Here is a 119,827-nt window from a genome sequence, read left to right as displayed (position 1 = left end):
GTACGCAAAAATTGTCAAAGCAAAAATTTGACCATAAGAATTCTAGAAGTAAAATGTTACCAAAAAAATTTTGCGTCACAAAGTGGCAGATGTTGAGGAAAGTACTGTTAAGAAAATTGTTAAAATAGGGAAAAATACGTCCTGAAAAATAGCCGAATCATCTGCCACTTTGTGACGCAAAATTTTTTTGGTAACATTTTACTTCTAGAATTTTTATGGTCAAATTTTTGCTTTGACAATTTTTGCGTACAAGCGCAGAATGCGTAACCTACAGCGATATCAGTTGTTTTGGAAGTGTACCCAAGGACTTGCGCCACTTTTACTCTTTGAGTGCTTTTGACTGATCTTATAATAGCCGGGAGGCTTTTCTGAATCAATAAATCAATCAACCAAGAACAATAAATTCAAACTTTCTATTGCACAAAAAAGTGTGATTTCTATTCACATCACAAATTGTATATTGCGTCCTTTCAGACAATATGGATTGTGTGCATGTGTTAGCTGGGGCTAGTGTGATAGACACATATATAAATCGTGCTGTGTGTACATCGGAAGGATGAGAATTCTCAATTCAATTATTTCAGCATTCTTTTAGAAAGTTTCAATATTGAACTATGTCAACAATTAATATAATTTTCCAATAATTTCTGCTGATGAATGTCTACAGTGTGTTCCGTCAATTAAACGTTTTAAGTAAATTCGGTCCCACCCCAACGATCTTAGCTTTTTCCATCTAATGACAATAAGTGTTATAAACGTTTATTGTCCTTCAAAATGTAATTGAAAATTTTTGCTAGTCTCGAGATTTACGAGCAATGCAGTAAATTTTTACGTTAAATGGGTATGCTGATATGTATATTGTAACAGTGTTATATTCAGCATTCACGTAGAGACACAAAAAATAATTTCTACGGAAAAAAGGGTTGTTAAAAGCATGCACATGTATACACGTATAACTAGCTCCATCCTTTCCCATAAAATGTATATATAACAAGTGAAAACGTAATGTTAACAATTCTCCACATTTAGCTTTTCTCCCTTTTCTCGCATAAAATATAGTTCAAAAATGCTTGACTCAAAAATCGATGTGACATTTAATAGAAAAGCCCATCCAGTTGGATTTTGCAAAACTCAATTTGAAAGTTTCAACTTGTTTGATAATGGCACGGATTTATGTTTTATACTTTGCTAAGGAGGCAAGCATGAGAGGAAAAGCGAGTAAATGGTGCAAACTTAATAAATGACTTGGTTTAATGGAATTTAATTTATTTATTGTTGCGAACGGCGTTCAAGCAAAATTTTCCAACTTACATGATGTTTGAAAATTTACGAGAGAATAGGTCTTCTTTTTCACTTCTTTCTGCTGCTGCTGATGCTGCTGCCGTCGCTGTTGCTGGCTGGTGTGTTATTGTTTTAATATAAATGATTTAAGATTTAAAGGTTTTACATCAACAGAAGCTGAGAATTTATGAGTTTAGTCAGATATTTTTGTTGTGGTTGAAATTTTTCTGCTGCATTAGCTTTGCCGGTTTTGTATACATAAAAATGTTAGCATGGTATGATGTATCTTCGTTCATTTTGTTACAATAAAATGCTCTCTCTTTCTCTCACTCTCTAAATAATAAATGGGATGCCATTTAAGATAATTTATGTCGTTAAATTACTTCAATTCTAATTTAACTAAATTATGGCTTTCAATATTATTTATGAATGTAAAACGGTGGTTGTGAAGAGTAATCAGTAAATGAATGAACTTTGAGATAAAGCATTTATATCTACACAAAGGAGATAGACTTCAATAACAACCATGATTTCATACTGTTGTCTATTTTTGATGGCTCGCAGTGAGGAAACACTTTTGCTTTACACAGAAACACGGGAATTATACACGCTAAGTGATAGATACAATTTATGTCTGAAGTTTAAGTAATTAAGTTTTATGATATTTAGAGATTGTCAACCGAGCTATAGAAGACATCATCATATGGAATGGAAGACATTGCGATACGCATTATCGTCTGTTTTCGACAACGACGACAAAATTGGTGGATGATGTTTTTCTAGTGTTTTTTTTATGTAATAATGAAGTTCAAGTATTGCACCAATTAACAGAAGCAACTTTAAATATTAACAAACGAAGTTACTCAGAAGACAAACCCAAAATGAGATGCGATGCGCTGTACAAACATGTTGGTAAGAAAGTCCACCACTTAATTGTAATCTGATTTTTGATTAACTCTTACTTTAATCTCTTTAAAAGACAATGGTCCCATTCAACATACAACCCTAAACAACACTTCTAGTATAATTTTGAATGAAATTAATCTAACCCCTAATTTTCTTACTTTTGTTCATATACAGTGAACGACATCTCAAATGTCTCACTGTCATTTTTTTCAGAGAATGTCATTGTGAATTTGCAATGACACAATAACATTCTCAGAAAAATTTGACAGTGAGACATTTGAGATGTCGTTCACTGTAATAACATTATTACCTAAGAATAATTTAAAAGTCTTACGGACTCTAAAACATCGAAAATATCAGATCACACTTTATGCATTAGTGGACTCTATCTATTATATAAAAAAAACACCGTCTGGCTCTCCGTTTACGTGACAGTTTGTTCGACCATGTCACGCTGAAAGGGCAAATGTTGGATGAATCAGTGGATGAACAAATGAACCAAAACATAAATTTCAACGCACTCTGATATGAGAATATCTTGGAGAATATATCGTCAAATCACTCAAATACGACGCTGTGTTTGATTTGTGGTTGCCGCTTCAAGTTTTGAATTTTGAGCGGACTTACTCCCCCAAAGATGTCCTTCTATGTTACAATATCGTATAACGTATGAAATGTAGATCGGAAGAATTTCTCTATATTGCATTATTGCAAGCTTTGCGCTTTAACATTCTATATTCTAGATTAACGATTCCAACAATTCGTTCTATTGGTCGTATGGTGCAGTTTCTCTGACTGACAAAATTTCTTCTTATCATACCTCAATGTGGCAATAAAAAATAATGTTGTAGGAAGCAGACAATATTGTACAGAATTCGTATTACGAATGTTAGAGAAATTATTTGCATTTATCAGTAGCTTCCAGATTGAAATCATGAGTTACTTGCAAAAACGTTTGTTAGTTGTGTTGAAAATGCATGGTTCTATCATCTGGCATAAACAAGACATTTAGAAAATGTAATTATACAAAATGCCACGTCTCTGCATGCATAGAAATAGATAAATAAATCAGAAACTAATTGAAATGGAAATTTTACGATCTATGCTTCTGCGAGGGAAATGATGAGTGAAAACGAGTACTAAATATTTTGGAATCAAAACACAAAATTTGTTGAAAGTGTTTCCGACACCTTACCAATGTCATTCCAATTTCGATAAATATTCCATTTCAGCGATTTTTTGTTGATGCAATTGTATTTACCAGTGCCCGTTACATGGCTGAAATTACTACGAAAAAATAAATCAATTGCATGTATGACAGACAACACAAAGAAATTTCATTTTCAAAAAAAAAAAACTTTTTTTAAAAAACAAACTTTAAATGGGTGAAAAAGGGTATAAAACCGGGCAAGAGAGAATGTGGTGGAATTGACATAGTTTGAAATATTAATCAATACGCTCATTTCTTAACCAGTAGTTTTAGTGAAAAACAAAACTGCATTGAAAACTTCAAGTACCCACCTGGTATGGCAGTGCAATGAAATAAGCCTTTGTTAAATTTAAAACAATTGAAAAAATGTTAGAAAAACCAGTTAATTTGGAAACGACATGGGAGAACCGTATGCGAAGAAAAAATAGCTGGAGGATATGGTGGGACAGAGTTTATTTCCATTCTATTGTAGAAATAAATTAGAGTTAGGAAGAACGATAGAGTAAATAGCATTTGACTTGAAGGAGTAATAATTGACTTCTGGTTGAATAAAGAGAAATGTGTTGACAACTATTTTGTGTAGTCGTTTTCACCTCTACAAGAAAGACAGCAAAGTGTGGCTATTTACAAGGAAAAATTCTTTATATTCGTTATATACTCAAACCCTATATCCTCAAACCTAATTACAATTTTTTAGTTAATTTTCATAGAGTTATACTTCCACGTGTAGTACGGATTTCCATAACATCATTATTTCATTTAGCCTGCAACATTTCCGTTCGAATATAAAAATGTTTATTTTATACCGAAAGAAAATGGATTGCACAATAAAGCTAAACAGCTTATACGATAGGTATACAATACACGTAGGTATGCTCGGCAAAAATGTCCTTTCAATGTAAAGCATTTGAAGAAAAGGTAAAACATATAATGATGGCAGAGTCGGTATATATATATATGTGTATGAGGACGGAGATGAATTCAATCCGCATAATAACATATTTGCGGTTGAGCAGCTTTTTTTCACCGTGGATTTCGCATTGTCGGCTCTTATGAATAAATGGGTTGACTTTTATGTTGAACATAAAAAATCAATTTTTATATTCCAAGATTCGGTATAAGTAATGTTTCGGTGTTCGGCTATAAATTTTGTTTTTATTTGCCGTGAAAATTCTGTGATGAGAACTAATAAATTCTGTCGGATAAAAACCTCTTTGTCTAATAATAAAAGAGCTTCTGGTGGCATTACTCAGCCTAATAGGTTTACAGTAAAAATTTTATGCAAGTGTACAGACCAAGCTGCTTCATGTATATGAAACCTCCATCTGCTGCGTGCACATACTTGAAAAATAATTACAATTATTGAAGTTCGATTCTTTATCGTTTGTTGACGTTCTACGATTAGGGTACATAATGAAAACGAATGACTGAGCTGAGCATAAGTTTCATATTGCCAAGAATGAGAACGTTATTTGTGTGTAGTGTACATATGTTTTGTACGATTGATTTTAGGCAATTTCGCGAGTTGTAGCGCGAACGAAGTGAGGGGTCGAAAAAGCTAAAAGGCTCAGAAAAACCGAACGAAGGAAGTGACACACTTCTTCTAGGACCGGATATACTAAATCATAAGGGATTAAGGCGGGAAATTCGAAATTTTAAAGCTTTATAAGTAACTCGGATGTAGGAAACTTAGGCAAGTTACTAATTACGAAAAATTGTTGTTAATTCTGCCTAATTCCGTAAGTTCTAAAGGAAAATTATGAAAACCCAACTACTACTTTTTTGCATATTTTCGTAAAACGATTGAAAGTGCGCAGCAGCTGAGCTGGAAGAATTTTCCATGTACTTATAAGCGTATTGAAATACATTCCATACAAATCCATTGCTTCCTGGTCAAACCCGCCTGAATTTGTTGCTAAATTTGTAAAAGGAAAATATTTTTTGCAAGAACTTCGGAATTTCCTCAACCCAAGATATATAAACACTGAAGGTAATGTAAACCCGTAGCAGATCGGTTAAATTATGGATCCCGATCTTCAGTTGAATTCATTTTTGTAATGTTGTCATTTTCAGATTTTCTTGTTTCTAATGTTGTTGCACCTGCTCAGTTTGTATGGAATTGAATTCATCAGACAACTAGCTGCAACTTGACGCATACGAATTCAGTACGTGTGCAACATAAAGAAACTAAATTCACCTGAAAGTCGGGATCCACATTTTCATTTCCTTCAGTGTTTATACCTTATTACTCTAACCATAATCTACCAGCTGCTTGAATTTTTAACTTAAAACGCAGACCTCAAAAGGGTTACAATTTTTTTTGTATGGACGAGTTTTGAAAAATGAAGATACAAACATTTCAGAAACTGAACAAAGGTTTTTCATTTAAAAAATAATTGAAACGCAATGAACGTCCTGAAAAATATGTAATATTTAAAATAGGCCGCTTCGAGTACCACGTATTAACGAAGGAAATATTTGGAGACTGGATAAGTAAAATCATCTCCGTTTACATTGTCAGAATAAATTTTTACTTTTGTTTTCGTCGATGAAACACACCAATCTCAATCCATGAATGCCTTCAACGCTTGTCAAACCAGTGTTATTGCCTTCAGCAATAGAGTGTTATATGTTCTCGAGTGTATTCAGCATGATAAAGCAGGAGTAAAACAAAAACATTTCGAAAAATCATAGGCAGTAATCAATGATTACTAATCATATATTGAATAATTGGCAGTGAAAAATCAGTTTAACAAATTGGAAATGTGAAATTAATTCTCCAATTGTTTGGGAGGGTGTGCAAATACACACATCCATATTATATGCAATTGACGATGGATCCGCATTGATTGTAATTTAAAATGAATTGAATTCACAATTCCGCCGAACAATGAAATTAAACTAAAACTAATTTTGCCACAGAAATTATTAATACAATAGCTTTGTATTCATGTGCAAACACATTCACTTTGAGACACACATACGCTTTTATACACGTTGCTAAATTGCTTGAACGGTTGAATAGTTTCCCAGCTTCCGCTCGTTTCTGGTAGCTTTAACAGCATAATGCGTACGGCTTGTTGTAAATAAAATGCAAACAATGAGATATTATTGCTTCACTGAAACTCCTTGTGTCTGGTTAATTTAATGCTGGTGCTACCACAGAATCTTGTTTATGTCCCGTAAACATTCCCCATATATATAAACGACTTAAATGCAAGGAAATTGTCTGTAGTAATTACAAAGATAACCACTGGGATATGAATCTGAATCTACTACTCACAGCAGCACCCCTGAAGAATCGTGATTTTATCATCAAAGTCTACCATACACACTACAAACAATACAACCAATTTAGATCTGGCTTAGAGATTATTTGTTTTAGGGTGCAGGTGCACTTAAGATATAAGATATAAAAAAAAATCGTTTACATATCGCCTTAGAGTTGAACAGGCCGATCGAATTTTTCCGAATGTCCGTCTGTGACCGGATTTTTTCGAAGAAATTTCATACAAAATAAAAATTAAAAATAAAAATGATTTTACACTAAAAACGAGCCAAGGTTATGATTAAAGTTTGATAACAGCAACTATTGAACCCTAAACCATGAATTTTAAACTCGTCAATACTGACCCCTCACATACGGTTACTAGATCTTGTACTTCTTTTGTTTTAATTGAAACATTTCCCTATATAAGGAAAGAAAGCCTATTCTGAGTTCATCGTTCATTTTTATCGCTATTGTCTAGTATTTCAGCCTAATGTTTGTTACAAAATCTATTACTTCATTACCTTTAACATAGATTAAACTATTGGAGGAATTCATCGCATTTGTTCTGTGTTATTACAACACTGTCTATACGATCGTTGCGACGAATTTAATGTACTACTTATGAGCCTCACAGCTTCAAGACAATGAAGACAATACACTTTCGAGACAAAACCAACGTTAATTCTGCACACAAACATGATTACGTTTTACATAATGCATATAACTCTGTGCAATTGTTCCCTATAACTCAATGCTGAAGGAATTGCTTTGTTTATATTAATGTGTTGTAGAATTGGAGATTTTATGATAAAATCCAGCATAATTATTAACGTAAATATTACTTTGCAATTGTTCTCGTAGCGTTAGAACCACAAGTACAATCTCATTATAGAAAATATTATTCTTACACCCTGAAAGCTCGTTACATTTTACATTCCTTTAGGCATATAATGAATAAGATATAGCTCGTCGTCTTTACAAATTCTATCCATAGTTTATTGAAGCTGATGCTAAACGAAAGCATTAATTGAGTGGAATTTAGCAAGCAACTTGAAAAGGTTGAATATTTCCGTCATCTTCATCTCACGATGAAAACAAAAACGCTTTGCCTGCAGGCGACCCGTAACTGACACAATATGAATTCGAATATCCATTATTCGTATCGACTATATCATGAAAAAAATTATTCAGAAATTTCGGAGCTTTCGATTTGGAGAAGATATTCACCGCATTAGTACGACTCAACGAGTTTTATCCCTTAAGCCTAACATCGAAAAGAACGTACATTCCATGCATACTCATTCTTATGCATACACCTTGTACACGGAAGCAATCGATTCAATTTTCAAGCTGATTTTACCAGTATGTGTCAATGTCAATGAACTTCAGTTTCGCCCTCAAAAACTATCTCTGCCACACGTATGGCTGTTTATAATAAAATGTTTCATATGCTTTCCTTGAAATGCTAGTGTTACAGCAATAACAACTGCTGTACTGCTGTCTTGACTGAGTCTACTCATTTGACAATCTTTTTTTTTGAATTTTAACAAAAACGTGAAGCATTGGCCCACTACTTTGAACGAGTCTAAAAGTCCTGTCTCTAAATAAAATAAATTGTTTGAAGCACCACTTGATTTCGTGAAACAACCCCAATTGATTGTTATGGTGCGTTATTTTACAATCTTTGTAAATATCAATATTTCTCTACAACAATGAAAAACCATTTCGTATCTCCTATGAAAGGGACGGCCGGTAGGGTGGGTCGATTTTCCCAATTTTGAAATCCACAACCAGCAGGGTGTGTGGCTTGAAGAGACGAATCGATCTGTATCATTAGTTTTTGATGTCCGATTATTTTTTGAATATCCCATGACAACTTTTACCAGTTCAGCGCCTTACTTAGTTTTGAGATTTTTTTTTTCGTTGGATTCTCTTTAAATAGGTCAGTTGAAGACTTGTAATGATAAAATGGTTATTTGTGTACCTGTTTTGGGCGATTGATTTTAGGCAATTTCGCGGATTGTAGGCCGAACGAAGTGAGGCTTACAAGTGAAAGTGCCTAAAATCAACTGTCCCAAACAGGTGCACATGTAAGTTTTCATGCAGAGGGCCGGAAACCCGAGAAAATTCGAAAAATTTCTCTCATTTTCGGCCCTGAAGCATAAAAAGAAACTAAGTGAAGCTTTGTGAAAGAAAAAAATTTGTGAAATTGGCACACTTGTTCCACAATTTTCACATAAAAGTTCATAATTTCCACACAAAAAATCCATTTCGATAGTTTCGGTTTCGTAAAAGTTGTCATGGGATATTCAAAAGTAATCGCACGTCAAAAACTAATGATGCAGATCGATTCGTCTCTTCAAGCCACATACCCTACTGGTTGTGGATTTTAAAATTGGGAAAATCGACCCACCCTAACGGCCAGCATAATCGGCGGTATTATTATCGGTTATATTAGCTCTTTTGATCTAGCACCAGCCTAAAAAAAAAATCAGGCAAAATCTTTTACATCATCTGTATAAACATACATTTTGATATTATAAGATCACACTAGTCAGAGCGGGACGTTTATTTTGTGGTCGATAACAGATCGTTGTGTTACGCACGGAAACTGTTATAATTATCTACTTTATTTTAATTTATTTATTAACGTTTGCCTAACCTTGTATTCACATATACAAAATAAACGATAAAAGGATTGCTTTATGTATTTTTAGACAGACACATAAGATATCGGACGGTGTTACCTCATTACCTGTTTGTATGACAGAACACTTTTACATTAAAAACAGATCCGTTCCGGTACCAAGACTTCATAAAGAATTTCGCGCGCCCTTAGAAAAGTGTACAAAAGGGAAAGTTGAATTCGTGAAAAAGGTCAGGTTCAATGGATACTGTCGTTCTGGTCGAAGGAAGAAAAGCTTAGAGATTTTATTTAATTATAAATTTGCATTACAACAGCAGGTAGTAATACTTCAGAAGTGTATCAAAAGGAGTAGTTAACGAATCTATTACTTGATTTGTTGATCCAAATATTTTCTATACATAATTCAAATAAAATCTTTCACTTCCTCGGATATATCCGATATATCAACCGAGCGTTGTCGATAACAAATCCTAGAAAGATAAAGCGATAGATGAGATAGTACTTTTGATTGTTTTCGCTTAAATACATAAACTATACTTTCGTTAAAGTTTCTATTTTTAATCATTCTGTATCTTCTTCGAAAAGGAAAATGTATAAATGGAATATTCAAATGTATCTTTCCACTTCCCACTGAAAGTATTAACTCTCCAATAATGCAATTTTGCGCTTTATAAAAACATAAAAGTTTAATCAGATTAAAATATCTGCATAGAGCTTTCCGAATAGTTTTCAAAAAAAATCAATTCTGTTGTGAGCTCTCACTCTCTTAAAACATATATTACACTGGTTACGGCTCAGATCTGCTACACACACACACACACTCACATACAACATAAATACACACCTTTTACCATGCTTATGTTTATACATGTTCTACGCACTTTTCCAAAGAAATACGGACTTTCACTGTAATTAGGGGGGAACTAATGGTAATTTTACGCGAATAACAGGTGCGTGTTGGTTGAATTTTCCGTTTGATTTTTGTTTTTCTCAAAGAGTAAACTATAAAAATTAAAATTAAATTGTAATGAAAAGGCCTACCCTACGTGAACTAGGAGTGATATGCCCCTCGGTTGAAATTGATTGGGAAATGTCATATGGTCATTTTGTATTTTAAGACTTGTTGCTATAGCACTGAATAAAAGTCATAATAATGACTGGAGTTTTTCAAATCATTTCAAAATATTAGAAAAATTAAACTGTGCGGGTAGGAAGACATTAGTCGGAGAAAAAACACCTTTTACCTTGTGCTGTGTTTGTATAAAATAAATAAAAGAAGAAGTGGACTCGAAAGACTTGAAACTAGCAAACATAAGTTGAGTGCATTTTGATATTGCTATACAATAACAACCAAACCAACACTTCCAACATGTGCAACGCCATTCGTTCTTCGAATGCACGTCTGTTGACATCATTTAAGTCGCCTCCAAACGTTGTTATTGCCGGTGGCACTGGAGGAATTGGTACTTAAATTTGAGTCACTCTGTTTCTCGTTCCAAATACAAATTCAATTTAATTGTAAAGGTCGAGCCATTGCCATATCGATTGCACAACATTGTCCATCTGCCAGCATAACGATTATTGGTCGAAATGAAGCAGCCGCCAATGAATTTCTTCCGAAATTTAGTTCCAAATCCCGATTTCTGCGAGCTGATGTATCATTATTGTCTGAGATTCGTACAGTCACAAAGCAAATTCCAGCTGTAGACATTCTTATTATGACTCAAGGAATTTTAACGATGGCTGGATTTACGCCAACAGCCGAAAACATAGATAACAAACTTGCCTTACATTACTACGGTAGAATGTTGTTCGTACACGAACTACTTCCCCTCCTTCGATCGTCAGAGAACGGCGGAAAAGTTCTTTTCGTATTAGATGGGGTGAACGGAAATCCGTCCAAAATCAATTGGGATGACATGGCACTGGAAAACTCGTACAGTTTATCAGGTGCGGCTAATCATGCCATCACTTTCACTGACATCATCATACAGCACTTAGCGTCACAACCGGAAAATGCTAGTGTTACATTCACGCATGCATTTCCCGGTGCTGTTCGTACATCATTGGGAGATAATCTACCGTTTTATGCTCGAATTCCGTTAAAAGGTCTGATGAAATTAGGAGTTGGAACTAGTGCAGAAACTTGTGCTGAATATATGGTACATGGTATGCTAGGTACAGCAAGCGGCTCGCGATGCATAGATAATAAAGGCGAAACGGTTGAAAAGAAGAAGCCGGTGACGGAGGATATGATGCAAAAAGTTTGGGACCATACGTCTAAGATGTTTTCGAAAGGTGGAAACTAATTTCGATTTCGCTAATTTATTTAACGCATTTAATCCATCAAATTCTAATTTATGTGTATTTTCACGGGGCCACGGGTAATTTTATAAGTTCAAGCCAAAAAGCATCAATTGTTATTTGCGTACGTAATAAATGTGATGATATGACTAATAAAAAAGCATTGTCGTAAAACAACCAACCAATTTTATTGTTTGCGGTTTGTGCGCATTCTCACTTAGACCGAGACCATATATAATTCCTCGGTTTCTAATAGTATGCGAGTGATAACTGCTTCTAATGCCCAACACCCTAAAGTTCACTCAAGTTTCATAATTAGTGGAGTTATGGTGGCTGTATAAATGTTCACACTGAATGACTCTCGTGTGACGCAGCCAGAATACGATGAATTTTTGTATATAATGTCTAGCCTATATTTAGGCGAGTTATCAGTTATTCTCCTAGTTTTCCTCGGAGAGTATTTTTATATTTCAAGGTATGGCTCTGATAGCATTAAACTGGTTATTAGAGATGTTAGTGAGCAAAACAAAAATTGGGCTTTTTGAGTACTATAGTCTACGACTTTTCGTAATGAGTAGCTTGTCGTAATGAGGTGGACCTGCTTAGGCTGAAAAAAGGGCTTAATCGTGCATCTTAGAAAATCGTCATAACGATGATTGTAGGTTGTTCCGTATCGATTCCTGATTCTAATTTGATGTGGGGCCAAGACGGCAGCTCAATGGTTCTCTGGTGAGCGGCCATTATGTCCCTTTTTTTTCTATGATTTTGCATTCGTAAGCGAGAAGAGATATCTATCCACTTCCAAAGGATAAGTTATAGAGAAAAGTCTTATTTTTTTATTAAAATTTATTTTTTGACATTTGAATCCAAAATGGCAGAAAAACTTGGTCAAAGTCGAAAAAAAAAAATTCTCAAAGGAAAATCTCTGAAACCGATAAATTCGCAAAAACTTTCTTCAAAAGGTTTATTGAGAATTTGAAGAGGTACGTTTTCGTTTTTTATTTATTGAAATCGGGCAGCTCGTTCCGGAGATACGTCCGTAACAGTGAAGTCACCACATGTTCTTGATGTAAAAATACATCGAAATTATTGTTTATTTAGAATAAAAATTTACACGTATTTCCATGACAATCGACCTACAGTTGTATTTTCTGTAAATTTTAGTAGCTCAAGGCGTAACCGAGTTTCATATTTTCACGGAAACATGCTCCCTGTTCTAGAATTTAAGGATTTTGAAGGATCTCTGAGTTTTTTTTTTGATTCTCTTCAGGATTTATTGAACTGTTGAGGTGGTAGTGGGTCAGTTCCAAAACGTATGTCACTGCACATGCACAATATGTTCCCAGCTCTAGAACGTAAGTATTATGAAGGATATCTGAGGTTTTATTGGGTTCCCTTCTGGACTTTTGGGATTGTTGAGGTTATATTATGTTAGTCTCTAAAATTCCACCACCTTACATGGTATACCACGCCATCAGTTCTAGAATTTGAGTAATTTGACGGATTGGTCAAGTTTTTCTGGGTTTCCTTCTGGTCTTCTGGTGTTAATGATATGGTAGTATTTTGGTTCTCAAAATTCCTCCATCCAACATGGTCTACCCTCTTCCCAGTTCTAGAATTTTGAGGTTTCTTAGGATATCGAGTGCGAAGTATTTTATTAGGCTCTAGATGTGTAATTATGACACGAGGCCACACCGAGATTCATACAACGTTTTATGCAACAGAGCGACCTCTGAAAAATAACATTGCCTAACCACGCACGCACAACAAGTTGAAAATTCAAATATTTTATTGGACATTTCAATATTTGCGCTTCGTTCCTGAAATAAACGCTACGCTGGCTGCGCTTTACGTATCTACAAATTATCCTATCAAACATAACACTCGTTTCGCCATAGCCAGTGCGTGCCCGCACAGTCGAAAAAGAAGAAGCTCAAGTGTTGAACATGAAATTACTTTCTCAAAATATATATTCAAATGCCGTACGTAAACAAAATTAATGCTTCATTCATGTCGGCCAAAATAAGCGTAACAAAAGTTTTGTTTGCGCGAAATTTTCGCCAAACTTTAAGGCAATTTATCAATTTTATGCTTGCGGTGTAAGCACACTTATTTAAACCAATAATGGCATCAGTAGAATTTTGAAGAGGTGTCCATACGTCGACAAGAAAACAAAATTATCTATCGCTGTTGCGAGTAAATTTATAGGCATAAGTTATTGCTGGAAAAAAGAAAATTCAATTCAATTTTCTCGGCATGTTGGGTTCCTCTAACTGCAACAAAGTGTAATATACCATCACCGCCATCCAATATAATGATGAAAACAGCAGAAAAGAAAAATAGATAAACGATTTTCTCACTTTTCTCCTTGTTCGTTTCTTTTTTGCTCATTTCTTGTTTCCATAATGAAATAACCTGAACTTCCTTTATTAAATTTTCAGCGTGAAGTTCGATCGGAATGACATATTCGAGATATAAGACGCTCGACGCCTTATACATGTAGTCTTACTGCATGGGATATATCGTCTAGACCGGGTATTTGAAATATTAAAGAAGTGCGGTGGTGAATGGAATTTTCTATAAATAAATCCCCATCATTCTATAAAATAGGTGTATATATAACAGCACTCATACCGTACACGGCGCATACTTACATTTGATGAAATATCTTTGACGTGTTATGCCGTAGGCATTGTACGCTATTGCCTTGAAATGTGTTTCACGCATCATAATTATTAAAATTGCTGAAGAAATGTATCCTCCGGAAATTTCAAATAATTTTTTTTTAAAGTCAAACAGGAAACATAAATGAAAATTGAGCTTGATCTATTACGAGTGTACTGTTTACACTCTGTGTAGTACACATATAATTCGTGTCCGTAAAGACTTCATCTTTCACGTAAGAGTAAGTGTTGGCAACAAGATTAGTTTAGACAGGAAAACGAACTTTTCTGTTCCCTCCAATATCGTCGTTGAGATCTCAGTTTAAGCTGCTCGTAACGTATTTTTAATTTAAAAAAAATTCTTTACGCTTCCTCAATCTTCCCCGAACATATCACAAAAACTCAAATAAAGTGAAAAACCTTCCTCGAAGACAATAACATACAAAAGTCCTGTGGTATTTAAGATTTTATTTCTCATGTATTTGACCAACTAGATTTCAGTTAAGAAAATTGTTGGGCAAATGAATCTAGAACTTAAAATGTTTAAGCAGGTTGTCGTTACTTTTTTACCCTTGAATGGTAATCGTTTCGCGATAGTGTGTGTTGCTCGTTTTGTTTACAGCTTCGCGTGCAATCAAAAAAATTACTTAAAAACTTTTTCAAGTTCTAACCGTTCTTCGACCCGACAAATCCGTCCAATATTAGATTGAAACATGTACAGCAACGGCACTGTCTGTTACACGAGTCAATGTATGCGTATCATGTACAAGTGTGACAGGTACGAAATCGCTAACAATGTTTATATGCAGCAGTGGATTTTGTGGGTTGGAAATATGTGGTATCTGAGTAATGGAATGTAGAGTTTCTGAGCTAATTTCGATTATTGTGATGTTTAATGCAAAATCTTTTACTTCGACAGTTTTGCTAATTGCAAAAGGTCTCGTGGCACATTGCTTATTTTTGTCATTGTCGTCGATAACCGATATGTTTCATCTATTCCAACAATTAAAAATGATTCGACTGTTTAATCAAAATCGTGTTTCGATGCACCGCTGCGCTGTTACATTCGAACGTTAGTAGTAAATACGAAATGGATCAGAAATTCGATTAATTTTAAGAGTTCAGCTAAACACGAAAATTACAACTGTGTACTCCAGTTGTACCGTATTCGCTGGCTGCTTATATAACCACTCTTTTTATGGCTCAGATGTGCAAAAAAGAAACGAATTAAATTTAATAATAAAAAAGTTTTCAATTTTCCAGCTCACAGCACATCACAGAAAGAGTTCTGTGTGTCACTCAAGTAAATCTACACGATGTGTAACACGATAAATAAAATTGAAAAATGCACCATACCCTGATACATTTATCATAAAATAATCGTTTGTGACCAGAAATAATGTATTGTATTCTTGGGATATAATACACACGTAGGTAGGTAGGTACACGGAACACAATATTCTTTTTCTATACATCACTTGTATGTACCACTGGAAGCAGTGCAAATAACGATGTTGACAACGTATTCGAAATTGTATTATAAATTAAGAGCATTTAGACACATCACATATAGGCGTTTTATGTATCAGATAAATATATTTCGTTGCTCACCGGATGCGAATGAGTACATGGTGTAATGAAATATATGTCCACTCCTGTCGTAGTTCAGTGTTACGGAACTTTGAATTTAACGAGACTCAATCAATAATAAAGTTTTAGTTGTGTGTACATCGCAAAAGGGAAAACTTATTATCGAAAAGAATTTCTCCAGTTTTGATTTGCATACAGCGATACAGCCTTTACCTTTACCACATAGTAGAATGCGATTTGCTAACTTAAAAGAACTGACGAGATTAAAATGAAATTCTGTGAAAAAAATTTCATAATAAAATTCTCTAGAAATGCGAGTTAGGTGTTATCAACGCACCAGCGTTTGCGGACTTACACTTATAAAAACCAGTTCATACAACTATGATACGTTTCATGATACTGTCGAAAATAGTTGATTTGGACTCACGGCATCCTGGATACCTGCTGCACCAATAACTGTTCCGTTTCCTATTACTTTTTACATTTTTGTGTGAAGCGGTTGCAACGAATTTGGACCAATGGATGTATGTTTTGAACTCAGGGCACCGATCATAATATGAAAAGTCTCCATTTCGTGTGATTGTTGGGCATTCGGTCAAAATAAATTCGGAATCTACGATGAATTTATGTGATGTTGAACGAAGTGTACATTCCCGTCGCTGTATCCATACGTTTGGCAATGTTACAGGAACTCTTCTCTGTTATTTTTCGGTGAACATTCCATGTTGTCGCAAATAGGAACTCAGCAAGGCGATCCATTGGGTCCTTTATTGTTTGCTTTAACTATTCATCGATTAATTCAGCGTCTGCAAAGCGAATTAAATGTATGGTACCTCGATGACGGCAGTGTGTGCGATGAACCCGAAATAGTGTATCATGATTTGGAATGTGTGATCAACGAGGCAGAGAAGATTGGTCTCAAAATTAATCCATCGAAATGCGAGCTATTCTTCTGTTCGGGCTCAGTTGACGAAGAAACGTATATAAAGTTCAATGCAATCTGTCCTGGAATCAGGGTTGTATCTAAGGAAGATTTAAGTCTGCTTGGTGCACCACTTTTCGAAGAAGGTTTCAAGAAATTTGCAGAAAAAGTTTTGTGCAAAGTGAAGGTAATGTTCGAGCGTTTGAAATTTTTAAATTCGCATACGTCATTATTCCTTCTCCGAAACTGTTTTGCAATCCCAAAATTGATGTATTTAATCAGAACGTCTCCAGCGTGGAAATTTGAAGATTTTCTTGCAGCATTTGACGATGAAATTAAAGATCTTTTGGAAGTAATACTGAATGTAGATTTGAATCACAAGCAGTGGACGCAAGCGACTTTACCCATTAACGAAGGTGGTCTTGGAATAAGAAGACTTCAAGACATTTCTTTACCTGCTTTCCTTGGTTCGTCATTTGGTGTTGGAGGTCACGTCTCTCAAATTCTAAATTCTCAAGACGTGCCTTTCATTGCTAATTTTGATGAAGCTTCGGAGAAATGGAAAAGTTTAAATGTTGAAGAGCCATCTTTGAAGACTTCGCAAAAAGCTTGGGACATGATCAATACAAAACGAATTATCAAGAAAGAACTGGTTTTTACATCGAAGCTTGATCTGGCTCGTTTTAAGGCACTACAGTGTAAAGAATCAAATGCTTGGCTTCATGCAATTCCTTCTTCAAACATTGGAACTTTTATGGACAGTAATTCTATAAGAATTTGTATTGGTTTACGACTAGGTTGTGATATATGTTTGGTACACACGTGTCTGTGCGGATCTGTAGTATCCGCAAGAGGTCTGCATGGATTGAGTTGCCAAAAAAGTGCAGGCAGATATCTACGTCATATAGAATTGAATGAAATCATAAGTCGAGCACTTATGTCCCTTCATATTCCAAACCACCTGGAACCAAAAGGATTATCAAGAAATGACGGAAAGAAACCTGATGGAGTAACTTTGACGCCATGGTCTAAAGGAAAACCTTTGGTCTGGGACGCGACTTGCGTAGACACGTTTGCTGATTCATACTTGTCGAAAACATCTAAAAAAGCTGGCGAACTCACAGATTTTGCAGCGCTTGAAAAACACAAACATTATTCAGATTTGACTTCATCTTATAATTATATTCTTTTAGCATTTGCAGTAGAAACTATGGGTCCTTGGAGTACAGAATCAAAAAATTTCATCAACACTATTGGTTCGAAGTTGCAGGAATTAACTGGTGACAAGAAATCAAAATTTTATCTAAAACAAAGAATCTCGTTGGCATTCAACGCTTCAATGCTAGTTGCGTAATGGGAACAATTCCTGCGGCGAAACCTTTGGAAGAAATTTTTTATTTATAATGTAATCTGAAAAGATCCAAGTTTTTACAGGTTGGGATGAAGGCTTAGCCTGACCACCTTTTCTTGGTATATGCAAATTTCTTAAATAAATACACCCTGGAGTTAAAAAAAAAAAATTATAATTGGACACCATACATAAATAAATGGATTACATTTAATTACTGCGATCATTGGATTGTCTGCCAATGTTCGTTGTCGTATTAAGTGATTCAATGCGTTCAGCATCTAAAACCGCTCCTGTATTCATATAGATATCAGATGCATCTTGTTCCAGGTTATGTAGTGATAAAGGTGTATTACGGCTACGAATTTCTCCTTCGCCAATATTTGTATTCATAGTAACGGATCCAGCATTTCTAGCTCTTACCGCCGGTCCATCATTGGCGTATATACGTCTACGCGCTGTTTGCCTAAAATATAATTTTGATTTATAATTGTGTTTGTCGACACGAGACGATCTTATTATCTAATTAAAGCTTCAGTTTTTCAATCCATTAACTCCAAATTTAATCTTATTTCTGTTTGATTCTCATTATTTAATCTACTTTTAATAAATTAATTTTGGTAGATAGCGGGGAATCAGTGAGTCAAAATTAATAAGTGTTAATACATCGTTATTGATATTGTGGTTTCATTAAACTTTCAATTGCCTAGAACTTTCTGTTTCTTTTGTTTGTGAATACTTGTAATCCACTATACCACTGCTTCTATCATTAACACTAGTATGTCGGACGCCAAAAGGCTCCAAATTTTGATACATAGATGTGTGTGCACTTGCATGAGTGTTGTGTGTTTGAGAATTCAAGAAAGCATAATTTGTGTCTTGACGGAAGCATGCAACACGTTTCTGCTACCATCAGACTGCAAATATTTTCTAGTTTTATGCTAGGAGCAGTACTATGGACCCACAAATTACTATCACTAAATCCACGAATTACTATTTCGTTAACTATGAAAACTTTACATGTCAGATTGTGGTGGTGGTAGTTGTTCTCTCGCTGCAAACAGCCATCCAAATACATTAACCAAACTTAGTTGAAGCCAATTGAATAATCGGTTCATTATTGATTGTTGAGGTTGTTGTGCTGTTGTTTTAATTTGTTCTTTCGAAATATTTGTTCCAATCGCCATTTCACTTATAAAAATTCTTACTATTACAAGCTTTTTCGATTGACTCACAAACTACGTGTATATACTGTTGAAATTCTGAAGAATTAAACCAGCAGTTTTAGAAAATATATTTATAAGACACCGAGGAAAGCGACTGCTTGAATGTTATCTTTAAAAAAAAAAGCTTAAGAGACTTAGATAAAATGGTGATAGCCAGTTTTGACTAGAGAATAGTTTGAAAGGAAAAATGAATTCAATTTTGCGTTTTTCGTCTAGTTACAAATTTTGAATATTTATACGTCATGAAGGTGAATGGTGTAAAGAACATTTTGAATTCAGCAAGTTACATGAGTTTACACTTTTTAAATTTTACTTACCAAAAAAATCCAATTCCCGCACCTCTCAACTTTTTTATTTTAGAAAATCTTTTATGGCATCTATTTTTTTGTCAGCAAATTTATTCTTTTAGTAGCAAAATTATGTATTTCATCAGCAAATTTATTCTTTTTTTCTGCAAATTTATTTTTTTTAGCAGCAAATTTAATCTTTTTTATCAGCAAATTTAGTGTTTTGTATCAGCAAAATTAGTCTTATTTTCAGCAAACTTATTAGTACTCGAACAGCATCTTTATTGCTTTCTGAGCAGCAATATTACTGACTTTTAGCAGCAAAAATAATTCTTTTGCAGCAAATCCCTGGCAGCAAATTTATTACTTTGTAGTCAGCAAATTTATTGTTTTGTAATATGCACTTTTAATGCCTTCGAACAGCAAAATTAATACCTCGAAGTTATTGCTTTTTGTCAGCAAATTTATTAGTGTTTCAATTGCAAATTTATTTTTTTATAAGTAGGAAAATTAATATCTTCAATCAGCATATGTCCCGCAGTAGGACATATAAAATTATATCACTAACACCACTAACACGAAAACGTCAACTCAACAAGCGACGAAAAGTAGAACTTTCCGTTGCCTTTATTAAGCATTTATCCCTCGATTTGAATGGGGCTTCGTAATTTCGCTATGCGTAATTTCTAGGATGCACACCTTTCATAATAATTTCACTTTAACTAAGTTTACGGATCGCTCGGCGTGTTAAACGCTCTTTATGGGCAATGAATTACACAGACTAATTATTAGACGATGCGAGAGAAAAAAAAAATTAACTCCTAAGTTACCGACACCGTTCCGGCGCCCGACTCGCATTGCGGCCCTCCGCTTCGCTCCGGGGCAATGGGCCGGATCGCTCGGCGTGTTAAAACGCTTTTTAAGTGCAATGAAAATTGGTATCCATTTCGTAAAAAGAAATGAATTGTCCGTGTAGTGTCAATAACTATTTACGTTGACGTAAGACGTGAAACAGTAATTTCTGCAGCTAGTTGCGAAAAGTGGTAGTTTGTGTCACTAGATGTAATGTTATCAAACGTGCGAAGCGAGCGAAGCATGTGACAAAAACTACCACTTTCACAACGTGTTGCATACAACGTTTTCTGCAACCAGCTGTGAAAAATGAACTTTTGAAAATTGTTACACTGCGATTATATATCTCAATAGCCGAATGGTTAGAGGTGTTGCTCGATAAGCATTGGGTTTTGGTGTCCATTTCACCACTAGTGACGAAAAGAATATATGAAAATCCATTTCACCAAAAATAGATAAAAAATAGCTAAAATAAACAATTAATTTTGCTTATGACAAGAAATAAATCTGCTGACAAAAGTAGAATAAATTTGCTGTTGCAAATCAATAGAATTGCTGTTAAAAAATAGCTAAACTAAACAATTAATTTTGCTGATGACGAATAAATAAATTTGTTGACAAAAGTATTAACTTTGCTGATAGAAATAAATAAATTTGCTGCTAAAAAATAGCTAAAAAAATATTTAATTTTGCAGATTGCAAAAAAATAAATGTGCTGACAAAATAAGATTAAATTTGCTGCTTCAAAAAAATAAATTTGCAGACGAAGAATTAAATTTGGTCACAATAGCAATAAATTTGCTGAACTAAAAGAATAAATTTGCTGATAAAAAAAAATAATTTTGCTGCAAAAAAAGAATAATTTTGCTGACAAAAAAAGATTTCCCAATCTTTTATTAACTGATAATTTGGCAATATCAGTGCTTAATAAGATAACAAAAAAATATTCGTTCGGCAAAGTATGTTATATACCCTATAAGTGTTGAATCATCATCAGTAATTTGTCCACAATACACGAGTAAAGCCAAATTAATTATCCAATTTTCTTAGTATATAACATGCGAACCCCGTCAAAATGTCAGTTCAAAAAATTTATACTGGTGCTGGAAATGTGTTCGAAGTTGGACATGTCGGAACAATTACCACCACAACCATAACTAACATTTTCCACAGGTAAATTTTTCTAACCTCTAACACATCAAATTGTTTAGTACGGGTCAATGATTTAATTAATATTTCCAGTACTGAGAAGCGCGGTCCAATATATTTCAATGTTTGTAGTCCCGAACCCCCATTTATTGGAAGGACAAGAGAACTGAAGCTTTTGGACGAAGCAATACAGCGTAATGTCAATTCTACCGCAAGCATTGAATCGCATATAACCGTTGTGTCTGGCCTGGGAGGTATTGGCAAAACGCAATTAGTGCGCGAGCATGTGACTCAAAATAAGTCCAAGTATGACAACAATGTCATATGGATCAATGGCGATCGAGAAGAATCCATTGTGGATACATTCAAACTGTTAGCCAATGACATTTTAACTATTCCAATTGTTGGAGCAAATGGAACTGAGAAAAATATTCTGTCTATCGTCCGAGATGTGTACGATTGTTTTTGTGGTGAGAATATCTTAGTTGTCTATGACAATGTCGAGAGTATGGAGAGTGTCGGAAAGTTTTTACTGTTTGGAGCAAATACTCGACCCTATTTCTTGATTACGTCAAGATCTCGGTATTGGCATTGGGGAATTGCAGCTATACATTTAAGTGAGTGGCAGCCGAATGAAGCGATTGACTTTGTTTCGGCTATAATAGATAATGCCCGTGAAAACGCCGAAGATGTTAGGCTTCTCGCAGATGATCTACAATACTTCCCATTAGCTTTGAGACAAGCAACGTCATACATTTTTCATAGGGAAGACACAATCGGTAACTATCGTACCAAGTATGAAAAACAAAAGAAACAACTTCTCGACTCGAAATTGTTTCAAAATTCTGTTAGCGGGTACGCAGAAACAACATTTACAACATGGAACATTACAATGACGAGCATAGCACAAGACACCGACTTTGGATCATTAGCAATCAAGATCCTAAACACAATTGCCTACTTCCATGCGGACAACATAAGTCGTGCATCACTTATCCATCTCACCGATGAAGTAAAAGAATCAACAGGTCGTAACCTCGGAAAATATTTTATTCGACTGTTGGTTTCAGAAGTGTTTAGCCTACCTACCGTATCTCAAAATGGAAGGAAGAAATCATCACCCGTTAACAAAGAAGAGCTTTTGGAATCAGCCGTAGGGCTGCTCATAAAATATTCAATGATTACCAGCCAACAGAGCCAAACTATATTGAGCATACATCGAGTAGTGCAAGATGTAATTAAGGTATCGTTGAAAATGAAAGATGAGGAGAAGAAAGTCTTACGAAATGCACTTCTACTTATAGAAAAGCTTATGAAGCGCGTTCAGCATACGACCCATGCCATGTCAGTATTCGAACATTCAATGGAATATCCCGAACTAGCGCGGGAGTTTTGTGAACTACCGAATACAATTTTAATGAATTTGATAACCAATTCATTGAAAGAAGACGCTCCCATTTTCGTCAATCGATTTGTGGAAAGGTTTGAAACGATTTTAGGACTCAACCATCCCATTTTAGAGAAAATCGCTTTTCAGTTACGATACGTGAACGCGTACAATTTCAGTCGCTCCCTCTCAATTAATGAGACCGGATACAAAATGTATGAAGATTTGTATAAAATGAGAGCGGTAGAACTTGGCCATCAAGACGTTGATACAATGATGGTAAAATTCGAAATCGGACAAATTTTTCTCCGAATGGAGAAAGGGCATGAAGCATTTTCAATATTGGAAGAAGTTAAACAGCAAATGGAACTTTCATTGGGTTCCGCACATCCAGAGACTATTGCTTCTGAAGAGATTATTGCAGTTTCATACAAGCAGACTGGATTGTATGCCGAAGCATTGCAAGACAAGAGAAATATACGGAGGCGTTAGAAGTGTTTCGGAAAGTTTGTAATAACAAAGCTGAATTGGACGAAGTTCATGAGACCCGATTTCGAGCTATGGAAAATATGGCCCATGCTTACAATAAATTAGGGAATTATGACGAAGCCACAGAAATTTACAAAGATGTTCTCGAAAACAAAACTCGTGCACTTGGCCAAAGTCACCCAGACACTCTATCAACGTTGACAGATTTTGGAGTACTTTTGTTAGATCAATGGAAGATAGAGGAGTCCATAGAAATTTTCCAGAAAATTTGCACCAATTCTTCCGAACTACAAAAGGATAGTGAAGTTACACTCATAGCTATGAAGAACATGGGACTCGCATTTGCCCGAATCGGAGACTATGGTCAGGCCGAGAAAGTATACAACGATATTCTTTTAAAACGGATAAGAACTCTTGGAGAAAGTCACCCTGACTATTTGGTTGCATTGAATGACATTGGAGAACTGTTTTTAACTCAGGAACGATTTGATGATGCCCTCGCCATTTTTGAAAAGATTTATAAAAATCGATCGGTCTTGGGCGAAGAAAGTAAGATTATTGGTGTCGGCATGAACAACATCGCATACGTCCATAGGATGTTAGGAAATAACGACAAGGCGTTAGAGTTGTACAAACAATCTCATTTGCATAGAGCTCGAACACTCGGAGAAAACCATCCGGTTACCATAGAAGTATTACTTGAACTTGCGGCGGTACTAGAAACGATGGACCAACTCACTGACGCCTTACTTATTTATGAAACTGTCAATGATAAGTTAACGGAATTGGGAGAAGAGAATTTGATTGTTAGAGTGGCTTTAAGACAAATTGGTCTTGCCTATGGGAGATCTGGAAAATACGCAGAAGGATTGCAGATACTAAAACAAATTCAAGCAAAAAGCATAAATCTCGGAGAGTGTCATCCAGCTACTCTGTGTGCTCTCATTGACATTGGACTTCTGCAAATTGATCAGAACAATTACATCGAAGCCTTGGAAACGTTTTACGATGTGTATGGAAAAGCAATGAAAATATCGCAAAATAATGAATTTGTCGTTATTGCTATAAGACGATTGGTGCAGAGCCATCTGGCATTGGGAAATTACATACAATCATGAAAACTCTATCGTATCAGCCATGCAAGAAACATGGTGATACTTGAAGGAAACCATTTAGAGAACGTTTGTGAATTCATTGGTACAGCAGTTAGGCTAGCTGAACGAGGCGATCACTATGAAGCCTTTTTGATCTTCATGGACATCTATGTACATCGGGTGTCGTTAGATATAGCAGATAAAGGTTCAATTATCGATGGTGTCAGGAAGAATTTATCTATTTCATATGATTACCTACGGTCTGTTCAATTCATTCAGAAACATTTGATGTAAACTTTTTCTGTGATTAAAATTTATTTTACTCAGTCTCGCTTGTCATATCTTTGGTGGAATGGTAACGTAACAACATGGTATACTTGACCTACTTCACTAATTATCCCTCCGAGGAGAAATTAAATTTCAGAAAATAGAGGTAAAACATTGTAGAATTCAACTGAACTAAGGCTCGCTCGGATCGGGTGGATCTGTTCACTTCAGGTTGACCCTATGAAGACATGGTCATATGCTTCTACTATTTCAACAATTTCAATAAATTCTGCTCAAACAAGTCGATTCTGTTTCTAGCAATTCAACCCGAGATTCCAGTTGTTCCAAATGTTTCAGTTGACTGATTATGCTACAAAGATCTGTATAATTAAACCAACAATGTTGTGCATTTAAAAATACTTTCCTCAATCGACCTAACTTTGCCCATGGAATACTATTTAAGTCGTGCAGCAATAGAGGGCCGGGGATGTACCATCGTTAAACATTGAACAGTAATTTTTAGCAACCGTTGAAGTTTTGGACTTAGGTGCAGTTGGCTGGTACCTTCATTTCTATTTTAATTTTAAAACTTTTCAACGTGACATCACCACAATACTTTGCCACCCAATCCACAACATCCTGATCCTCTAGGTCTATCGAAACTTTCGTAAGGTGTGAACCGAAATTCTTAAAAATTCGCACGACATTCGCAGGCGTCGAATGTTGAATGGTAAACACTAAGCTAAGCTTGAACATAATTTTCGAATGAATTACAGTTGACGTCAGCGAAATTTAGACATGAATTTGCTTCAGCTTTCCCAAAACTGCTTATTTTTGTTTTATCACTACCACGCGCGAGTGTGTAATTATTGCACGAAGAATAAGTTTAAATGAAAATCATCTGAAGCAAATTCATGTATAAATTTCGAACGGCAAAAAAGTCAAATTCAGTCCACGTACAGACCTATTACTTCATTTGATCGAAGATTTTCAGAGATTTATTTCATAAATCTTTTACTTTATTTGTTTTGAACACGTCTTTTGCTATATAAGACGTCATGGGTCAGAGTTTGTGGTTAATTATTGCTGTCGTTGTCGATAACAGATGACAGCCGTCTGTAACAGGTTAACGAAAAAATAAAATCTCTTTCCGTGTAGAGCCGAGAGTTTAGCCTAGAACAATACAAACAACGCAAAAAAAAAGCGACAAACAAAAAGGATTTCGTGCGCGATAGATGGTATATTCACTTTAATTGGTTCGCAGGCAATAATTTAATCATAAGCTCCGTCCCGTTTGATAATTATTTTCTTCTTGTTCAGGAGTTTTAACAGGAATCACAGTGTGTATATTATTGGCAAAGTGAAACCTACGCATACCTTTTTCAAATGTTACCGGCAATATGCCCCAGGTGAAAATCGCTGCAGTAATTAATATTTTCTCGAAAAGTTTTCATTTAATTTTTCGATATTTTTTGTTTGAAAGAAACGTTCCTAAAAATTCCACTCTTTACTGTTTTACTTCTTATCCGTTTCTTATATTTTCATATTTCTTTTGGATAGACGAGAGACTCGTCAAGAAATACGGTGGCTAGTCAAAAGTAAAACAGAAATTCATGGAAAAAATTTGGATTAACCAGAAGAATTTGTACTTGTTTCCGGCGGTTCTGTGGGGCCTGACGGGCAACCGATTTCTAGTGGCTGTCACACCTGGTATGGTCTATCAGACGATCAAGATTTTAAGATTTTAGAATTTCCTTTGTTCAACAACATCTACACCAACATCTACAACATCTACCACAATGTAAATTTTATTTCACTTTATAGTGGTAATGCCAGTCACGATTATAGTGATATAAATAGAGAATTCTTATCACATTGAAGAATCTTCAAGAGTAAACCAACATTTTAATTTTAGAAAAAGTTTGAATGAAACTTTAAAGCTTAGCGGTAACCACTAAAGTTGCATTATATCTTCATCGCAGTATAATGGTGTTATATATGTTGACTGCATAATCTATCGCATAAAGTTATATAGCTGACATGGCGCTTACATACAAAAAAGGAAGAAATATACATTAAACCATTGGTTAGATTTATGTGTTTTCTATCGAATTTTATTGAGGAATTTGGTTTTATACTTTTAAACGTTGGCAATCTCTTTATTAAGTTGAAGAAAAACCGTATAGCCATTGCACAAAGTCTTTAAAAAGCTTCACGATTTTTTTTTCTTCTTCTGTCTTTTGCACACAACAAAGATTTTTCTCGTTGCGTTTTTTCCTACTTTCATTCCACATAATGTTGTTCATTTTCAAGTGCCTTGGCTAAATTCCAAAAACATGTTGAAACACAAGCTTATGTTCTGGATCACATATATTCGTCGTTTTTTCTTCTCCAGCTTGAAGCCCCCACATCCATACATATAACGTGTTTATATTTTTGCTATTGTTCCCATTGTTTGAGATTTCGAAGTTGAGTAAAAAAAAAAGTTTATTTTCTTGTTAGAAATGGAATAATTTGCGAACAGAAATCTTTTTAGATGTAACAAAAGTAGAAGCACGAAATATGTTTTAAATACAAGAAACATGTAATCCGTTTCTGTGTAATGCCACCCATAACCCGGGACCGTATAATCATATTTCCTCCGATAAATTTATGTATAAATATCTTATTTGGAGATTAAGTTTCGGAAAATAACAGCATAAATTTCGAAGATTATTGTCTTATCTTGTTGAACAAATGAAATTTTGTTGGAAAAACTTTTTTTTTGCATAATCATTATGATGATCAAACATTTCCCTCTATTTTACCTAACAATTTACCGCATATCGTTAACAAAGAAAAACTTTTTACCGACCCATTGTGTGTGTAATGTATAACGATGGCCACAAAGTCGTGTAATGGCTAAATGCCGAATGCAGCAACACAAAAAATTGTCTTGCGATAAAAGTTCTTTTTGTTCGGATGGTGAACAAGACACCGTACCACTGAACTCCAGTGTGGTTTTATCACAGATAGTTATATACAATGCAATTGTGCAATGCACAATGTGCATATAGTACTCGTATTCGATGCTATATCATTTTTATTAACTTTTCGCAGATTGTTTTAGAAAATACCCACAGTGATGATGGTAGTGCATACACAGTTGCACACTGGTTTCTGAATTCTCTATAAATATCAGGCCATTTGAAAATTGTACAATTAAACAGAATCTCTCATGCTGTTTTATACTAAAAATGAATTAAAAAGACAACCACTTTCATTGTTTCTATATATTAAGTGAGCGCCACGGAGAATTTGATAAATAATTTGAAAATTTAAACTTAATTTTTTATGGTTGAACGGATAATTATTCACTTTTTTCTATAAAGTTTGTTTTAATGGCACCATCGAGCGCAGAATTCAAACGACCGACACGAGAAAAAGTTTTCAGATTTAAGAAACTGGAAAATTGTGGGAAAAAGTCAAACATTTTCTTTTGTAAAACTGAAACGATCTAAGTAATTGAATATAATGAATTCAGCAGAAACGTTTCACTTGTATCCTCGCTTGTATCTCTTTCAGAAATTTTTGCAGACTTTACGCAACTAACTTCACAGTATCGTTTTTATATAACGAATCTGATACATTTGACAGCGGCAACCGAGTTCGTGTGTCTTTTAAATAGAGTGTTATGATGAAAGAGAAAGAATAGTAGGTTACAGTGCATGCTGCGAAAATGATTCATTACATGGGGGAACAATTTTGAGATACGAGCAACTCACAAGTGTGTGTTTAAGGGCCAAGGTTTGAAAACTGTTATTTTGACAAGGGTAGAGTTTGCATATCCGAGCCGAAGGCGAGGTATGTAACTACCCGCGTCAAAATAACAGTTTTCAAACCAAGGCGCTTAACACACACGCGTGAGTTGCGAGTTTCAAAATTGTTTCCCCAAGTAATGAATCATGGCAGCAGCTTGCACTGTATTCTATTTTATTGCTTGTCCAAGCGAAAATTGATTCTTACATATCAATTCCTTAACGCAGTAACAACGAATCTAGTATACCACCAAACCCTCCGAAATTGGCTCACACGTCTACGAAGAAAAAAATCCCGAAAACAACACTAATGTTATGTTGGTATTGTTACAGCAGTAATCTCAATACACGTCACAACGGTCACAACAGTCGGCTTGTCACTGAATTGTTTTTCCGTTTCAGGATAATGCATTAATTTTGTTGTTTTCGTTATTTAGAATAAAAATTTTGCAGTGAAGTGAAGTGAATAATGTCTAACATAAGCAAAGTGTTTAGTGTTCTCGAATATAAGTGAAAAATACGCAACTAAAAGTGTTTGCCATGTGTTCATTACAAACATTGAATTTATTGCTGGAGCAAAAAATGGCTGACACTTTCAGTTTTGTGATTTTCTTTTCGAAATAATTCAAATGCTTTTGCGACATTCAACTCACGCCACTGGAAAATTTGTGTTCAAAAACACAAAACATCAATAATTATTTTCTTTTTTTCTGTTGGAAGGCATTAAATATTTCAGATGACGCATTCTCCTTCATCTGGCTGCACCCCGCGAAAACTCGTTTTACGTGAATGACTGTGCACCCCGCGAAAATAGAGATTCCTTGACGATAGTGTCACACAAATATCCCTCATGTAATCGACCATTTTTGCAGGGGCCAAATTGATATATAAGAATCAATTTTCGCTTGGGGCAAGCAATAAATATCTTTACAAAGTACCCCAAGGTAACTTATAATAAACTGGTCATCGGTCCTCTCGCTCTCAACGTAACATGTTGAAAGAGAAAGCAATATTTTGACAAGTACCCCAAGGCAAGTTATAATTAACTAGTCTTCGGTTCTCTCGCTCTGATCATAACAGTCTATAGGTTGTCATATCACATTTCATTCACAAAGATGCGACTATTTGCATCTCTTTCTGTCACATTTTAAACAATATCTTGTATCATTTTCACACGAGTGACACACTTTATAATTGATCTGACCTTTGAAGTAATGAAAATGAACTGATGGTACAGTTTGCATACCTATTTTACCTATTTTACTTTAAGAGTGAGATAGAGGGTTTCCACCCGTGAGGAAAAAGCCTCATTACTTCACTAGTAAAGTAAAACATAGCTAACGCCGACCCGTACGAAACACCTATTCGTATCAAAAGCCTTTAATGTGAAACTCTTCATTTCTCTTACTTCATTTTCTTCTCTGCTGAAAAACTCCTTTAAAATCACTTACATTATCCACTCTTTGCCTTGTTATCATATACAACTAAATTGCCGGAGGCAATATAGACAGCCCCGTACGAATTCAAATTTCATAAATTCCTATTTAAACAGCTATATTTACCTATATTTCACTGTAAATAAACATTTCACAGAGGAATATGCTATTATATAGCTTTATATGCCTGTATATAGCTCAATATAGCTGTATATAGGTATATATAGATGTCCGTATATGGAATCCCTGAAACCCCACACACATAACAAATTATTTCCATGTTAACAGAAACTCTCTAAGTATCATTTTTCCCAAGATATTTCTATTTTACTAAAATCCAATATGGCCGCCGGCAGCCATTTTGTTAGGAGACCGGAAATAGTACCGACGCTTTACATTCGTTAATACCTTTCAAACAAAAAAAATTCATGAAATTCGGTCAAAATTTACTCGAGATATTGTCAAAATACACCACGTTCACTGTACTTCCGAGTAGCCAGATAAGAGCTCACTCCAAGAGACCTAGCTCACGCTCCGGAGAACATATTTTCATAAATTTTTTTTTCCCTGATTGGTACGGTCAATACCTATCTAATAAAGCTAAAACAGACGAAATATGTTCAAATGTGGCCGACCTACAAGCAAAAACTGCTTGCCGCCCTGTACCTGTTCCACACCAAGGGGTCTAACTCACGAGTCGGTCATCCGATTTCCATAAACTTTTTTTTTGTCGATCGGTATTGTAAATACCTTTTATTTGACGTATCATTTACAAGTTTAACGTTTAAATGTCCGGAGATATCTTCGAAAAACCGTAAAGCACTTATTGGGCCACAGCTCGGGAGTGGTCGATCCAAAATCACTCATCTTCGAACTTAGCCTGTCTTTTGACATTACCAAACGGGAAAAAAAAGAATTTTCAAAATCGGATGCGTTTTACTCAAGTTATCGTGCAGACAGACAGACGGACAGACGGACATTTTTTTTTCGCGGATTTGGCATCTCTAGACAACCACAATAGGTTTCCCCTTACTCAGGGAGTCCAATTCGACGTGTTACAAACGTATGCGTAAACCTATAAGACCCCAGTACTTCGTACGGGTCTAAAGACTAATGTCAACTTCAGAGATAATTTTTGTATTTAAATACAAAGTCACCATTCGCACTTGAGTGTCAATAGTGTAATTCACACTATTCGCACTCAACATTTAACTTTTTAAGAGCACACATAAGTCCGCTCGAGTTCTGATAGTGTCAATTGTACTATAATGCTACAATATAGTGTCAATAGTGCCCACCATTTATGGTACATTACTGCTATAAGGCTGTGAATAAGAGACAATTAAACAATTATAGAATTATAGCACGATCACCTGTCGAACAATATAAAAAATGGAAATGATAAATAATTAATCTGTAGGTCACAAAAATGTCAAGTCGAATAATCTGTTCTCCGCAGAACGTGTGTTTGTAGATTAGACTTTTCAGGCTGTTTATACAAGAGAAACTGAAATTATTTTAATATTTATGCATACTACTATTTGAGGGGTTAGTGCTTCAGGGAAACGGTGTCAAATATGTACTACAGTTGATTCGACTCCGGTTCCATGGCTTCATGTTTTATATAACATCGCTCCTCCCCCAACTAAGACGACATGCTGCGGCACATAATGAGTGGGATAAATGTTTCAACGCTTCCAGAAACTATACACTGCCGATCGCTGTCGAATTGGAAAATCCACCACCGGAAAGGCTGACATCATGTACTCCAATATGGAATGATCAAGTTATCCAAGCGTGAGATTTCAACATAAAAGATGCTTTGAAACTATATAGGACGGAAAGCACCAACTTTCCGAACAAATCGTTGATGGAAGAACCGAACGAAAAGTTGGAAGGAAACGATTTGGAGAGACGCGAATGGAGGATAATGAACCGATTCCGATGTGGACATGGCTGCTGTAAACAACAACTACATCGATGGAATTTCGGTGACTCACCGTCATCACATCATCTTAGATGTTTCTCAGGTGATTTGAGCGATTTAAATTTAGTGACGGTGGAGGCCGCTGAGTGACTTAAGAAAATGTAGGTCTACCATACGATTAATAATATCTACTAGAAAATAACATAGAAACAGGGAAACGTACAAATATTCACTGAAAAGCACGATCAAGTTGGCGATTAGGCTGCACACAATTTAAGTAGTCGGTGACCCCTCGGAATTCTTGCTCTATTTGAGAAGGTGGTCGCTTTCAGCTTAGAGATGGGTGAAATGAGAGTTATCAGCTAAAATACAGCATCAATTTTAATTTCAAGTAGTCGTAGATCGTACATCGATGTACATGTAAATTTAGTTGCAAAATTGTACGCAGGGCCAGACGGAAGTAGGTTTATTTAAATTTTGACTATTATTTAACGGCGGAGATTATGTTACCTATTTCGAAACTTTTTCTTTACAATCCCCATTAGAGATTGATGACAACAAAATGGAACTAAGTGAACGGGTTCAAAAGGTAGCCAAAAAGGAATTGCGAGAGGATAAGTCTGCTCGGGACCAATGCCTCCAACAGATGAGAGACTGGCTGTCGAAGAACGAGGATGTAGAGGACGTACGAATTGATGATGTCTTCCTGTTGAGATTTTTACGTACCAAAAAGTTTAGTGTTCCAATGGCTCAACAATTGCTGTTGAAATATTTGAATTTAAAGAAAAATCTTCCAAAAATGGCTTCCGAATTGGACTTTTTAAGTTCGCCGATGAAGGAGGTGTTCGAAAACGGTTATCTAGTAAGTAATATTTTTCATTTAAATTTGTGAAAATTAGAGACATCTTGACACAAGTCCTAAACTTCTAATCTATAGTTTGTATCACCAATAAGGGATCAATACGGTCGGAGGGTTATCATATCACGAACTGGTAAGTAAACCAATTTTGTTCATTTATCTGCTAACTACACTAAGATGTTTAAGATAAGAATTGTTTCATTTGGAAAGTTCTTCATCATCAAAAAATTTTGTTCGCATACACTGTTGAGTCACAAGTGTTTTGTGAAAAGGGCAAGAGAAACCTTTTTACCGGCTCATAAAAAGTCTCATGGTTTCCCAATTTCAACTTGCGTTCAAGTTCGTTTAAATGATGTGGCCGCTTTAGTTTCTCTTCATCCCTGTAAAAAGCTGTGGATCCGTTAACTTATTGCCTTCAATTAATCCTAAAGCCAAATTCGACCCACACATCTGGAACATCTCTATTGGTGCCAAAGCTCATTTCATAGCATTCGAAACATTGCTTGAAGATCCCGAAAACCAGGTAATGGGATTTTCTCATGTTTGGGACTGGCAAGGTGTATCCACAGCCCATTTATCAATTTGGCGTCCAATTGATTTTGAAATTTTCAAACATGGAGAACAGTCTTGGCCCGTTAGACATAAAGGTATGTAACGTCATGATGGCAGCACGAAAATAGAATTTATAAACAATTTTCCTGTTTGTAGGATTTTTCTTAATCTTTCAAGTCTCCGCCACTCAGAATACGAATCTTATTTGCAAACACAAACTTTTGTCTTTGATTTTCAGCAATTCATCTAATTAATGTTCCATCGGCAGTCAAATGGGCTTTGGACATAGGTCGTCGATTATTGAGCAATAAGATAAATGATCGACTCACCCTATACAGTAGTTGGAGCGAATATAATAAAAAATGTGACGCGTCGTATCTACCGAAAGAATTGGGCGGTACAATTCCTATGGCTGAAATGATTCAATGGTGGATACAAGAGATGGCTGCTAAACGGGACATCGTTGTTCAATTGGACAAAATGAAATTGTTGAGCGATCGTGGCATAACAAAGAAACACGATTACAATCTGAGCCCACTACATGCTGAGATAAGAGCACATATGGATTCGGTGGCCGGAAGTTTTCGAAAATTAGAGGTCGACTGAACAATTTAACTTGTAATGAATGGAGTTGCCTAAGATTTAAGTAATAGATAACGATGATTAGCTCTCATAACTCATGGCTCGAAGTTCTGGCAATATGTGGATCAATAAAGTATGGAAGGGAAGACGTATAGTGAATTGTAGCCGATCCACTGGAACTCCTCTGTAAAATTTTACAATTAAATAATTTGGAAATAAATGAATTTTGGCAAAACTTTTTGTAACAGAAAGCTAAATTAGCTGTCAGTATGCATGAAGCGTTTTTGGTATAGAAAGCAAGTATGTGGGAACCGAGTAGTTGGCACAGGTCAATTAACTATTCGAATGCAGATATCCTTTTGTTAACTAGAACAGTTGTTGACATGAAAGAGTATGATTGTTAATCAGTTTCAGGCGAACCGTAGATGAAGAAAGATTTAAATAAAATTTGATTCGTTTACGTTGAGAAAAGTCGGATGTTTTATTAGGCTACGGCCTTGCCTGATCCTATATGGAGGCTCAACCGCTTTTGGACCTTTGAGGGATGTAAATTGTGAGAAAAATTAAAAGACAATTGAGAAAATCCATTTAAAGTTTGCAAAGTGAATTGTGTAAAGACGATTTTGAACAATAGAAAACCGAAAGTAAATGAAAAGAAGCACGTGGAGAAAAGAATCGCAAAGAGTCCGGGTGAATGCTGAGTAGATTTATGCCGAACAAATCGCAAAGAGTCCGGGTGAATGCTGAGTGGATTTACGCCAAACTAATCGCGAAGAGTCCGGGTGAATGCTGAGTGGATTTACGCCGAACAAATCGCAAAGAGTCCGGGTGAATGCTGAGTGGATTTACGCCGAACAAATCGCAAAGAGTCCGGGTGAATGCTGAGTGGATTTACGCCGAACAAATCGCAAAGAGTCCGGGTGAATGCTGAGTGGATTTACGCCGAACAAATCGCAAAGAGTCCGGGTGAATGCTGAGTGGGTTTACGCCGAACAAATCGCAAAGAGTCCGGGTGAATGCTGAGTGGATTTACGCCGAACAAATCGCAAAGAGTCCGGGTGAATGCTGAGTGAATTTACGCCGAACAAATCGAAATGAAGATAACAAACAACTGCTAAGAAGTAAAGAATTAGATGGGACGAAAAGAAGCTGGAAAGAAATCGAACACGCAACGCGACGAAAAAGTAATTTTAAAGTTGGCATACGAACTTTAAAAGTTCCAGAAACATCGAATCGACAGCAACGTGGTGTATACAATTCGAAACAATAAGCAGGTTGGCGAGACAACAACAAAAAACAGATCGAACAGTGACTTGCAGTACAATTGTCGCTTATATGTTGAACTTCGATTTGGTTGGTAAATCGGAATCGTGCGGCAAGGCTGGTTGTATAATTTTCGGATCATACGATGCGACGACTTGGATAATTTTGAGTTTCGAATATACGAGGAATGTGGACGATTTTGATGTGAACATGAAACGTTGCAATGGCGATGAATATGGCAAAAGTGTTAGGATTTATCATTCGTTACATTTGTGAATTTACCATTCGTTATATTTGTAAAGAGGGTTGTGTGGTTGAACACATTTGAGGTCAAATGTTTTGTTAAGAGGGGGTTGTGTGGGAACTGAGTAGTTGGCACAGGTCAATTAACTATTCGAATGCAGATATCCTTTTGTTAACTAGAACAGTTGTTGACATGAAAGAGTATGATTGTTAATCAGTTTCAGGCGAACCGTAGATGAAGAAAGATTTAAATAAAATTTGATTCGTTTACGTTGAGAAAAGTCGGATGTTTTATTAGGCTACGGCCTTGCCTGATCCTATAAGTATATACTTGGATTTCTGTTGCATTTTCTTTTTTTTCAGCATTTCAGCTTTATTTTTAATCAATTGCGACAAAAAAGACTGCTCACAATAATGGCGCAGCCAGTAAAAAAACGATCTTTTCAAAAAAATCACAATAAATAAAAATCAACATTCCGTTTCCCTAATGTTCCCAAAAAGCAAGCTGCGTTTCCACGTTGTATTACGATTGAAATTCTTTGTAAAAAAATCCTTTGATTTGACCTCACCCGTAGCCCTTTTCACTAATGAACGTAGTTTGTTGATATAGCTATTTTCATAATAAGGTAGTAAATGGGATTGTTTTGCGCACTAGATGTGAGATTGCCGATACGAGCGAAGCGAGTTCGGTAACACATCGTGTGCGCAAAACACCCATTTACTACCGTGTTAGGAACAAGGTTTTATCTCCTGTAATGTCATAATCACCACAAAAAACAAATTTCAAAAATCAAACGGAAACATAAACACGCCATGACGCCGTCACTCATTCATATTTCCCGCAAATAAAACACACATCTAGTATACTGTCAAGAATTTGTCAATTTTCAGTGAATAAATGAGAAATTATCGAAGTTTTCCGTGCGCAAATGACCATTTATCGAAATTTTCAGTTAATAAACGTACGTTCTGTGAATGACGTGTTTAAATCTAGCCCATTTTGATTCTAAAAGTGACACTCAAATTGTGAATATTATGACATTACAGGAGATAAAATTTCTCTGTCTCTGTGCCCAGTGCCCATACAGTCTAAAGTCTCAAAAGCAAGGGGAGTTAGCAAATAATTCCGTTTCAAAGAAATATAATGGTTATGCTTATGTGTATCATCTTTGTGTGTAATTGAGCGCTCTTTCTTTGATGATTCATTAATGCATCAATTGGCCATGGACTGTTAGATCGCAAATATTTATATTACTGAGCTCATAAATGTCTTCGCTCCTTCATTTTAAATCTTTCTGAAAAATCACTTGTGTGTGACAATCATACGTTTATTGTAGCCTTATTATCAACGGTTAACAGATGATTTTTCACTTAAAGAATGAGTGGTACTCTAAATAGAGTACTAAAGCTGGACAGTGTATCAAACAAATTTTTGTCACTGTAAAACAATTGGGAAACATTTTTCATACAAAATAGTACTCTATTTGGCAGTTGTCAACGTGTTCACATTTTATTGGCTGAGAGCTGGGCTCTAAGTAACTTCTAAGAAAGTCAAAGTATTCAGTTTTTAGTTTTAGAAATTTGTGCCATTCTATAGAGCAAAATATTGTATACCGGCTACCGGCACCAGTAATCGGCCAAATAAGAATTGTGGCTGACTTTACTGACTTTATTCTAAATATTAATAAAACTAATATTTGCCTCTTGAATTTTAATTGGATTTAGCATTTAATTAAGATTTTTTTAATGATAATTACGGATAAAGTGGAAGCAAAATGAAATGATCGATTCTGAGTGTATACAGATTTGAAAGCCAGTATAGTCTTACATACCGCCCATTTGAAATGTTTATGGTGCATTTGTTAGGTTTTTTATCTGTAAACAGGTCCAATGCATACGCATAAGCTCGAGTTCGAAGTATAAACGCGCGCGCGCAAGCTCAATACACCGAAAAAAACATTGTGAATGTTATGCAAATCGACCGAAAGCTTGATATTTAGATCTATACTCGTTTTCAAATCACAATACGCTAAAAATGTTAATAATCGATCATTTCAATTTACACTGCCTTTATTTAATTAATTATTTCTTATTTTTAATTAAATCTTAAAGTTGAAAAACAACAAACTCTCTAGTTATCGGCCACAATTTTCAGTGTTTGACATTCGGCTCTAGTTATCAGCCACGCATGTTAAGCGTCGCAACTACATTTGTAAGAGAAAATAATTTTAATTAATTTATTAATTGATTTAATTGTTTTATTTAATCTTAAAGTCTGAAGTGGCCGAATACTGGTGCCAGTACCCTACGCACAATGATGTGCGTGTACAATTCAATATTTAGTCAATTAGCTGAAATTAACAATATATTTTCAGTAACATTTTGATGCTACCTTAGACTAACCATAATTACTCTAAGGATGCTACAAACAACCACATAATCCATAACTAAAACACCTTGTGTTCTCGTTCAATTTACTTTTCTGAATTACTTAACAGTTGATTAAACTGAATCCGAAGCTTTTGTTTTCAACACCACGTATTCTCGATAACAGCAAAATGGAACTGAGTGAACGGGTTCAAAAGGTAGCCAAGAAGGAATTGCGAGAAGATAAGTTTGCTAGGGATCAATGCATTCAGCAGATGAGAGACTGGCTGTCGAAGAACGAGGATGTGGTGGATGTACGAATTGATGATGTCTTCCTGTTGAGATTTTTACGTACCAAAAAGTTTAGTGTTCCAATGGCTCAACAATTGCTGTTGAAATATTTGAATGTAAAGAAAACTATTCCGAGAATGACAACCGAATTGGATTGTTTAAGTTCGCCGCTGAAGGAGGTGTTTGAAAATGGTTATCTAGTAAGTAAGATTTTTCATTCCAATGCGTTATTGCACACACTTACTTCACATAACCTGCCTCATCATTGAATCAGTTGAAAAAATAAAACAAAACATTGCGGTGGCACCTTATCGTACACCAAGTGTATTTTAGAATTAGAATGATAAAATTTGATTTCAGTTCTTGTTTAAGCGGAAATTTTTGGGCTGTAGAGCTAATTGAGGGTTGGCTGAGATAGTACTTTTACGAAATATTACCATGATCTGATCATTAAATTGCAACCCAATAATATCCGCTGAAACCTCAGCTAGCACCAGCTTTTATCATTGCAAAATACGTTGTAACACAGAGATAGCTCATATTTAATACAACCTCTAAACTTGTAATCGGTAGGTCGTATCACCAATAAGGGATCAACATGGACGAAGAGTTATCATAACAAGAGCTGGTAAGTAAATCACAACTACTCAACCAAGTTTAAAATATCTAGCCAATCCTGCAAAAATCTGTGGGTGGATTCGTTGTCTAATTTCTCAACTGAATTCACAGAAAAATTTGACCCTCACATTTGGAACAGCTCCATCCAGGCCAGAGCGTATTTCTTGGCGATGGAAACGTTGCTTGACGATCCTGAAAATCAGGTTATGGGATTCACCCATATATCGGATTGGTATGGTGCATCTGCTGCCCATTTAACCAATTGGCGTCCAGTTGATTTTGAAATTATCGAACATGGAGAACAGTCCTGGCCTGCTAGGCATAAAGGTAAGTAAGTAATTCCATAAATCAAACACAATTTTAGAATGTTTTGAAGGTCTTGAAGAAGAGTGTGGTTAAATTGTAAAACACTACATTTTGTTTGACTTACAGCCATTCACTTTATCAACGTCCCATCGGCAGCCAAATGGGTTTTGAACATAAGTCTTCGATTAGTCAGCAATAAGATAAACGATCGACTCTTCCTATACAGCAGTTGGAGCGAATATTATAAAAAATGTGGCTCGTCGTATCTACCGAAAGAACTTGGCGGTACAATTCCTATGGCTGAAATGATTCAATGGTGGATGCAAGAGATGGCTGCTAAACGGGACATCATTGTTCAATTGGACAAAATGAAACTGTTGAGCGATCGTGGCATAACACAGAAACACGATTACAATCTGACCCCACTACATGCTGAGATAAGAGCACATATGGATTCGGTGGCAGGAAGTTTTCGAAAATTAGAGGTCGACTGACTTATGAATGAACAATTAAAAAATAGAAATGATTTAAGTTGGCTTTTTAAGCTGAATTTAAACTTTTGATGGATGGAGTTTACTAAGGTCGAGTCATTTCAATGCTCTCAGTTTATCTGCTACTCATTCTGCTTCTCGTTTTCTATGTTTTATCGGTTGAAATAAACACAGCAACAACATCACTCTGAATAAATTACAGGTCGTAATAAATGGTCAATTCATACATTGTATTTATACGTTTACATGTGCGTGTAAATTTAATATACCTACTTAAATCATTGCGAAATTATTCGCTGAACTTAACAATGTATTGTGTTATTCAAGCATAGTTTCAGTAGCACATTACTGCTACAAACAACCACACATAACTTAAAGTTTTCAATAACTAAAAACACCTGGTGTTCTCGTGTCAATCTATTTTCTGAACTGCTTAACAGTTGATTAAACTACTTTCAAAATATTTTGTTTTCAACACAACTTATTCTTTTGATGACAACAAAATGGAACTGAGTGAACGCGTACAAACGGTAGCCGAAAAGGAATTGCGCGAAGATAAGTTTGCTAGGGATCAATGCCTCCAGCAGATGAGAAACTGGCTGTCGAAGAACGAGGATGTAGAGAATGTACGAATTGATGACGTCTTCCTGTTGCGATTTCTACGTACCAAAAAGTTTAGTGTTCCAATGGCTCAACAACTGCTGTTGAAATATTTAAATTTAAAGAAAACTATTCCGAGAATGACCACTGAATTGGATTTTTTAAGTTCGCCGTTGAAGGAAGTGTTTGAAAACGGTTATCTAGTAAGTAAGATTTTTCATTCCAATTAGTTATGGCACACACTTACTTCACATAACCTATGTTATCATTGAAAACAATTAAAAACAATTTGCAATTAACATAAAGCAAAACTTGGCGACCTTCGTGTAGACCAGCTATATATATTTTAGAATGATGAAATATGATTCCTGCTTTGGTTTTAGCGGAGATGTTTGGGCCAGAAAATCAATTGATGGTTGGTTGACAAAGTAATTTTTGGAAACCTTGCCATGATCATCAAATTGCAACCCAATAATGTCCACTGAAACCTGAGCGGTTTGATCAATCCAAAATAAGTTTAAGCAATCACACATGAAAAACGTACACAATGTGTGGCCATGAGATGTCTAAGAATTCTAAGATATCTGATATTTGACACGATCTCTAAACTTGAAATCTATGCAGTTCGTATCGCCACTAAAGGATCAACAAGGACGAAGCGTTATCATATCGAGAGCTGGTAAGTAAAGCATATCAACTCCGAAGAAATGATTGAGACTATGTTATCTTGCCAAGTTGACAATATCTAACTACCAAGTCTGCAATATCTCACCAATACTGTAAAAATCTGCGTTTGGATTCGTCGTCTAATTTCTCAACTGAATTTTCAGCAAAATTTGATCCACACATTTGGAACAGCTCCATCCAAGCCGGAGTTCATTTCTTAGCGTTTGAAACGTTGCTAGACGATCCCGAAAATCAGGTTATGGGATTCGTCCACGTATGGGACTGGCATGCTGTATCTGCTTCCCATTTAACCATGTGGAGTCCAGCTGATTTTGAAATTTTCAAACATATAGAACAGTCTTTCCCTGCCCGCCATAAAGGTAAGAAAGGGATCACGTCGATGGCACAATTCAAGCAACACTTTACAAACTCTTGAAGACGAATGTTCCCTTACGAATTCTCTGACTTTCAGCATTTCATGTCATCAATGTCCAGTCGACAGTGAAGTGGGCTTTGGACGTGGGTCGACGATTAGTCAGCAGTAAGATAAGTGATCGGATCACCCTATACAGTAGTTGGAGCGAATATAATAAAAAATGTGACGCGTCATGTCTACCGAAAGAACTGGGCGGTACAATTCCCATGGCTGAAATGATTCAATGGTGGATGCAAAAAATGGCTGCTAAACGGGACATCGTTGTTCAATTGGACAAAATGAAGTTGTTGAGCGATCGTGGCATAACAAAAAAGAATGAAAAAGACATGAGCCCACTGCATGCTGAGATAAGAGCTCATATGGATTCTGTGGCTGGAAGTTTTCGAAAGTTAGATGTCGATTGAACTAGAATTTGTATGATCAATTGAAAAACAGGACAGATTCGGTAAGGCTCTAAGGTTTTTTTTTTGTTTAAATGTTATTTGGTTAGATTTGCTGGCGTAAGGAGGATTATTTATGTTTATAAGTCACGACATTATTGAGTGTGACTGTTCTCGTGTATTTGTAACAAAGTTGTAAATAAATTGAACGGGTCTGGGTACCGTGAAGATAAAAAACCCGGTAATTAAGAAAGAAACGATCGGGCTGAAGTTAGCCCAACGCTAAAATTATGACTAGTTACAAATATGCTTATAAGTACATAAGATGTATGTGTATGTGTGTACACTGTACATAACAAATCATATTACATAAAGAGTTATGCTATCGCTGTTATGTACTTATGCCGGCCTCGAATTTGGGTCGGACCCAAATGTTCCTTAACTTTAAATTGTATACATTTGGGTCGACCCAATATGTTCAGCTCTTATGACTGCCTTGAATTTGGGTCGGACCCAAATGTTCTTCAGTTTTGAGTTTCATACATTTGGGTCGGACCAATATGTTCAGTACTTATGACTGCCTTGAATTTGGGTCGGATCCAAATGTTCTTCAGTTTTGAGTTTTATACATTTGGGTCGGACCAATATGTTCAGTACTTATGACTGCCTTGAATTTGGGTCGGACCCAAATGTTCTTCAGTTTTGAGTTTTATACATTTGGGTCGGACCAATATGTTCAGTACTTATGACTGCCTTGAATTTGGGTCGGATCCAAATGTTCTTCAGTTTTGAGTTTTATACATTTGGGTCGGACCAATATGTTCAGTACTTATGACTGCCTTGAATTTGGGTCGGACCCAAATGTTCTTCAGTTTTGAGTTTTATACATTTGTAAAAATTTGTCCAAATGTATACAACTCAAAGTTAAAGAACATTTGGGTCCGACCCAAATTCGAGGCAATCATAAGTACTGAACATATTGGTCCGACCCAAATGTATACAACTCAAAGTTAAAGAACATTTGGGTCCGACCCAAATTCGAGGCAGTCATAAGAGCTGAACATATTGGGCCGACCCAAATGTATACAATTTAAAGTTAAGGAACATTTGGGTCCGACCCAAATTCGAGGCAGTCATAAGTACTGAACATATTGGTCCGACCCAAATGTATACAACTCAAAGTTAAAGAACATTTGGGTCCGACCCAAATTCAAGGCAGTCATAATTACCGAACATATTGGTCCGACCCAAATGTATAAAACTCAAAACTGAAGAACATTTGGGTCCGACCCAAATTCGAGGCAGTCATAAGAGCTGAACATATTGGGCCGACCCAAATTTATACAATTTAAAGTTGAGGAACATTTCGGTCCGACCCAAATTCGAGGCCGGCATAAGTACATAACAGCGATAGCATAACTCTTTATGTAATATGATTTGTTATGTACAGTGTACACGCATACACATACATCTTATGTACTTATAAGCATATTTGTTACTATTCATAATTTTGGCGTTGGGCTAACTTCAGCCCGAGAAGAAACGGGAGGCAGAGCTAAGAAGAGATTATAGGTTGTTTCAGGTGTCACCGAAATTCCCTTGTTGATTACATTTGACTTGCCGTTCTCGTTTATTTTATGATGGAAAATAAAAATAGGAAAATTTTGGCCTCTTATCATAAAAATGGCTTTAGTTCAGAGTCGGAATTTTGGGACAAGTGACACGTTTGTTCACGTTTTTGCGCGAAAATGCAAAAGGTTTGTTTACGTAACTTTTTGGTCAATCTCACCACTGGTCCCGATATATAAGGAGTACATTATGGTTCGTAAAGTTCGTGAGTATGGAGATTTCGTAGACTTTTGACATAAAATATATGGAAGAAATGTCAAAAGTTCCTTAAATTGATATTATTACAAACTTTAAGAACCATATTGGTCTACCCCTATTACGGGGAGTAAATATTTTCGGTGTTTCGATGTAGCAACAGCTGGTTTTGTATCAGCTGGTAAACATTGCAGCAATTGTTTACTTTGCGTTTATCTTGCTGTTCTCTTTATATGCGTGTGTGACGGGTAACAAACGGTAAATGCAGATCATACTAACAATTAAATAGACACCAGCTGATACAAAACTAGCTGTTGCCAGATCAGCACACCGAAATTATTTATGTAAGTTACAAAATTGTGAAACCTACACCTGACTACTGCGTTATGGATAGTCCCTAAACTAACAAAGGGAAGCACATCCTAACTAAGTTCTATGACCTTAACAAATATAACCGATTGAACTCAACAAATTAATCAACTACGGTCATTATAGTCCCTCACACCCTGATTGAATAACCCCGACTTTCACTTTATTTTTAAAAGCTTACGCTTAATCCCATTTTTTTTCGAATATGCTATCGGCACCGAGTGCCAGTAGTCTCTTTATTAATACTGTGGCTAATGGCACCATGTGCCAATAGTCACTTTATTAATACTGTGGCTAATGGCACTAGGTGCCAATAGTCACTTTATTATACTAATGCTAATCGCACCCGGTGCCATTAGCCACAGTATTATAAAGAGACTATCGGCACCGGGTGCCATTAGCCACAGAATAATAAAGGGACTATTGGCACCTGGAAAAATTAAAATTTGAATAAAAAATCTGGATATTTTGAAAATTAAACTTGTTTTGTGCACAATACTGCCGCGCCGTAACAAGTGTTTCTTATGCAAATTATTTGTAGAAAAAGTTTCTTTTGCAAATTATTTATTTGCATTTTCGATCAATACAAGTAGTTTCTTATGAAATTAAAAATTGATAAAAAATAAATAGTAAAGTACCGTTAAGTGTTCCTTATGCAAATTACGGCAGAATACTAGGGAATCCATCTTTTTACGAAATGTAACGTAAAGGTAGTTTGTTCGATCTTAGAGAATTCGTCCTTTTACGAAATTTAACGCAATTTAAAACTAATAAAAGCGATAACCAATTTGTACAGTATACTGTATCTAACGGCAAACATTGTTGTAATGTCAGTGTTTATTGAATGAATAAATGTATATATAAGTAGTTTGGTCGATGGTAGGGAATTCGTTGTTTTACGAAATTTAACGTAAAGGCGGATTCTTCGATCCTAAGGAATTAATCTTTTTACGAAATGTAACGTAAAAGGTAGTTTGTTCGATGTTAGGGAATTCGTCTTTTTACGAAATGTAACGTAAAGACAGGTTGTTCGATACTAGGGAATTAATCCTTTTACGAAATATAACGCAACTGCGTTTTGTAGAATACTAGGGAATTCATCTTTCTACGAAATGTAACGTAAAGGCGGATTGTTCGATCCTAAGAAATTATTGCTTTTACGAAATGCAACGTAAAGACAGTTTGTTCGATCTTAGGGAATTCGGCCTTTTACAAAATTTAACACGTAAAGGCGGATTATTAAATCTCGAGGAATTCATCCCTTTACGAAATGTAACGTAAAGGTAGTTTCTTCGATCTTAGGGAATTCATCCTATTGAGATATGTAACGTAAAGGCGGATTGTTCGATAACTTTACGTTACATTTCGTAAAAGGATGACTTCCTCAGGATCGAACAATCCGCCTTTACGTTAAATTTTGTAAAAGGACGAATTCACTAAGATCGAACAAACTACCTTTACATTACATTTCGTAAAACGATCAATTCCTCAGGATCGAACAATATGCCTTTACGTTACATTTCGTAAAGTTTTATTTTCAAAATATCCGGATTTTTTATTCAAATTTTAATTTTTCCGTGTGCCAATAGTCTTTTTGTAATACTGTGGCTAATGTCACCGGGTGCCAATAGTCTCTTTATAATACTGTGGCTAATGGCACCGGATGCCATTAGCATTAGTATAATAAAGAGACTATTGGCACCTGGTGCCATTAGCCGCAGTATAATAAAGAGACTATTGGCACAAGGTGACAATAGTCTCTTCCTTTTTTTTAAATGTAAGTATAAGAGATGATTTGTACACAGACACACACATTATAAGTAATCTACAACTTTAACGAGAAGTCTATTGATTACAGTTCTAACGTACTGGAATTCAAGTTTATTCATTTCCTGTCCACTACTATATGGATTGATGTTACATTGAAATGTTGTATATATTTCTTTCCAAAAAAATGTTAAGTGACCGTTTTTGACAGATAAAAATTGTTGTTGATATTTTGCCTGATATAGAGCCTTTGTTCGTTCTCGTACCTATTTCGAAATTTGATTATATGAGCAAAATATTTAGTGAATTTCAGAATAAATGTTTTGTGAAACTATAAGTTTCAACTTACACAAGTTGCTCCATACATATAATTCAAGCAACGTATGCAACATTTTTTCTCTAAACCACTCTTGAAAAACATTGCATCCAACATATTTCCAGCTCAAACGAATTTTTCTACATTTTTCTACATTTTTTCGATGGCATATTGTTTGATATGAGGTGCTCTAACCTCCGACCCAAGTACGGTTAATTTAACGAATGGAACGTATTATACCAACGGACACGGTTGATAGTGTGACCTTTTACAGTATTTGTCGTCACTGTAAGTTTCATGCTTCACTTTTCAGATAAGACATTGAAGAGGGTGTGTAATTTCAAGAAGGGTGAATCAGCAGTTCTCAATGATGCTTTAGGTTAATCCCAACTAATTTGTGTTCTCCTTCAGAAATGGTAGAAATACATTCACATTTAAAATTGGTTTGTTTCCTATTCAAATAGCTTCGCAAAACTTTGCAGTAAGAGGAGCAATACCACAGTTTAAAATACAAAAGATAATTTACTTCCCTGTATCCGGTTAGTGGATTAAGATGACCGTAACAAGGTGGTCGAATGAAATCATCTACTATATTCAATGAATATTATTTATATCCTGCAATTCTTTTATCGGTATTTAATTTTGTAAGAACTTTCAGTTCAGTTCCTAACTTTTCGGTCAAACAGTAGCCTATAGGTTTTTCTTAGGTTTTGTACCAATGAGACACAGACAGTATTCTCAAACGCTTTGTGCAACTTCGTCTGTTGTCATATACCAATTAGGGCATTTTTTTTAAACAAAACATTGCCGCCTAAAATTTCAGCTCTTTTATTTAGCATTCAACTCCTATACCATAACGAGCGATCTTAATTTGTCTTTTCACATTTTCATAGACGATTTCCCCAATAAACATCACTATACTTAGTGACAATGCCATCAGATATAACTGGAAAATTGCCTTTAAATCACTTACAGATAGGTCTTTCAGTGAGTTTTCCTCTTCCACTATCGTTTGTGTCGTATTTTTAGACCGTCTGTCCCATATGTCGATTAGCCCAGCATTGTGGAAAAGTCCAATTTTCTCGTTCACCACTTCTGTGAGATAAGAATTTTTGGGCAAATATGCGACCATTGAAATTGTCATGAAATCCTCCTTGCAAAAAACGTTCGTAAATTTTCTGTCCTTCAAACCATTGTTGTACATAAGCAACGAACCAGTATGCATTAGCGCTCCTTTAAAATTAGCATTCGAAATCTTCTCCAACAATACGTCGAAGTCGGATAAATTGACGAATTTTCGACTGCAATAGTTGAAATCAGTGGAAAGAATGAGATAACAGTTGTACCACTATCATATCATGAATTACCTGGCAAAGCTGTGATGTGATAAATTTAAATAATTTTCATAAAGAGTCAGGCTGTACACAGCGTAACCTCTATCGATAATTTCCTCAATGGATTGGGCCGATTTAAGCTTTCCATTGGAATTGAGAAATTTGAAAAGTGAGGCTTGGTATAAGGTTCGAATGACAAAACTAAAAATCACAAATTTTACAATGATCATTCTCGGAATGGTGAAATTGGGCATCGATATTCGTGACATTCCCAAGGTATCCGCAATGAAATCCATGAATCCGTTATCGTACCCAGTACCAAATGCGTCAATTTTTATGTCTTTTGAACTGATGCTAATACTGAATACGATGATTGTACAAGACAGTAAGACACACAAAATTAGGACCCAGGTTCGAGAGTCAAAAGTTCTTGATAAATTTTCGAATTGTGTGTAGCTGCGTCCAGGTGGCACGGCAAATTTCAGAAATTCAAAGAAAATTGGAATTGTGAAGTCGACATAAGAAGTTCTACTCAAATCGAGAAACAAATTTCCGATAAACAGATCCGCTTTTCTGTTCGCCACGATCCGTATACAGGTTTCGTAAGCCGATATAGAAGGGTGGTAGTCCAGTTGGGTTGTAAAATTTAACGTACTTGCTAATGCATCAATCATTTCGATCACTCGACCGGTAAGGATTCGCTTTCCGTTGATGTACTCCTCGCGAACGATGTATGGCACAACGTTTTTGTATGTTGTCACTGTCAGTCGACAACTATGAAAGTTATGAAGTTTCTCCGGGAAAAATTGATCATTTTCCCATTTCCGTCTGTTCTCATCAAACTTATTTATCACTTTCGGCTCAACGTCGTCGCATTTGAGATCATTAAACGGTAAAAATGTTTGCAAGAAAATTTTCGAATTTTTCATTGTTACAAACGTCACATTTATGAAAGACTTTTTCCAAAGGATGCTCACCAATTCGTTCATGAAACTTTGATTCAACTCGTTTCGAATAACGATTAAGAGATATCCATTTGAATCAATGCAGTCAAAATTTATCTGCAACAGTTGTTCAGCCTTAACTAAGATCAATGAGCTTTCCGCTATCGGTGCAGTAGTTGCACTAGCACAAACATTTGTTACAAAATATGTCGTATGGGTTGGTATCAGACAATTATGTAGAGTTCCATCCATAAATTGTATGTGAAGGGGAGATGAAAATATGCCGCCACTTAAGATGCTATTTACAGCTGCACAGAAACCAAACCCTTCCTCATCCACTTTCATTGTATGAGCGGTTGTCGTCAAAGATATCAAGAACTTTAAAATGAAGCAATTGAAATAATAATCCATTGCTGTTCGATTGCTTGAGTGAATACAACTACATATTACAAAACGACGAAGTTGTAAATAGTAAAAGTTTGACTAAACGTTTCGTCATGTTTAACTTGTCATTAATTTATTTACCATCAGCCGACATAACATTTACCCTGTAGGGGTTTCCCTTTACTGATGAATCTGCTTCATTTCACTAGAAATATATGTTTTTCTGTAAATAATAGAATCACAAGGGATAAAAAGTTGAAAAGGTGAGTTTCAGTGTGAATTTTTGTGATGCGAGGCGAAGCCGAGATCAACGAAAATGTAATGGATTCTACATGCTTTTGAGCTTTAAGTAAAATCTCTTGTTTCCCGTAGTAACTATAGTAGTATTAAATCTAGTCTACTTTCAACCCTAGGAGATCAAATCGTGCGATGAGGCGTGAAAAACGAAGTTTAGAGTTAAAAAAAAAATACTTTTGAAAATTTGCCTCTCCCGCCTTGATTACACCAAATAAGATTGTAATGATAAAAGAACAAATAATTTCAAACGACAACACAACACACTGCTATTTACACATCAAACACACGAGTTTAACTGAATGATTAGCCTATACGATTATTCATTTGGGAAATTCCATTTCAAGTTACTCCAGTGTCAGTCGACTCTATAATCCGTTTACAAACAACGGGTTTCTCTGTCTGTATCGAGTGTATTTTGTTTCTTTTGATCTATAGTTTTTCTACAAAGTGATGCAAAGTCTTCTCCTCCATTAGATTTTTAAGATACACTATCCTCTATAAATTTTTTTCGTTCCAATCGATAACAGATGAATAACCGTCTGCAAAAGGTTAAGAGCATTTAATCGACCAGTGGAAGCACAAAATCACAAAATTTCGAATAAATGATAGATAAGGAAATGAAAGAAAATTGAGTGTATGTGTCGAAGCATGGAAGATGTCGCTTTTCATTTCATTACCATCAGATTATCGGAAAATAGTAAAATTGTAAGTTTTGCTAACGAGCAGGACCGCTAGCACGTAAATTACACATATCTCCCTTATACCAAGCATTTACACTGCACATTAGAGAACCCCTTTTTAGAATTGAGCAAACACATTTTTGCCTACAGACTTAAATCTGCAACAATTAAATTTCCTCATCAGTTCCTCAACAATATTTAAAAACTTTCAAAGATTGTCGACTGATAACAGGGACAATTTTAAACAAATTTCCGGCAAGTCATCATCAATTATCATTTCTCTTCTTAATGATTTTTGGCATCTTCTAAATTAAATGATTTTCCTGGTACTATAGTTATGAGCTGTTAACTAATACCACGACAACAATGTATTAGAATTTGATGTGTGTAAGGATGGAATGCGTTAATGTTGATTTAATTAATAATATATTAACGACACAATCAATCTAACACAATGTTTGTAAGTTTGTAAGCGTACGCGAGGTTAACACCATATCTGAACGCGAATCGAAACGAACAACATCTTTGAAAGACCTTACAACATTTTTGCGTTCTTGTCAAAGCACTTCAGGCATGAGTGGTACTCTAAATAGAGTACTGAAACTGTATAAGTGTATCATTCAAATTTTGGAACAGTTATTTACATATCAAGGATAGAATGGGGAAAATAATTTTTTGCTCTGGCGAGTGTAGATACCCGTTGCATGCATACCAGCAAAAAAATGCCTACAATTAAGTATAAAACTTTTCATACCAAAAGGTTTCGAAAGTTGATTTTCCACCATTCAAGGGGCGAAAATGCGGGACAAACTTAGTAGTTTCCGCCATCAGAGCTGTGCCATTATACATGAATGAGGACTGTTTTATTGTACAGTCGGCAAAACTATTTTAGAAACATTTAAGATTTGAATCGGATCATTTTCTCTATTCTGTTTCCTCAAACCACAATCATTATCCACATGAAATGTTTTGACGTCAAAGTCCTTCAAGTACTTCAAATTCAAAGAAACACAATAAACAAACAAAACAAGCAAAACTATTTGTAGCAATCGTTATTTGTTGAGCGAGAAGAAGAAAGTAGGAAATTTCATTCATAGGGTGTTGTTTGTGGCCACAATTCACCCGTGAAAATGAAATTCCTACTTTTTTCCCGAGGTCAACACAATAAAGGCTCCAGAAGTTTCAGATGTGGGAAAATGACTATTTTCTCGCCTGCGTTGTGGAAAGTGAATTTTACAAAAACAATCGTCCTTCCACAGTATGCTTAAACCTTGTTACGTTGCAATTGTTGAAATAACCATGAAAATTGCATTTCAAAAGTCATCCTTGTCAACAAAAAGCCGTCCCACTCAATCGACTTCAAATGATAAAGAGAAATTACCCTATCTTATCTTAACAACGCCGGTTTTTTCGTTCGGCAAAATATAAGTCTGTATCACATTCTTACAAGCTCTACACACTCTATTCACTGCATTTTGTATTATTCGTTCGTCGAATTGTGTGTTTTGTGTTGAGTTGAGTTTAATTAATTTGCTTTGAAACCTGAGTTGAGGTAAAATTGATTGAGTTAAGGTGCTAGAATTTACCATTTTGTGCATATTTGTATCGTTGTTTTGCATCTTCGACTTCGATATTATTTGGTGTTCCCAACTAACTTCATGTAAATTCGATTTTGGTAATATAGTCAATTATGTGATGGAGAAATTCTGCTACAGTCGATCTTAATAATTGTCTTATCAATGTGTCGATGTATGCGATATCATCTTTTATAAACGAATATCATGCTGTTACATAATGTGACATTTATCGGTTGAGGTATCGATATTGACTGCTTGATTTGACTAAAGATTTCAATTATTTCGTCTCTATTTATTATCAAAGAAATGGCTTGCATACAATTTACCACAGCAATTTCACGTTCATCTCTTAATTGAAATACCACAGAAATTGTATTAGATTGCGTTTTGCGAAATATTCTTGTCGGTCTCAAATAAGACTATAAGCTATGATGTCGAAGTGGTTGTCTATCAGCTATTCGTACGATACATTTTTACAATTGCCTCGATGCGAGTGGCAATATTCACCACTCACAGACGGCAAGCGTATTACCGAAATAATTAATCGAATCTCTTACTTTATGTGTTCTGCCAAGCAGCTCTGAGAGCTGCCTTGGTTCTGTTTATTTGTAACCGATTGATACAAAAATGTTTACTTAATAGGTTTCCACGCCATATGGATTAATAAAATTAATCTACTAGGTCCCACCTTTTGGGCGGGTCAGGTCCCTTGACTGACCATTTTTTCAATATATTTTTGATCAATTTCATTGTTGAACTTCCGAAACATCACTGATACAAATACCTACATTTAATGTATCGATTACTCTATACATGACAACAAAATTTGACAGAAAAAGTTCTTCAAATAAACCTTCGAACGTAAGACCGAATGATCTTTGAGTTCTCATTTTTCTTATAAATTTGCAGCAAGATTTTCAATCAACCACAAATCGTAAAAAAAATGAGACTCGTGTGAATTACGGCCCTCGCTCCGCTCTGGCCGCAAACTTCCCACTCGTATGAGCTATCTATTATTCTGTTTGATTGCCATTTTGTCAAATTTAATCAGAGTAGATGCGAAGTTTTACGAATGTGGAACGATGAGAGGACTCTTTCACTTTGGTAAAAAATAAAAAACGCGATAGATGTTCTTCTCTTACAGTTTTGTACAAAAAAGGAAGTCCCCCGGTACTTACTAAATTTACAAAACCTTCAATCGTGAATAAAATTTGGATGGTAATAAACGACCGATAAATTAATTTATTTTTTTTTGTCGTTTCTTCACTTTTGTCGATTTTTTTCGTCGATTCAGAAAGCGACAAAAGTGAAGAATTGACGAAACGTCTCTAAGTTACATTTCGTAGAAGGATGAATTCCCTAGGAACGAACAAAACGCCTTCTCATTACATTTCGTTGAAGGATGGAGTCCCTAGGAACGAACAGAACGCCTTTGCATTACATTTCGTAGAAGGATGAATTCCCTAGGAGCGAACAGAACGCCTTCTCATTACATTTCGTTGAAGGATGGAGTCCCTAGGAACGAACCGCCATTGCTTTATATTTCCAAAATCGACAAAGTGTGAAGGAAAGCCTTTTTTTACTGATTTACTGAAGAGGTGCCAGCGACATGTACCACATTTCTATCGGTAATTTATTATTTTTTATCGGTAAAATTGAATGAGTTGTAAAATATTTTGTTTGATTGTTGGAATAATGAATTTAAAAAAAATAATTTTTAGAAATTAGTTGAGAATGACTTAAGTTACATTGCCTACAAAGAAAGATGGTTACATTTAACATAAAAATTTCCTACACTTTTCAATCATAGTGTGCTCATTTGATAGCAGGCATTTTTCTGCCGTAAGACATTGAGTAAAAAACATCTTTCTTTGGTATAGTAGACGCATTAAATTTGTTAGTCAACTATCAAATTTGATAGTCAACTATCAATTTTGATAGTCAACTATCAATTTTGATAGTCAACTATCAATTTTGATAGTCAACTATCAATTTTGATAGTCAACTATCAAATTTGATAGTCAACTATCAATTTTGATAGTCAACTATCAATTTTGATAGTCAACTATCAAATTTGATAGTCAACTATCAAATTTGATAGTCAACTATCAAAATTTGATAGTCAACTATCAAAATTTGATAGTCAACTATCAAGTTGTTAGTCAACTATCAAGTATCAACTATCAAGTTGTTAGTCAACTATCAAATTTGATAGTCAACTATCAAGTTGTTAGTCAACTATCAAATTTGATAGTCAACTATCAAGTTGTTAGTCAACTATCAAATTTGATAGTCAACTATCAAGTTGTTAGTCAACTATCAAATTTGATAGTCAACTATCAAATTGTTACTCAACTATCAAGTTGTTAGTCAACTATCAAATTTGATAGTCAACAATCAACTATCAATTTTGATAGTCAACTATCAAATTTGATAGTCAACTATCAATTTTGATAGTCAACTATCAAATTTGATAGTCAACTATCAAGTTGTTAGTCAACTATCAAATTTGATAGTCAACTATCAAGTTGTTAGTCAACTATCAAATTTGATAGTCAACTATCAAGTTGTTAGTCAACTATCAAATTTGATAGTCAACTATCAAGTTGTTAGTCAACTATCAAGTTGTTAGTCAACTATCAAATTTGATAGTCAACTATCAAGTTGTTAGTCAACTATCAAATTTGATAGTCAACTATCAAGTTGTTAGTCAACTATCAAATTTGATAGTCAACTATCAAGTTGTTAGTCAACTATCAAATTTGATAGTCAACTATCAAATTTGATAGTCAACTATCAAATTTGATAGTCAACTATCAAATTGTTACTCAACTATCAAGTTGTTAGTCAACTATCAAATTTGATAGTCAACATCAGATTTGTTAGCAGTTCACTAACAAGAGATGTTTACCGGTTAGAGGCTGGGCATGTACTGACGAAATTTTTCTTTTTACTTGTTTCATGCACATTATCGAAAACATACTTATACGATTTACACACACTACGCAACCAAATCAAATTTCATCAAAGTAATCTTTTTCGATAGAGGCTATAATCAACAGTGTAAAATCCTGTTTTTCCTGGATAGCTTCCAGATCCTTCGTCCCACATTGCCCATCTTCGAACTTAGCCTCGAGATTTTAATTCCACATATTTAAAAAAAAGATTCATCCAAATAGCTTGAGAATTACTCAAGTTATCGTGCCTTCAACGATTTTTTGTCACCCACATTTAACGTTTTTCATACCATTTCATACATTTTCAATCATAGTGAACTTTTTTGTCACCCACATATTTCGGTATTTTCTGGTGTAAGACCCTGACTTTCAGTCAAGGGAATTAAGTCTGTTGTTTAAATTGCTTGCAACTATCGAATACTAGCCAAAGATCATGCATATTTTCGACATCGTTGCAGTTTTTAAAAGTTTAATTAATGCGAATCCTGTTTTTCTAGCGCACTATGTCTGACTTACCAAAAATGGAATACGTACGATTCGGCAAAACAGGTCTAAAGGTGGATTAAATTGCTATATTTCTATCTAACTATTCTATTAAATTGATGAACAAAATGTGTCAGGTATCGAGAATTTGTCTCGGTTGTATGTCTTATGGCAGTCCGGCATGGAGTCCTTGGATCAAGGAAGAAGAGGAATCAATCAAACAAATTAAACTCGCATATGAAGCCGGAATCAATTTCTTTGATACTGCTGACGTGTACTCAAGTGGCCTGAGTGAAATTATACTGGGAAAAGCTTTGAAGGAAATCGGTGCTCATAGAGGTATTACCTAAATCGTTTCACAAAGAGTTATTCCGCATACCACAAATAATTTTTAGGTCGTGTTGTGATTGCTACGAAATGCTTCTTCCCCGTCTACGATTCTCCTGTCGGCTTAAAAAACTTTGCTAATTTTGCACAAGACCCTGACCTAGTCAACCGTGTGGGTCTTTCTCGCAAGCATATCTTCGATGCGGTTGAAGCTTCATTGAAAAGGCTTGGAGTTGACTACATTGATCTTTATCAAATCCATCGTCTTGATACTGTAAGCAATTGATTCTCGAATTGAAGTTACTTAAGGAGAAGCAAATATTTTTTTTGATTGTCTTGAAGGGTACTCCGATGGAAGAAATCATGGAGGCGCTCAATGATTTGGTACGCTCCGGTAAAGTGAGATACATTGGCGCCAGTGCGATGTCTGCATGGCAATTCCAAAAACTGAACAACATTGCAGAGCGCAGAGGCTGGGCTAAGTTCGTATCCATGCAAAATCTGTACAACCTTCTGTTCCGTGAAGAAGAAAGAGAAATGATTCCGTACTGTCTTGATGCTGGAATTGCCGGTATTCCCTATTCACCGCTAGCGTCTGGCATTATTACAGGAAAGAATAGAACCACAACTCGTGCTGGTAGTGCGCATCTAATGACCACCATTTATCCAAATACAAAGCAAGAAAGTAACGATGTTATTGTGTCGCATGTCGAAGAAATTGCCAAGAAGTATAATGCAACCAATGCTCAAATCGCGTTGGCTTGGCATTTTACGAAGCCCTACAGCACTTCACCGATCGTGGGAGTTAGTAAAATCGAACAACTTTACGATTTGCTTGGAGCATTGAAAATTAAGCTCACCGAAGAAGATGTTAAGTATTTGGAGGAACCTTACACACCACGTCCACCTCAAACATTGAACTTTTAAGCTTTTTGTATGCATATCACGTTGGATTTTAATTGAATAAAATCGAATTTTTGGGTGTTGTTGTTAACACCGTTGTCTGTTTTGCGTGCGACGAAAAAATTGTGACGTGAACGACTTCAAGAAATGAAATTTTCAGTAAAGATTCTTAAAGAACAGAAATATTTTAACCTATTACAGACGGCAAACATATGACCAGTAATATTATCGCGTCTATTACTTCCATTGATCAAAGTATTTTTAACGAGATTTTTAATCGATTGATTTCAAATCTTGTACTTCAATTGTTTTAACATGCATTTACTATATAAAGGACAATGTTACCCAGAGCTTGTCATTATTTTGGTCGTCGTTATCGATAACAGATGAATAGCCAAATATATGTGACAGGTTGATCAGTCGATACGTAACACTCGTCCATCTAACATGACTGTTGAAACAATGGATATCTATTTTTTTAGTTCTGATCAAAAATCTAAAACCCTAAACTCATGGAATATCACACATAATATTTTGGAATGTAGTGAATAAGATCGGAATTGAATGTCGATAGTGTGATAGTGAATGTCGATAGTAGCTGTATGTGCCGTTCGGCCGGCAACAAACACACATACACTCACTCACTCATAGAACAATTTTTACAATACTATTATCATAAACTGTCAGCTAATGTCATAAACAGTGTAGTTAGAATTAACAACATTGCCAATCTAACAAAGGATTTGTGACACACGATTCAAAAACAGATAATTTCTCAGAAAAGTCTTAATAATTCTTGCACTTTTGTACGTACGCTGCCATTATGACATCGATTGACATTTTTATTTCAATCATTGATTGAATCAACCAATCATTCTACACATCGGCACCAACAGACTATCTAATTCAAATGATAACAAGAAATTATACTAACTTATCTAAATAAAAACCGGTCTTTTCATTCACTAAATAAGCAGCCTACACATACATTCTACGGGGTACACAACTCCAATCATTGTATATTCGGTCGTCAAATTGTGTGTTTCGTGAACTATACATTATTGCTTTCAATACACTGAGTTGAGGTAAAATTGATTAAGATGTTAGAGTTTATCATTTCGTGAATATTTGCATCGGTAAATTCCACTTCTCATTGAAATATTTGATGTGAATTCTATTTTAGTCAGTTCTTGAATAGTTTAATTCGGCTATTCCATTTTAATAAAGTCTTATTAGCACTACAACAATTGCATACGATAGCATCTGCTATAAATGAATATCATTTTGTTACATGAATTGGCATCGAGGTATCAGTATTGACTGCTTGATTACACTGAATATTTCGAACATTTTATCGCTTTATTATATCAAAGGATAATACAATTTGCTAAAGCTGTGGCATGTTCATTTACTAATAAAAATACCTTAGTAATTGCGTGTAATTGCGAAATATTGTTTTCGTTCTCAAGAAGACGTTAACCGGTAGGACTTTGTGTTGGAGTAAATAAGCAGCTGTTAGGATTCAGTATTTGCTTTATTCAAACTAAAACCGTACAGCCGTGTGGACTGTACTAAGTAGAAATCGTAAGTGATTACAAGAACATAAACTATAGCTTAATAGGTAACAAATGGTATAACAAATCGTATAATGAATTTGCATGCAATGATGTCAGTTCTAAACTCCAACACTTTGACTTCCCTGTACGATATCTATTTTTACGTACTTGCTGATATTTAACTGATAATAAACCAAAGTAAAAATTTTGAGAGATTCTTACGAGGAATTTTGTTAATAACTCGTGTAAAAATGTCAATTGCGAAATCCGCCAATAATTAAAAAATCTTGTTTTTTCAGTAAGTCATCAAAATGTCTGATTTACCCAAAATGGAATACGTACGCTTCGGCAAAACAGGCCTAAAGGTAATAAAACTGCTAAAATTATTTCTATTTATTCATCTGATGAACGAAATGTGTCAGGTATCGAAAATATGTCTGGGATGTATGTCATATGGTAATCCGGCATGGAGTCCTTGGGTCAAAGACGAAACGGAATCAATCAAACAAATTAAACTCGCATATGAAGCCGGAATTAATTTCTTCGATACTGCCGACGTGTACTCAAATGGCTTAAGTGAAGTCATACTCGGAAAAGCTTTGAAGGAAATCGGTGCTCATAGAGGTATTACATAATCGTTGCACATAGAGTTACGAAAACTATAAAATGATTATTAGGTCGTGTTGTGATTGCTACGAAATGCTTTTTCCCCGTCAACGATGATTCTTCCGATACCCCAAAAACTTTCGCTAGCTTTTCCAATTTTGCGAGAGACCCTGACCTAGTCAACCGTGCTGGTCTTTCACGGAAACATATCTTCGATGCGGTTGAAGCTTCGTTGAAAAGGCTTGGAGTTGACTACATTGATCTTTATCAGATCCATCGCCTTGATACGGTAAGCAATTGATTCTCGAAATGAAGTTACTCAAGGAGAAGCAAATAATGTTTTATGACTGTCTTGAAGGGTACTCCGATGGAAGAAATCATGGAGGCGCTCAATGATTTGGTACGATCCGGTAAAGTGAGATACATTGGCGCCAGTTCGATGTCTGCATGGCAATTCCAAAAACTAAACAACATTGCTGAGCGCAGAGGCTGGGCAAAGTTCGTATCCATGCAAAATCTGTACAACCTTCTGTTCCGTGAAGAAGAAAGAGAAATGATTCCGTACTGTCTTGATGCTGGAATTGCCGGTATTCCCTATTCGCCGCTAGCGACTGGCCTCATTACAGGGAAGAATAGAAACACAACTCGTGCTAAAAGTGCACATCTAATGACCAAAATTTATCCAAACACAAAGCAAGATAGTAACGATGTTATTGTGTCGCATGTCGAAGAAATTGCCAAGAAGTATAATGCAACCAATGCTCAAATTGCGTTGGCCTGGCATTTTACGAAGCCCTACAGTACTTCACCGATCGTAGGAGTAAGTAAAATTGAGCAGCTTTACGATTTGCTTGGAGCTTTGAAAATTAAACTCACCGAAGAAGATGTTAAATATTTGGAGAAGCCTTACACAACACGTCCACCTCAAACTATGAACTTCTAAGCTGTTTGTACATAACGCTGGATTTTTGTTGAATAAAATCAATTTTTTGTGTGGTTGCAATCAATGAATTTATTTGATTGGCTAACATCAAGGATCAAAATCAAGTTACTGAAAAAGAGTTCTTTTTAAATGAATGTGTTGAACCTTTCAACAATGAAAATATAGGCTCATGCGTAATCTTTTACTTCATTTGTTTAAACATTCATTTAGCCTGATAAACATACACTTGCTACAAAGCATGTTGGGCCTGTTGTCTTTTGAAGGTAAATGACGATCGCAAAGTGATAATGATGATATAATGAGACAAAGATAATTGACTTCAAGGGACTTCCTGTGATCCTAATTTCGTAAACTTTCACTCTTTTTACCATTATCTCTTGGAACCCATGGAACCCATATTTCGTTTCGAATAAGGTTGCTAAATGCAGTTGTCAACGTTAGCCATCATTTTTGAACCAGTTCCAATTTCGTAATAGTACATCAATATCACGAGACTATTCTCTATTTCATGTAAAAAAATATGGTTCATTGGTATCGCTGGCAGACTGCAGATAAATAGATGCTCAGGTTCAGACGGTTCAGGTCAGCAGCATATACAAGTAAAATAAGTCAGATCACCCACCACATTGAACATAAAATAACAACAACCGAGCCCACTATTACTATGCCTGTTGTCGTCCCGTTGACCTGTAGCATGCTAATGTTATATAATGGGGATGCGAAATGACATCGTCCATACGAACCTCCATTTATTTGCTTTATAATCAACGATATAACATCCATTGTTCTGATATTCATATTATATGTGTAGGACTATAAACCTCATCTTGTTATTTGAAAATAAATTAAAATGCATGTCACTACTTCAGCAGCAGCTGGATGCACAATAATGATAAATATGTGCATAAACCTGTCAACAACAGTGTATTAAAACACACTGAAATGTTGTTATTTTAGTATGATGTTGCTATTTGCATCCATATGGATTCTTTCGCAACACTCGAATTTGTTTAAATGTAAATAATTTTATAAAATCCATTTGAATTATTTGAACATAAATATACATAGATGTACACGCTGCGATCGCCGAATAAGCTCAGGCACATATATAAATTGTATACCCATTAATTTCACCGAATGCATGTTTGTTTTATATAACATAAAATGTTATTTAAAATCATCACTCCGGTATTTGTGTTAAAGTAAAAATGTATGTAATAAGTGTGCGCTATCGTGTATCCATCCACACATTAAAAAAACTCCATACGTGGAAAATGGTTTTTTGTGGAAAATTGGTTTGTATTGATTCGTATTTTATGCATGAGAAAACTTTAAAAAAAAAAGCTTTTCCGAACGTGTACACATTTTTTTTTGCTTATATCTCACCCTATTTCGACAATATTTTCTTCGCACATAAAATCCCTGGAAACAATAACCTCTGAACGATGATTCGGTACTTATAAAATTATGGATGAATCGAGGCGAACTGGGAAACCATTTCAAATGATTGTCGAACAAAAAAAAAAAGAATTTCTCCTCGAAATTATAACCAATATTTTGATCTTTCCTTCCAAGCATCTGAACATGACATAAATTGATTAAGCTCTCTCGGTATATTATCGATGGTGATTGATACGACATTTTCGACTCATATACACAAATTGCCGCATTTCAAAAAGCTTAAATTAAAAAAAGTTTAATTCAATAAAAAAAAATGGGATGTGGAGTGAATGAATGTTTCCGTCCATCAATTATTGCTGAATGTAAAATTGATTTTTTTTCCGGGGTCCATGCAGATAGAACGAAATGGGAAAGGAATTTGTTCGTCACATTTTTGTGACACACAAATTTTATCGAAAAATTGATCAACCCTAATTCAAGCGACGACAGTTCATGAAATATTTTGTAATTTAATCAAGAGTAACAAATTTCGCGTTTCATATTTAAATGTTATATTTGATAGGAGCTTGGACGTAAACATGAAAAAGTGACAAGGAATTTTGAATTTGAGGTGGAGAACGAATTTCAATCCTCTTCATACCACTCAGTCCACATGATGCGATATTGACGTTACTTTACGTACACATACGAACGTGTCGCAATCGATTATTACAGAAATGCCTTCTTAATCACAGAAGACCTTAGAGTAATTATAACTAGAGAGGAAATTTCGAACAAAATTACGTAAAATATGTGGTCCCAACATCAAATACGAAATGTTTGGTAGTATGTGTTTGCCCTCTTAATTAAGAGGGCAAATTTCGGCGCATAAAATTTGAATTAAGTTACCAATCATTTTTTTTACTTTTTTCTTGTGAAAATTTTGATACAAAAATAAGTGATATAGCTGGACTGTCATTTTCTGTGATTAAGAACAATGGCGTTTAATTTAAATTACGATCCCCCAATATCTCAAATTCGCTTGGAAATTTGGTATACAAGACAAGTTAACAGATTCTGTCGGAATTTTTTTATATTATTTTTTAACAAAAGTCATTTTTGCACTGTCCCTCGAATAAACAATTGACTGATAGTTGAATTAATTTATTTATTCTGAAGATCCGACCTATTGCTAGTAAAGACAAAACATTGAGACAAAACGAAACCACATCCAACACGTGGATCTGTGATTATTTCTATTGATGTCACTTTCCATGAAGTGATTTTCACATACTCTGGTGTGTTTGTTCACATAACATTGCTGATTGTTTGATTGAAGAATTATTTATTCCCTTGACTGAAAGTCAAGGGTCTTACGCCAGAAAATACCCTAAAATGTTTGTTACCACACAATGTATGAAATGTTATCAAAAACGTAATTGTTTGTAACCTATTTTTCTTTGTCATCACGATAACTTGAGTAATTCATAACCGATTTTGATGATTTTTTTTTAATCGACGAGGAATGAACTTCCTGAGGTTAAGTTCGAAGATGAGCCATGTCGGGATAAAGCCCTGGAAGTTATTCCAGAAAAACAGGATTTTACTCTGTTGATAATTGATAATACACCACTGATAATTGATATAATTGATAATTCCCTTCACTGTTGATAATTGATAATCTAATGTGTTATTCCCTTGACTGGCAGAAAATAGTGAACAATTTAAGTTCTTAAAATTATACATTTGACATTTGTAAGGTCAAGTTCGACGATGAGCTATATGGGATCACCGCTTCGGAAGTTATCCCAGAAAATAGAAATGCAATGTATTAAATGAACATTATAAATGATCTTCGATAATTGGTATTTGATAATTGATAATTGAAATTTTATATTTGATAATTAACAAGCGGCACCCAAAATTACATATAATGAAAAAAGTCAAGCAAATCTAACATTAGACAACTCCGACGAGTGTGATGTTTGCGGCCCAATCGAAGCGAGGGTCGTAATTCACACGAGTCGCGGTATCTTATTGTCACATTAGACAACTCGGACGAGCAAGTTTGCGATCAGAGCAAACATAATATTAAACAACTCTGACGAGTGTAATGTTTGCGGCCCGAGCGAAGCGAGGGTCGTAATTCACACGAGTCGCGGTATCTTATTGTCACATTAGACAGCTCGGACGAGCAAGTTTGCGATCAGAGCAAATATAATATTAGACAACTCTGACGAGTGTGATGTTAGCGGCCCGAGCGAAGAGAGGGTCGTAATTCACACGAGTTGCGGTATCGTATTGTTAGACAACTCGGACGAACGAGAAGTTTGCGGCCAAAGCAAATCGAACATCAGACAACTCAGACGAGTGTGAAGTTTGCAGCCCAAGCGAAGCGAGGGTTGTAATTCACACGAGTCGCGGTTATTTATTGCAAAATTAGACAGCGAGTCGTGATATTTTGCTTATTACAAAAGAAATAAATTTATGAGTAATTTGAGATTTTTTAGATCCTAAATGTGATGATGTTTAAGGTCAAAATATTGTCATTTGCTTGGACTACAGAAATTGTCCATTCTTAACCAGATCAAAAAATCAATGAAAATAAATTAAGATATCTATAAAAGTCTAATCTGATTGACTATGAAGTTTACCAACATGACCAACCAGCGAAAGACAACAATATTTTGGGAAAATTATCAGTCAAGGGACCCGACCCGCCCAAAAAGGTGGGACCTAGTTTCCATTTCTTGCAATCGGTTTGATCAGACGGAAAACTATGTCAAAAAAAGCTGGGGAGACAACATGCAAGAATGTGGTTATGTGCACATCAATTACTAAGAAAAACAATGTTTTCTACTTCGCATTACTTCGGGACATACACCCTTTAATAGAACAGGAATGGACCATCGCAATTTTATTTATTTTTTGTAAGTTTCACTGATGAAATTTAAAAGTAAATAACATTCAACGCATAAGACTGTTTCGATGAACAACGTCAATAAATATTTTGACAGAAATCTCAAATGTGAGTGTATTGGTAGAAGCTCTACGTAAATCATTACGTAAATGTATCTCATACACATTGATGTCGGGACCGCTTTTCGTAGTGCGAATTTCCTCTCTAGGTATAATTACTCTAAGCAGAAGACCGACACATTTTCCGTTTTGTGGTAAGGCTTTTATGAATTTTCCATGTATTTGTATATGGAGAAATCAAAAACTCAAGGTGTCGGTTCTCAAAATTCCGTCCGTGTAAATCAAAAATATGTTTTTAACAGGAAACACTTCAATTTGACCGAATTTATGATTTTTATGTGAGCTGTTGATGACCAAGATGCTTAGATGCACAGAAATATGATTATATCCTCTCTAGCAAACAAACTAGGAAAATTAGTGCAGCACGGCCACTCCATCACTAATAATTTTAGTGTCACACCTGTCAAAATAAGGTGGTATTTTGACGGCGTCCAAACGAAGTTTGTTCACTAGAGCGAGTATTGTGTACTGTGAATTACAGCCTGTCATAAAAAACTATTTTGCTCACTGTACCACCGGAAAACGAGTCATTACTTCGTTTACATACGTGTAACGTGTAACAACTTTTTTCCCGAAGGCTTAGTGAGTAATTAATAATAGGTTACAACGGACAATGCGAAAATGGTTCTTTACATAAGGTAAGAATTTTGTGATAAAAGCAAACTCGCAAGTGTGTTTTTGAGCAACAAGCTTCGGTGACTGTCTTTTCGACAGAGTTTCTATGTCCGAGCCGAGTGCGAGATACACAACTACACTTGTCGAAAAACAATTACCGAAGTAAAATGCTCAAAAACACACTAGTGGGTTTGTGAGTATCACAAAGTTGTTTCCGAATAATTGAAGTACGTAATACAATGTATTCTGGTTCCACATAGGAAAATGGAAAAAAATTACTGAAAATAGTCCACGTGTAATGATAATTTTCGCAGCGGGCGAATTGGTATGTAATATACATCATTGTCATCCTTCTGTGGTTGGAGCTCTTGCCTTCGCGTCTGGCTCTAACGCTTACACTTGGAAAAATAAAACATTTCCAAACACCAAACAAGGACGTAATCTATTCTATGATTTAATAACTAAGAAAACCCTATAGGTCATTACGTTGCTCCAATTGTGTGTAACGCATATGGAATGAATAGAGAAATGTAAAATGAAATTGTCAATTCTTTTTCCAATTTGTCGATCTACCTTTACTATATTACTATTACCGTGACAACTGACAACACCACTCATCGTACAGTTTATAATCTCATTAGCAGGCTGAAGGTAAAAGTAGCAAGCTTCAATTCCCTCCTGATTGAAGATATCCCGCTTTATTGTGCAATAGATAAGGACGTACAGCCATTTTAGTAATATATCAAAATTAAATATTGCAAGCTCCACACATGTGAACAAGTATTAATTTCTCCCTAGCTGCTTGATAAACTAATTGTACCACTATCAAGTCTTGTCTTCGGTTCAACAACCATCACATAAGCGAGGAAAAGCATCGATGGATCCAGCCATCGAATCAACCCCAATTGATTACAGCAAATCTTCTTCAGCGAATCACTTATTCATTACGACAAAATTGCTAAAAAGCACTTAGTTAATAATAAAACATTTTGCGCTGATACAGCACAGTATTCGAATCAAATGAACATTCCGTGTATAAACAAACTTAAACTTTTAGCTAAATATTTCATTTTAAAAATTGGAAAGAAATTTTCTTTTCTGTTTATTTACTTCCCAGATAGTATATCCGGTGAATGTATAAACTGTAGATTCATCATAAAATCGAATTCATATTATACAACAAATTATTGACTCGATAAAGCTTTCGAGGGAGATGTACTATTTTGCTTCCATTACAAAAGTTCTAATGGAATTACTTGATAACGAAAGCGTTATGTTTGGCAAAATATTATCTTCGCTCCGGCAATTCAATAAAACCAGACGTGTGACTTTATTGATCAATTTTCTCTTTAATTATTTGATGGTAAAACTTTAAAATCTTTACGATGACGATGTAAAGTACAAAAAAAATTGGAAAAATTATGCGCAAGTGTATCTCATTAATATAAAACGGGATTGTTCAAAAAGCGGAAATCAATTCAAACACACACGGCAGAACACATGTGGTAAACTGCTTTTACAAGCAAAATATATCGCAAAATATAATTAATTAAAGTTTACAATAAGGAGTAAAGGTAGCACAGGTATGGTATATCATATTATAGTTGCAGTTTGAGTATATATTTGTATAAGCTGCAGAATAAGTAAAGCAAAATCGTAACACATTAAGGGTATTTGTATAATTTGCGAATTAATTCCATCACTGTTGACTCAGACGAGAATGAATCGTAGAGTAGCTCTGTGCATAAAATTAATGAAATTGTATCAGTTAAGTGGTTTCGAATATAAACTGTATACGAAGCGAATCATGATTAATTTCAGAAATAAGAGGAAAGTAACGAGCAACAGTAATGTTTGATCCATGACTAGCAGCTTGTTCGAATTAAGCAGCCGTTAAGCTTGAGTATAGTAGAAGTTAATTTAATCAGATATACATTTCGCGGCGTCCACTTTACTTTACGATTTTATCTAGTTACGTTTCCTGGCTCGCTGAACTTTTTCTTGACAATTCGACGCTAGTATTTTACTTACGGTTTAGTACCCAATTTACGTCATTTTCGGCCATACGGAAAACAAAAGTATGTAAAGTAAACTTTTGTTGGCCCGTTAAGAAAAAATTTTGTTTGCAACTCGGTGATAAATGAATTTTCATGCTTTGGGCAATCCTTTTTAACACACGATGTAGAATGTCAGACTCGGCCTCGAATGGTAATCTACACATTTACACTCAATGGCATAATAGTATATTAAAGTACCGGTAAATATTGCCAGCGTTATACACTCATGTACATCACACAAAACACGAGTGCAACGATAATATTCCATTTTATTTAGTGTACGGTTTATTTGTGTCAAAATCGTATAATTCAAATAATGCAGTAGCCAAAGAACATGCTGTGTCCATGAAAGGTGAAGGGGATGTCTTGGGTGATTTGGAAAGCTATTGATACCCAGATTACGAAAAGTTCGGGTGCCAGACTGAAATCCTGTCAGTTTTCGAGAAAAGAGGGGGGGGGGGAGTTTGGAGGGCAGTGCTTCAGTTTTTGACCGTTTTGGCCCTGCACCTTTCATGGACACAGGATGTTCTATGGCTACTGGATTAAAAGGAACAATAAAGAAAAGATAAAAATTGAATTTAAATTAAGAAGAACATCACAAGTAGGACGACAGAACATTACAATTTGAGAGTCGAAAGCCAACTTACAGCATCATCGGTCAAATTGGTGAAATCACTTACTTGTCCCGTGTATTTACTATTCGGACAATCAAGCAAAATATGATTCATGGTCTGTCTCGCCTCACCACAGCTGCAACTTGGATCGTTGATAAATTTCCACTTGAACATCATATCATTGCAGACCTGACCTGACCTCAGCCAATTTAAAATGCACCATATTATCCGTGGGTGTGCAAGTTCTTTCTTATCACTTAGGTGGGACACGAAGTCGAACAGTTGACTTTGTCTGTTCGGCGTTCCTTCCAAGCTTCTTTTGGGTCAAATCCATTGGAGTGCAGGTTGCTTGCCGTAACAATCCGAGGTTTTCTGGATTTTTTAAACAGTGTTTAATGTCGATGTATTCAACGCGATGCAATAAATAACTATTCTGAGGCCGCGTAAAAGTCATGTGAGTCATAATATGTTATTTGTCCCATCACTGTCTAGATGCCAGATGATACAGCCTGCACTTCTCACAAGTTGTAGTGATTCCGCACCACAACCTGCATTTTTTATTGAATCAATTTGATTATTAAATTGAATTAAATTGCCTTTCGATTCAATCTAGCGTTTCCTTTCGCCTAACCACAGTAAACTCTGAAACTATGTTTGACACCATTATGGCAGACTCTAAAGTTTAGGTGGATTAAAACATAGCGTTACTACAGCTTGCTAACTATATGGGTAAGAGAATGTGGGATTTATAGAGTTGATGGTGTAACACACAAAAATTTCCACCTTAAATGGAATTTCAATCAAAATAGAGACATGTAGTAATGTACGAACACTTTAAGGATTAAATGATTTATTCGAGATACTAAACTTGCCTTCATCACGGATGGGTGTTATAATTAAATACGTTGTTGAACGCCGTATACGTCGATATATTATGCGGAACAATACAATTGTCAGTCGACAAGAAACGGATATTTGATGGAAATATAAACTTCGTACTCTTTTTTACAGCAGAGCGCAATGCGTCTGTCTGACTATATATATAAATATAATAAAAAGAACTTCTTGCTACGAACAAACTCTATACAAAATATTCAATTCCCAACGTGTTTTTATTCAACAATTGCAAAAAAAGCTCCAGTCGTATACTCATATCTCCTGCAAGGCACATAATCTAACGTTACGTTAAATGAAAATTAAACACAAAAGAAAGAAAACTGTCGAAGGTTTTGTTTTCATCTTAAACGTACCACACATTAATGGAACGGGGATGATGGTGGTGTAAGGAAATTCTTCTAATTTCAGACATATAAAAATATGCAAATGCAGAGCGCAAATATTTGTTCTCCGTTTGCTAAAATCTCTCGTTTTCCTTTTACACGGAGATTTTCCAATGTACACCAATGTGCAGACATCCTCTTCGGCTGTGTGTATAGCCATCAGTGCTCGCATTCATTTCTCAGTCGTTCAGTAACCATCGTATGGTTCGTAACGCTATTCCATTTCGCTTGTTAGACGTCGTTTATTTTAGTCAATTTTATTTGCCAATTAGTCTGCAACATAAAATCACAGCTTGTAAGACACGAAACGCGATTACTGATTTAATGTAATTTAATGAATTGTTGTCTGAGATTTGTGATTTCTCGGTGTGTTTAATCAATATACCACACTGGATTTTGTGAGCCAATGTGGTTGTCTCCTTTTTTATTTAATTTGAAGTTCAACTGCTTCGAAATAAATAAAAACAAATTGGATATGTTGCTATAACCACCAATGCATTGTAACGTTATTATACGCGTATCATAACAATATTATGATCGTTTCATGTGTGCTCGTCGATTTTTAGCACTCGAAACGTTCCCTTTAAAAAGTATAAGCTTTCAAATATATATATTACTTCGAAACAGCATATCCACTAAAAACTTACACCAGGCATCGTTGCAGCTTTAAGCGTTCAACGCTCATTATGTGCATCTAGTGTTCATGACAGCGATATTATTTCATGATATAGTGTGTTGAGTGCAGCATATAAATATAAATAAAAGGAAAAATCACAAAAATAAAACATTTCACCTACATAATAATTGAGAGAAGAAGAGGAGAAAAAAAAAGTAATTACAGTGAGTGGTTCTGGAGTGAAAATTTGAAATTAAAATGAAATTTCTTGAATACAACATGCTGTGTGGTACCATTGGATTATTTTTTACTTTACAGCTCATTAATTGCGGTTGGTAATTTTCTGTTGTTGTAGATGTTTTTGTCATTAATTTTTTTTCCCACCAAAAATATTCTCGGGTTGGTTTTTCTGATTTGCTGAAAATGCTTTTTCTTTCGCCCGAGTTACAACAGCGAATATATGTATCACTTAATAGGTACATGGTACTGGTACATACATAGATATACCAAAACCCGAATGATTTATTACATTGCTACATTTTTCACATTTTCCCATTCACACACTGACTGCCCCGTACATATATAGAACACACCGAATATAACATACGTTTCGTTTAACCACAAAAGGGCTTTTATTTGAAGCTAAAATAAATTGTTTTCTCTAGTCGGTATTTTAATTGCTCATTAAAAGTTGGATCTTTTTCACTTGTGAAAAGTGTTTTTAAAGTTAAACAAATTTTTGCTTTTGTGCCTCCACTCTCTCTCATCTCGACCGTAATGGGTATACATGTTTAACAAAATGTTTTTTTTTTCATGGGTTTAAACGCTTTCGGATAAATTAGCAAACGGCCTGTTGAACTTAAAAACGTTTTTAAATTCAATATCTGTAACACCATCCACTTCCATCCATCACATTGTCCATAAATATTATGTGAGTAAATGGATTTTTGAAATATAAACAGACACCGGGAAAAAAGCTACATTTAAGCTTCTAGTGTCTTTGGTATGGGTAGCATGAAGAAATATGATGTGCTGCTCTATGCATAAACATTGAAATGTTTGCAGGAGATATGTAGGATGGTGGTATACAGTCTGTCATCTGAGGTAACGGCAGAGTATATTAATGGGTAGTTTAGTAATGTTTGGAACTGTGTCGACATATTTTACGTCGAAAGATGTCAAAGCAAACAAATTAGCATGTATGAAGACTGTAAGTGGCAAATTTATTTCTCTTACCGAATGTAATGAATGTACCGAGCATGGTTGTCAATTTTGTGTAGTAGCTAGAAATATTGGTCAGCCTTGTCAGTTATGTGATGTGATATGCACACCTCCATTTATCAATATTTTTTTTTCGAGCCGATTCAATCCGTTTAAAAATTCCGATTCGAACAATATAATCCATGCGTAGACAACCAAATCCACACTCAACATCATGTAGAGATAGATACCGGGAATTATACGGGCTTACAAACTATAATGTCTATCCCGTGGTATCCCACAAACATAAATTGTACTTTTTTTTATTCGTTACGCCTTTCCGTATCATCTACTGCATTTTTTGGGGGTATGATAAATATTTATTACGTGTGAAAATCGTGCAGATTGTTAATGTTTTGGTTGAGAGCTATCCAAACATAGTATAATGTTGGTTTTACCGAATGTGCTGTGCTGTTGAGAAATTGAACGTTGTATCCCCCTGTCAAATGTTCGACTTTTAAGCAAACATCTGCTATGTAAATAAGTTTGTTTTGAACGTGCACATATATACGAGATGTCTCGTTTGATCCTCTTTGATCCACAGAATGCATGTATGACGAACATAACCGACAAAAACATTTCAAATATGTTTCGAGTGCTTTTGACTAATTCCACTGTAATTATTTACAGAGAGCACTTTCAATGTGTTAATGCAATCGGTAATTGGAATTTGTAACTCATATAAGGTGAAATAAACGAAATTGGATTGTAGCGTTAGAACGACAACAGCTAAAAATGGGTAGCCTTACCATTTCTGCAATGATTCTTTCCGACAATCACACTTCCGTTGATAGAAACATTTTCAACTAACTGATCCAAAATCTTTTACTTCGTTTGTTTTAATATGTCTGAAAAATAATTTTCAATCAAGAGCCATTCTTTGGAAAAAGCGTCTACCAAAACCGGACGCATTTTCCAGTTGACTTTTTGTATGCGCCTATCTAGGCATTGGTTCCTAGAAGCCAAAACCACTTTCGAAAAAATTTATCGGCGCAAACATTCACATATTTGAGCAGTTGAATTAGGTAATTTAGATAAAAATTGGACTATGTCGGTGAACTTCTAGCGGTTCATGTCCATCCGAAATACAACACCGCAAAGCTGCTTTCCCTAATATAACTACAGGTCCCGGCTTTGCAATGTCACCAAACATGCATGGGTAGTGTCGCGATAAATGTAGACTTAATTTTTTTTTTTGTAAATTTGCATTCTCCATTACTGAAAAAAATGTTTGAAGTCGGGCTTGTATGGTATCATTGAAAAGGTAATGTAGTTCACTATGTGACACAATGACAAAATCGACATAAGAAACTATTTCCGGTCTCAATGTACAGAAAAAACTCTTATATCGCACCTGACCTACACTTCGAAGTGCTCCCCACCTCGGAAAAGTCACCATCTATGACCAATTTTTTTTTCTTGCTCAAAAGATTCAGTTTAACACGAGGAACAACTCTTAATTAAGTCCAATTCAAGCGCACCGTGCTTTGTGTCACATGTAATTATTCGTTGATAATGTCATTCAACCATGTAGGCGAAAACCCCGTTCCCGGTGTGTGTTGTCTTTTTTTATAGTTTCAATGATTCATAATTATAAATCGGTTCCACAATTAGATATACTCATGGTATTAGGAGTGTGCGTAAAGGTTATCTACCGGTGCAGGTGCTAAGTGGATATATTTTAAGTTTGTTAATGAAATGGGTAGAGTACAGAATGAGCACCTACATTTTACTTGAACAAGTTGAGCTCAATTTGTCCCAATTAGTTGTACAAATATGAATAATGAAGGTTATTCTAGTTAAATTTTCCTTGACATTGCAGCAGATTACACCCATTATTAATGCTAACCAGAGCGGGAATAGACCATGGGCTAGGTCAGCCCGACCCAGCACATTTAACCAATTTTAAAACTTGACCCGTGAAAATCTCGTCACATTTTTTTCAATGATGTAAATTGTCGACGTATTTTTTGGGGCTGTAAAGTTCATGCCCAGAGCGATGCAAATTTTAAGTTCGTCCTGCTGACGCTAACACCTCAATTATAGCTGTAAAAAAGCTCTATACATATCGTCTATACGTACCGTCAATCACTTCGTATAAAATAATTTTCCACTATAATTTAACTTTTCCGAACGGTCGAACTGCTTGCAACTTTTAATTTCAAAATGCACTCCGAATTCTATGGAAATTGACACGGTACAATTAAATAGAAATTTTGGGTGGGGAAAAACTTTAACTTTAATTAAAAATTTACGTCCATTTCGATTACAACGTCTGAATTTTTCTCAATTATTTACCAAACATTGCCCGAAAGTAAACTATCATCCTGGAAAAAAAGCATGTCACTCTGCATCCCATATATCTAGATATTTATCTAACGGCGAAATCGAAATCGAAGTAAGTAAACAGAACGAAATTTCTTCTTATTTTTGTTGATTCTTAATTGAGCTTCTCGATATGAAATGTGAATGTGGAGGGAAGGGTTATATGGAACAGGAATGTGTATAGTTTGTTGATATTTCATTTGCATTAAATAAATAACAGGAATATTTTGTCATGCTTATGTTTGAACAATATTTTTGTTTTCTAGAGTGAAAGGCATATTTTTGTTTGCTTGCTTGCTGTTTTTTTATACCCCCCATATCTCCGTTGTATTGATATAACTGTTTGCATTGAATTTGTATTGATATCCGCTTCTGTATACATACCGTTACAACTTATACATATTATAGGTATATGACCGTGGGAAAGGATCTCGACATTTTCAACAAATTGATAGAATAGTCTGGAGAAAGACAAATACAATTTTATTCTGTTAGAGTTTCGGGTCATCCGAAATCACTTGAAAGTAGTGTTTGTTACAAATTTTTTAAACTCACTTAAATTTTCTCGTTCAATTGAACAAATTCTGTATACACTTCGGATGGAGAGCTCAGCAAATATAGTTCACTTTTTTTGTTTGCTTGCATTTTATATCAATCTTAAAAGTAGAAAGCAAAGAAAAAACGAAGAAAACTAGAAAAGGATTAGGGACACAGTATAAAACTTTGTCTACTTGCAAACATGAGTACGATTAGTTCGTTGTTGTTGCAAATTATTCAAACCGGACGGAAGGTGTTTCTATACTATATACAGTTGAAGTACTACAAAAAAGCAATGCATTCATAATACATTTCAAATGCATTTCAAAACAAATGGCTTGAAAAGAAGACTAGATTAGACTCGTAGATTTGTTGTCATTTCATATTTTTCGTGGGGGTGCTGATTGATTATGGATTTCATTTAATTACACAAACAGACAAAAATTTTAAAGTTACTTGACTCATAGAATTTTGAATGTGAATCCTTAAGACTTTTCAACCACTTCGTAACACAAAAACTTGTTAAAAATTCGTGTTCCACGACAGCCGGCTGATTTATTCATTTTCTCTTAACCGGTAAAAAGCTATAGTACCGAAGTATGAACGGTTAACCAATAACCATTATGATTTGTAAAGTTGGTAAGTATGGCAATTTCATCAACTTTTGACATTTCTCCCAAATATTTTATGTCAAAAGTGTACGAAATCACCATACTCACGAACTTTACGACCCATAATGGATGACTTCTTATAGGGTATTAGAAAAACAAATGGACAGTGTACCATAGGCCTGTTCATTTTTGAGAAATAGTCTCAAATTCATCTGGCATGGTGTCTATCTGGTCCGGAAGGCTAAAATATTGGACCCGTACTTTTTTTTAGAATTTAAAAAAATAGTTTAGATCTGGGGAGCGAAGCATTTGTTCAAATGTACGAAAGCGTTGGTTAGAAGAGAGGAGAATGATGGTGTATATCTTTTTTACACTTCTAACCAACGCATTCGTACATATGAACAAATGCTTCGCTCCCCAGATCTAAACTATTTTTTAAAATTCAAAAAAAATACGGGTCCAATATTTTAGCCTTCCGGACCAGATAGACACCATGCCAGATGAATTTGAGACTATTTCTCTAAAATGAACAGGCCTAGGTACCATGCAATTTCACATTTGCACATCTGTTTCACCACGACAGAGTAAAGTTAACCAGGCAGGAGCCCTGATTTGACTAGGGACCTGAATAATCTAGTAACCCCAAATTTTTTGCGAATAAAATTTTTCAATTTATGTCAGTGTTCATTTGAGTTCATTTTCATCCAGTGACATTATACATTGACGTTTCGAAAATGAACCGCTTCTGCCTGGTTTATTTTACTCTGCCGTGGTTTCACGGTAGTGTGATTAGATGAAAAATTATCAATCGAAAAATACAGTCTCTTTGACATAGGGAATATTCTGCGACCCTACTAGATGATTCGATCCTTTTTTAGAGGCACGAAAAATATAAGATTGATTGCTTTTTGCACAGAAACTCAAGGCTACTAATATCAGTTGATATTTTTGGCAGCCACTAGCTTAGTAATCGTCGAGGCTTTTTCTTGGTAATGTGAAGATTTTCCAGATGTTAATTGTTAATGTTAATGTTGCACGCCACATCCAAACATATTAGTGACGTAAGTTCAGCTTCCCAATTTTTGTATAATATGTGAAAGGTTCGGTAAACTTATTGATTTCAACTACATATTTCTGGCCAGGGGCTGTTATGATGAATTTCGTTTATTGAAATTACAGGGGAAGTCAGTGAAATATAGACGCAAATTGGTTTCTGCTGTAAACAGCTGTGAAGCAAATGGTTGTCTAATTTTCATAAAAGTCCTTATGTTCCTGAAATTTACAAAAAAATAAAGTTGAGTGCTTGTTAACCAACGGTTAACTACACTACGCTACTGGTGTACCACAACATAAAAATAATCGAGACTAAGTGTACACAGCAGCACGCAAAAATTTATCTCTCGCATCAATTCCGTTTATATTGCTAAGGTGACACATTTTTCACGATCTCCAAGTTTCCACATAACTAATATGTCTAACATAACCCAACCAACTCGATGTGACCTTTATTTGAACCGGTTCATAGCATTTCCTAACTGTATATGACTGTCCTAAACCAGTAAATAAATGTGTTTTAAAGGGTCGCGATCTCGGTAAAATAAGTTCTTATCTTGTACGCTTTAGTATGTATAATGAGCAATGGTTGTGATATAAGTAACAATGACTTCTATGAAAAAAGTCGAAGAAATATTCTTACGATATTGTATATGGGGGCTAAAAGGACAAATTATTTGCATAAAATTCGAAAGCTAACCCTATATTATGGTCATGGTCTATAACATTCATATGTAGCTATCAATGGAAAAGTTTCTTTTTCCAGCAAACTTAACAAATCAACCGAAAGTTTCTTTCTTATTCGTCCATGTATGAGATTAAGGTAAAGCAACAATATCAAATTGGAAAGATTAGAAGAATTTGAACAAAATCACGTGCATAATAACAACGATTTCTTCGTATTTCTCCACTCGTCATCAAAAAATCATCAGATTTTTTTCTGCATGAATGAAAGAACAAAAATCTGAAACAAACACTTACCCTCCGAATCATGAAACTCGAATAATAGAACAGAAATATCGTAAATATTTTAACTTTAATGATGAAAATTCGGTGAATGAGGAAAATTCTATGGATTTTGCTGTTGTGTGGAGTAGATTAAAAGAAAAATTGGCTAAAATCAGAACATTATGTCGGTATACATGCCTTACATACATGCCAATACATTCGGTATCGAGTGTCGTGTGAAAACGCAATAAACTCAATGTCTGACTTTTCCGTTTCCTTTCTGTCTGTGCTTTAATGCTATCACTCTGAGCATTTTTTTGCGGTTTCAAGTATCAAACGCTCGTTAGAAAAGTTTCATACGACAGTGACACACAAAATTGTCAGCGTAGTTGGTGTAATTTGAGTGAAATCTCAGAAAGATCGAGAACTAATAAACAAAAAGTTTAAAAATGCTACTCGCATATCTACATTAAACAAGGGAATCTGATACTTTTTAGTCATTTTCTCTATATGGTTGGAAGCAGACGCGCTAATTAAAACAAATCTTGATTATACAAACATTTTTGGTATGACGACTTTAGTCTCTTGACGAAATAGAAAAGGATTTAGAAGATTTTTGAAAACTTACTATCCAAACTTAATGTCGAAATAAAGAACTACATGCATTTTCTAAGTGGGGTTTCTTCTTAAAGACAAGACAAGACGACAAGAATTTACCACCAGTATATGTATCGAGTCTATTGCTTCTTTCGATCCAAACATTTTCAACATATTGGTAGAATGGTAGATTACATTGGATGCTGCGGACGTAGTTCATTATTAATGAACTACCAAGCAGCATCCAATGTATGCTGTTTTAGTGTCAATTCACCCGGAATATTGTTGTTACGAGTACATTTTCCCTCCCAAGGACCTGACAGTTCAAAACCAAAAGTGTTCCTGGAACACTGTTCCAGATGACAACCGGCAGATTCTTGAATATCAAAAGATTATTCTAAATTAATGTACAATTTCACAACATTTATGTCGCGCTATTTCATTCACTGCCAGACTAATGATAAACATAAAAACTACCGATACAACAAAACTAACAAAAATATCTGTTGTTGCATTAAAACGTTTATAAACGAATCTAGTTTGCTGATGAAATCGGCTCACACTTCTTCATTATATTAATCCCGAAAGCATCACTGGCAACACTACTGTTTTGGTGACATGATGACAAACTACTTCAACTGTTTTGTTTTTGTGAAGTGCTAGATTCATATTTTGCGTAATATTTGTCGATTTTGGTGGTGTTACAATAAGTTTTGCTGTGAAGTGAAGTGAATACATGATAATGAAAGCAAAAGAGTTGAGTGTTTTTGAAAATAAGTGAAAAATGCAAAAAAAAATTGTTTGGCCATAGGTGTTCGCCGAGGTTGAAATAGTTATTTATCTACCAAGGTAGGTATGAAGGTATTTTTTCGCACTAGACGTCGTGTGCGAAAAAATACCGGCATACCTACCGTGGTAGATACAACGTTTTTCGCTATTTCGGGCCATAATCACCTTTCCAATGCAAAACATGTCCTGCATTTTGTTCTAAAATTCTTGTGTATACTGAAATTCATTTGAACGATCAAGAAGGCTGCATTATAATAAACATTGCAATGGGATGTAAAGATACGCGTTGAATGAAATCGAGTAGTCAATGCTTAGCATATACGCTTCAACAATACGTTCGGTATAATTGTGTGATTCTATAGCCGAATGGCTATAGTCGCTGCTTTGTGTTCAAAAACCTTTTGGTGTCGGGGGTTCGATTTCTGGTCAATGCAAGATTTTTATTTATAATTTTGTGCATCCCACAACTGAAATACGACCTATTTTGCCATGATTTTTCATTAAAAAATGTCAGTTTTTCCCGAACTATATATCGTGCGGGAAAAAACTTCATTTCTTTACGATTTATAGTGCGGGAAAAGAATTACATGAATTTTTCTATGACTATACGATTGATTAAATTTAATATGGTGAATATGAAGTGTGTATGTTTTCAAGTAAATTGATATGTTTTGTCTATTTCAGTTGTCCGATGCACAAAACGTTGTTCGTACCTCGACAGGAAATGGATTTTTTCAGCACACGTCCTGATTTTCCTTACTCGCTTCGCTCGTAAGGAAAACTTAGGACTGGTGCTGAAAAAATCGTCATTTCCTGTCTTGGTACGAAAAATACTATAGCCTTCGTTGAAGGTAATATGTTCCTTAGCGTGCGAAAAAAATATCGCACTGTGTCCAGGAATACAGTGAAATAAATACCTTCAAAACGACATTAAATGGATGCATGGAAAGGTGATGATTATGGAGCGGAATTGCGAAAAAATTTAAATTATGGCTATAGACCGTCACTTTTGTTTTTGTGTTTTTAATTTTATTTTTTCGAAAGTTTTTGATGAATTTGCTTGCATTGTTGTGCACTTAATTCTAGTCACAAAGTTTGTGGTATCAAAACTAAAACAACAGTAATTGTTAAGATTTCAGTGCTATAAATACCTAAAGAATATTTCATGTGATATATTTTTGCTGATAAGTAATGAAAATCTTTTGGTATGTAATGAGTTTTCATATGAATTTTCCTTCAATTGTGATGTAACGACCGCTTTCCGCGGGTGGAAAATGTACATGTAACAGTATTCCGGTTGGATATGCAGTAATAGTACATTACTATGCAAGGGAAGTAAAGTGATATCTCGTATCCAGATGAGAAAAAGTATCCGAGGGCGGCAGCCCGAGGTACTTTTACTCATCGTGATACGAGATATAACTTTATTTTCCGTGTGTAGTACGACGTTTTACTATGCGAGTGATGCAAAGGTTATTGCCTATACATGTAACAGCCTTATTACATGCACCAGCATAGTAAAATCTTTTACTTCATTTGTTCTAACATACATTTTTCTATATAAAATCGCTACTATACATACTGAATGCTGTGTAGCTGTGAGCTATAAAGATGCGAAATACTTTACGTTCTTCAAGTTTAGTAAAACTAAAGAAGTACAAGATTCGTTATTAAGCAGTACTTAAAGCATTGAATGTAGTTTTATGTTTATTGTTTCCGCTTGTCCTTCAGGTATAAGAGGTTTAAATCTTCAGTATTTCCTGGCTTTTGGCCGCTAAAAATTAGCTCCGCTAACGAAATCATGATAATCTTGATAATTATTGTCATTCCTCACCAAATCTTCTAAATTCAATTATGCAAAACAATTTCCGCCCAACGCTGTTCTTATCACGAATTAACAAAAAAAAAACATTTTTGGGTATTCCGCACAGCTCACATAGAATACGACAACGAAGATGGAAAATACTCTGAAATAAGCGATATGGATAAAGAACAATCACAAGCCCGATATGATCCACGACTACTGTCTGAAGATGTTAGCGGATATCATTCACAGTCGGGTAATATTGGTGCATCGTCTTGCTACAATGCAAATGTACGCTATTTGCACGGACAGAAGGTAATTGCATTGAAATACGAATGAAAATGTAGAAACTTTCCAAGTAGCAAGGGTTGAAGACTGAAGTAAATTTAATAACTTGCAGATTTGCATAAAGTTTCAACTAAAATTACGAGAGTTTATATTACCGAAAATCTTAGCCCCGACTTGATTTATTTTTCAATTTTGATTTTTAGATTTAATTAGTTTCTGCTCTCTGTCTCAATGTAAGAACTTTTGATTCTTTCAAAATAGATTTCCAGGGTAGATCCGTGCGAGATTTGTCTTTGCGTTGATGGGGAAATATTTTGCTGGTGGAAGAAATGTGGTAAGTGAAAATTACAAAATTCGGTAATAAAACGCAGGTTTCATTGATTTTTCCTCTACCCCTCTCTCCACTTAAGAACATCATCTACGAAAACCACCAAAAAAGCCAAAACACCACAACCACCGAAAGCAGCAGAATGCATGGCTGAAAGGAATACCACAAAGTGTTGTTAATTTCCCCCAACATCTTCCAACCCATTTACTAAACGAAAACGTTGATGTCGAAGCCCAAAACAATAATACCGTCATTTCAACAAAAATATCAGCTTCACCGATTAGTGTAATAAATGCGATGGATGATTCACCCTCATCGACGATACCAGAGAATATATTCAATGCGAATGACACTAACGAACCGAATGAACATCAAACGTCAAATGACATGAACGATAAATTGAGGATTATTACGGCAAATCCTATTATAATAGACAATAAAATAACGGTTGAAGCGCGTAACAGTAATGACGAAAAAGGTTATTACGAAAAAACAATAATCAACAAAAACGGTGTCTTCATTGAAAATATCCGAAAAATTGCCAACGTCGCCGATGAGAATACTCTGAACGATGATGTGGAAAATGAAAATATCAACCGAAAGCGAATTGAATTAATGAACGTACCGTTATCGCAACACTATGTGATTACATCGTCTGGGAAAATTGAAAAGACCGATACGTTGGCAAGCGACGATGTAATCGCACAATTTCGTGATGGCCTTAACGACTTTCAAACATCTCCCAAGCCAGTAATATCGAGTACAATCGGTGTTACAGGTGCACAAACGACTGAACTTAATGATGGACCTAAAGCGACTACAACGACAACAACTGCAGCTATTAACGCCCATTCGGAATGTATTGTGATGGGTATGCTACTCTTATATTCACATTCAATTTACCATTTACCATGTTTCCGCAAATTTTCTTTATTTTTCCTGGAAATTATTTACTTGTTTCGACTTCTGGCAAAGAGTTCGGAAATGAATGTTTATTGAAAAGTTAAAGTTTTGATGGAAAAAGCAAAAACACACGCACACACACACATTTACCAGCGTGGGAATATTTGTGTAATTTTTCATACTTTTTCTGACATGTTACCAACAATGCATATCCATATTTCAAAGCAATTTTAGGTATTTTTTCCTTAAAAAATAAATCCGTTTGGATACTCTGTTCAACCTGTTAGTCTCTTCCCTTTTTTATTAAAATTTGTACTCGTTGATTTATTGCATTAGCAGCGTTTGATATAATGCTGACAGGCAATGCAATAAGATGACTACTGATCCTACTGATCGAAATGAAGGTTCTCGTTGGAGATTTTCACTACCAACAGACGGTAACAATTTTTGTTTTTGTGGCTATTGCTAGTTCCATTCTATCGCGATAAATCAGAACTGCATTGTGCCAAAAGCTCGAAGCTTTAAAATTTCTATGATTTTTGAATGGAAGTTGAAAGCTCCGAGCTTAAGTTATACCTAGTTTGATTTAAGATACTGTGGATTTGACTCTAATTTCAGATTTCTGTCACTGACTCTAACCCCTTTATTTGCAAGTACATAGTCACGCGTATCCACCTCTGTCTAAAATGTTTAATTTGACGCTTTGGAAGTTATGTACCGACCGAAGACGTGGTACAAAATCCAAATCGTCAAAGTAAACCAATTTGCAGATAAAAGTTTTTGCACCTAAATGTTGAAATGGTGCTTAAAGCTCGTCTTGTAAACCCTTTGCATGAGCTTTTAAGACTAAACATTTTAAATTTTCCCAGGGAAATTTTCTCAGGTAGGCTGATTTCCCTCTGAGTTGCTCAAAAAATAGGTTTTTATTCTCCGTATAACATTTCTGGCTATGAACCTGGATTTGCCGACAACGACATTACTGCAATTTGCTGTTAAAACGCAAAGGTCTTCCACAATCCGAACGGCATCATTTTCTTCAACCATTATGCCATTTCTACCCCCTTCATCGAAAATAGGAAATAAAAGCGGAATCTACTCAATGAAGGCCTAGGAGCGCTATTTACTGCGGACCCCTCCCCACACACTTACTCCTTTTCTAATGTATAATATTTTGCATTCGAACTCAACTCAACTCAAAAACTTTGATAGTGGCCTTTGATCCGAAGACATTTTACCATCAAACCTTCAAGTTAAAAGTTAACTGAAGAAGCAAACAAAAAGACCTCACCACGCTTTAGCCGGTACTCAACCTGTCTCCTATTCGGTGCTGTATCATCCATCACATTTTATCAAAGAGAACAAGAAACTTAGAATAAAGAATTTCGTGGGTTCATTACATTTACATTATCGAACATTCATAATATTTCAAGTGGAAAATATTTTTTTTCTGAGAAGAGGAGGCAAACCGGATACAGAAATTTTACGTTTTATGAAAAGGTAATTTAGGGACTATAGTTTTGCAACTGTAAATGGATATCTTGTTACGAAGTTACAGTTTCTTTTGTGCTTACTTAACTTTGTGTATACAGTTGCAACGTTTTGGTTGTACTTTATTGTATCGATCGATATCTCGATAGTTGTGTTGCTTTTTTCAATTTAAGAACTTCGACTTCATGTCTATCTTATTAGAGAACTTTAGCAAATCACACAATAATGACAAAACCAATAATTTCCAACAATAACGAAAACGATATTGACACGGAAAAATTTTATCATTGTGAATGAGGCGGGATAGGTAAATATGTTCACAAATCATGGTGTGTTATGTGGTGGTAGAATTCAGACTTTAACCAAAATTAAATTCAAAAAGAAAAAATATTTTTTCGGGTGTCTATATAAACTGTGGCAATGCGATAGCTAGTAATTTCGCGCCGCGCATTTTATATCACAAATGCCGGTATCCCAACTGAGATACACGCATTTTCGTATCAGATATATACCGATTTCCCGACCTAGAAAATGCCGATTTTCCTTTGACTTATACCGGGATACCGGTATCCCAATTGAGATACACGAATTTTGTATCACAGATGCTGGTATCCCAACTAAGATACACGCATTTTGTATATCACAGATGCCGGTCTCTCAACTGAGATACACGCATTTTGTATCAGTGATACCGGTATCCCGAACTGGAAAGTCTCGATTTTCCTTTTATTTATACCGGGATACCGGTATCCCAATTGAGATACACACATTTTGTATCACGGATGCCGGTATCCCAACTGAGATACACGTATTTTGTATCGGAGATACCGATATCCCGACCTAGAAAATGTGGATTTTCCTTTGACTTATACCGGGATACCGGTATCCCAATTGAGATACATGCATTTTGTATCAGTGATACAGATATCCCGAACTAGAAAGTGTGGATTTTCCTTTTATTTATACCGGGATACCGGTATCCCAACTGAGATATACGCATTTTGTATCAGTGATACCGGTATCCCGAACTAGAAAGTGTGTATTTTCCTTTTATTTGTACCGGGATGCCGGTATCCCAACTGAGATACACGCATTTTGTATCAGTGATACCGGTATTCCGAACTAGAAAGTGTGGATTTTCCTTTTATTTGTACCGGGATACCGGTATCCCAATTGAGATACACGCATTTTGTATCACAGATGCCGGTATCCCAATTGAGATACACGCACTTTGTATCACAGATGCCGGTATCCCAATTGAGATACACGCATTTTGTATCACGGATGCCGGTATCCCAACTGAGATACACGCATTTTCGTATCAGAGATACCGGTATCCCGACCTAGAAAATGTGGATTTTCCTTTTAGTTATACCGGGAGACCGGTATCCCAACTGAGATACACGCATTTTTTATCACTGATGCCGGTATCCCAACCAAGATACACGCATTTTCGTATCAGAGTTACCGGTATCCCATACGGCAGTGTATAGAAAAGTTCAACCCGAAAGATTATATTTTTCTATTTGAATTTAATTTTTGTTAAAGTACTTTCACAAGAAAGTTGGAATTCTACCACTGCGTAACACACCATGATTTGTGAACAACTGGCCTCATTCACAATGATAAAATTTTTCCGTGTCAATATCGTTTTCGTTATTGTTGGAAATTATTGGTTTTGTCATTATTGTGTGATTTGCTAAAGTTCTCTATTAACTCGCAGCCAATACTCTCTTCGAACTGTTTTTAAAACAATTTTCTCTACTGATAAGCGAAATAAATTTGTGGTAAGCAAAATCATTTGTAAGGTGTAAAAATGTACAAAACTGTCAACCTGTCTGGCACATGCCTTACAACAACATTTTTCAATTTCGATTTTTTCGATGTGCGATATGAAAAAACGATCAGGAGATCATACGTATTTTGACATGTATTCATACGCCATACGGATGTTAGAGAAATCGCCAACACATTTTGTCGACGAAGTGAATACATCAGTCGCAACCACTGCAACACATTTTGTAAGAAGAGTACACATCAGAATCGTACATACATTTTTCTTTGCAATTTCATGTACTCCTGATAACAAATACTTTCTCGTTTATTCTCCACGACAACTTTATTGCAACGAATTTTTGTTTCAGTTCTTTTTCACACTTTTATACTGAGTTACATGCATTGGTATACATTAACGTTATTATCCACTTCAATGTCATTGTTCATTCGTTGTTAAAATATGAATCTTTTTACGCAAGGATTTCATACATTTCGTAGGCTCTGTCAGTTTACGGAACAAAATCCTCAAATAAATGCTTTAGAACGTATAACATTGGTTAAAAGCGTTTTATATATAAATTAGCGTTGTAAAATAACCAAACTATGGGTTGGCTCTCACCGAAAAACCGCCTTTTGAAGAGATTGTTTTTATCGTTACCGTTTTTGCTCAAATAAAAAAAAACGTCTGGCCAAAAGTTGCACTGAACAACTCTTAATAAATTTGTTCAGAAAACACCGTCGTATAGAACAAGTGGAGGATTGTGCACTTTGCTGCTTTCAGTTTCTTTTTTTATGTTTTCAGTAACTTTGAGAGAAGTGGCATGCTTATGGCTTTCTAAGACTTTTAAATTCAGGATTAATTGAAGATAAATTCAAAAAATTTTAGTTATCAAAGACGGCATTTCAATGAACGCTTGGGATGAGGCACTTCAATCTTAAATGGAATACATTCTATCCTCAGAATTGCCTCAGTTCACCACTCACCACCCTGAGTGAGACCTTTTTCGTTGTTATTTATTTCAGCAAGCAAGTGTATATATTGTAAAATCATTAAATCTAGCAGTTTGAAACGACGTTTTACCACTGTTTCGATCTGAGAGAAAATTTAATACGTCCTTCGACGTTTTGCTTTAATATTATGTCACGCCATGACTCATGGCAACAGTGGTGCTTGATACAATGCTCTAAGACCACTATATCAATATGCATACAAACAAGTCTAGCGAATCATAGTTGAAATGAAATTTCAATTCATAACCTACATCCTTGCAGACTCGTGACGGTCTGTAGTTGGGCCATCACAGAATTGAATCTGTTTCTCGAACGTCTTGGTGTTTTAGTATTTTGTACTTCATGAGAAAACAAAACTTATTGGTTGTCCTTGTTTACGTACCCAAACCGTTTCCATACATTGAATTTCCTTTTTCATTTGTAAAGAAAAAGCTCTGTCTATCCAAATTCGATATCTTTCGGTGTTGATTTAAATAAAAACGATTGTGCTAAGAAATCAAGCGACTTGATATGGCGATCATTGTTGTGTATACAAAAAACTGAATGTTCCGGAAATAGTACAAAATACTTTGATATAAACGAATCCATATTACACAACACAGAACATCCCAACAAAAAAAAGAACCAGAATATATATATGTGAAGGATGTAGGTAGCGATATAATAGCAAAATTTTGATTTCATACCATTATTATTGTTGTGTGCCATTATTTGGAAGCGTATAAATAGAAGCAATTCACCGATCAATTTCAGGCATCAGACGTCTATCAGACAATTTATTTTTCAATTTATTTATTAGGAGATGAGAATCCATTCACCGTGGAGTGTATATCTCAATTATTATTATTTTTGTTCGTTATAAAAACTGGAAATTCAGAATATAAATGGGGAAACATCCGATTTTTTTTTAAAGATAAATCGAGTACCGTAATTTATTGCCTTGCTTTTTTGTGTGCGTCTGCCTGCCGGTTTATTTTTTTTGGCTTCGCAGGTGGTCGTTACTCATTATTATTATGAATTACTCAATGCCCGTTACATTGTCGATGATAATTCATCAAATGAATGTAAAATCATTATTTTAAATGTAAAACTGGATAAAACTTTCCGGTATTCATAAAATGGGTTAGTAGATTATAAATTGTGCGAAATGTTTCCTAACCGACCCACATCAAAAATATTGTCATCATTTCCAGGTATAATATGCGACGTGCTATAAGGACTCATGCTTAACATTCTTATTGGAATTATTGTTCGGAACAAAAACTTTTGACTGAAGTTTGTTTTGTAATTAATTTTCCAAAAATATGAAGTTCCAAAATTTTATTTAATCAAAGAGTCCTGAAGCCAGGATTGAGTGACACAAGGACATGTAAAAAGTTCGAAATTTGTAAAAATAATGAATTTACGCCGGCCGGCCTTAGGCGAATTTTCCAAAGCCAAACAATCACACCTAAGCGGAGTAACGCATGGCTTGTGCCTTTTGAATCAAGCCATACATATTCCAATTTAAAGTTGGCAAACTTTTCAATGTAGTGCAATATTCTGAATAGGTTTGTTTCAGAAGCTCTTAATGTAGTGTATAGTTTTAACATTGAAACAGTCGAAAACTTCATTACCAAGCTGAGCTTAAAACCAGAAGCACTTTTACAATTTGAAGGTTCGAAAATTAATTCTCGTCGCACAACTTAGCATTATTGCTTCTCAATTGGGAACTTTAATAATAACCTCTAATGTAAAAAGTACCCCGGATATACAGAAGAGGTATACTAACACTAAATACATTCGAGTACAATTTTTATCTGATTGGTTGTCTGACAGCCAAAGTTATGATTAAAAACAAATCTTACATTTCCTCGCTATACTGACGAACCATACATGGAAAATCCGGGAATTTCGATAAAGGCTGTGTAACTTATAATATAGCTTTAGTTTTTATAATATAGCTGCATGACTTATAAAAATATACTAAACGCATATTCTGTTAATGTTGGTTATTCACGTGCAATATGAGTTACACAACTATAGTATGGATTACAGAGCTACATTATGCACCATGGACACATTTTATAGCTAGGATCTGCATATTGTGGCTGTACTCTATATCATAGCTGTGTAACGCATATTTGACGTATGAAAAATATAGCTGTGAGCGTCATATCAGAAAATGTATGGGAACATGAATTCAAGTTATGATTCGTACTGACGCTTGGTCGGACTCAATATTAATATATCAATAAAAAACTGTTCTAACTGGCTTGGTTGATTGTAATGACGCTTGATCATCAGGTTGTAGTAATACCTCTTCAATAGTCAGAATCCGTACAAACACAGACGAATCAAAATATCAGAAATTTCACCGCGTCAGAAACGAATTAATTAGTAAGCCAAGTCATAAAAATCAAACTCGTCATTTCACAGAAAAACATAGCTAACGCCGACCCGTACGAAACACCTATTCGTATCAAAAGCCTTTAATGTGAAACTCTTCATTTCTCTCACTTCATTTTCTTCTCTGCTGAAAAACTATTCTTCCTTTTAAATCACTTACATTATCCACTCTTTGCCTTGTTATCATATACAATTAAATTGCCGGAGGCAATATAGACAGCCCCGTACGAAGTCAAATTTCATAAATTCCTATTTAAACAGCTATATACCGCTATATTTACCTATATTTCACTGTAAATAAACATTTCACAGAGGAATATGCTATTATATAGCTCTATATGCCTGTATATAGCTCAATATAGCTGTATATAGGTATATATAGATGTCCATATATGGAATCCCTGAAACCCCTCACACTTAACACATTATTTCCATGTTAACAGAAACTCTCTAAGCATCATTTTTCCCACTTTATATCGTTTTACTAAAATCCAATATGGCCGCCGGCAGCCATTTTGTTAGGAGACCGGAAATAGTACCGACGCTTTACATTCGTTAATACCTTTCAAACAAAAAAAATTCATGAAATTCGGTCAAAATTTACTCGAGATATTGTCAAAATACACCACGTTCACTGTACTTCATAAAAAAATTTTTCCCTGATTGGTACGGTCAATACCTATCTAATAAAGCTAAAACAGACGAAATATGTTCAAATGTGGCCGACCTACAAGCAAAAACTGCTTGCCGCCCTGTGCCTGTTCCACACCAAGGGGTCTAACTCACGAGTCGGTCATCCGATTTCCATAAACTTTTTTTTTGTCGATCGGTATTGTAAATACCTTTTATTTGACGTATCACTTACAAGTTTAACGTTTAAATGTCCGGAGATATCTTCGAAAAACCGTAAAGCACTTATTGGGCCATAGCTCGGGAGGGGTCGATCCAAAATCACTCATCTTCGAACTTAGCCTGTCTTTTGACATTACCAAACGGGAAAAAAAAGAATTTTCAAAATCGGATGCGTTTTACTCAAGTTATCGTGCAGACAGACAGACGGACAGACAGACGGACATTTTTTTTTCGCGGATTTGGCATCTCTAGACAACCACAATAGGTTTCCCCTTACTCAGGGAGTCCAATTCGACGTGTTACAAACGTATGCGTAAACCTATAAGACCCCAGTACTTCGTACGGGTCTAAAAATTGAATTAACGATTCTTCGCGAGATTCACTTTCTTTCAGAACCTAAAACAATCGTTGTAGTGACAACTCACAAAAGTAAAATATAAAAACTAGAAACTTGAATTAGGCTGTGTGCCACATAATATAGCTGCAGAATTTATATTGCCGGAGCAAGGCTTCGAAATAAGAACGTGTTAAAGCACAAGCAAAGTTAGCACATCAGCAGCATAGGTGACGGTCGGATTCTCAAGTTAAGTATCAATCGGCGCGGTTAGTACTTGGATTGGTGACCGCAAAATGCATGAAAGTTTGTAAAAAAAATATTTCTCGTTATAGATTTGAAATGCGTCTCAAAGCTATAATATAAATTACATAGCTATTTTAACTACAGTCTTCGCAATATGTATTTCACAGCTATATGCCAAAAAATGTGGATGCTAAGTCCACTTATAGCTCCCTCACGTATATTGGGATTTTCCGTGTACTTCAATACAGTGTTTCTTAAATGAATAGTTAAATACAGAAGCGAGACGTGTCACATTGGCGAATTATAAGAAAAATAAAATTTCATTGATTTAGCTCTATTTCAAATAGGCTGTCAGGAGATGTTTACTTGATAAATTTAAAGAATGCACTTCACGCTACAGAAAGTACTCCATTTTACATGAAAATGTTTTTACAGTGTTTTACATTTGTATGATACACTGTCCACCAGTTTCAGTACTCTATTTAGAGTACCACGCATACTTGAAGTGCGTTGATTTAAACAAAAAGTAAGTTTATTCGCAACGTCGCTGAATAAATAAAATTTAATTTTTCTTATATTTCGCTAATGTGACGTGTCCCACTTCTGCATTTAACTATTCAAAATCGTAACACAAATTACGTATTTTAATCATTGAAGGACACAGCATAAGGGTTATTCATTACAGTCTTCAAGAAGTTGTTGTGGAATCGTTTCACCGTTCCATTAAAACATCGATAGAAACTCAGAGTTTACAGCTTCTGTCCTCGATACTGTATATTGTAATCAAATCGAATTAGAATTTTCTCATGCTCCTTCAATTTTACCGTCATTTATTGTGCCTCACTTTTCTGTCAATAATAAAAAAACGTCGACAACATTATTCAACAATCACTAAATCCATAAATTCACAGAGAGTAATTAGGTTTTCCTGTATTAAATTCAACGTAATAATAAATATTTTAGTTTAATTAAGCGGCAAGGAAACAACGAAATCAACTTAAGATTTTTCCCCCGAAGCTCTATAACATTTATGTCATATATTTTTATGCGCTTTGACGAAAATCAATTTTTGTAATTATCTTTTCTATATAAAAGCAGACAAATCTGATACTTGACTGGGATAGGGCATATATATTATATATAGACGTGTGTAAGCTATGGCGGCATTTTATATTATATAAATATGTGCGTTACGAGAACAATATATTATCAACAATTATGATAGATGGTTTCTAATGTGAGCTGGTAGCAGTCGAACGTTTCGTATGCTTTATATATTCTTATTTAAATATAATAATGGAAGAAAATGTGTTCGCTTTCTATATGGGAGCTTTCTATATTGGAAATGAAATTAGTTTCCTGTTGACGGTTGATTAAGACGTCGCAGGGAAAATCTAATAAAAATATATTTTAATGATGCGTAAAATGGAAACGGTACAATGAATTTCGTATATTTGACAAAAAATTATAATTTCGCTAATGAAAATCATATACAGAAAACGCTTCGGCAATATGTACTCATTTGTGAGCATATATACTACGGGAGCTTTACTAGATTTACTGCACACTTAAGCATGAAACGGTAACAACGAATGCTACTAATTTGAGATTTAATTATTTTATTAATCATCGTTCCAGCGCATAAAGTCTGTATTATATACATTGAAGACAATACACTAAACGTTAGATGACTTTTTATACCTGTAAAACATCGCGACACCAATAAATGACATCCAAAGACGAGTAGAGTTACTGAAATATTCAAGTCGTAGCGTCTGGTAGAGTAATTCTATGCTTCCCATTGTTTTTCTACACAAAAGGTAGCATTTTGACTTACTGAATCCAATTTTTATTTTGTTTTGATTGAAGAAGAGAAATGAACGTCGTAATTTTTTGTCTACATCTCTGTGTTTGAACAAAGTTTTCCATTCGTCTGCTGAATCCATTATTTTTACTGATTTTCTCTCATTTTCTCGATGTTTTATACGTGTTATTGCCCTGCAGTGTTTTTCTTTTCTCTTAGATAAAACGGAAAGCTTGGATTCAATGTAATTATTAATCGAGGTGCTTCACCAATCCAGTCGAGAATCATTCATAAAACATCACTTTTATCGCTCTACATTCGTGGAATTTCAAGATCCGATAAATTCAATCCAATTTATGTTATTCATTCCACATGCGTTACCAGATGAACACAATATTACGATACGTGAGTTAATACGGTAACGTCGCAAGTGGAATTAATTACCTGAATTGGATTGAGTTTCTTGGATCTTATATTTCCAGGGATCAAACAATTCATTGAACCGTTATATGTTCGTCGAATCGCTAATTATATTAACCATCAAAAATACTTAAAATACACAAAATTGACGCAATTCTTCAATTCTAAAATTTGTAATTATCCAGGTAAGACATACAAAGTGGGCACAATACTACCACAAGAAACCGGTAACTGTTTACAATGCGTATGTACACAAGGCAGTGACAGTGAAGGACCCAGAGTCACCTGCAGTCCACACAACTGTCCACCACTCATACTACCCGATCTATTCGATGCCACCGGTTATTAAAATTTGGAACAATCACACCAGTTTTCGGTACAAAAATTGAAAATAAAAAGAAAACCAGAAAATAAAATGTAGAATTTAATGGATTTTGTAGTTAGAAATATTTTAGGGGATCAAAGAAATGAAAAGAAATTTGTTTCAAATGTTGAAAAGTTATTTTTGTTTAAATTGAATGAATAAAAAAACAAAACAAATAAAAAGAAGAAAAGACAAAACAGAACCAAACACTTCTATTTAGAGAGACTACATTCACGGACAAATAATGAAAAAAAAATAAAGTTAAAAGAAATTAATTCGTTGATTTCCTATTTGGGCTCGCAACAGGTCAGATTCAGTTCATGAACATTTTTAGTTCAACACCGTCTCGTAGAATGCTATGCAATAAATCGAGGCTGGCATGATTTGTAGTCTGCATCAGTGATTTTCCGTTGCACAGCACAGCACAATTACATAGCAAAGCAAAAATGTCCTCTGATGTGTTAACACAAAACTTCATTCAAAATTTTTCTTCACAAATGAAATTTGTTGTTGCAATTCCCTCTCTAGCAAACAAACTTCATTTTGACGCTGTCAAAAGACCTTCTTATTTCTTTGTTTGTGGAATCATACACTGTTGACTAATTTCTAATTTTACATGTAAAATGCAAAGTATACGTTGCCTTTTTACCACCGTAATTCATGTTAGGTAGGTTGCTTGAGAGGGTATAGGTTCTTGTCATGGTAGAAAATTTTGCATCTGACAATTTCGCATTGCTCTGTTAATCAGGCTTTAAATCTCTACACAGGTCAACTCAGCTTAACCGTCAATACAGCAATGTATCACTGAAGTGTGCAATGGAAAGCCACTGACATCGACGACAGATCAAACTAATTTCTACATCATAAACCGAAGCGATAGCGGAGGTTTGTGATATTGTATAGCCAAAAGTTCTACAATTTTCTGCAAATTATAGATAAGGTTGCGGACGTGTACCATTAGCCTGACACCTATTGTTCATAGATTGTTGATAAACTTATGAATGAACGAACAATATATGTACGACTATTCTATTCTATAAAATTTTCGGAAAATCTTAGAAACCCTTTTTAAGAAAAAAGGCCTTGATCTATTGTCTAGGTCTCTAGGAGGCGATTGAGTTAATTCTGCATAACCTGAACTGGACCTATTCTGAATCTTAATTTTCTTTTCTTTTTCTTAAATAGAACAGGGTTTGTTAATGATAAAATTAATAAAAAAAAAGATGTGACAAACGGCTTCAGATTTGTATTTTTAATGATTACAATAATATACTGTAGAACTGATGGTTATATTTACTTAAATTTGACTAAACTTTTACCAAAATACTAACTAGTCAATATCAAGATTTTACTATCAATATTATAGTTTAGAGCCATTTGTATAAAAAAAATGAAAATTACTACACCTTTTTATAGATGTCTGTCTATATTTATCCGTATATATTATAATAAAGTTACCAGATATCATCTTTGAAAATCCTGAATTAGGCTAGAGTAATTCAATTCTTCAAACTAAAAAAAAATTGTGAAAAATAAAACCAAAAACAAAATATTTAAATGATATAATCAAAAACACAGTCAAAATATCAATAAGAAGTACACACTTAGAGACTTAGACTATAACATTCGATGGGAAATGGAATAAAAAAGTCGGTTTATCGTTTTTAGTATGATCAGTGACAAAGCACCTAGCATAGTAATAGAATACTGCCTATGTCAAATAGATGAATTTTTATTCTAATCGCATGACCATGACCTTAAAATAGTGTAAAATTGTGAAATTACATGGTACATTGTCGTGACTGACTACTCTCTTTTTTCTATCGCTATGCTTGGTGTTTCGTCTATGGCCAACAGATTCGGAAGCATTAAATGAAACAATCAGAGCTGTCATGACGACCAACGCTTTACCAAATTGTGGAATTTGGTAAGATTTGACTCATGGGACGAACGACTAAGTCACCTTATAGGTGCGATAACGATATACATAATGTGCAATCAAAGTTATTAACATAAACGAATTACTCTCATGTTTCTGCACGTGTTATATCTGATAGTTACGTGATTCCATCAAAGCAGTAAATAACATAGCTACCTGTAGAGAGAAACTCTCCACAGGTTTCAATTCACATTTTCCAAACATGCTAAACGATGTAATTGAGTGAGTGAATCGAACTGTTAGTTGTAAGGAGTTTGACTCACAATTTGTTTTAACCGGTGTTACAAGAAAGGTAGTCAAGTCCGATGAAGATAATCTTTTGAATTCTCCGTTCATTTTTGGCCCATTTTTTCATGGGCTTACTCAGCTCCGAATGATGCACACGATGTGGATACTGTCAAAAAGTGTTCTGTATCAATTCTATCAATTGCAGTCCAATTAGTTATATAAATTCGATATGTGATAAATATCGACATTACAATATATTCTATACAAGCGCTACGTTCTGTAGTGTTGATATTTTATGTGGAATAAATCGGATCGAATTAGCATACAATTGTAGAAGCGATAATTTCATAATAGGCGCTCTCATTCAGGTTCATTTGCATTTCATCATTGCTCACCACACAAATTAGTTATCATTGGAACAAACTGATATTCAATGAAACATTGTAGTCGAGGTAACTTAATTTTTTTGTTGACGAGCGTAGTCCACGAGAAGTTATATACTCGGCGAGTGACATCTGTTAGAAAGAAAAAGGAAAGGATCTAGAGAAGAAAATTTTATGAGGAATTTAGAATCTTGTCAAGTGTAGACTTTGGAGACGTTTAGATTCGTGACGATGTCACACCCTTGGAGTTCAGAGCTTCAAAGTTAACCATCGAGAAGTTCAATTTCTTGAGAAGAGTTAATTTCCTTAAGGAATACTGAACCTTCAGTAGTTTAGACTCTTCATAAATTTATATCCTTCCATAGCACTTCTCCTAGCATTAAAATCGAAAATATTAGTAGGCAGATGAAATCACCACTGCATCATTGCGGCTAGGAGTCAAGCATTGTAAGTAAAAACACTCAATGTATACAATTGTACATGTTTGAATGTATGAATGTATCGAGGGTATACTTTGACGTTTGAAGTACGAGTGTTAATGCTAACAGCAGTGCTATGACGCTTCATGAAGTTAGAAAACAAAATTGGTAGAGAAAGTTTCAGTATTGTATCTGCCTATGCTTATTTATACAAAAAAGAACTTATCGTTGAAGTGCACTCTACTTCACATCAGACAAGTTTGCAAAATAACTTTACGATAGTTCTTCCTGCAAAGAAAAAAATCTTACCTTACTTTTAACAAAATCATTTAATTTAAACGTTTTTCAATTAAAATGTTGCACTAGACAATGTCTTCTGACAATGGAAAAAATATTCCATTAAATCTCGTTACTCTCATTCGAGTTTCATAAGATTTCTGATCGGCAACTAAACGTTTAATGAACGAAAAAAGTTTCTTTACATTCGTGCTTCACAATACTACACACAGAACATTTGTGTCAGTCAGTATACCTCCCAAACACGTAGATAAATATTTATAATCTTCTGATGGAAAACAGAACAACTTAGATGGAAAATGTTTTCCATTCACCGGAGGATGATGGTTGTGGGGCATTGAATAAAAACGCCGCAAAGTTTCAACACAACAACAACAAAAATAATATTTTACCTAAAAATAAAATGATATCGGTCGAAAAGTTTGCTACAATGCCGGCAATGGTATTATGCATGTGTCATGTTCGGGAATATTTTCTAAACTTTTAAATCTCTTGATAGGAAGTTAAAAACGATAAACTGAAAGCCATAGGAAAAAGGTGTATGTGTGTTCGATATGTGCTTATTCAACCGTTCCCGATATTATGCAACCACACACAACCGTTCCGATATAAAATTGAACGGGAAAAAAGTATTGTCGAACAAGTTAAGTCTGAGAGATATTTATGTACATTCCTTTGGAATTAAATGATAATATATTATTGTGTGTAACTTTAAGACTTTTCGCAATGAATTGAATATTTAAAAAAGAAAAAAAAATGATAATAAACGAACCGAAAAAGCATATTGATTTTTATTGAGGTACCTACATCCATATATAGATTATACATACACATTCATCTCTATACTATATTATAAATTACATTGTGATCGATATAGCTATTCTCTCTTCATGTAAAAGATTGAAAGATTTAATTTTTGGTATCGATATAGGTAGCAGATACAGCTAAAAATTGAATCAACTTCAATCCTAACTATGTTTTTAGTTCTATTTTATAAGACATTATATCAATAGGCGATGGAAAAATAAAAATTAAATCATGTTACGGTTTGATTGTTTTCCTTTCTTGTGTATCGTTATGTGTATATCATCTGGCTTGGACGATTGATTCATAGCGCAGGGGGAAACAAACAAACCACTGTTTAATTTCAGTAACTTCAATTTCCAAAAATTCCAGAAACTCAGTGGTTCCATAAGTGATAATGTCAAATCAAAAATACAAATAAAACTTAAGGAAATTATATTGAAGCGAAGTCAAGGTAAGCCAAGTATTCAATCCTACTCAATTAAATTTCCTCTTCGACATTTCAAAAATTTCACTCGAAATTCCAATATTTCCACTTGATTTCAAAAATTCAGAAAAACTTAAAAAAAAACTTTAAATGAAATCGAAAAATTCTGAAATTCACCTCACTTTCGGGGGGAACAGTTATTTGTAACTTACTGACAAAATGGAAAATTCCAACCAAAGCGAACTTTACAGCCAGGACGAAGAGTGGACTAAGGTAGTAAGGACCCATTTATCCCTTTCATTAAAAAAAAAATACATAAAAAAATCGGGCACTCTGTTTTGATACAGGTTTTCAGACGGTGAGATCAGGCGATTGTTACCCCGTTTAAGATAGTGACAATTTTTGTGTTGACAAATTTTGTGGTGGCACAAATAAGGCTAGGAATCGGTCGACCGAGGTCGACTGTAGTCAAAAAAGTGACTGACCTGAAACTTCAGGTCAGGTCAGGTTTTAATTTATGAAGAAACCTGACCTGATATGAACCTGAATTTATGAAACCTGTCAGGTCAGGTTTCAGGTTGACCTGATTTTTTCATACAAATTTGCAGGCCAACCTGTCAGGTTTCAGGTCAGGTCAGACCTGATACTTCTAATCAGGTTTCAGGTAAAATCAGGTCAGGTCAAAGTTGATTGAATCAGGTTCAGGTCGAAACAGGTTCAGGTATTTTCAGGTCAGGTTCAGGTAAACTTGACCTGTTCCTAGCCTGCGCTATCACAATATTTTTTGAAATTCGTTCAGTTTTTGTTTTAACACAAATATTTGTGCCATCACAAATATTTAGGCTGACCACAATTTTTTTAAGTTCTGTTCAGTTTCATCCAAAATCTCAACTGAATTACGCAATTTAAATTTACAGAACCAAATTATAGACGGCAACTGAATTCGCCCTTCGATAAATTGTATTAGGTAGGTGTTTGGTTTGCCATAGAAAAATAAAAAAATGGATCCATTTTTCTACGGCAAACCAAACGGCTGCTAAGAATTTCGCGCCGGTATCATTCAAAATGTGTCATTTTATGGCATTTTGTAAAAGGGAAAATTGATTTTGTGAATCATTTGTGAATGACGCTGGCGCGAAACTCCTCGATACCCGTCCAACGTGTCTTACACTTACGCTCTTACAAGTTATTTATTGGTCTTCAACTAACTCAATTAAATCCCCTGTTCATAACAGAGGGGATTATATGACTCCATGACCACCTATAATTGTACTGATATATATAATGCACAACTCACTGGCATTCATAACAATAGTTTCACGTACACAATCATCCACTTATTTCCGGAAAGGAAAGACATCCCGTATGTGCTATAAAACCTGTCATAGTTCTACAGTATATTGTAGTTCCGCAAAAATACTTGACGATTTGACACTACATATATGTGGCTCGTTTGTTTTTTGGTTTTTTGATCTTCGCTCTTTTTTCTAAACAAATTTTTCGCAGATGAAAAATAGCTCACTGGTGCAAAAAAAAATTGTTCCACATAATTGGATTTGTTGCAGCGTTCCTATTCCACAACGTTCAATGCCAATATGGTTCGGTTCACCACTAAACCAATTCGTATACGTTAATGGTTGACCGTTTGCCATCCAAAAGAAGTTACCTTCGGACGCAAGGTCATTTCCTGATATCCAAAATCTTTCATTTCTCATCCCGAAAATGAATGTTACATGTTAATCGATCCCACCAGCAAGTTCAAAATTTTAGTTACTTTAGTCTGTAATTAAGCCCACAACAGCGTTATGCTCCGACTGAGAGTCAATGCTCGCCAATTGCATTCCATAGAATCGACAAAACTGCGTCGCTCTATTAGCCTGAGGTTTAAAAATAAATAAAAACTGCCGTGTGACAGACTTGGCTCCTTATATACCCTGAAGAAAATTCCCAAAACGAATTCCTTATTTCGCATTGGCGTAGATGGCATGGCATCTATAAGAAATATTCGAAATAAAATTCATATTAGGAGAGAGTGCTATCTATGTTGGGAGGCATAAACCGTTATTAGTCGTTGTTTTCGGAAACAATTGCCTCTTACAGTCTTTTATCATGGCCGCCCGTTAGTTTGCGGTTGTGGTGTAGGGCAATAGTTTGATTGCAGAGTTTTGAAATTTCAAGGAACTTTTTAAAGAATTTTACGGAAATTTGTTGCGCAGCTTTGGTTGCTGGCATATTGAGGAGCTACAGATGAGAGCAGTATCAGACAAATAATTATTATCCGAAAGATTTTAGACTCCTCTTGCTAGATAAAAGTTTCATACCTACTGCTTCCTCCTCTTCCCAACTATTAGATCTTGACGGATTTTATCAAATTCTGACATTTTTTGTCCTGGAGTCCTCGTACATCCGAAGATTTGTGGGTTTCGAAATTGGGGCTGAAACTCTTTCAACGTTTTTTTTTTTTTAAAAAAAGACTGATTTCGGAGTCAGGGCAAGGAAACGGTGGCCGCTATTCGATCTTATAAGTTTTTAAATAAAATTACCTTGCAATTCACCCATCCAAGTCGATATTTGCAGAAGTACGATTATTATTGTTAAGAATTTCAACATTTAAAATTGGTGTTCTAATAGCTTCTCACAAACTGAATTGTCAAAAGCAATTGTTATATCTTCGGTTTATCTTTTAAAAATAAACTTATCGATTGGCGTCAGGCCATTAAGCCTTATTTCATCAAAATAAATTGTGATTTCTGATTGGCTGATAATTATAAATCCCGACGATAAAGCGAAGGAAATACACCATTGAAAGTTAAACCATGAAAAATATCTTTTATAATCCACGGTGCAATTGAATTGATTTTAATTGAGCATTTGGATGCACTTTTAATATAAGTCAGCTCGGGGAGCCGTGAACAAGGTTCCACAAAATTTTTTTGATTTCCGCTCGTACCGTCGGTGACAGTGGAACATAGCTCATCCAGCCTACAGACAGAATAGCTAAAAACTGGTTGGAGTTGCAATTGGTAGTGGTTAGAATTCTTGTAGCAATGGTACACAAATTCGGTCCCATGGTGCAATGGAAGCCCCTAAAATTTAAAAAACATGATTGTCGAAGCAGTGAAAAAATTCGTCACATGGTGTTCTACATCAGGTCTTTGAAGCTCTATCTCGGATGGAGAATCTACGTGAATTACGTTTCACATACATCGTCGGAAATGTGGACAAAGTCAACTCAATTGAGGCATAGTAAGATATCTAATAAATTTAGAGAAATTCGTATTCCTTCAGCGTGAAATTAATAAATTGAGCATTGAAAATTGACATTCAGTTTTTCTCTACAGCAGATTGGGACAGAAATTCTAATCTTGACCAAGGAACACCACTCATTATATGTACTCTAATGATCCATTGCCAAAGCGTAACGTCAAAAATATAGAATGTCCTACTAATACTAGGAACGTAATGGGCTTAGTCTAACTGGAACCTGAACCTAATTTCGACTTGAACTTGAACGAAGATTTCAGGTTCGAACTTCAGTCTGAAATTTTCGATTTCGAGTTCGACCGGAACCTGAAATTTTCGGAGTGGACCAGGTCGCGTTCGGGTAACTCGAAATTTTTCGTGAAAGTTTCAGGGCTCGTACTGAAATTCGATTCGTCCTTATAAGGAAATAAGGACAATTTAAATGCAAAAATGAGGACATTCTAAGGACAATTTTGAACTGAAAATAAGAGCAATTTCGCTTGAAAGAAGTATTTTATTTGCGAAAGAAAGTTGTAAGGTAAGCGAGGTAGTAGCTGACCGTCTAAGCAATTTTTCAACTTTGGTCATCAGTATCTCAGGATGATTTCGATGAAGCTAAGTTTTCCCTTCGTCAGAATTTAATTTGATCTGTTCCCATTCCGTAGAATATCAGAAATATTGACAATTAATTAATTTTTATTGTAAAAAACTGATTTTACTGAAGCACTGTTTTCGATGCAGTAGCTGACCACTAAAAAACGGATGTTTGTATGCCTGACCAGTCTTGTTGCAGTAGTTGACCGCTACAAAATTAAGACATTTTTCGCAATAATTTCGCATTATTCGACACATTTTCACTCTTAATTCACTGATATTAACCAATTTCAATGATAAAAACTCATAAAAACACAAAATATCAACGAATTTTAATCACATCATTTTGTACACAACAATGCACATGGAAGGTGAATTTGTCACATCAAGAAAAATGTACGGAATTTGGTGCGGTCAACTACACAAACATGGCATATTTTTGATGCAATGTTTTGACCACCATGTAATTAATCAAATATTAACTTTTAGACGCTATTTATGTTAATAATATTAATTGTCGAACTATTTACTACCTAAAAACACCAAAACTTTGTCTATTAATAATTCTTTTGTCAATAAAAACCTTAAATTAGACCATACCGATCTTACGATTTTCTTAAGAAATGTGCAACTTTGTACTGAGATGGTGCACTGGTTTCATTTTATGGTTGTATCAAATAAGTAAACATAATAATCGCATTATTTTCATGAAAAAATTAATCTTTAGGCTCTAAAGATTAATTATAACGTTCATTTGTAATTATTTTCCAAAACTGATAAATAATGTAGCTGGTCAGGTACACCTGCACGGTCAGCTATACCCCCGCTTACCTTATAGTAGGGCTGACTAGTTGAACAAAATACATTTTTTGGTGCATTTTGGTATAAAAGCGTGAATTTTCTACCATTGATAAATGTAGATTTGGGGAATCAAAAACAATTAGGAGACTTTGAAAAAGTGACCTCTAGCGCCATCTACATCCGGTTGAAGTTTTCGATGCAGAGGTAACTTTGATGAATTTCTGTGTAGCGGGAATCGAAGCTACGCAGGTGATATTGGTCTCAAACGAAAGCTAAGGGTTCAAAGTTTTTTTTAGTGCAAAAAAATTTCACGAATTTTCCGATTTGTCCGTAGTTTTACCGAATTTTCATAAAAATGATATTTTAAAACTGAGGTGAAACTTAAGTAATTTTTAAAATTGATTCAGAAAAGTTTTTTTTCTTCGCTATTATCGTTGCACATTCAGTTTCCAAACTTTTAACGATGAAAAAGTTTTTGGATGTTCCGCAGCAGTGGTAACTAGTTTCAGTTTTCATCGAAAATTTGATCCCTTTTGCATGACGAATTTTTTTCGGCGAAATTTTTTTTCGTAAATTTAATGAGACTAGTACTGGAAATGCTAGGCATGATCTAAAAACAAAATAAAACCAGTTTTTCGATTTAAAAAAAATAATAAGTTTCCGAAATCTGCTAAAATCTGTAAATTTTCCTCCTTCGGCGAACTTTGACAGACCCTAAAAAATCCATAAACGTTTGAAACAGCACAAGATTACTTATAATGCTATGCTTGGACCCTCAGCTTTCAAACGACACCAAACCCTCCACAACCGGATCAAAGGATGTATGACCTGTGATGTGAGATATGTGTTTGGACCCGATTTCAAGCAAATTTCGAAATATATGAGAGGTAAGTGGAAAAGGCAAAACAAAAATGATTTTAATTATTTTGGGTGAGTCAGCTTTTGACAACTTCCGTTTTCTAATCAATATCCTTTTAAAAATGATTTTTGCAGCTTTTCCACTTACCTCTCATATATTTCGAAATTTGCTTGAAATCGGGTCCAACCACATATCTCACATCACAAGGCATACATCCTTTGATCCGGAGGTAGAGTGTTTGGTATCGTTTGAAAGCTGAGGGTCCCAGCATAGCATTATAAGTAATCTTGTGCTGTTTGAAACGTTTATGCATTTTTTAGGGTCTGTCAAAGTTCGCCGAAGGAGGAAAATTTACAGATTTTAGCAGATTTCGGAAACTTAATATTTTTTTAAAAATCGAAAAACTGGTTTTATTTTGTTTTTAGATCATGCCTAGCATTCCCAGTACTAACTAGTCGAATTTACGAAAAAAATTCGCCATGCAAAAGGGATCAAATTTTCGATGAAAACTGAAACTAGTTACCACTGCTGCGGAACATCCAAAAACTTTTTCATCGTCAAAAGTTTGGAAACTGAATGTGCAACGATAATAGCGAAGAAAAAAAACTTTTCTGAATCAATTTTAAAAATTACTTAAGTTTCACCTCAGTTTTAAAATATCATTTTTATGAAAATTCGGTAAAACTACGGGAAAATCGGAAAATTCGTGAAATTTTTTTGCACTAAAAAAAACTTTGAACCCTTAGCTTTCGTTTGAGACCAATATCACCTGCGTTGCTTCGATTGCAGCTACACAGAAATTCATCAAAGTTACCTCTGCATCGAAAACTTCAACCGGATGTAGATGGCGCTAGAGGTCACTTTTTCAAAGTCTCCTAATCGTTTTGGAATCCCCAAATGCATATTTATCAATCGTAAAAAATTCACGTTTTTATACCAAAATGCACCAAAATGCAGCTAGTGAGCCCTACTATTATGGTTTTTGCGTTTAGCTTGATTTTTTCTTTACAATTTTTTGTTTCAGTTATAGGGTGCCTAACTTTTTTTTAAATCACATTTTGATTTTTCCATACAGATGTTGCGTTGGAAAATTAAAGAAAATAAAATTATTTAGAGCTACTCATACTTTTATCTATTTTTTGATTCTGTTCTGTGAACAAAAACAATCATAAAAATTCAAACAGAAAATAAGGACAATTAGTACAGTAAGGACAAAATAAGGACAATTCTCGAAAAGTAGGAAAAATAAGGAAATAAGGACAAGAACGACCCCTGTAAGTTTATGATTTCTGGTGTAAAAATTTCAGAGTACTTGAACCCGATTTGTTCCATGATGAAAATTTCCGGTTAAGGTTGAGTCCTTGACGGGTTGAACCTGAACTCTGAGCTTCGCTGTCCTTTTTTTCAAAAAAATAATAATTAGAAAATGGGAGGAAGGTGCAGATTGTCCACAATTCAAATTTGTGTGCTTCGGTGCTATCCCGGAGTGTGAAGAACTAATCCATGGGTGTGCTTTAGTCTACCAAAGTTCCAATCCACAGATCCGTATTGCATTCAATCGCTGATTTCCTACTTGAGCAATAATTCCAATCCAAATGAAAACATCGAATCCATTCCGACAGCTCCAATATTTATTCAGATTCATTTGAGATTAGCAAATCCTTAAAAATATTCCTACAGCCGTAGCATTTTGATAAATCGCCTCTATCGTCACTAACAAAGTTCAGCCTGACATCACACGTATTCTCAGAAACGAAACGCGAATATTCCAACGCTTGAATCGTCTCACTTTTCTTAGCACCAATTCCTGATCCACAAAACGTACACTTCCCGTCCACGACCACTTCACCTTTATCGTCCCAAATGCCGGATATCTTATCTCCAGTTCGGAATATCGTCGAAATGGTCGATGGATAGTTCGTTTGCAGTTCATCGATGAACGATTTCGTCACATTTTGCAAACTCTTCTCAAACATGCCGTCAATGTCCATTGCGTGTACGTCCAGGCATTCGATCTTGTTGAATTTGATGTAATGATCGACTTCAGCCACATCCAAATTTCTAATCGGTCGAATGATCGGAACTGCACCACGAGTGTCACAAAAGGCGATATCTTGACAAACAGAACCGCCACGACCCAGCGTTACATTTGTGAGGAATATTTTAGCCAAATCGGATTCGATCTCCGATGTAAATGCAAAATTTGCATTCAACTTCGAGGCAACTTTGCGAATGATATTCGTTCGAATGTTGCCAATGTAGTCGTCAGCAGACGTATGCGATCCGGTTGAGTGAAATTTTGTTTTGAATTCTATGACCTCGTCATTGGGAATGGCCTGTTTCATGTAGTCTTCAAAGCTTTGCAAGCAATTCGTCGAATCCGTAATTGATGTACCGTACGCCTTGAAACCATATTGTTCCAGCAGAACCTTTACACGTTGTAGTTGGTCACATCTTTGTTCGTCGGTTAAGTTGAATACTGCCGAATCATCGATGTACAGTACATACGGCTCGAAGTGTAGTTTCTTGTACGTGTCTTGGAAAAATGCAAATCGTAGCATGTCCAACAGAACCGATGATTTCGGCTTGCCATCATAAATAATCAGTATGGTTGAACCACGACCGACAATTTTTGTGGATCCTAATGAGGCACGAAATTTGTGACGCACATAAGCCAGAAAGCATTTCTCGCATTGGGCCTCTTTAAACTTCAGTTTCACTGCCACTTTGGATTCATTGCACTTTTTGCAGGTTTCTTGGAAGTTTATCGGTTCCACTTCTGCTTTTATCATTGCAGCTACGGTGTCATCTTCGTTATTGCTGCACATTGTCTGTAAATTATAGTTTTCTGTGATGTCAGTGGCACGTCATAATGATTTATTTGTTGTGTTCTTACGTGAAGCTGTGGAATTTCTATCGAGAAATGAATCAAATTGTATTTATAACCATAAATAAACACGACGAACAAAACTGATCCATTCTCGGCGTGACAGAATGTGACAAGAAAGGACCAGAAAAAATGACAATCAAAACATGATGATGTGAGCCACCATACCATAAAAACGATATTTATTCGAACCGGAATGACCGCTGCATACGTTGTATGTTGCTAGTTGTATTTCATTATATTTTTAATCGTAAGCAGTCATAAATAAACTGAGAGAATTTGCTGAGACTTTCGGCAAGGTGAGGAGTTAGTACCCAGGATGGCGTATCACTTGAAACTATTATTAGTAATAGGAACGTAATTCTGAATTTACCTAGAGTGATGAAATACTTCTTAAAAAATACGATTCAATCGACATCCACTAACTCATTCAATTTCCACTCTCTCACTTCCGTCAGCATTATACTCATAAATGTATAAAATACTGGGTATTTCATGTCCAGTGTAGCTTCAAAGGCTACAAGGGCTACATGTTATAGGTTCGCGCTCCAAGGTTATATGAAATGTTAAATTTCATCCATAATGAAGACATAGTCTCATTAAGTTTATATTTATATGAAAACAGATCTCTATGGATGAAATCGTGTTCGTTCGGCTGGTGAAAATTCGTGTTTACAATTATTCTGAATATAGATTGTAAATTGAATTTTTGAATTAACACGGCTCACATCACCTACACAAGAGACGGACAGAAACGCAAACATTCATTCCGCGCGGTTCAGTTTATCATGTTTACGTTACGTCGTTACGTTTATCGATTTATTAGCGTCGCGACGGTCGCGACATATAAATTTTCGCATAGAGAGTGTTTAGGGTAGTCAGCTAAATATTTTCATTTCTACCAATTTAAGAAGTGAATTGAACTTAAATAACATTTCGCGGTCACGCCCGGAGCGCTAAACTCGACGCGAATAGAAAAATTTAGGCAATAAAATAAACGATAAAATGTCTTCTTCGACGAGTCCATTGGTCTCGAATCCAACTAATAAAGTTGGTTCAACAATTGTGCTAAAAAGTTTATCAATACTGTTAGGGCTGTTCTTCATTTTCATTGGAGCGATGAAAATTAGCCCGTACTTGAGCAAGGAATTGCACAAAGATTTGGTGAGTTTTATGCTATGATTACCCTAGTTTGAAACGCTTTTCTGTTGTTGTTTTCATTCCTTTTACAAAAACCACACATTTTCATGGCCAAAAAGAAAATTGTTTTCGTATTCGCTCATTTACACGATTTCTGCTTTAATTACTTTTTCGTGACGGTACATCTAGTTCTTGACTAACAATGCGTTAGTGAAGGATCAGACTGGCCTTGGCCTACGTGTGTATAGTATACGAATATCAAGGTCGCATACTTTTTTGTTTCTTTTAGTAGAATTTTGTGTGTTCAGAAATTGAATTGAAATTTTTCATTTTATAATTTTCATTGTCTTACAATTTGTGTCGATTTGTTTTTCCTTCAAAACATAAAATTTGTCTATTAACAGCGAAAGGAATATGTCAAATATGCGAAAGTCTTTCCTCTGTCGTCGATCTTCGATTTTAAAATACCAAGTAAATGGTATCGACGGGTGGTTGGAGCCTTGGAGGTGGTTTGCGGGTTAGTGTTGAATTTTAATTCCCCTTTACATTGTAACACAAATTTCGTCTTCTTAATCCCTTTTCCAGTTTGGCTATGGCCTTAATACCAAGTCGTAAGTGTTTCCTTTCAATGATTCGTTTACCTTGACTACGTACTAAACGTCTTCCGATGTTTTTTTTAGACAAAATTAAGAACGCTGCCAACATAAGTCTGTTGCTGTTAATGTTTCTCGCTGTTTATTCGCATTACATGGTAAACATCAAGATCGACTCATTTCTCTTCACGGAATTCCATTTTTTATTACAAATATTTCACACAACAGGTCAGCGATCCCTTTGAACGTTCGGGTCCAGCTTTGGTATTCACATTTATGTTATGCGGTCGTTTAGTGGTATGGTATCAGGTAAGCGACTGGTGTTCCTTTTTTCTATTCGAGGTAGAAGTTCTAGTTCATTTGATTAATTTTTCGAGCATGCCGTTAATTTTGTTAATTTTTTTACAATTTTTTTTCTTTTCCTTGTTTCTTTTCGGTTTCACCGAACCGTTAGATAGAAATTACACAATTCTATTACATCCTTGTTCATGATTAATTTGCCTTTGTTACACTTACAATTATAAACTATTGTCTACCGATATTTTTTGTAAGTAAAAGGTGACGTCGTTGTGTCCGCATAACATTTGTTTCGAGTTGGATCATAATTACTTCGACTAAATTCTTTCCAAATTTTGTTCGTTTAAGGGAAATGATTACTTGAGCCTGTACACAAACCAAAAATTTAACGTTCGTAAAACACGGCATAGTAGAATCCTATCGTTAGTCTAGCGTGTGGTTAATTCTGTCTCTGATAAAAATAACGGGACATTATTTGCTTCCAAGCTCAAGAAATCATTGCACTTAATACACAACAATGCCATTCAGTGCAACAATATCAGACAATAGCAAGATCTATGTCTAAACTATTCGATCATAAGAAGAATTTAGTTTTTTTTTTGTCTAAATGAAGCTTGCATATTGTCTCGATCTTTTCGGACTATTTTGAATTTACATTTTTAATAAATCGAAATAATTGTAAAAAATAAGATTTCGTGCCACCAACTGTTCTTGCCATTTCATTAAAACGATTCACAATGATGTTTTCGATAATACAAAAATGATCATGTCAAGTGTAGTCTTAGTGATGATGAAGTTATACATATTCAAAGGTACGAACATTAGGTGTTAGGTTCAGGATTTGCTTTGTATTTTACGGTCATTCAAATTGACGATTTGGTTTGACCAATATAAAGGTACGTTTTTGACGCTTATTGCACAGATGGAAGTTATTTTGAGCTAATCCCGCTTAACGTTATGCCGATGATTAACACATGAGACTTTTCAATAATAATTCGCTAACGCTTGATGATATGCAATTTTCGAAGTAATTATTCCAACGCGTTACTTTGACTAATTAGATATTTACTCTAATGCTAACACACTCCAACACTCCAACACACCAATCAGTATTTTTGTATCTAAATTTTCAATTCTAACTGCAATATTATAGACAAGCAAACGTGAAGCAGAAATGGCCGAGGCTGCACAGATTCAAGCGAACGGAGGTGTAAAACAGGACTAAAAACCACACGTATCTCCAGTGAAATTCGTACAGAGGACTGATATGATTCGTATTTTTTTGTCGTATCAAACTTGGTTCGATTTAGCCAAAAATTCATGAACAGCAAAAGTTTTCCCAATTTTTGTTGCGTACACCCTAGTTTTTAAGTAATATTCGTGACATTGGGTTCTTAGAACAATTCGCAACAGTGAACTTTGTGAACCTCCGAACTGGGAACCCATTTTATTTATTTTTAGTATAAAAATTTATGTTCTGCTGTCCTGTAACTTATTTCTGTTTCGGTGGTATGTTTCAAAATTTTTTTTAATTTTAGTTTTTAAATGTTTGAAGGTAAAAAAAGAGAGAGAGAAAAAAAAACGAACAAAAATCTCACAATTCTAGTCATTAAATGTGTGATAAAAGAAACATTATACCCAATACTTTCAAAACTAGTAAAATAGTAAAATTGCACGAAAACGAATTCGCTTTATCGAATTTGTAATGGGATGTAATAGATTTTCATAAATTTTATTGTGTTCAAGTAAAGAATCTTCACAATTTTACATTCGATTTGTGTATTTATTTAACTGACACTGAGAGCGGAAAGCTGTTGTTTTAAAATGAAGTCATTCACTTCAATGAAGGTGTAAAACAGGTATTCTATCGTCTGCCCGGAAGCAAGGTAAATATAGTGAGGAGGTAATGCCATATATAATCGAATAAGTTGTGCGGTGGCACGAAAGTTCGATACAAACGCCATCTCATCCTTTCGTTGAAAGCAAAAAATGGAATAGAAAGTCTCTGTTGTGAGATAGCGAAAATATTTTTGTGAAATACAAGTAAATCGTAGTCAACCATTTAAAAAAAAGATGTCATTGGCATCGAACTTATGTGCTAGGCCGCGCGTCTGAATAGCATTACCTCCTCACTATATTTATCTTACCCGGAAGATATAAAAAATTCGATTGTCGCACTTAAACGCACTCATTTTAATATTATTTTGACATATTGAATACATTTAAGATTAATTGGCCGATCGGCCATACCTGTTCTGTACTTTCATTGCTTCACTTTTAGTCAAAGTCTGAGTGTTGTATTCGTCAAGGTCTGAATAACAAAATTCAACGAATGGTTTAGCATGGAGGACATTATCAAAACCAATTGCAAGGGAATGGACACAAGTAAAATACTTGAAGTAGTAGATATTGCGTCAATTTTGTGCTATGATGAAGAACAGAAAAATAGAAGGACAGAAGACTTGATAATTATACAGGCCCGTTAACACTTATCCTTTATAAGATGTCAAAATCGATAAAACTTAACGACAAGCTCCGATCGCTATGAAAGATGCCACAAAAATACTATACTAATCAAAACAGACTCGATAACTATACTTGTCAGGCCTTTGAGTGGGCGTTGAAAATCGTGGAAATATTTCCACGAATCTTATCGAGGAAGATAGAATTTGTAAAACTTCAAGAAAATGTGTTCACGCTTTCACAGAGGCCCTGATGTTGATGTTAGTGTTTATCGTCTCTAATGTCAGTTTATTACATAAAATCTAACGGAAAGGAAATAAACCATAGACTGAGAAAAAAAAACAACTCTAAGTAAAACGACTCCGTCAAGAAAGATTTACGGCCTTTTTCATTGGGTTTTTTGCGTAGCATTTTTTTGAGCTTCCTGAAACATATTGCAATTTGTTTAAAAAAATCTTCAAAGTCTTCGTCAGAGACTAACGGTATTTATCCAATATTACAGATGGCAACAGTTTGATCGGAGTATTTTCAATAGATTGATTTCAAATCTATTACTTCGTTTTTTTGAACATGCCTTTTGTTATATAAGACCTCACCAGTCAGAGCTTGTCGTTTGTTCCTGAAGTCGTATGAACATCCGTAACGGTTATCCAATGTCGATAAGCCGGACGGGAATATTAACGTCGAACGACTGCAGTGAACTCGTACGATCTGATTATTGGGATGCGTCTCTGTGGTCGTGCATTGCCTTTATACTTAATTCATCCTATTTGTAATTTACATCCGATAAACAATTCGAATTTTAATGAATGTTTCGATGTCGATGTCATTTCCTCCGAAGATCACAAATCACTGCGATGCCAACGAAATGAAAAATACCACGGCATCTTATAAATATAAATATTTTATTCAAAAATTCTGTATTTTTACATAACATTATGCGTCAGAACGAAGCAATTGAGGCTATTGATTCAAATCAATGGACTACCTATTTACACACAAACGATAATACTCCAAACGATTTATTCCAAAATGAAACGTGAATTGTGCAAGTCAATTTATTTGAAATGGAAATAAAAAATAAAAACGAAAAACAATGACCAACGGACCATGATTCCATAAGACAGCGATAGCCAGGACGAATTGTTCAGTTTTGTATCCATTCAGATTTGTTTTCTTCCTTCGATCTATGTTTACTGTTCTAGCCGAACAGTTTAATGGACAGTTAGTTGATCAATGTAATTTCCCTAGTTGTTTTTTTACAGAAAATTAATACAAAAATTTGATTGTTACTCTACAGCGCTCAATTAAATGTCAAATTATTTACAGTCGTTTCCGACTAATGAATTAGAAAAAAATTTCGTTTGAAAATCCAAAATTTTAATTCAGAGAAACCATTTCCATTACGTTATTCATGGCTCTCTTCAATTTCAACAAGCAAACAAAAAAACCATTCACTCTCCATCTCACTCATTGTTCAGATTCTTAATTACATGATTTACGATAAAAGCAAAAACTGCAAATCCAGCTAACACAATCAAATTCGAGCACAACGATTGCCACGTACTACCCGCATCGGAATTTAAACGATAACCGGCACTCGATTCGTTCGTGGCATCGGTTTCGGTGGAGTTTGTTTGGCCGTTCGCTGATGCATTGACACTGTTACGTTGCAACAGTTTCTCTTGGATTTCGGTGCATATGTCGGGAAAGAGTTCTCTGAATGTGTCGTTTTTCAGGTTGAACGAAAGCGATTTTTTAGCATATTCTTTGCGCTCGTAGGCACTGGTTTCTGTGGAGCCAAGCGTTGGTGTTGATTCAAGCATAAAACTGAGCAAACCGGTTAGGATTGTGCCTACTGACCATGCTGGATTCCAAGTGTCTGGGTGGAAATCTGAATAAATTGAAAGTTGGGGTTGATAAAAAAATTATTTTGGATTTTGAGTGAGATGTTTTGAAGAAAAATTGTTTATCGGAAGACTGACCAGGACCTTTGAGGATTATTTGAAAATTTTGTAACAACTGAAGACTATCGAAACAGATTTTCATTAATACCAAGATGTTGGAAGTTTACGAAAAAGATCGAGAAAGACCACGAGAAAGGATTGTCGATGATAATCAATGTTCCTGCCTTGACGAATGTTCCTTTACCCACAAAACTATAATTTTTCCTTCAAAACGCGTTCGCACTGTGAACTATCGATTTCGTAATCGACTGAAAATTCGGTAACAACTTGCAAAACAGTTTCGGCTACTCTTTTCACCGGTAACTAAACGAATTGTGTCAACCGAGCATAGAAAAATGCAAACGTTGAAAATATTACAACGGCATCGGAATGGTTGTCTTTTCACTGACGTGGCGTTCCAACAAATCGATAATGTTCACCGATTGAATAACAATTATTAAATTGTTGACCTCAGAACTTTCTCCGCTTAACCGCAGTATTATGTCGTATTATACCTTCCATCCGGTGGAAGAAATTTTTTTATGAAGATCTTTATGGCCTTGCTATACGTAATGTTCGTTGGTCATTAAATTTGTTAATCTTATCGAGACATTGTGTACGACGTAGTCTTCACTTTTCACTGCCATAGTACAGTTTACAATGAGAATGATGTTGATGAAGGAAATCAACAACATGCAATCCTACACCAAGTCCTTCACAATAACAATGTTCTCAAATTGCGCTTATCTCAACACTTACCGGATATGCTCAAACATAGTCGCGTATTTGTTTTAAAACGGCCGTTCGGAGTTAGCATATAAATTGAAGGTGGCTTGAATGGAAATTCACGAGGAAATACCAAGGTTCCTGTAAGCAAGAAACATTTCGTTGAGAATGGCTCCAAGAAAATGAAAATTTAGTTTTCGCTCATACCGTGGTAATATCCACCGAAATAGGGTGACTCTTCGGGCCCTTTGACAACGTAATGCCATTCTAATATGTTCTGCGGAAGCGGTTCAGCTGTGATGTATGGAACAGGATCACGCTTTAAGCGCAAATAATCTTGCTTCAGTCGTAACGTTGAAGTGGACTTATTGCGATTGGTCATTTTCGTGCTGTTCGTTCGTTGAAGCTGAAAACAGTACACCGAAATTGGGACAATTTGTCTTTTAATGACTATAAATGATGCGAACCTGGTAAAACTCTTCTCAAATGACTGGTATCGATTTCGAATAATGCAAATGGAATGAATACCCTCATCAGGTAAATAGGTATGGTGTGACTGTGTTGCCTGTGTTGTTAATTGTTACACATCAACCAGTCAATCGATTTTATTACTCGTTTTTCGAATCGACGTACTGTTCTAAATCGATTACACGAACGCTGATGATTGTTTATGAAGATTGTTATGTGGGCGAATCGTAGCACGATGATTAATTTCAATTTTTCTCAAGATGCGAATTAATTTTTTTTTGTCTTGCGTTAAATTTCTTTTTGTTCCACTGAATTTATGACATGTAAATTCTGACGTTTGATAAGTAAAAAACTTAGTCGTAGACGAAGTACTAGAATTGACAGCAGATACAGAGTGGGTAGAAGAGGTAGAAAACAAAATCTCTAGGCCAAGGTTCGTAGCTTGATGGACCACAAAACACGATTCGAATGTTTAATTTTTTTTATGAATTGGGACATTTAAAAAGTATGTTGATTCGCGTAACATCTTTAAGTGGAACATGTCGCTGGTGTTAGAAGCCTTAAAATTCATAAGGTATACTAAGCTACCGCAATTCGCTAGGTCACTTTCAATTGATTCGACACTAGTGGCGAGAGAGTCATGTTAATCTGTCTTTCAAGTTTCCTCTTAACTGTAACACCAATACCCTCTCTAGCAAACAAACTTCAATTATTAAGGTGGTAAAGACGTTTGTGAATCTTTGTTTGCGTTATTAGGAAGCACGTTTCTCAAACTTGTTTTGCCCTTTATTCGATTGTTTCAAAGAGTTTGTTTGTTAGAGAGAGTATTGGTAACACATCACCGCGAAAGAGACCTTTCTCTCTTTTGTTATATTGTCAAACTTCGTGCCGTTATGTGCAGCTAGAGTAACCTGTCAGTGAATTGATTTGACACTAGCGGCGAGAGAGTCATGTTAATCTGTCTTTCAAGTTTCCTCTTAACTGTAACACCAATACCCTCTCTAGCAACCAAACTACAATTATTAAGGTGGTAAAGACGTTTGTGAAGCTTTGTTTGCGTTATTAGGAAGCACGTTTCTCAAACTTTTTTGGCCCTTTATTCGATTGTTTTAAAGAGTTTGTTGGTGTCGGGGAATCTCGCACACGCGATCATAGTATGCGTCCTTTTACGACATGTAACGAAAAGTCATGACTGTGCGAGATTCACCCCTTAGAGGTGAATCTCGCACACCATGAATTTGTGTGGTGTGCGAGATTACCCTACCCCAGTTTGTTTGCTAGAGAGAGTATATAGTGTTCAAAGAGAATGTCAAAAAGAGTGTTCACCCATCGAGCTCAGTGAAATTAACTGGTTTTTTCCTAGTTAACTGGACTTTTACATACAAATTTTGACGTATCACCCAACGGAACCAGTTAATTTTTCTCTCTTTTACGCTCTTTGAACACTGTATTGGTAACACATCAACGCGAAAGAGACCTTATTCTCTTTTGTTATATTGTCAAACTTCGTGTCGTTATGTGCAGCTAGAGTAATCTGTCAGTTGAACATTATTACGAGTTCCACTACTGCCCACACTGTATCCATCAATACTGAATATTTTTGACGTTTCTTTCATTAAAAAAAAAATTCAGAACAACAACACAACCTTCGAATCGAAAGAATCGCACGCAAGAATATAGTACGTGATTATAGTCTCAATGATAATTTGTTTATTTCGGTCATTACATAAGCCAAACTAAAATCTTATGCTATTCATGGGACGAAATAATGTGAAATTCACTACAAATTACTGTACGGTGTACATTAGTCAATATTACAATTCGTTGGTTCGTTCCAATATCCGTCCATCGAGAAAATTACGAAAATTTCCTAGCATAGTACGACCTTTCAGTTCAAATTCACTGCTGTGGATTTGATAGTTGTGATAAGCCGAAGAGGTGAGTAACAGATCAGCGCAGTGCGACTTTTTGATAAAGAAATCGTGGCATGGTATTTACACCGTGGATAATGTTCAATGCGAACGCAATTGAAGTGCGGAAGAAATGAATTTTTCCCGCTTTTTCAGTATCACCGTTTCGAGAATTATGGCTGACCACGATGCAATAGTTGCAATTGTTCCGGTCCATGACCATCCGCATTACTATCAGGACCAGCTTAAGCATGCACTCGCTGGTGGATCGGCAGCATTCGTTACCAGAGTGTTCGTTCAGCCGTTGGATGTTCTGAAAATCCGTTTTCAATTGCAAGTCGAACCGTTCTCCAGTTCCTACTACCATCGATCGAAATACACGTCACTGTATCAGGCATCGGTGTGCATATTTCGCGAAGAGGGTGTGCGCGCATTCTGGAAGGGACACATCCCCGCTCAACTGCTCAGTGTCATCTATGGAATGGCGCAATTTTGGGGATACGAAATTTTGAAGGACAAATCGAAAGAAATACACTGGCACCAGGGACACAAGAATTGGTCGAATTTCGTCTGTGGTAATGGATTGAGTGAATGTTCCATTATGTACTCAATCATAGCTGTCATTTCGATTGTAATTTAGGTGGTCTGGCCGGTGCATTAGGAACATTCGTCACCACACCCTTAGATGTGATTAGAACTCGACTGATAGCACAAGATAATCGACGAGGATACACCAGCATGCTGCATGCCACCAAAACGATATTGCGAGCAGACGGTGTGTCTGGTTTGTACCGAGGATTGTTGCCAGGAATTATGCAGGTGACTCCATTGACTGGAATAAATTTCATGTTCTACAACTGGCTCGGATCAACAACGGTCGAAGTAATGAAATTCAATTCGAAAAGGTTTGATGCCAAATATTCGAGATGGGAGCAATAAATTGCATCGTTACATTTCCAGCGATATACCGGCTGCTGTAGCAATCATGAATGGAGCAATGGCCGGATTTCTGTCGAAAGTTATGGTCTATCCGATGGATTTGGCTAAAAAACGGATGCAAATTCAGGGTTTCGGAGAGCATCGCAAAAGTTATGGAACACATTTCTCTTGCAATGGAATGATGGATTGTTTTCGGAACACTGTCCGGCAGGAGGGTGTTTTGGGTAAGTTGAAGTTTGGTGTACCATTGATATATCGGATGGGGCTCGCATCTAAAGCTGAAGCGAGATATTCTTAAATTCGATGATTATGTGGTTGGTGGTGTGATGGATTTGGGTGTCCGATCCAGTCTTAAAACTCAATCCTTGTAGAAGGAAACGACCTGCTAGTAAAATTATTTTTTTCCCTTCAATCCATGTGTTCATAAGAACCAATAGTTGACAGCGGAATGAAGTTCTTAAGATCTTGAAATGAGTAAGACTCAGAACAGGTCAGGTATCCCTTGATCTGAAATGTCTGAGTCTGAGTCTGAACTGACCTGAAATCTGAATTACACTGAAATTTAAGGAAAATCAAGTCAGGTTTCTGGTATATCTGAAAAAATCGCGGACATATCTGAAATCTGATTTACCTGAATCTGTCTTGGTATTCAGATTTCAGGTAAATTCAGGTCAGGTGAAAATTTTCAGTTCAGGTTAAGTTCTACTCAGATTCAGGTTTCAGAACGAACTGACCTGTCCCGAGCCTTAGAAATGAGTCTGTTAACTTTTCAAAGAAAAGGCCTTCGAGATGTGGAAAAATGTAGCTTTTGGGTCAGTGTTCAGTATTCGGCATGACGTTTCAACAACAAGAATGAAGGTCTTCTAAAATCGGAAAAACTACCGGAAAAACGGAAAATTCTGGAAATTTTTTTCCACTAAAAAAACTTTGAACCTTCAGCTTTCATTTGAGCCCCATATTGCCTCTGTAGCTTTAATAGTTGATTCATCAAAAAATGCTCAGAATTTCAATCTTTATTGATGGTAAAATTTTCGCGCTTTTATCATCAAATGCACGATAAAATCAGTTTGGACCTCCACTATTGGCAATTTTTTGATTTATGTAATTTATCACACAACCGCTGAAATAATTTTGAGGCACTGACAGAAATACATTGAAATTGACATATTCGAGTGAACAAATAAATCTTCCTTGAGTTACACTATCCGGCAATTGTGTAACATTTGAACATATTCATTTTATTTGCCATCGAAATCTGGCTATATCAATGGATATGTGGCCTTCAAGCGTTTCTTAATTACTCCTGTAGTCTTGAACGAGGAATTTATTGTGTACAAATCACTGATCTATTTCTGTTCGTGGTGTCTAGTATGAACTATGTTGAATGTGAAGTTTTTGTTTTAGAATTTTTATTTTAAAAAAATGACTTTCCATTTCCAAGGTCTCTACAAAGGCATGACACCTTCCATATACAAAGCAGCCCTAACATCGGCCCTCAACTTTGGCATCTACGATCAAATACGCAAATACACATCGAAAAGTGAATGAATCATGCGCATGTAATGAGTGTGTTTAGACATAAAGTTTTCTTTTTTTTTTGTTTACAAAGCAGAATTTCAAATGTAATTTTGTTGCCGATAGAGAGAGGACCTGGACACTTTTGTAAAAATACCAAATTTCATGAATTAGTCAAAAAAAAAATAATTTGTAGACATAGTCTTCGCATTACAGAGTAGATGGTAGGTTCATTACGTGATTTGATGAGATTTGATCCGTGAACTGTTAGAGTTTATCGGCAACGGATTTGAGAGTAAAACATAAGCAATCTCGACGGAATTGGTTCAGTTTTAATTTTCTACCAGAACTTTCGCTTCTGATTCCCCAATAATTTATTGAATTCGTGGTGGCGGTGAGAAAATCCGTTTTGTTGTGAAACATTTCATATTCTTGACACTCGTGAGCTCGAATGAAGAAATTTTATCAATTTGAAAACGGTCGTTGTATCACTCGCAACCATGAAAAGTTGTATGTTAGCAAAGGGATCGAAATGAAAAGCAGAGAAAAATTGTAAGGACATTTTCGATTAGACCGAAACGATCTAACTAGCATCAATGCTGACAGACAATTAGTATCTAAACCGTGGCGTATCATGTACAGTTCATGTTCCACGTGAAAAAATAATAAATACCAGAAAATATCCAACAAATCTCCTCCAGACAAACTTTTCCTTGAGTTGAACTTCAAAATTCAGTTTTTGATGCTATTTAGAGTGATCCTTCGGTTAACAAATAACTACACAGCGTACGCAGACAACTCGATAGCAAATACCGCTTGTGTGACAGCTGAAACAACGCGTATTATTATTGAACGTCTGCGTACCCTTAAAACTCTCAATTTCTAATGAAGAACCATCGAATCGATTATGAGGTTCCCTTGGTTCTGTTCGCTTCAGAAAGCATTATCGAGTTTAGAAAGCGTTCGAATTTACTTTTCTCATGAATTTTGTTCGGTTTAATTAAATTATTTTACTTAGGTGACCATTAACCTTGTACATATTAAGTATCTTTATGCAACTCAGTATCATAGTGTTCGAAAACTGCGAACTTTAGATGCCTCTGTTGCATAAAACGTTGTATGAATCTCGGTGCAAAGTACTTTATTATGCTCACGACACATCTGGAGCTTATTAAAGTACTTTGCACTCGATGTCATAAATAGCTATTATGTACAACAGTACTATCGTAGCAGCGCGTAAATGGATTTTCATATTTACGAACTAGTGTGTAAAAATGACGTTCGTTTATCATTAAATCACGCATCAAATCTTGTGTTATAATTGAAATTTTTTGTATACAATATGCTGTTAACTTCGACTTCGCCTCGAGCTGACAGTTTTAACTCAAAATTTACATTATGGCACATGTTAGGAAATTAAGCATAAAGAATCGTAAAGCCAGGTGGCCAAGTAATTTTTTTAAATCAAATTTTCGCTGTTAATCCATGTTTCTTAGCCAAATGAAGAAACATGTTGCTAATTCAGGCTTCACGGTCGATTTGAAGAATGTCTTGGCAAACAATAACTCAATCCACGCCATTAGTCGTATACAGTGTTAAAAGAGCATAAAAGAGAGAAAAATGACCAGTTGCTTCACTGGTTTCGATGGGTGATACGTCAAAAATTGTACGTAAAAGTCCAGTTAACTAGGAACAAACCAGTTAATTTAACTGAGCTCGATGGGTGAACACTCTTTTTTAACACTATAAATTTATACGTCAGAGAGAGCTTTTTTCTCCTTTGTTACGATCTGTCAGTTTTTCTATTTTGCGATTTAGTATGAAAATGAAAACTAAAATTGAGATACCTTTGCTGTTGTAAGTGGTTTTTCATATTTTTTTTGGACCAAAATGTGTTTGGAATCGATTAACACTAACAAAATACTAAAATAGAGAAATATATAAATTTCACACAATCTGTTAATGCCAATCGATTCAAAACACATTTTAAAACATTTTGGTCCAAAAAATATGAAAAACCACTTAAAACAGCAAAGATATCTCAATTTTAGTTTTCATTTCCATACTAAATCGCAAAATAAAAGAACTGACAGATCATAACAAAGGAGAAAAAAGCTCTCTTTGACGTATAAATTTATACGACTAATGGCGTGGATTCTAAATAGAGTGGTCAAAAGCTTTCTAGTTTGCCCAGTCTTATCAGCTTTTGAAGCTTTACGATTTTTTGAGAATTAAAAATGAAAACCACAAATTATCTCCAACTCGAGCACACCATGAAATTACTTTGTAGTCGTTAGTTCATCGTCCGCTAGATGATTGACCGGAGAAAGTATATGAATATGAGTCAATTATTGAAACGTTTTCTTAATTTATTTTAACGTCTGGATGAAATTATTATGTGAATAACTTGCTAAAAGTGAGTTATCCGTCAATATGGTCAAGTGATTATGTCATAGATTGAGTTTATCGATTTTGTTGTTACATTATATGATAGTGATTGATTATAATATAGTTTTAATGTGTTATTCGAATTGTGTCATTTAGAAGTATAGTTGGAACAAACTGCCGGGTATTTTTTCTAGTTTATAGATTGTCGAATTTCAATTTTTATTTAGCAGCTAACTTAAACAATTTAATGTTTCGATAGAGTTTCTCTTGTGCATTCCACCATAAACGTATGTACACCAAGCAAGAGATACACTATATTGAGAGATGTTGATTGGAACTTAACATTATCAAATACAATAAGAAGTCGATGTGTCCTGGAAAATTAAACAAAAAATTCTTTCTTCCAATTTGGACTAAATAAATCAGGGAAAATTCGAGAAAGATCGTCTCTGTGTAACATCAAATACAGCTTGGTATTCAATGCTAAGTGAAATGGCTTAAATTCATAGACCATACCATTCATGGTCCATATAATTTCCGCCAAAAATTTCATTTCACTTAGTGTTGCGTACCTACGGATTTAACGTGAATCCAACGACGACATAGCCAAAGTACTTATTTGTAAAACAACGAACAGATAAAAAACAAATTTGTTTTTCAATTTTATTAAATGTCGATACTGTTAATTAATACTATAAATTTAAGCGACGACGACGACGTGGTATATTTTTGTAAAATGATAGATAAAATAAAGCGCAACGATTCGAATTCCATTACGTTGGTTTCAATGCGACACATTTCAGTGATTCAGGGAATCTTATTTTGATTGACTAGTTTACGTCATCAGAAACCAACCAGGCCTATTACATCATCCCGTTAATTTTATAAATGCTTCTCCTTCAGTATCCCTTGATCCATTCTTAAATGACTGACTATCGCTCTCGGCACGGAAACTCTTCCCTTCGGTTTATTCAGAACTTTTCTGTTCAGTGAAATAATTCCAGCAAGTACGACAAATCAACTGAAGTTAAAAGCGAAATATGTCAACGCAACTCGCAATTGACACGAAAAATGAGAATGAAACTGAAATTGCTACTATACTCTAGGGTAGGAATTTCGCGCGCATGAATTTCTATGAAATCTTAGTAATTTTGAAAAGGGTACGAACTCGATGTTGAGTGTTTTCTAAGAGATCACAAATTGGAAAGGGGTGAGGTCGATCTAGAATATTTCCTAAAAGCCATCCCAAAAGTCATAGTTTTTCCTTTCACGGAAAGCCTTCCCAAGATATTTTTGCAGAATGATGAATGAGGGGCCCTCTGTGTCACAAATCAAATGTGATTGATAAAAGTTAGAATTGCAATGCTACTATGAGCCAACCAACACCAGGCAAATCAATTATTATTTGTTATCTGGTAACTGATCGCTCATAGCAGACATTGCAATTTGAAAGTTTGGTAAATGTTGGTAGTTGGACCCCCAAAATATTTAGCAGCAAAGATGTTTCTTACTCGAGAGATGCACACCGACTGATGAAATTATTCGGCCTGCTGGTCTATTTATAAATCGAGTATTTGGTAGTTGACTACCAGTGTGGTAGTTGACTACCAAAGTGGTAGTTGACCACCAAAGTGGTAGTTGACCACCAAAGTGGTAGTTGACCACCAAAGTGGTAGTTGACCACCAAAGTGGTAGTTGACCACCAAAGTGGTAGTTGACCACCAAAGTGGTAGTTGTACAGTTAGAGGCAGTGAAACTTCAGTATAAATTTGATTTAATAGTTTTTCAGCTAATCCACACAAACTATCAAAACTGTTTATGCGTCTTTATATAGTTTTACCACTGCGACGCGTGAATACG

At 35.3% G+C, this 119,827-nt stretch overlaps 13 protein-coding genes and 1 long non-coding RNA gene across 20 annotated transcripts; 10 read left to right on the top strand and 4 right to left on the bottom strand.

Annotated features, from left to right (window-relative positions):
- The first annotated feature begins 10,426 nt into the window (after positions 1-10,426).
- LOC119079570 (oxidoreductase andH-like) lies at positions 10,427-11,792 on the top strand. Its single transcript, XM_037187551.1, has 2 exons — positions 10,427-10,778; positions 10,840-11,792. The coding sequence occupies exons 1-2, from the start codon at positions 10,685-10,687 to the stop codon at positions 11,622-11,624; spliced, it is 879 nt and encodes a 292-aa protein (XP_037043446.1). The 5' UTR covers positions 10,427-10,684; the 3' UTR covers positions 11,625-11,792.
- Positions 11,793-18,341: 6,549 nt separating this feature from the next.
- LOC119079569 lies at positions 18,342-19,364 on the bottom strand. The gene is made up of 2 exons (XM_037187549.1): positions 19,163-19,364; positions 18,342-18,608 (listed from the first exon to the last, which is right to left on the bottom strand). The coding sequence occupies exons 1-2, from the start codon at positions 19,327-19,329 to the stop codon at positions 18,353-18,355; spliced, it is 423 nt and encodes a 140-aa protein (XP_037043444.1). The 5' UTR covers positions 19,330-19,364; the 3' UTR covers positions 18,342-18,352.
- A 2,116-nt stretch (positions 19,365-21,480) lies between these two features.
- LOC119079566 lies at positions 21,481-23,535 on the top strand. Of its 2 annotated transcripts, XM_037187544.1 has the most exons (3): positions 21,481-21,680; positions 21,750-22,435; positions 22,509-22,599. In XM_037187544.1, exons 1-3 carry the CDS (start codon positions 21,583-21,585, stop codon positions 22,550-22,552), a joined length of 828 nt encoding a protein of 275 aa, XP_037043439.1. In that variant the 5' UTR covers positions 21,481-21,582; the 3' UTR covers positions 22,553-22,599. The 2 variants fall into 2 exon arrangements, with proteins under 2 accessions (XP_037043439.1, XP_037043438.1); XM_037187543.1 differs by having other exon boundaries at positions 21,750-23,535.
- A 9,019-nt stretch (positions 23,536-32,554) lies between these two features.
- LOC119079568 (alpha-tocopherol transfer protein-like) lies at positions 32,555-34,090 on the top strand. Its single transcript, XM_037187548.1, has 4 exons — positions 32,555-32,915; positions 32,991-33,045; positions 33,344-33,559; positions 33,703-34,090. The coding sequence occupies exons 1-4, from the start codon at positions 32,616-32,618 to the stop codon at positions 34,068-34,070; spliced, it is 939 nt and encodes a 312-aa protein (XP_037043443.1). The 5' UTR covers positions 32,555-32,615; the 3' UTR covers positions 34,071-34,090.
- A 3,866-nt stretch (positions 34,091-37,956) lies between these two features.
- LOC119079567 (alpha-tocopherol transfer protein-like) lies at positions 37,957-41,762 on the top strand. Of its 3 annotated transcripts, XM_037187545.1 has the most exons (5): positions 37,957-38,410; positions 38,784-38,838; positions 38,940-39,155; positions 39,261-39,481; positions 41,585-41,762. In XM_037187545.1, the coding sequence occupies exons 1-5, from the start codon at positions 38,111-38,113 to the stop codon at positions 41,729-41,731; spliced, it is 939 nt and encodes a 312-aa protein (XP_037043440.1). In that variant the 5' UTR covers positions 37,957-38,110; the 3' UTR covers positions 41,732-41,762. The 3 variants fall into 3 exon arrangements, with proteins under 3 accessions (XP_037043440.1, XP_037043442.1, XP_037043441.1); XM_037187547.1 differs by lacking the exons at positions 38,784-38,838; positions 38,940-39,155; positions 39,261-39,481 and adding exons at positions 40,850-40,904; positions 41,056-41,271 and having other exon boundaries at positions 41,364-41,762; XM_037187546.1 differs by lacking the exons at positions 37,957-38,410; positions 38,784-38,838; positions 38,940-39,155; positions 39,261-39,481 and adding exons at positions 39,986-40,428; positions 40,850-40,904; positions 41,056-41,271 and having other exon boundaries at positions 41,364-41,762.
- Positions 41,763-46,798: 5,036 nt separating this feature from the next.
- LOC119079565 lies at positions 46,799-48,742 on the bottom strand. Its single transcript, XM_037187542.1, has 2 exons — positions 47,351-48,742; positions 46,799-47,284 (listed from the first exon to the last, which is right to left on the bottom strand). Exons 1-2 carry the CDS (start codon positions 48,670-48,672, stop codon positions 46,816-46,818), a joined length of 1,791 nt encoding a protein of 596 aa, XP_037043437.1. The 5' UTR covers positions 48,673-48,742; the 3' UTR covers positions 46,799-46,815.
- A 2,339-nt stretch (positions 48,743-51,081) lies between these two features.
- On the top strand, positions 51,082-59,038 carry LOC119079519 (versiconal hemiacetal acetate reductase-like). Of its 2 annotated transcripts, XM_037187486.1 has the most exons (6): positions 51,082-51,174; positions 54,654-54,713; positions 54,777-54,978; positions 55,035-55,240; positions 55,309-55,896; positions 58,998-59,038. In XM_037187486.1, the coding sequence occupies exons 2-5, from the start codon at positions 54,660-54,662 to the stop codon at positions 55,891-55,893; spliced, it is 1,047 nt and encodes a 348-aa protein (XP_037043381.1). In that variant the 5' UTR covers positions 51,082-51,174; positions 54,654-54,659; the 3' UTR covers positions 55,894-55,896; positions 58,998-59,038. The 2 variants fall into 2 exon arrangements, with proteins under 2 accessions (XP_037043381.1, XP_037043380.1); XM_037187485.1 differs by lacking the exon at positions 58,998-59,038 and having other exon boundaries at positions 55,309-55,909.
- On the top strand, positions 56,853-59,033 carry LOC119079518 (versiconal hemiacetal acetate reductase-like). Its single transcript, XM_037187484.1, has 5 exons — positions 56,853-56,954; positions 57,725-57,790; positions 57,848-58,049; positions 58,103-58,320; positions 58,390-59,033. The coding sequence occupies exons 2-5, from the start codon at positions 57,737-57,739 to the stop codon at positions 58,972-58,974; spliced, it is 1,059 nt and encodes a 352-aa protein (XP_037043379.1). The 5' UTR covers positions 56,853-56,954; positions 57,725-57,736; the 3' UTR covers positions 58,975-59,033.
- A 9,096-nt stretch (positions 59,039-68,134) lies between the features above and the next one.
- LOC119079508 lies at positions 68,135-91,249 on the top strand. 2 transcript variants are annotated; one of them, XM_037187463.1, is made up of 6 exons: positions 68,135-68,790; positions 68,894-68,906; positions 78,627-78,814; positions 79,049-79,121; positions 79,198-79,986; positions 90,523-91,249. In XM_037187463.1, exons 3-6 carry the CDS (start codon positions 78,677-78,679, stop codon positions 90,684-90,686), a joined length of 1,164 nt encoding a protein of 387 aa, XP_037043358.1. In that variant the 5' UTR covers positions 68,135-68,790; positions 68,894-68,906; positions 78,627-78,676; the 3' UTR covers positions 90,687-91,249. The 2 variants fall into 2 exon arrangements, with proteins under 2 accessions (XP_037043358.1, XP_037043357.1); XM_037187462.1 differs by having other exon boundaries at positions 68,136-68,285; positions 68,587-68,906.
- Positions 91,250-91,256: 7 nt separating this feature from the next.
- On the top strand, positions 91,257-94,977 carry LOC119079557. Its single transcript, XR_005088183.1, has 2 exons — positions 91,257-94,409; positions 94,467-94,977. It is a non-coding gene; the product is annotated as an uncharacterized LOC119079557 (long non-coding RNA).
- Positions 94,978-102,304: 7,327 nt separating this feature from the next.
- LOC119079516 (cytoplasmic tRNA 2-thiolation protein 2) lies at positions 102,305-103,721 on the bottom strand. The gene is made up of 2 exons (XM_037187478.1): positions 103,592-103,721; positions 102,305-103,526 (listed from the first exon to the last, which is right to left on the bottom strand). The coding sequence occupies exon 2, from the start codon at positions 103,521-103,523 to the stop codon at positions 102,327-102,329; it is 1,197 nt and encodes a 398-aa protein (XP_037043373.1). The 5' UTR covers positions 103,524-103,526; positions 103,592-103,721; the 3' UTR covers positions 102,305-102,326.
- Positions 103,722-104,389: 668 nt separating this feature from the next.
- On the top strand, positions 104,390-107,382 carry LOC119079543 (transmembrane protein 35A). Of its 2 annotated transcripts, XR_005088178.1 has the most exons (7): positions 104,390-104,746; positions 105,127-105,239; positions 105,308-105,333; positions 105,403-105,473; positions 105,544-105,624; positions 105,770-105,862; positions 106,766-107,382. XR_005088178.1 is itself a non-coding variant. In XM_037187530.1 (6 exons), exons 1-6 carry the CDS (start codon positions 104,588-104,590, stop codon positions 106,835-106,837), a joined length of 522 nt encoding a protein of 173 aa, XP_037043425.1. In that variant the 5' UTR covers positions 104,393-104,587; the 3' UTR covers positions 106,838-107,382. The 2 variants fall into 2 exon arrangements, 1 of the variants encoding a protein (XP_037043425.1); XM_037187530.1 differs by lacking the exon at positions 105,770-105,862 and having other exon boundaries at positions 104,393-104,746.
- Positions 107,383-109,336: 1,954 nt separating this feature from the next.
- On the bottom strand, positions 109,337-111,543 carry LOC119079534 (ubiquitin-conjugating enzyme E2 J2). Its single transcript, XM_037187520.1, has 4 exons — positions 111,215-111,543; positions 110,955-111,153; positions 110,781-110,888; positions 109,337-109,969 (listed from the first exon to the last, which is right to left on the bottom strand). The coding sequence occupies exons 2-4, from the start codon at positions 111,127-111,129 to the stop codon at positions 109,542-109,544; spliced, it is 711 nt and encodes a 236-aa protein (XP_037043415.1). The 5' UTR covers positions 111,130-111,153; positions 111,215-111,543; the 3' UTR covers positions 109,337-109,541.
- A 1,281-nt stretch (positions 111,544-112,824) lies between these two features.
- Positions 112,825-115,738, top strand: LOC119079525 (mitochondrial thiamine pyrophosphate carrier). The gene is made up of 5 exons (XM_037187506.1): positions 112,825-113,153; positions 113,282-113,700; positions 113,766-114,030; positions 114,086-114,288; positions 115,506-115,738. The coding sequence occupies exons 2-5, from the start codon at positions 113,301-113,303 to the stop codon at positions 115,610-115,612; spliced, it is 975 nt and encodes a 324-aa protein (XP_037043401.1). The 5' UTR covers positions 112,825-113,153; positions 113,282-113,300; the 3' UTR covers positions 115,613-115,738.
- The last annotated feature ends 4,089 nt before the right edge of the window (positions 115,739-119,827 follow it).

Source organism: Bradysia coprophila, unplaced genomic scaffold (assembly GCF_014529535.1).
Source record: "Bradysia coprophila strain Holo2 unplaced genomic scaffold, BU_Bcop_v1 contig_324, whole genome shotgun sequence".
NCBI classification, from domain to species: Eukaryota; Metazoa; Arthropoda; class Insecta; order Diptera; family Sciaridae; genus Bradysia; species Bradysia coprophila.
This window is presented reverse-complemented; position numbering and strand designations above follow the sequence as displayed.

Coding starts and splice junctions, on each gene's coding strand:
- LOC119079565 (XM_037187542.1), bottom strand. CDS start 48,672: ATGGATTATTATTTCAATTGCTTCATTTTAAAGTTCTTGATATCTTTG. Junction 47,285..47,350: donor TCACATCACAGCTTTGCCAG/GTAATTCATGAT, acceptor CAACTATTGCAG/TCGAAAATTCGTCAATTTAT.
- LOC119079508 (XM_037187462.1), top strand. CDS start 68,834: ATGAAATTTCTTGAATACAACATGCTGTGTGGTACCATTGGATTATTT. Junction 68,907..78,626: donor TTTACAGCTCATTAATTGCG/GTTGGTAATTTT, acceptor TATTCCGCACAG/CTCACATAGAATACGACAAC. Junction 79,987..90,522: donor TTCGGAATGTATTGTGATGG/GTATGCTACTCT, acceptor GTAATTATCCAG/GTAAGACATACAAAGTGGGC.
- LOC119079525 (XM_037187506.1), top strand. CDS start 113,301: ATGGCTGACCACGATGCAATAGTTGCAATTGTTCCGGTCCATGACCAT. Junction 113,701..113,765: donor TTGGTCGAATTTCGTCTGTG/GTAATGGATTGA, acceptor ATTGTAATTTAG/GTGGTCTGGCCGGTGCATTA. Junction 114,289..115,505: donor CCGGCAGGAGGGTGTTTTGG/GTAAGTTGAAGT, acceptor TCCATTTCCAAG/GTCTCTACAAAGGCATGACA.
- LOC119079567 (XM_037187547.1), top strand. CDS start 38,111: ATGGAACTGAGTGAACGGGTTCAAAAGGTAGCCAAGAAGGAATTGCGA. Junction 40,905..41,055: donor CGTTATCATATCGAGAGCTG/GTAAGTAAAGCA, acceptor CTGAATTTTCAG/CAAAATTTGATCCACACATT. Junction 41,272..41,363: donor TTTCCCTGCCCGCCATAAAG/GTAAGAAAGGGA, acceptor TCTGACTTTCAG/CATTTCATGTCATCAATGTC.
- LOC119079518 (XM_037187484.1), top strand. CDS start 57,737: ATGTCTGATTTACCCAAAATGGAATACGTACGCTTCGGCAAAACAGGC. Junction 57,791..57,847: donor TCGGCAAAACAGGCCTAAAG/GTAATAAAACTG, acceptor GAAATGTGTCAG/GTATCGAAAATATGTCTGGG. Junction 58,050..58,102: donor GGAAATCGGTGCTCATAGAG/GTATTACATAAT, acceptor AATGATTATTAG/GTCGTGTTGTGATTGCTACG.
- LOC119079543 (XM_037187530.1), top strand. CDS start 104,588: ATGTCTTCTTCGACGAGTCCATTGGTCTCGAATCCAACTAATAAAGTT. Junction 105,334..105,402: donor TATGGCCTTAATACCAAGTC/GTAAGTGTTTCC, acceptor TGTTTTTTTTAG/ACAAAATTAAGAACGCTGCC. Junction 105,474..105,543: donor CTGTTTATTCGCATTACATG/GTAAACATCAAG, acceptor TTCACACAACAG/GTCAGCGATCCCTTTGAACG.
- LOC119079566 (XM_037187543.1), top strand. CDS start 21,583: ATGTCAGTTCAAAAAATTTATACTGGTGCTGGAAATGTGTTCGAAGTT. Junction 21,681..21,749: donor ATAACTAACATTTTCCACAG/GTAAATTTTTCT, acceptor TAATATTTCCAG/TACTGAGAAGCGCGGTCCAA.
- LOC119079570 (XM_037187551.1), top strand. CDS start 10,685: ATGTGCAACGCCATTCGTTCTTCGAATGCACGTCTGTTGACATCATTT. Junction 10,779..10,839: donor CGGTGGCACTGGAGGAATTG/GTACTTAAATTT, acceptor TTAATTGTAAAG/GTCGAGCCATTGCCATATCG.
- LOC119079568 (XM_037187548.1), top strand. CDS start 32,616: ATGGAACTAAGTGAACGGGTTCAAAAGGTAGCCAAAAAGGAATTGCGA. Junction 33,046..33,343: donor GGTTATCATATCACGAACTG/GTAAGTAAACCA, acceptor TTAATCCTAAAG/CCAAATTCGACCCACACATC. Junction 33,560..33,702: donor TTGGCCCGTTAGACATAAAG/GTATGTAACGTC, acceptor TTTGATTTTCAG/CAATTCATCTAATTAATGTT.
- LOC119079534 (XM_037187520.1), bottom strand. CDS start 111,129: ATGACCAATCGCAATAAGTCCACTTCAACGTTACGACTGAAGCAAGAT. Junction 110,889..110,954: donor TTTCGGTGGATATTACCACG/GTATGAGCGAAA, acceptor TCTTGCTTACAG/GAACCTTGGTATTTCCTCGT. Junction 109,970..110,780: donor ACTATGTTTGAGCATATCCG/GTAAGTGTTGAG, acceptor CAATTTATTCAG/ATTTCCACCCAGACACTTGG.
- LOC119079569 (XM_037187549.1), bottom strand. CDS start 19,329: ATGGCGATTGGAACAAATATTTCGAAAGAACAAATTAAAACAACAGCA. Junction 18,609..19,162: donor CCACCACCACAATCTGACAT/GTAAAGTTTTCA, acceptor ATTATATTTTAG/GCAAACAGCGCGTAGACGTA.
- LOC119079519 (XM_037187486.1), top strand. CDS start 54,660: ATGTCTGACTTACCAAAAATGGAATACGTACGATTCGGCAAAACAGGT. Junction 54,714..54,776: donor TCGGCAAAACAGGTCTAAAG/GTGGATTAAATT, acceptor AAAATGTGTCAG/GTATCGAGAATTTGTCTCGG. Junction 55,241..55,308: donor AAATCCATCGTCTTGATACT/GTAAGCAATTGA, acceptor ATTGTCTTGAAG/GGTACTCCGATGGAAGAAAT.
- LOC119079516 (XM_037187478.1), bottom strand. CDS start 103,523: ATGTGCAGCAATAACGAAGATGACACCGTAGCTGCAATGATAAAAGCA.